The 144,179-nt window shown below is 40.8% G+C and overlaps 1 protein-coding gene, 2 long non-coding RNA genes and 1 pseudogene across 6 annotated transcripts; 1 reads left to right on the top strand and 3 right to left on the bottom strand.

The window, feature by feature from the left end:
- Nucleotides 1-29,021: 29,021 nt before the first annotated feature.
- On the top strand, nt 29,022-32,577 carry LOC147577576 (uncharacterized). The gene is made up of 2 exons (XR_015255865.1): nt 29,022-29,663; nt 32,351-32,577. It is a non-coding gene; the product is annotated as an uncharacterized LOC147577576 (long non-coding RNA).
- On the bottom strand, nt 31,630-36,669 carry LOC147577575 (uncharacterized). The gene is made up of 3 exons (XR_015255866.1): nt 36,382-36,669; nt 35,746-35,819; nt 31,630-32,538 (listed from the first exon to the last, which is right to left on the bottom strand). It is a non-coding gene; the product is annotated as an uncharacterized LOC147577575 (long non-coding RNA).
- Nucleotides 36,670-46,025: 9,356 nt separating this feature from the next.
- On the bottom strand, nt 46,026-46,645 carry LOC112849715 (small ribosomal subunit protein eS26 pseudogene; annotated as a pseudogene).
- A 16,707-nt stretch (nt 46,646-63,352) lies between these two features.
- MAP3K7CL (MAP3K7 C-terminal like) lies at nt 63,353-143,831 on the bottom strand. Of its 4 annotated transcripts, XM_086675812.1 has the most exons (6): nt 102,104-102,466; nt 101,545-101,598; nt 99,947-100,055; nt 86,427-86,488; nt 76,254-76,369; nt 63,353-64,510 (listed from the first exon to the last, which is right to left on the bottom strand). In XM_086675812.1, the coding sequence occupies exons 2-6, from the start codon at nt 101,578-101,580 to the stop codon at nt 64,330-64,332; spliced, it is 504 nt and encodes a 167-aa protein (XP_086531938.1). In that variant the 5' UTR covers nt 101,581-101,598; nt 102,104-102,466; the 3' UTR covers nt 63,353-64,329. The 4 variants fall into 4 exon arrangements, with proteins under 4 accessions (XP_086531938.1, XP_086531941.1, XP_025769133.2 ...); XM_086675815.1 differs by lacking the exons at nt 99,947-100,055; nt 101,545-101,598; nt 102,104-102,466 and adding exons at nt 119,823-119,830; nt 143,764-143,831; XM_025913348.2 differs by lacking the exon at nt 101,545-101,598 and having other exon boundaries at nt 102,104-102,456.
- Between the last annotated feature and the right edge of the window lie 348 nt (nt 143,832-144,179).

The following is a 144,179-nucleotide window of genomic DNA, read 5'->3' as shown; positions in this document are numbered from 1 at the left end:
GCCTCACTTATCAGGTTTGGCCATATTGGCCATATGACTTGTCTGAGCAAATGAAATGCAGGCAGAGGTGACAGTGGCCCTGTTCCAAGGAAGCACTTAGACGGATCACATTTTTTAGCCAATTCTCTGTTATCCCTCTGCCGCAAAAAACAACATGTCTCAGCTAAGCGCTGCTCTTTTGCGGACCCCTGAAAAGAGGAGACACTTGGAGTAGAATTGCAGCAACTGATTCACAGTTACCACCATATAATGCAAGTGGGAAGTGAAAACTTGTTGGCATGAGCCCTTGAGATTTGGAGATTGTGTGTTACTGCAGCTAAGCTGACCAATACACCTGATACCACAAAGCAGTAACACAACTGCATTGGGATACGCATTCCATCTCTAAGGGCATCTCATCGCTTAAGGGGTTTGGATTGTAATCTACACATAAACCAGAGATTAGCTAGGATTGTTTCAAGGTCTATGTTTTCTGTAATCAGAGGTACCCAGGATAAAAGAACAATCGTTGTACCATCTTAGAAGAGCTGGGTTGCTACAAGGTAAACCATCATTAACCTAGAGAGTCATAATTAAAAATTCCACAATCCTGGGAGTGCCCATTATATAGATCAGCCTTGAAGCAGTCAGGGAAGCATAGGTTTATATCTGCCCCACTGCAACCCATTTCTTGGAATTCATAGCAAGTTAATTTGTTCTCCACTCTTGGAGTCTGTGGAACTGACACACACAGTCAGGGCTAAGAGGGAGAAACTGCTTCTTGAAGCTTCCAGTTCTGCCACTGCCTTCATGGCCCCACCTCTTCCTTTTAAGTTGTTTATTTATGGGCCATTCAACAACTCCACTGCTAAGCCAGTGGCCATGGGGTCCACTTACAAATACTTTAAAACTCAAAGTTAGCATGTTTTTCAAATCAATTAAAAGCATTTAAAAATATCTAGGGAAGAAGTCAAGAGCAACCAAAGTCCTGACCACCTGGACAGGCCCATGGGGACTTGCAAGGCCTGACCTGACAAATTCAGTCTTGCCAGCACTGGCAGGGAAGAAAGAACCATGATTCAGAAAATGAGTTGGATAGCAGGAAAGCAGACTGAGCAGAGGGCATTTGTTCCTAGAATGCTGCTGCCTAATCCAGGAAAGACAGACAGGGCTGGGAAGCAGACCTCAAGCATAGCTGTGGGAGCTACGCCCCAATCCTTGGCAAGCTTGGCTTGGTGGTGGGGCCCAGGCCTCATGAAGACAGCCAGCAGCAAGCTGACTGGTGCACTCAGGGATGAGGTCCGTTGTCCCTGGAATGAGTTATTCTTCAGAAGAGTAGCAGCAAAGGAGATTCACTCTTTGGCTAGACCAACTTGAGGGGATGAGTCACCCTCTAAGACTTTTGAGTCTGAGAAAAAGAATGAGCAGAAAGAATTCATGAAAGGCAAAGCTCAACGGCACCAAAACAATGATTGTCCAAGGATGTCTTACCACAGAGCAGCCATAGCTGGAAAGGATGTTAGAGCCAGTTTCCCCCATCAGGCCAGGGTCCTTCTTTTATAGATGAGGAAACTAAGTCCAGAGAGGTTAAATGACCCACCTGAGGCCACACAATCAGTGAGAACATGGCAGAGGCAGGGCAGGGCTAGGGACTAAATTTTCCTTCTGGTGGTGAGAGCTCTTCCTTCCACACTGGCCTGTTCCAAAAATTATATAATGGCCTTGCAAGAATTCCCAGTGTCCACCCCAAGTCAACAGACAGAAGGTGTGACTACAACAGCAAGGACTTCTGACTCTTGTTGTAGTTGACAAGTGATCAGCCCAGGGCATTGACCTTTCCACTCAAGGTTTCCATACAGAATAGAGGTATAAGATACTGCTGGGTAGATGATATCTGCATGTGTGCATTGAGAGGGGGCGGGGAATCAAACCAGGTGATGTCCCCAAACCACTGAAACCATCTTTGAGAATTCCACAAGTCAACCATATTGTCAAAGGTAAGGATCCTCCCTAATGAGAAGTGTGTAAAGCATGAGTAAAATGCATCATTCCCCATTTGAGACTGGGGACAGGAAAGGCAGGTGGGCAGAGTGGAAGGGACCCAGAAGAGGTAGGAAGATGAGGAAATGCTCAACAAAAACACTTACTGACAAATAATGAAAACAAAGAACTTGGCCAGGTGGGTGAAGCTAAATTAGGTCTTCACATGAGAAACAGAGGAAAGAACTCATGTAAATGCTTGTAGGTAGACTGGAAGTTGTTTCAAAACACTAGACTGACATAAAGACTTTAGAAATATACAGAAAAGGCAAATTTCTGTAGATTTCCTTCCCCCTTGCCAGTTGTCATGCTTTCATTTCCTCCCACAACCAACCCTAAATACCCACTCAGCAAAACAACGCATGGCATCGTCGACAGACATCTTCAACTGTCAGGAGAGCAACCTAACTCCATTCTGTAAATATTGTCAGGCTCCAGTGGGAGATGCTCTTTCCTTTATCACTCAGTTGCACTTGGGCTTCACAAAATGATGAACTTCTCAGGAGGAAATGCTTCTCCAGTACTTGGTGGATTTCTGTTCTCATTTCTGACAGTACCCGTTTTTGCTACTTAGAGCAGATGATGGCCAGAGTTCCTCCTTGCATAAACCATACAGTAACCATGACCTCAGAATAGCTTTCCGGGCTGACTGAGCTGTGACACAATTGAAACAGTGGGGGTTCAAGGTTTCAAAGAATCATGGAGACATCTGAACCCTACTGAAAATGGGTTTTCTATCACCTGGTTATCTAATAGGGATTAACACCTGCTTGAAAATCAAGAGAGAAAGAAATTAGATGGCAATGGGATTCCATGCAACTTGGGCTCTTCCTCTGCAAAGTAAGCCAAAGCAGACACAAGAGGGCACTTGAGCCCATATTCATGTTAGACGCAAACTCCTTGTGACTCCCTCCACCCTCCTACTCCCCCCACCTTGCGTCCCCACTCATGACCATGAACCTGATCCTTAAAGGAACTAAACTCTACCTACAAAAGGGAAAATATTAAGTGGATTGATTTTAAGCTTCACACAATCATGCATTATGCATCAGAGCAATAGTGGTGTTAGGAGTGATATTAGAATGGAAATTTGGTCTTTGCCCAGAGCAGTAATTTTACAGCCACCTCCTGATCACAAAGCATGGGAGGGGTCACAGAGAGAGGATGACTCACACAATCCAAAAGCCTTTCTAGTCTGTAGTTTCAAAATTACCCTCCCCCAAGAAGGGTGAGCAAAGTTGGTGTCAGAGAAACCAAATAGGCCAGCTTGAGTTTCATTTCCCTCCACTTTGAGAGGTAATGATGAAATCTCACAAAAGTAACTGCTTTAAAAACCACCTAGGTTCCCCAGGTTATTTTAGATTACCTCATGGGAAAGAGCAGAGAAGACAAATTTAAAACTCTACTCATCTTTTTTCATCAGTTAAGACCTCAGGTAGGTACATGCTGTGGGCTGAATTGTGACCCTACCCATCCCCAAAATTTATACGTCGAGGCCCTTATCCCCAGTACCTCAGAATGTGACTGGGGAGATAAGGCTTTTAAAGAGGTGATTAAGGCAAAATGAGATCTTTACCATAGGTCTTAATCCAGTATGACTGGTGTCCTTATAAGAAGAGGAGATTAAGACACAGATACACTCAGAAGGAAACGACATGAGGACACAGAGAGAAGATGACCATCTACAAGCCAAAGAGAGAGGCCTGAAGAGAAACCAAGCCTGCCGGCACCTTGATCTTGACTTCTGGTCCCCAGGACTGTGAGGACATAAATTTCTGTGGTTTAAACCACACAGTCTTTTGTATTTTTGTTATAGCAACCCTTGCAAACTAATTCAGTATATTAATTTTTCCACAGTTTAAGTACATACTCCAGTGAATAAATTACTATATTAAAAATTTACCGCTAAAAAGTCACTTAAAATATAATCTGCCTCTCGTATCTAATGTTTTGTTGATATCCATGTTTCATCAGAGACATGTCTGAATAACCAAAATAATGGCCTGGTCAGCCTCGAAGTTTGGGCTCTCAAGTCCATAATACTTTTTCCAACTACATGGACATCAACATTCACAGTTTGTTACTACCATTTCCATTTGGCAGATGTGAAAAATGAGGCCTCAACAGGCTAAACAATTAGTTTAAGTTGTGCCACTGGAAGAAGAAAGGGCTTGGGTTTGAACCTAGGTAGCCTGAATCAGAAACTGTGCTCTTCACGATCATGAGACATCACCTCTATAAGCAAGGAGCAGAGGGTGTGAGCTTTCGTGGCTGAAAGATTTGATCACTGGCAGAAACAGAGACGATGCCAAAGTTTCGTTTTGAGGGAAAAACAAACGCTGCTAAAGTTGGATCTCAGATCTGTCACTCCAGTGGAGAGCCCTCACCAGGAGCTGGAGAGCCAGGGCATGGCACGTGGCGAGAATAATGGGGCTTCACCATGGAAGGCATGGAAATAGGTAAGACCCCAAAGCAGAAAATCCTAAACAGACAAGAGAGTGTCAAGGACTTTGTTTGAGTAGAACAACAATTGAGAAGAGAATGAGGGAGACGCAGCTGGGAAGAAGCCAGAGGGCAGAACAGAACCAGAAAACACAGTGTTCCAAGGATCCAGGGTAAAATAATGTTAAGAATGTGGTGGTAAATCCACTAAATAGTACACTGCTGACTTGTGTTGTTAGCAAATAGAAAATAGTGTTACATTGAACTGTTTTGAGAGAAGGAAAATAGTTTGGCTCAACTTTTCATTATTGACGTATGCGGGTCACGATAGAATAAATATCAGTAATTAAAAATTTTTACTGTTCTTCATTTATTTAACTGTGGGGGAAAATGTAAAATGCATGAAACTACAAACATATCACTGGCTTTGAAAATTATTACAATGATCTAACTATGAAAAATGCTATAAAATTAACACTTGAATTCAGAAAAATATGTTAAGGACTTAAAAAACCAACAGAGATAACTACATCTTGAAAAAATAATAGATATTAGTAATTCAAATGTCTAGTGAAACCTAACCTGGAACAAATTGAAACAATAAAACTATAGTAAAAAAAGAAGTAGAAACCTTATTTCTCAAAAAAAGTTTGAAAAAGAAACGCTATTTCTTGGCTGAATCATCATAAAGGAAAAGGTCTTTTAATGAAGTATTGTCATTGATGGAAAATAGCATGTCACTCACATTTATTATCATGTTTCAAAAATTAAACTAAACCTTACCACTTACCACCTAAAATCTTTGCGTTGGCTGGGGCGCCTGGGTGGCGCAGTCGGTTAGGCGTCTGACTTCAGCCAGGTCACGATCTCGCGGTCCGGGAGTTCGAGCCCCGCATCAGGCTCTGGGCTGATGGCTCAGAGCCTGGAGCCTGTTTCCGATTCTGTGTCTCCCTCTCTCTCTGCCCCTCCCCCGTTCATGCTCTGTCTCTCTCTGTCCCAAAAATAAATAAACGTTGAAAAAAAAAATTTAAAAAAAAAATTAATAAAAAAATAAAAATAAAATCTTTGCGTTGGAAAGGCCAAGCCAAATCACCACACCATATTCACAGGCAAGAATTCCCTTTGCAATATTCCTAACCGATGATCATTCAATAGTCCACACCACTCTTTCCACTAATTGTGGAAAGTTCTTCTTAATATTGAGTTTACAGCTATCTCCCCTTAGGCTCAAGCAAATTCTTCCCTTGGGACAGGATAAAATGAGTCTGGATCAAAATAACTAGCCTGTCTCTCGTTGATCTCTTCTGCACATTCCTAATTTTCCCGTTGGATCTCCTAGAATGTAGTTTTCAGACCCTCTCTGTTGAACCATTATTATTTATGTGCATTCCATTTTAGCAACACACCCTTAGAATGTGACAATCAAGTTTCATTACAATACTCCAGCTACAGCTTGACTATGATAGCTGTTACTAAACTAACTGTAACTGAGAATCTACTGAGTGCAAGACACTGGGGATATAAAGAGACATAAAACATGGTGTTTAGAACTTAGATTTCATGGTCAATATCTGCAGCATAAGACTGAGTTAAGCTTTCGGCAGAGCCGTATAGTGTTTTGGTCCCACTGGAAAGTCAGAGTTAATGTGTTCACGTTTTATTTTTGTTATCACAAAAAGCTGCCGTCAAAAAGGTTTGTGATGTTAGATCTTATCATTATAAAATTGACCTTTTGAAGTTGACAATAGAAACGAACGCATTTCACACCATTTTGTAGCCAGGTGTCCAGCCTGGTGAGATCTTTTCATCTTTTACCCTCAGCTTTATAAACTGTAAATTCGTGGGGCACCTGGGTGGCCTGGTCGGTTGAGCGTCCGACTCCGGCTCAGGTCATGATCTCACAGCTCGTGGGTTCGAGTCCCAGGTCAGGCTCCACGCTGACGGCTCAGAGCCTGGAGCCTGCTTCGGATTCTGTGTCTCCCTCTCTCTCTGTCCCTCCCTTGCTTGTGCTCTTTCTCTCTCTGTCTCTCAAAAACGAATAAATGTAAAATGTAAAAATTTTAACTGTAAATTTGTAAGTGTGATAAACATGGCTTTTATGTTTATGTCCAAGTCACTGATAAAAATTCACACAGGAAAAGTCCAAGAATAAAGAACTGTGGTGTACCTGGAGACATTTCCTTCCTGGTTGACCTCCCTCGATTTACATCCTTTCATGTGATTGTCCAACTACCTGAAAAGTCATGTTTGTAGTACCAGCCATACCACATGCCTCTCTCGTGTTCACAAGATCATTTAGATCGGCTTTATCCAAGGGAAGACCAGAATAAAGATTGCTGGGGTGGGGGTGGGTAGTTGTGCACTTTTTAGTCACTTCTGTACACAAAAAGAAAAAAGAAGAACTGAACCAATGGCTAAGTGGTTTTAAAAAAGCCAAAGGAGGAACCAATCGCAAAAACAACAGCAGAAACTGTGAAGAAGCCACACAGCTCAGATGAGGGGGCACAGTATCAAATCATGTGCCAATGGTCATGAAAATGAGGAAATCCTTATCCCCTTAGGAAATCCTAAGGGGATATTTCTAGGAAATACGCCTCTTCACCCACCCCCTAGGAATATTGTGGAATAATTGAGGGTGTGTGAAGACGACACGCTGTACATTATAGGACGCAGTAGGCAGCAATGATAACAGACATGGAGGACACCTACCTGAGTCATGGAAGATGACGTCGTGGACTTTGACTTGAGACTCGGCAAGTCTTCTTCCAGGTAATGTTAAGACTGTCCCTTATTGGTTATAAAAGTTAGTTTTAATTTGAAGTTGTTTCTTACTTTATCTTCTTCCATGTGGACTTTGGTCCGATGATGACAACTGCGGGTCCCAGAACCCATAAGATACGTGCTTTGTCTACTATTCTATGGTGACCATACAATCTAGGAAGTCTATGACTTAAAAAAACGAGAGTCACTTTTGACCTTTTCTTAGTAAATGTACGTCAGTCAGTTCCTATTGATTATCATCTTCTGGTCCAAGTGTTCCTCAACCATCTATCTAATAAAAGATTCCAGAATTTCTTAAATCCACTTTTAAAACCTTTGCACGTTGTAACGCTTCTTTCACTTCTCCAATTCCCTAATGTCTCAGACAACAAATCCAGAAGACCTTTACACTCTGAGAAGTAATTTATCTAATCCTGAAGGCATGGCAACATTTAAGATCTCTTGAGGCTCTCCTACTCTCTTTTTCCAAACCCCAGGCTTGGTGATAGAGTGGAAAGAATAACTTTGGATTCAGAAATCCATTTATCAAACTCCTGGCTCTACTACTTATTCACTGTGTAACTTTGGGCAAATTGCCAACACTCTCAGCCCTCATTATATTTCTCTATAAATTGGGGTACCTCAGGGAGCCTGGATGGCTTAGTCGATTAAGCATCCAATTCCTGATTTCAGCTCAGGTCATGATCTCACTGCCATGAGATCAAACCCAGCATCAAGCTCTGCGCTAGGCCTGGAGCCTGTTTAAGATTCTCTCTCTCTGAGGGTTGCTGGAGGGGTGTTGGGTGGGAGCATGGCCTAAATGGGTGAAGGGCATTAAGGAGGGCACTTGTTGGGATGAGCACTGAATGATGTAAGTGATGAATCACTAAATTCTACTTGTGAAAACGTTTTTATATTATATGCTAACTTGGATTCAAATAAAAAAATAAAATTAAATAAAATTAAATAAAAATATTTTCTCTGTCTCCCCCCTTTTCCTCTGTCCCTCCCCTGCTTGTGTGCACTCTCTCTCAAAAAAAGATGATAACAATAATAAAATAAATTGGGAATACCTCTTAATTCACAGGATTACTATTCGAATTAAATGAAAATATGCAAGTAAACCAAACAGATAACAAAATATTAACAAATAAAATCCAACAATATATAAAATAATTATACAATATGACCAAGTGGGATTTATCCTAGAAATGCAAATCTGGGCCAATCAGTGCAATCCATCATATTGAGTGCCTACCGAAGAAAAACTGTATTGTCATATCAACTAATGCAGAAAGACATTTGACAAAATTCAATATCCATTCTAAATTTAAAGCAAAAACAAAACTCTCTGGAAACCAAGAATAGAAGCAAACTTCCTAAACTTGATAAAGAGAATCAGCAAAAAAAAAAAAAAAAAAAAAAAAAAAAAAAAACCTTCTGATAATTTCATACTTAATGGCAAAAGATTGAGTGCTTTCCCCCTAAGATAGGAACAAGCCAAGGATATCCACTCTCACCATTCCTATTCAACATTATACCAGAAGTTTTAGCCAATAAAAGAAGGCAAGAAACAGAAATAAAAGGCATACAGATTGAAACAAGTGAATAAAACTGTCCCTATCTGCAGTATAAATACCTACATAGAAAGTCCCAAGGTTTCTACAAAAAAAGAAACAAAAACAAAAACAAAAAACCTCCTAGTATCATGTTCACATGAAACAAGGTCACCACACAAAAATTGATTGTGTGTCTACCTGCTGGCAATAAACAATTAAAAACCAAATTTACAATCATACTACTGCTTACAATCACTCTAAAAATAGAAAACACTTAGGTATATATCTAACAAAACATGCACAGGTCTGTATGCTGAAAACTACAAAATATTGATGAAAATAATCAAAGGCCTAAATAAATAGAAAGACACACCATGTGTATGGACTGGAAGACTTAACACTGAAGATGTAAATTCTCTGTAATTGATCAGCAGGTCCAATAACATCTCAAAATCCAGTAACATTTTTGTCAATACACACCAACTTATTTTAAAATTTATGTGAGGGGCGCCTGGGTGGCGCAGTCGGTTAAGCGTCCGACTTCAGCCAGGTCACGATCTCGGGGTCTGTGAGTTCGAGCCCCGCGTCGGGCTCTGGGCTGATAGCTCGGAGCCTGGAGCCTGCTTCCGATTCTGTGTCTCCCTCTCTCTCTGCCCCTCGCCCGTTCATGCTCTGTCTCTCTCTGTCCCAAAAAATAAACAAATGTTGAAAAAAAAATTAAAATAAAATAAAATAAAATTTATGTGAAATACCAAAAGAACTGAAATCGCCAAAACAATTTTGAAAAAGAAGAATAAAGTTGAAGGAGTCACACTATCTTTTTCAAGGATTTACTATAAAGCTACAGAAACATGACAATGTGGTATTAGTGAAAGTTTGGACATGATAATGGGCAGATTTGAAGAGAAGGTCCAAAATTAGACTACACAAATATGGCCAATTAGTTTTGACAAAGTTCCAAAGAAAATTAAATGTAGAGAGGTAATCTTTTCAATAGACGGTATTGGAATAATTGGACATTTATATGCAAAAACATGAACGTCAACCTAAACTTCACACCTTCACAAAAAAATAACTCAAAATGGATCATAGATTTAAATGTAAAACATACAGTGATAAAACTTTTGTATGAAAACATAGGAGGAAATCTTCAGTATCAAGAGTAGACAAAGTGTTCTTGGACATGGTAACAAAAGCACATCCATAAAAGAAAAACAATAATAACTGCACTGCATCAAAATTAAAACCTTCTACTGTCTGGAAGATACCATTAAGATAATGAAAAGATAAGCTATTGACTGAGAGAAAATATTTGAAAATCATATACTGGACATAGTACTTGGATCCAGAATGTATAAAAATCTCTCAAAATCTAACAGTAGAAAATCAAATAACCCAATTCAAAAATAGGCAAAAGAGTCTTTTGTGGTTTGTTTCCCTTTTTACTCTTTCCCCCTTCCCACATGTTCATCTGTTTTGTTTCTTGAATTCCACATATGAGTTAAATCATATGACATTTGTCTTTCTCTGATTGACTTATTTTGCTTTAGCATAATACATTCTGGCTCCATCCATGTCATTGTAAATGGCAAGATTTTGTTCTTTTTGATGGCTGAGTAATATTCCATTATATATATACACCACATCTTCTTTATCCATTCATCAGTCGATGGACATTTGGGTTCTCTCCATAGTTTTGCTATTGCTGATAATGTTGCTATAAACATTGGGGTTCATGTACCCCTTCAAATCTGTATTTTTGTATCCTTTGGGTAAACACCAATAGTGCAATTGCTGGATTGTAGGGTAATTCTATTTTCAGCTTTTCGAAGAACCTCCATACTGTTCTCCAGAGTGGTTGCACCCGTTTTCATTCCCACCAACAGTACAAGAGGGTTCCCCTTTCTCTGCATCCTTGCCAAAACCTGTTGTTTCTTACGTTGTTAATCTTAGCCATTCTGACAGGTTTTGATTTATATTTCCCTGATGATGAGTGATGTTGAGCATCTTTTCATGTGTCTGTTAGCCAGATGGTTGTCTTCTCCGGAAAAGTATCTGTTCATGTCTTCTGCCCATTTCTTAACTGGGTTGTTTGGGTTTTTTTGGGTGTTGAGTTTCATAAGTTCTTTACAGATTTTGGATACTAACCCTTTATCAGATATGGCATTTGCAGATATCTTCTCCCATTCCATAGGCTGTCTTTTACTTTTGTTGATTGTTTCCTTCACTGTGCAGAAATGATAGAGAACAAACTGAGGGCTGATGGAGCAAGGTGGGTGGGAAACGGGCTAGATATGTATAAGGAGGGCACTTGTGATGAGCACTGTATGTTGTATGTAAGTGCTGAATCACTGAATTCTACTTGTGAAACCAATATTGCACTGTATATTAACTAATTAAAATTTAAATTAAGAAAAAGACAAGAAATAACAAGTGCTGGCAAGAATGTGAGGAAAAGGGAACTCTAGTATATTGTGGGACTCTAAGTTGGTGCAGCCACTATGGAAAACAGTATGGAGGTTCCTCAAAAAATAAAATTAGAACCACCATAAGACCTAGCAATCTCACACCTTGGTATATAACCAAAGGAAACAAAATCGGTATCTCTAGGAGAAATCTGCACTCCCAAGTTCACTGCAGCATTATTCAAAACAGCCAAGATATGGAAACAATCTAAATGCTTTTCAATGGATGAATGGATAAACAAAATATCAATATATATATAAACAACACTATATTATTGGGCCACACAAAAGAAGGTAATCCTGCCATTTGTGACAACGTGGATGAGCCTGGAGGGCATTATGGTAAGTGAAATAAGCCAGACAGAGAAAGACAAATACTGGATGATCTCACTTATACATGAAACCTTTAAATAAAAAAAAAGTCAACTTCATAGAAACAGAGAATTTAGGGGCACCTGGGTGGCTCAGTTGGTCAGCATCCAACTTCAGCTCATGTCATGATCTCATGGTCCATGGGTTCGAGCCCCACATTGGGCTCTGTGCTGACAGCTCAGAGCCTGGAGCCTGCTTCGGATTCTGTGTCTCCCTCTCTCTCTGCCCCTCCCCTGCTCATGCTGTCTCTGTCTCTCAAAAATAAATAAATGCAAAAAAAATTTTTTTTAAGAAAAAAATAAATAAACAGAGAATTTAATGGAGGTTATATAATGGAGGTTGCCAGAGACTGAAGAGAGGGGGAAAATGTGAGAATATATGTCAAAGGCACAAACTATTAGTTAGAAGATAATTTCTGAGGATTAAATGTACAGCATGGTTACTATGGCTAATAATATGGTTTTGTATACTTGAAATCTGCTAAGCATGCTCTATTATGGCTCAAGACTCCTGTATTTATCACTGTCCTTGGTGCCTCCAATTCCTTTTATCTCTGAGTTTTCCCAGTGTTGTTTTTTTTTTTTTTACCAGATATTAGATTCCATAAAGAATGGTTTTCAACTTGAGTCCATTAATATTATTCAAAAAAGCAAAAAAAAAAAAAAAAAAAAAAAAAAAAGAAGGCAAAGGACTCACACACCTTATCAGAGGATAAGAGGATGTCAAGTAAAGACATGAAAAGATGTTCAAAATTATTTGCCATTAGAGAAATACACACTAACACCAGGATGAGAGAATTCTGCACACCTATTAGAATGGCTAAAATAAAAAATACTGACAATACCAAGTTCTGGCTAGGAGTCAGAGCAACTGAAACATTCACATATTGCTGGCAGAATGAAAAATAGAGATACTCTGGAAAACAGTTGGGCAGTCTCTTCTAAAGTGAAATACAGACTTACCATACAACCCAGTAATCCCACTCCTAGGTATTTGGACACTTTGGTTCAGTCAAAAATCCTTACATGGATGTTTACAGCTGCTGTATTCATACCTATCCCAAACTGAAAAGAACAACAGGTGTTCTGAACGATGAAACAATCCCTGCAACAACCTGGATGAATGTCAAAGGCAGGTCAAAGAAGCTGGTTCCAAAACCAAGATAGCACTGAGAAATGTCAGTGGGTTAGAGAACTATTCTGTATTTTTACTGTTGTAGTGAAACAGTACCTGTATTTAAATTCATAGAACTGTATACCAAAAGACCGAAGTCAACTTTACCTTATACTAATTTAAAATGACTCGGTGCTAAAATAAAAAGACAATACTCAAAGATGTTTCATTCCTGTTTCCTCATCTATAAAACAGGAGCTTTAAAAGTACTTTACGGGACACGATAAAACAACTGACGGTAATAAGGTTCTGCAAGTAGTCAAGCATCCTCAGGCATTAAGTATAAAACAAAGATAAGTGCATGTATTTAATTTTACAAATTTAATTAAAGATGCAGGCCCCCATGAGAACTGGCTTACAATGAACCTCATTTTGTTTAATGTTCACTTATTTATTTTGAGAGAGAGAGAGAGAGAGAGAGGCGGGGGGGGGGGGGGGGAGAAAAAGAATCCCAAGCAGGCTCCATGCTGCCAGCACAGATCCCAATGCAGGATCGACCCCATGAACCATGAGGTCATGACCTGAGCCAAAACCAAGAGTTGGAGGCTTAAGTAACTGAGCTACTTACTACTCAGGTGCCCCTAAAAATAATTTTAAAAAGGAGAAAACGCACATCACAGAGAAGAATATGGCACAGTTCCTAATTTCACTCCTACCCTCCCCCCGAAGCCACATTGGTCCATAAACAAAATCCCAAGAATTCTCACTAACATACCCTCACACACACATTTGAAAAGAAGGATGGCATGTTGCTTATCTTCAGATGTATAAACAACACAGCTGATTCTCTGTGAAGAAGATAAAGTGCCTAAGATGTTTGTAAATTGAGAACCAATGTGAATTTAATGTCTACCCGTGGAATATATCCTGACCAGAGAGCGAGAATTCAGGTGCCCAATATTAAAGAGAGCCTCAAAAGTGAAAGCAGAGCCTAAACACACACACACACACACACACACACACACACACACACACACACCATACACTTAGGCTACACTATACTTCTGGCAAGCTAGCTTGTGGTAGTGATGGAGTAACACTAAAGCTAGGCTAGACACAAAGTCTAGTCCAGATCCGGGTACTGGTAAGAATGACTATTCAGACTCTGTGTAAGTCACTTTCACTTATTTCACTATCAAATCAGCAAAAAGTGCAAAAGGTCAAGGTTTCAAGTGGATGGGAATATATCCTAATGCCTCCCTTTGCTCCTCAGAGTCACCTAATAGCCAATGGTATCAGTATCTTAAAGAAAGAAAGGAATCTTCTCACTAGAGGAGGAAAGAAACATGGCCAACAATAAGAGTGAATGAGATTTTTTTTTTTTCTTAAAATTTTTTTTTTCAACTTTTATTTATTTTTGGGACAGAGAGAGACAGAGCATGAACGGGGGAGGGGCAGAGAGAGAGGGAGACACAGAATCGGAAACAGGCTCCAGGCTCCGAGCCATCAGCCCAGAGCCCGACGCGGGGCTCGAACTCGCAGACCGCGAGATCGTGACCTGAGCTGAAGCCGGACGCTTAACCGACTGCGCCACCCAGGCGCCCCGAGATTTTTAAAAATAGTAACTGGAATGACAATAGTGAAAAGAAACTGTGGACAAATAGGACAAGAACAAAGAAAATACAATGTATAATTAATAAAGAAACTAATGTAGAAGAAAAACAAAGCAAACAAGAAACCGAAGGAAATTTTTCAGAAGAGCTTTGAATAGTCAACAACAACCACTTGACTTTGACAAAATAAGCGCACAACAATTAGAATATAAAGAACACTATAAGAAAAGGGAAAATATTTCTCATAAAATAAAAAGAGAGCAAAACAATGCCACTAAAATTAATCAAGTTAAGAACAGTAAGAAACAAATAAATAAGATTGAAAGAACAAAAAACAAAATCCACTTACTTACATTTAGAAAAAATTATGAACATTCTAGTAATGTAAATAAACATGGGTACTTAAAGAATCATAAACTATCAAAATAGGCCTCCAACAAATGCATAATTGGTATCTAGAAGAAAAATAACAAATGAAATAAGCAAAGTATTACAAAAATATGTTATAAGAAAATATACCTGACATTAAAAATTAAATCTGCACAGTGAATAAACATGAAAATTAGGTGTGGAACTCTTTACATTAATATATGTCTGTGTTAAGTTAGTGAATTTCAAGAAATAATGAAGAAATAATTTTTCAGGCATCAGAAAAAGTTAATTACCTCCAAGAAGAAAAAAAATCAGACAGATCTCAGACTTCTGCATAGCAACATTCATGCTCAATTATAAATAAGAATTGTGTGCAGTGTGATGTCCAAATGACAGTCACTAGCAACATAAGGCTGTTTAACACCTAAAATGCAGCTAATTCAAAGTGAGTTGTGTTCTAAGCGTCAAATACATGCTGGGTTTTGACAACTTACTATAAAAAGTTTTTTTAAATCTCATTAATAAGGTTTTATGTTGACTACATGTTAACATGATATTTTGACACAGTGGGTTAAATAAAATATACTATTGAAATTAGTTTTGTCTATTCTACATGATATTTTTTATTTATTTGTTTGTTTACTTATTTATTTTACAGAGAAAGAGCATGAGCGGGAGAGAGGGGCAGAAGGAGAGAGAGAGAAAGAGAATCTCAAGCAGGCTCCGTGCTCAGTGTGGAGTCCCACATGGGGCTCAATCCATGACCCCTGGGATCATGACCTGAGCTGAAATCAAGAGTTGGATACTCAAATGACTGAGCCACCCAGGAGCCTCTGTTATACACAATATTTTTAATGTGGCTACTAGAATTATATACTTCTATCAGATAGCATGGATCTACATAGTATTTTAGGAAAGAATGTAATAGCTCCAAAAGAATATAATTATAATTATAAATTATATTTATTATAAATTTATTTATTTATTATAAATTATATTTATTATATTTATAAATTATAAATTATATTTATAATTATAATATCATATAATATAACATAACATATATCCAAAAAAATATAATACCTATTCAAGTTATTTTAAAGTAATTTGTAACAGGTATACATTTTTAATGTAAAAAAAAAAAGGAAACTTAGCTCTTATAAACTTTTACTGAAGAAACTGCTTGATGAAATCCAGAAAAGAATCAAAATAAAAAACTCAAAATTGGAGAAGTCATGGTAAAGAGGACTAGTGATGAGCACTGTATCCATTTAAATATGCCAAAAACTGTGGAACTAGGATTGCAAAGGAGATTGTATTATACATCTTGATAATATAAAAGTAACAATATAATAGAGGTTAGCAAACCTTTCCTAAAAAGATCAATATAGTAAATAATTTAGGCTGTGGGCCATATGGTCTCTGTCAAAACTATTTAGTTTTACTGCTACAGTTCAAAAGCAGGAATAGACCATACATAAACAATGTATATGTATAACAATGTGGCTTTGTTAATACTAAGACTTTGTTTACCAAAACAGGACCATATTGTTCCCATCAGGGCTACAATTTACACTGCTGTAACTCAAAAGTTAGAATAGACAATACATAAACAAAGGGGCATGGGCAACTGAGCAAGTTACAATAAAACTCTATTTACAAAAACAGGTAGCAGGCCCTATTTGGTTGTAGTTTCCTAACCCTATAACAGAGAGGAGGGAAAAGAAATGTACGATGATAAAAACCCCCATCTTCTTAGTGGGTATTTTAAAACTACTATCTAAAATTGACGTATACAGTTTTAAAAAAAAACATAAAATCCCTTTTCAAAATTTGCTTAATGTATTTCCCTTTAAAGAGGAGTTTTTACAGAAAATAATATCTTGGGGGTGCCTGGGTGGCTCAGTCAGTTAAACAACGGACTTCCGCTCAGGTCATGGATCTCACGATTTGTGGGTTCGAGCCGCACGTCAAGCTCTGTGCTGACCGCTCAATGCTGGAGCCTGTTTCAGATTCTGTGTCCCTCTCTCTCTGCCCCTCCCCTGCTTGTGCTGTGTCTCTCTCCCCCCCCCCACAAAAATAAGCATTAAAAAATTGTTTTAAAAAGATAAGATGAAATAATGAAATGAAATGAAATGAAATGAAATGAAATGAAATGAAATGAAAAAATGAAATGAAATGAAATGAATATCTTTGGGGATTAAGAAATCAGTCTAGGAATATTACTCAGTCATCAAAAAGAATTAAATCTTGCCATTTGCAACGATGTTGATGGAGCTAGAGAGTATAATCCTAAGTGAAATAAGTCAAAGAAAAACAGATACCATATGATTTCACTAATATGTGGAATTTAAGAAACAAAACAAACAGGCAAAAGGAAAAAAAAAAAAAGAGTAGCAAAGAAACAGAACTCCTAACTATAGAGAACAAACTGATGGTTACCAGAGGGAGGGGGTGGGCCGATGGGGGGAATGGGTTTGGGGGATAAAGGAGTGCCCTGTTGTGACGGGCACTGGGCGTTGTATGAAAGTGTTGAATCACTAGATGGTACGCCTGAAGCAAATGTTACACTGTATGTTAACTACACGGGAATTAAAATAAAAACTTAATATAGAAAAAGGGAAAGAAATGAATCTAAAATTCATTTATTTCTGTTTCACTTGTTTCTCTATCAGTTCAATTCGAATAACATTGAAAAGATATTTTTACTTATAAAACTACTCGTCGATTATTTTCTATGCTGCTGGATCAATATACGTCTTCACCGTCGCTTTTTAACCCTTTTATAACCACAGACCCAAAAAACCGAGTATGATCACATTGCTTTAAAGCGGCCGCTCGAAAATATTCTTACCCATCTTCGTCACTTGGAGCTGAAAAACTTCAGAGTACAAAATAAGCGACTGTGTTACCATCACGATCTGTCACATCAGCTTCCATGTCCTCCAGGTTCGACTCGTCAGACCACCCCCCTCCCCGGCTTTTTCCCTGAGTTACCCACTATTTTCCTGTATCTTGTCAGCTACCCTTTAAAATAAGCCGCTGTTTTTGTTTTTTCAGCTTACGCTCTTTGGTCAACTCAGGTCAACTATCCTGATACTGTACGATCCCCTCTCATATCATATGAGCCTAAAAATACATCCTTGCAAAATTAAAGAATGTGTTTTTCTTTCCGAGTCATCTTGACAGGTATCTAGTTCCCAAACTAAAGAACTGTAACTGATTTCAGGCATGAAGGTCACTGGTGCAAGAAAATCCTTGCATGGAGGCCCCTGTGTCTAATCACCGTGTATGCTTCTGATTGTGTTCTTTAGTGAGAAAAGAGAGATCATCCAGTCTTTAGAGATGGAGTGCCACCCATTGGACAGAACTAAAATCAAAAGGGACTTCCCAGAGGCCCCTGGGTGGCTCAGTCAGTTAAGTGTCTGACTTCGACTCAGGTCATGATCTCGCGCTCCATAGGTTCGAGCCTGGCATCGGGCTCTGTGCTGACAGCTCAGAGCCTGGAGCCTGTTTCAGATTCTGTGTCTCCCTCTCTCTCTGACCCTCCCCCATTCATGCTCTGTCTCTCTCTGTCTCAAAAATAAATAAACGTTTAAAAAAAAAGGGGACTTCCCAGTTCTCAGAGAAAAGCGACAACTGGAGCTTTGTACGAAAGTGCCAGTAACTCATAAACAACTCAGATATCTCTTACAGGGAGATCATTTCTAAAACAATAAATCTTTTGCGGATGCTTGTTCAAACATGAACTCAAACTGAGTCCTTTATCAGATATTGTCTTTCAGTATGATTTCTCTCTTAATATTTGAAAAATCTTACTCCGGTGCCATGCATGACTAGAACACCTTAAACAAGGTTCCCAGTCATTAATTAAATGGCAGCCATTTAAATTTTAATACTTGTAATAACTTGTGTTTGAACATTAAATCTAAATATAATAGATTAGGCCTAAAAAGAAGGAAAGAAAAGCTTTTCACCTAAATAATCCAAATCATTCCTCATAAGTAATCTCATCTCAATAACCATCCATTTTCTGAAATCACTATCGCTGTAATAGAGCCAGTTTCATGAAGAAAAAGAAAAATGAATTCCTTGTACTGGACTGACTATATCTATTTTCATCGTGGCTCTGAGACTGTGTCATCTTGGTGGCAATGTAAATTGTTGGATAATTTTTATGATAAATATATTTTACTCAAAGGCCATTCAAATATGTAAAAATAAATTTCTCTTGAAGAGAAAAATCTATTCTGGACTTCAGATAGGATAATTCTCCTGCACTCCTTAAATAGTAAGGTGCGTCATCAAAACCGAAGCACCAAACACGCAGGGTCCCTACCGAAATAGTCATTTTGTTTTTTCAGCTGCGCGTAACCTCATATATCTCAGCCCCATGCGTGCTTGGTATATTTAGTAACCGCTCAAGTTGCTTCTCTTTCTTTAGCCTATTCTTTAATAACCCTAAGAAACTTCTGCTACTCTAAAAATTTATTCCCATTTTGCTTATAGTCAGTGAGAAAGTCATCATTTATCCACACATTTCCATTAAAGGAGTTTAGATGAGAGATGAGATAATATTAGCAATGTAGGAATCACCAGTGTCTGCATCCACAAGGGTAAGCATGGTAGTAACCACACGAAACAAATGAGAATCAGAATGGCTGGGCCAGCGGAACGCGTTGCTCTCCTACAACATGTCTTGATTCTTACATCTTGCTCGGTGATAAGGAGAAGAGTAAGAGCCATGGTGAATTTGTATCAGTATATCCAAAATGTTTAGGTGCTTTCTGCATTCCAAAAACAAAGGGATGTACTACCACTAAGTAATCTTTAATCAAACCTCAACTTTCATTCCAGAAACACAAGGAGAAGGTTGCTGTATTTGTTCTTTTTTTTTCTCTCACTCTCTCTCACCTATGAATAAGGAAGCAGGTGTTTAAACAACAATATCTGAGATCTAAATTCAATGCTGGAAGGATTTTAAGACTGAGAAGTTAAATAGAAAAATAACTTAGTGGGTGAGGTTGTCAACTTCCCACATGCCAGGGTTTTAACATCCTGAGCCATCATTAGAAAACAACTATTTACTTTGGACTTACAAATAATGGCTTTTAAAAAAATCTTGGATCCAGAAATTTCAATATGTCTCCTTCATTGGTATTAACGGTCTTTCTAATATTCTAGTTACAAGCAGGGCCTCTGGAGCCAGACTACCTGAGTGCAAATCCTAGATCTGCTACTTATGAGCTTGGTCATATTATTTATGAGCTTGGTCAAGTTAACCTTTTGGTGACTTAGTTTCCTTGTCTGTAAAAGTATCTGCCTCAAAAAAGTTGTTATAAAAATTAAACGTGTTAATTTAATGCGCCTGGCACACGGTGAGCAGTACCTATGATTTCTGCCATGATTTTTTTTGCATATCTGATATTTCACTTCTAATCAGGACAAAATACTTTGTTTGAATTTGATTATCTTAACATGGCATGAAAGAGGCAGGTTGAATTTTGTTATTCCTTACCCATTCACTTTATGTATTCATTCATTTATTCATCCATTCACCTGGCATGTGTTGAATACATAGTATGGACTCTGTATAGAACAAGACCCTGAGGACACAAAGATAAATAAAATATAATCTTCAGGGAAGAAGAGAGAGTCACATATGCTGCTAAGCACATTAATGTCCCAGGTCTACAGTAGGAGAATAAAGTGCACAGTGGAGGTCTGAGTGAGGGAAAGACAAATTTCACCCCAAAGAAGGGTTAGGAAAATCTCCACTGAGAAAGGGGTGCTTGACCTAAGTACTGAGAGATAAGCAAGTCTCTCCTGGGGTCTGAGTTAGTGTGAGGGCAGGACATTATATGTAAAAAAGATGTGAAGACAACCTCAGTGGGTAAATCAGAGGCCCTCCAGCAACCTAGTAGGCAAAACTAACACAGATTCTTCCACATACTGGATAAAATAGCATAAGAAAAAGTAGCCAAGCTTGAAAGAAGGGAAAGGAAAACAACCCATAATTTCAAAAAATGAAGGAGACAATCAAATGCTGAGTAGTAAATCTAACTGATGTAGCAGCCTCCCAGGGGTTGTCAGCCCTCCTTAGAGTGAAGGCTGAGTGTTAATATCCAGGCAGGAAAAAGAAAAGGAAGCAGCCTGTGTGAAGTAGAGAGCTGGAACTGAGACCTCCGCACTTAGCTGGGCCCATCTAGGAAAAAGGAACTAGAAATATTCCCCCTACCAACCTAAAGAGGTAGCAAGGAAACTTGCCATCTGCCTGGAACTCAGAGTGGGGAAAAAATTGAAAACCCCACACCTAAGGCACATTTGCATATGAGGGTCCAATTTATATTTTCCCCATCAAAATCCCAAGCTAAGATGTTAGTATTATACTGGTATGAGAGCCATGAAACTAGAAAGCTAGCAAAGCTGGTATGGCCACTACCCAGGGCACTACTCCCACAGTGGGGAAAACCAACTTCTAATGAAGATGATCTCACAGTGAAAAAAATTAAAAATCACACACACACACACACACACACACACACACACACACACTCTTAGAAACAATCCATCATCACGAGAGAGATTCTGTTCCATTCCAAATAGAAAATTCACATTAGAAAAACCAGATATAATTGGGGCACCTGGGTGGTCAGGTCATGATCTCACAGTTCATGAGCTCGAGTCCCACATCAGGCTCACTGCTGTCAGCACAGAGCCCATTTCAGATCCTCTGTCCCCCTCTCTCTCTGCCCCTTCCCCCCACTGGCACGCTCTCTCTCAAAAATAAATAAAACATTAGGGGCACCTGGGTGGCTCAGTAGGTTAAGCGTGCAACTTCAGCTCAGGTAATGATCTCACAGTTCATGAGTTCAAGCCCCACATTGGGCTCTGTGCTGACAGCTCAGAGCCTGCAGCCTGCTTCAGATTCTGTGTCTCCCTCTCTCTCTGTCCCTCCCCCGCTTGCTCATGTGCTCGCTCTCTCTCTCTCTCTCTCTCTCTCACACACACACACACACACACACACACATAAATAAACATTAAAAAATCTAATTTAAATAAATGAATAAAACATTTAAAAAACTAGATATAATAGATCTGACTGAATAAGACTATAAAATAAGTGACGTTTAAATAATCAAGGAGACAAAATCAGGAATCGAGATAACAATGAAAGAACAGTGTGATGATGAGAAAAGATAAGGGTTAATGCAAAGGTTAATGTAGCATTGCCCACTTAGATAATTATTTGGAGCTCAGCATCTCTACAGTGGCAGGAGGGGCTTGGGGGGGGGGGTTGGAAAATGAGGAGAGAATGGAAAAGATGCATCAAGAGATAAGACCTGAGAGGTAGACAGGATCAAGTTATGTAGGGTCTTGTGCCATCTTGAAAAGTTTAAGTCCCTCAGCAAAGAGAAGACTTTAAAGAACTTTAATCAATAAAGTGATGAATAGATTTATTTCAAGATGTTCTCTTTGGCAGTATTTGGAAAATGAGTGAAAGGAGACAAGAATGGAAAATGGAGACCACTAAGAATATTTCACAGTAGACCAGATGTCTTTAGTTCCAAGTTGTGTTTACAGGCTAAGGAATATTCAAATGCTCTTATCAGAGTTCCAAATTGTGATCATCCCACAAATATCAGCACAACTCAAGAAGCTGCAGGACTGCATGGAACATTTATGCTGTCAGATGGTGCAAATATTGGGGATACAGAGATGAATAAAACACAGGCTGTTTTTCTCCCTCCAAGTGCTCGTAAACTAGCAGGAGAACCAGACACATAAATAACCAATCATTACACGATCTGATGTATATAAGAGAAGAATGAACAGAACTGGGGAGGCTAGGGCATAAGTGTTGACAAAGGCATGACAGGGAAAGGGACATTTGAGTTGAACCCTGAGGGAAGAGTGAGAACATTCAATGTAGGAGGAATTTTGTAACTGCAAGACTCATGAATGTAGTATCAATATGGTAAATATTCAGGAAACACTTTCCATAAACTTCAAACCTTGATGATGTTCTGACATATGAATCATCCTGTGGTATAAGTGATGAATAAAGCTTGATCCTCAGTGAGCTTAATACAATAATAATTCTTTGGTATATGAGAATAATTTTACAAGCCTGGAACACATTCTCTTACCCCTAAAGTAACTCTGCAAAGTTGGTCTTATTCTACCCATTTTGGGATGAGGAAATTTGTTAATAGAAAAGTAATTAAACACAAGACTGACTCACAGTCTACATTTGTTCCATCTCACAGGGAAATTTCCAATTGTTCTTATCCATGTAGGCCAGGCCAATGTGTTTTTCTCTCACACTTCCTGCTTTGACAAGGTGAGTGTATGGTGGCAGAATATGCCACCCCTAAATATGTCACTTTGGCATAAGGATTTTGAGTTAAGGTAAATCAGAAGAAGCAGATATAAGAAAAGCTCTCTGCTCTCTCCTATTTGCCTATAAGCAGAACATAAACTTACAAAGATGACCCCCCTCTCCACCAGAAAGAACAAGAGTTAATCACTACCGACAACTTTGGACCTTATTAGCCTGGAGATGGCACCAGAGGAAATTATGAAACAAACCTTACTAGAGCTACCCTTTATCGACCCTTAGTTTCTCATATATCTGCATTCCCACAATTTGCTGCCATGAAAACTCAAAGTTCTTTTCCTTTGTCTTGTCACTTTTCTGAAAGTGTATTGTTCCTTTGCTAAGATGGTATATAAGCCCAGGTTCTAACCAACCCTTTGAGTTACTCATCTCTGAGTGCTCCTTTATGTAAGCATGTGGCACATGTTAATAAACTTTTGATTGTTTTTCTTTTTTTTTAATGTCAGACGTGCTCTAATCAAACAGGTAAAAGAAAGTCTTCTCATTCAAATTAAACAAACTGTTAAGACACTAAATCATTTTTACTGGCTTAAATTTTACATATTTTGATCTTGTTCATTAAAAAAATAAGGGCTTAAAGTTTTTAAATGCACCAGTAATATGAGGCTGTACTACTATATGCAAATATTTTAATATACAACCATAACATTTTCTTGAAATGTTCTATATGCATACTTAATAGCAATCCAGCCACCACAACCATTCTTTAAGATGTGCATGGCCACCTTGACCTGCTCTCATGGAGCCTTTCCTGGCAAATTGCAGATCTTTTTTTTTTCCCCAAAATGAAACTCCCTTTAATGAAAATGCTGAAGCTCATAGTCAATCTGAGACCAATGTAAAGATCATATGTTCCATATCCCTGGATCATTTCATTTGTCAGTAAAGAAGTTCTTGTGAACGACGAAACAGAGAAACCACTGGTGTTGGAAACTAGAATATGCAGTCTTCAAATATGTAAGTCGAATATGGTTTCTCTTCTGAAAAAGAAAGGCTGGAAGAGGTTAGAAAGACTTATTCACTGTCATTTCCTTGTAAATAATACTCTATATTCTCATTTAAAGTTTTAAACACTGGCAGAGTAGCTCCAGCCCCAGTTGGAGGCCACCAAGTGGCTTCCCCTCCACTATCTGACCCTGGTCACCTCCACTCACAAGCCCACACAGGCCACATGGGCTGCCCCCTCTTGAGCTACTGTGACCAGCACCTTCATCATGTGTGGTACGAGGTGAGAGCATTTGGGGCTGCAGCTGTGCACACTGTCTCCTCCATGGGGGAGCACCAGAGGAACCTGCCCCAGATGACCTGTGACACCCCCCGCCCCCCGCCACCACCAGGACCAAGAGCCACCCCATAGCTGTTTTTCTCTTATTCATGTGTCTTTTGTCTATCCAATGTATAGGCCCTCAGCCAGAGAACCTAGGACAGTAGAAGGAAAAATATTTCCTCTTCCCTGCAAGTATTCCACATTTGTCACAAATAAGGGCTCAGTACATTCAGATCGTGGCTTGTCCATGGGCAGTAGGTTCCTGAGAGCAAATGGATCTCTAGCACAGTGTGGTATTGACTCACGCCACATCCTGGTCCTTCCTTCCCCTCCCTCACTCCACTCAGTGAGTCTAGCCCTCCACACCTTCCTCTCATAGCCCAGATGTCCTTCCACGGCCCTTCTCACAGTCTCAGCCCTAAACTTATCATGTGTTGACAAGTAAGCATCTCAAAATGCTTGCGTTCGTGTTTGATTAAAGTCTGGGGATTCCCCAGAGTTCATGTGAAGGTAAGACACAGAAGGAAAGGGAAATACACAGAAATCAGATTAATATTCAAGCTAACTCTGCTGTATGAACTGTAGCCTAAAGAGGCAATGGAGTTCAGAGAAGGAACAGCTAATTTAAACAGAAAATGTGCCAAGGCCAGAGCTGAGCTGGGATGGAAAAGAGGCAATTTAGAGAGGACAAAGAAGTTTATAAATTTGAGGACTGAATGGGATCCTAGAGATCTTGGAGTCTGTCGTCTTGTCCCCCCCAGCTTAGTCTTGGCAAACATCCATAAAAGTCAAGATCCAGCTTGGACCACGTGGACCCCTGTGAGAGACAGTCCTACCAGAGGACATCACCAATGTCAAGAAACGGTGGGAGAACAGGAGGACACAGAGAAACATAATCTGTGAATAATGAGCTTCCTTTGACAAGTAGAGCCAGTATTACAATTTTATTAAGTACATAATTCCTGCCAGTTAAAGAGTCTATTCTCTTGATCACCTGGGAGACACTAGGGGAACAGATTGTTCTTTTAAAAAATGTACTATTTGCTTGAACAGCCAATATTAATTGTTTCTTCCCACTCACAAGTACATTAGACTTAGTGGGACTTAAATTGCTTTCTCTTAGGAGGAAGCAACGTCTTGGTTGTAAATTATACATCTTTGCTTGGACATTAAATCTTTATGCCACTAGCAAACTATTGAGAAGATTACTATTCCACCATAATATGCTATCATTCAAATATATAAAAATAGTTTGAGTTCTGGGGAAGAACAGCCACATACAAGTAAACTCGTATGTGTTGAATTAAGTCAGGTCAGTAAACCAGTCTTAGTTTAGTGCAGGAGCTGGCAGACTAGATCCCTGAGGCCAAATCTGTGTGCCACCTGTTTTTATAAATAGAGTGGCATTGGAGCACAGCCACATCCAATCATTTATATATTATCTATAACTACTTCCTTGCTACATGGCAGACTTGAGAAATTGTGAAAGAGACCGGATGGCTTGCAAAGCATAAAATATTTACTATCTGGCCTTCTACCAAAAGAGTTTGCCAACTCCTGGTTGGTCTCAATTCTGTTACTTGTAAAATGTGATTAAGAATACACCCCAATCCGGGCCACCTGGGTGGCTTACTTGGTTAAGCATCTGACTCTTGATTTTGGCTCAGGTCATGATCTCACAGTCATGAGATAGTGAGATCGAGCCCCGCATCAGACTCTTCACTGAGCATGGAGCCTGCTTGAGATTCTATCTCTCCTTCCCCCTCTGCCCCTCCCCTGCTTGCATGCTCTCGCTCTCTCTCTCTCTCTCTTTTTCTCTCTCTCTCATAAAAAAAAAAAAGAATACATCCCAATCCTACCTAATTTCCTCTAGCTAATAAAAATTTACTGAGCACCTATTATGTGGTAGGCATGAAGTAGACACTAGGAGGGGGTGGGGTCAGGCGAAGTACAAAGATGAGTAAGACAAGGTTCCTGCCAAAAACATTCTAAGGGCTGAGAAAGAGGTAACATAAGTAATTTCAAGGTGTGTTAAATACTGAGATAAAATTGTGCTTGACATTATGAAGCCAAAATAGAACTTACCAGAAACTAGAGAAGGCATTCTGGTAAAGTGACAAAGGCATTCTGCAGCCAAGTCACAAAGAACAAGTAGGAGCTAGCCAATGGAAAGGACTAAAAGGAAACCAGAAAGACTGAAGAGCCTGTGCTGGCAGTCAAAAGTCAGAACGTGGTTTGCTCTCTCTTTGCATTTCTGCAGTAACAATCTTTGGGGCGATAATGCACCCAGCAGGCGGGGAGACAGGGTTGTTACATACGTTACTAAATTCCCTCAGTTTACTTCACAAGGACTTGCTGCTCAAAGACTAATGAAGGAAACAATGAAAGGCTTTAATATTAAACCTGTGTCAAGTGAAGTTTTTGTCTCCCTGAAATTCTACTCTTATTTTTCAAAGCCGCTTAGAACTTACTGATAAATAATTCTACTTGTGGGGTGCCTGGCCGGCTCAGTCGGTACAGCGAGAGACTTTTCGATCTTGAGGTCATGAGTTGGAACCCCCAGATTGGATGCGGCCATTACTTAAAAATAAATTAAAAAAAATAAAATTTAAAAAAATAATAAAAACTAAAATAAAATCTTAAAAAAATAATAATTCTACTTGCAAAAAATATAAGCATCGTATTTTTTTTAACATGCAAAAATCTGGAGAATAGCCGCTATTGCAACGGGTGATAAAATAAAACTTTTTCTGTCTCATCTTTGGCTGCGCCTCCAAAACCAATTCAATGAGTGAGAACTCCCTAGAAAAAATTCTCTGTAAATGTATCCAGATGGTGTGAATTGAAGCGAACAAAAAAAGGTCCTAAGCTCCAGCGATATCTCTTCCACCAGCTCCCATAGTGCCTTGCATTGCAGCCATTGAGACACTCTTGTGGGCTGGCACTGTAAATTTGCAAAGGCCATGTAAGGTTCAAACGCGTGCATTTGGTACCTGAAAGGTACCACATATTAATGTCTTTCCTTTCACCAAGAACACTAGTGTGAATTATTTTTTCTGACTTATTACTGAAAAGTCAAAAACCTAAGGGTCTAGGGCAAAAGACCACAAATCCTGTCAGGGTTTGGGAGGCAGGAAAGATCTCAAGCATGAGACAGTTCACTGGAAGATTTAAATGGATTATACATTATAGAAAGAGGGCCAGAGAACAAATAGGAAGTGTAAAGATTGAGGGCTTGTTTTTCCACATGCAGGATCTATGAATGTGTGTCTATGAGTTCGTGCATTTGTGTCTCTGTGTTTGGAAGGGGCGGGGGTTTCAGAGGGAAGAAAGGCAAGATAGCACCCAAAGGAGGAAAGAACAGGTGGGCAGAGTTTATCAGAGATAATGAACTTTCCACCTTCTAATTTTTGCTTAGCCATTTTTATTTAAATCATCTTAAGTCTATAAAGTGTAAATATAGACTAAGCCTGGTGAAGGCATTATTTCCACATATCAGTATACAATGTGGACTGTTTGAAGGGGATTTGTAGTCAACAAGAGGTGAATATTGGTATTTTTCTACTTTGACCATCATTCCCTGAGGGTGAGAAAAGGTATTTTTTTAATGTATTTATATTCCTTGCTCTTTATAACTCTTGTGCCTCCTAATTTTGAGATTGCTTCCACCAGATGCCAATGAATTCTCTCAGTTCCATGAGGTTATCACAGTACACTTTATCTCAAGTCCTAAAGGGAGGCATTAGAACATCTGTGCATGATTCTCTAAGGGGTGGCTCAAAACTTATCTACACCACCTCCCCGCAGCTCCTATCCAGTTTGAGTAGGAAGATTATCTAGGATGTCTTTGTATGTTAGGCCTGCCTCCCCACGGGAAAGTGGGAGGGGGGCTTCTCTCCCTTTCTCAAGCTGTCTTAGCTCAGTCTGCTATAACGAAAATCTCGAGTGGTTTAAACAACAGACACTGATTTCTCACAGTTCTGGAGGCTGTGAAGTCCAAGATCAAGTTGCCAGCCAATTCAGTTCCTGATGAGAGCCCTCTTCTTGGATTTGTTATCATGGACAAATTCACTCCTGTCTCTTCTTCTAGAAGGCACTTAATCCCATTCCTGATGGCTCTGTCCTCATGATGTTATCACCTCCCAAAGGCCCTACCTCCTAATACCATCACACTGGGGATTGGGGGTTTCAACATATGAATTTGGGGGAAGACACATTTAGTACATAGCACATGCCAAATAGTTCTTCAAGAGAACCACTGTAGGGTCTGGGGTGTCTGGCAGGCAGGAGTATCACATCTCCCTACCTCTGTTCCCTCCCCGCCATCCATCATCCATAGACATCTGGATGCCGAACTCCTGGGCCCCACAGTGACATGGTCCCTGACTGAAGGTTCTTGGGAAAGTCAGGCTGGGGTTTCCTGGATTTGTCAGGAGCGACATAGGCCAGATGCCTGACCCTAACCCAGTGACGTCTGATGAGAAGCTGGCTAGAATTCCCTCCTAAGCAAAAGGAAGAAAGACCTACATCTTCAGACTGTCTGGAATTAGGTGCTGAATGTTCTTTGGGTTCAATGGGCACTATGGAAGGTAGCTATCTTTAGAAGTCTTGAAAAGACACTGTGGAAGGGGTCTGCTTGACAGGGCAAAGCCACACTTAGAGAAGAATCTGTGGAGATGCCCCATCAGCGGAGGTTGCTAAGCAGGGCTCATAAGCAGTCATCTGGGCACATGTCTTACTTCATAATTAGAAGGGTTTTGATACTCAGAGTCAGAGAATGAGGCCGCTTGAGGACCTTTTGGACATTCTCACAAGCACTCCTTGAAAGAAAGCGTCGAACGTTCCTTTGGGCATCTTTCCCCAGAGGGCCCAAAATACCAAATTGCAACAGCGGCAGCCAGCTAAGACCCCTCCACTCCTTGGACACTCCCCACCCTCCTGCATCCTGCCCTGGAGGCACAAGAAGCAGCAGGTAGCTGGTGGAAGAGAAAGTGCAGAGAAGAGTAGAGAAGCTGACTGGACAGCCCTTCCCCACTGCAGACTCCCAGACCCACATACCTGAGCTATGGTGGATGGGAGAAGGTTTACATTGGATGCACGATTGGAAGTTTGGTAGTACTCTGGGCTTTCTAGTACCTGCAAAGGAGATCTGTGAGACAGATATTATCCAGAGGCAGGAAAGGCGATCTGACAGAGGGCTGGAAAGAAGACTGTTTCCCACTTTGCTCCCTAAGAAGTCCAGCCCATTCAAAAGCTGATTCTACATCTAAAGCATAATTAGTAAGTAATGAAACTGGTTTTTCCTATGTGGTCTGTAATTCAATTCTGAAGGAAAGAACTAACAAAAAGATGATGTTTTAAGAAACATCATTAACATTACATTTAAAATAAGGAAAGAACGGGGCACCTGGGTGACTCAATCGGTTGAGCCTTAGATTCAGGTCATGATCTCACAGTTCATGGGTTCAAGCTCTGGGTCAGGCTCTGTGCTGACAGCTCAGAGCCTGGAGCCTGTTTCAGACTCTGTGTCTCCCTCTCTCTGCCCCTCCCCCGCTCATGCTGTCTCTCTCTCTCTGTCTCTCTCTCTCTCTCTCTCTCTCTCTCTTTCTCAAAAATAAATAAACATTAAAAAAATTTAAGGGGCGCCTGGGTGGCTCAGCCAGTTAAGCGTCCAACTTCAGCTCAGGTCATGATCTCACAGTCCGTGCCAACAGCTCAGAGCCTGGAACCTTCTTCAGATTCTGTGTCTCCCTCTCTCTATGCCCCTCGCCCACTTGCACTCTGTCTTTCTCTCACAAAAATAAAATAAAAACATTTAAAAAGTTTTTTCTTTAATTAAAAAAAGAAAAAGATAAAATAAATCAAATGATTTGGTAAATTCACTCAAAAGTAATATAAATAAAAATAGTAAATGGCAGACCTACAGGACCAGCAGTGACTTGTCATCATCATGCTCAGGTTTTCCTTGGTGCTTTTTCTCTACACCAGTCAAGCCTCCCCATAGACTACAGATGTGAGGAGATCTCAGACTTCAGGTTAAGCATGTCTATCACTTATACAACATTGTCTGGTGGACCACTTCATGTCATTATTTTCAAAAAAAAAAAAATATATCTCTTAGAAAGAGAGAACATGAGTTGGGGAGAAGTAGAGAGAGGGGGGATCCCAAGCAGGCTCTTCACTGCCAGTGCAGAGCCTGATGGGGGGCTCGAACCCACAAACTGTGAGATAGTCACCTGAACCGAAGTCAAGAGTCAGATGCTTAACTGACTGAGCCACTCAGGTGCCCCCAAATCATTTTTTTCTAAATCCATAAACTAGAAAACAACATTAAGAAATAAAAATATTGCTGTAAATTTTAAATTCATACTGGAAAGAAAATATTCCTAGTGCTGAATTGTCTAACACAGTAGTCACTGGCCATTGTTGCTATTTAAATTTAAGTTAAAATAAAAATAAAGGGGCACCTGGGTGGCTCAGTCGGTTAAGCGTCTGACTTTGGCTCAGGTTATGATCTCGAGGTTCGTGAGTTTGAGCCCCGCATCTGGCTCTGTGCTGATGGCTCAGAGCCTGGAGCCTGCTTCAGATTCTGTGTCTCCCTCTCTCTCTGCACCTCCCCTGCTCATACTCTGTCTCTCTCTTAAAAGTAAATAAATATTAAAAAATGAAATAAAAATAAAAATAAATAAATATTCAGTTTCTCCATCACATTAACCATATTTCCTTTTTTTTTCCTTTCATTTTTGGAGAGAGAGAGAGAGAGAGGATGCAGGTGAGTGAAAGGCAGAGAGAGAGTGGGTAAGAGAGATAAAGAGAAAAGTGGGGCTCACCCAAAGCAAGGATCATGTTCACCTGAAGCAGGGCTCAAGCTCACCCAAAGTGGGGATCAGGCTCACAAACCGTGAGATCATGACCTGTGCCGAAGTCAGATGCTTAACCAACTGAGCCACCCAGGCACCCACATCAGCCCCATGTGGCTAATTGCTACCATATTGAACTGTGTAAATATGGAACACTGTCCATATTGTTGTGGACAGTTGATGACAGTGTTGTAATATTGGACAACACTATTCTAAAGTTTCAGAGCCGGTCATTTTTGACAAAGAAAACAACTCCTGTTTTCTCTGCATGACTAGATTCTTAATACTTTAATCCTCAAATCTGAGTTTTTGTAAAGTATGAAGGTATATGATATCAGAGGCTTGTAAGGACAGAGTATTATTCCTCATTTTAGAGACAGACCAAGTTCCGTTGATAACTTTATTTTTAAACAGCCTTATTAGGGTCAAAAGACAGGCAAAAATCCAGAATTGCAACACTTTTTCCTAGAAACTTAATGCCTTTCAGATTGCTTGTAAGCCATAAAAATTCAGCACTGGGGAATTTAAAATGTTGAGTTAGTGACCTCATACATTTAGCTTTTTCTCAGGAGTTTTCATGGTTTCCTTGCTAAATACAGAATGCACTTCTTTGTATCACATTCTTTTCCCATATTTGTAACTTTCACTTCCTTTTTACATGATACATATTTTAATATATTAAGGCTACCTTATTTACTGACATGAATAGATATGAGTGCAAGTGTTGAAGAAGAGAGAACTTTCAGGAATACTCTTGGAATTCTGTGATCTTATAGGCTAATAAACCTAAAGAACTGGTATTTGCTTGGAACAAGAATGATTACGAGTTCTGAATGTTTTAGATACCACTAGACAGTTCTTCTTCCCCACCAAAGAAGAAACTTAATAAATCTTTGTCAGAATTTAAAATTTCCTCTCACTGCTTCTTCTGGAAATACTTGGAGGACTGGGTCACCAAAACCCACATTCATTGTCTATTGAAGACATGGTCAAATCTCAGACATTTTAGTTAATGCCCAGCCTGAACATGTTATTTAATCTGCCTGCGGTGAAAAAAATTGATATGTAACCTATAGATTCTCACTGTGATTTTGTTTTAACTTTCAGTGGATGACAGGGTGACTGAAAACACATCGTTCCTTTACAAGCAACATGGCCACCAATGCAGGACGACCCCTCAACAGCATCCTGGATCAGCGAAGCCCGTAGTGAAGGAATCTTCCTAGAGAATTCTATATATGCGCCTGTATCATGCTTATTGTGGCTTCCACTGCATGGTTCTGACAGTCAGACATCTGAAAATAAATTATCATGGCAAGGATTGTTATTTTAAATAGATGCAGAGTTTATATTCTTAACTCTTAGGAACTCTTCTAAATGGAAAGAGATAATTAATACACTCCCCACCCTTTCCTACAATTAAAGAAAGAGACACTGACTTTAGAAAACTAATTAATATTGTTCAACAGTTTAGGGAATGCTATTAATTTTCAAAAGCTTACTACAATCCTCACAGAATTTTCCCAGGCCCCGCCACAATACTGGTATAAAACAAACCACATAGGATATTAGAATTCAGAGAAGGGAAAGAGAAATGAAAGTTTGCATTAAAATGATGGCAAAGGAGCACCTGCGTGGCTCAGTCAGTTGAGCATCTGACTCTTGATATTGGCTCAGGTCATGATCTCACTGTGAGTTCAAGCCCCAAATCAGGCTCCGTGCACAGAGCCTGCTTGGGATTCTCTCTCTCTTTCTCTCCCTCCCCCACACACATGCGCTCTCCCTCCCTCTCTCTCTCTCTCTCAAAATAAATAAACTTAAAAAAAAATTTAAATGATGGCAAAGATTTTGCATTTCCAGGAAGGGAAGTATCCCAAGGAATTCCAGATAGAGTAGGCAGTAAGAAAAGGAAATAACAGGAAAAATGCTGCCATCAGTGCTTCTGAGACTTTAAAGTACATGGAAATCACAGCTTACTCAAATGAAGCATTTGATAAATAAATCTAGATTAGGGCCTGAGATTCTTTTTTTTTTTAACGTTTATTTATTTTTGAGACAGAGAGAGACAGAGCATGAACAGGGGAGGGGCAGAGAGAGAGGGAGACACAGAATCTGAAACAGGCTCCAGGCTCTGAGCCATCAGCACAGAGCCTGACGTAGGGCTCGAACTCACGGACCTTGAGATCATGACCTGAGCCGAAGTCGGACGCTTAACCGACCGAGCCACCCAGGCGCCCCAGGACCTGAGATTCTAAAAGAGCCTTTTTTGAGTAACAAAAGTACTCAAAAAGAGCCAGGTTTTGAGTAACAAAGCTATGGTAGACTCAGTTACCATAATCAGCATATAACTCACATTTGCATTGATGTTTTGTTATCTAAGATTGGTGCTGAAATATCTTACCTCATTTGACTATAAATGAATGAAATCGGATTCTGTGAAATATCTTGTCTTGTACATCAACTCAAATCTTCTACACCTGCCTTTCCCAAGCTGGATATAATTAGATATGCCTGTTGTACAAATGTTCCATGCTCAAAGAAGTTTGGAAAATATTGCGTTAAACACAGATAAGTTTCTTTACGGTAAGACTCTCAGAGCCTTTAGCACAATGTCCATTATGAATCTTCAAGAGAGAGAATTGACCACACACAATGTTTTCTTCCTAGCACACCTGTTTATACCTCCTGGAGAAACTTCTCTACACTGTGAATAGTGACATATTGACAAGTTCTGAAGTCTCAGTGGTTAAGTTCATAGATACTACTTTGGTCAGTGTAATTGCTGACCTATACTTAAGGGTAAGTCACTGATTGGGGTGCCTGGGTGGCTCAGTCCATTGAGCATCAGACTCTTGATTTCGACTCAGGTCATGATCTCATGGTTTGTGGGTTTGAGCCCCACAGCAGTCTCCTCACTGACAATGCAGAGCCTGCTTAGGATCTTCTCTGCCTCTCTCTCTGCCCCTACCCCCACTCACTTTCCCTCTCTCTCTCTCTCTCTCTCTCCCTCTCTCTCCCTCTCTCTCAAAATAGTAAACTTTAAAAAAGAAAAAAGAAAAAGGCTAAGTCACTAATAAAAGAGTTTTCAAAGATGGTCAAGGCACCAGGTTAGAAATAATGATCACCTTTGTCCCAGTCAATCAGATGGAGCTGAGCAGAGAATGCTAGTATAGAAAACACTGGAAAGCACACAATGCTGAGGATGTGCAGAAGGCATGTTATAGAATTAGGATGTTGAAAACCACCAATTCTTTTTTTTAATGTTTATTTTATTTATTTTATTTTATTGTTTTTTTGAGAGAGAGACAGAGTGTGAGTGAGGGAGGGAAAGAGAGAACGAGACAGAATCAGAAGCAGGGTCCCAGCTCTGAGCTGTCAGCACAGAGCCTGATGCGGGGCTCAAACTCATGAACTGTGAGATCATGACCTGAGCCGAAGTTAAATGCTTAACCAACTGAGCCACCCAGGTGCCCCCAAAACCACCATTTCATATGGCACAGGAGAGCTGTAACCTGTAAGGAAATGATAGTGGCAAATAGGACAAACCAGTCCTCTGTGAACCAAACAGAAACAGAATGGCTCATCAGATGTAAGAACGGAAGTGCCCCACCCAGGGAAACGGTTTAAAGAAAGTTTTCCAGTCGTGCCACACAGAGCCTTGTGATCATTGCCTTTGCAAGCGAAGAGAAAGAGGAAATGTTTTCCAGAATAAATTTGGGAAGACTGGTCTCATCTCTACCCACCAAGACAACTGGGAGAGAAGCTTCTAACTATAAAATACGTGAAACCCAAAGCTTCAAGAAATACTTCTCTGACCTCTCTTTAAACTGGTTGTGTTGAGGGGCACCTGGGTGGCTCAGTCAGTTGAGCACTGGACTTCAACTCAGGTCATGATCTCACAGTTTATGAGTTCAAGCCCCCCCATTGGGCTCTCTGCTGTTAGCAAAGAGCCTGCTTCAGATCCTCTGTCTCCCTCTCTCTCTGCTCTTCCCAGCTCACGCTGTCTCTTCCTCTCTCTCAAAAATAAATCAGCATTTAAAAAATAAATAAACTAGGTTTGTTGAAATAAATAGTAGATTGAAGTTTTGCTTAGAGCAAAGAAGCTTCAACCAAACTGACTTTCTCTTTTACACATAGAATTGTATGCTTCCAACTTCAGGAGGAAGTAGAAAATATACTGTTATGATAACTGAGTCCCCTGATAACAAAGACTTATCTCCTAGGAAACTGGGATGTAATGGTTCTCAAAATGTAACTATCAGAATCACCTGGAGAGCTTGTAAAAACACAGATTCTTGGAACCCACCCTAGAGCTTCTGATTCAGTTGGCCTGGGATGGAGTCTGAGAATTTGCATTTCTATCAAGTTTTCAGGTGATGCTGTCACTGCTGGTCCAAGACCCACACTTTGAAGAAGACTGCTGAAATGGAAGGAGCCTTAGTGATCGCCTGAAGCACCCCCTTTCCCCACAGGTGAAGAGTCTGGGGCATGAAAGAACTTACCCCCTAGGGTGGGGCCATGAACAGCCCCCTTGACCACATTCCGGTGTGGTATCTCTGTGCTCTCCTGTCCACTCCTGTATCAGGAAAAGTTGTGAAACACTTGGATAGGGACCAAAACATGTTACCTTGGGTCTTGCCCATCTACCCTTCTACTGTGTCTTTGCTTTTCACTGTCTTTCAGCTATTTTATAACTCTGAAAGTTGTAGAAAAACGATCAAAATGCAAATGATTATATTCCGAGGAAATGCCAGTGAATTGATATCTGTGAAGTATAATTGTTGGGCTGTCAGTATTAACCAAATATACATCAAGTGTGAAACTATACAGCAGTCTCTTTTTTTTAATATAATTTATTGTCAAATTGGTTTCCATACAACACCCAGTGCTCATCCCAACACGTGCCCTCTTCCATGGCCATCACCCACTTTCCCCTCTCCCCCAGCCCCCATCAACCCTCAGTTTATTCTCAGTATTTAAGAGTCTCAGTCTCAGTATTTATGGTTTGCCTCCCTCCCTCTCTGTAACTTTTTTTCCCCCTTCCCCTCCCCCATGGTCTTCTGTTAAGTTTCTCAAGATCCACATATGAATGAAAACATATGGTATCTGTCTTTCTCTGCCTGACTTATTTCACTTACCATAATACCCTCCAGTTCCATCCACATTGCTGTAAATGGCCAGATTTCATTCTTTCTTATTGCCAAGTAGTATTCCATTGTACATATAAACCACATCTTCTTTATCCACTCGTCAGTTGATGGACATTTAGGCTCTTTCCATAATTTGGCTATTGTTGAAAGTGCTGCTGTAAACATTGGGGTACAAGTGCCCCTATGCATCAGCACTCCTGTATCCCTTGGGTAAATTCCTAGCAGTGCTATTGCTGCGTCATAGGGTAGTTCTATTTTTAATTTTTTGAGGAAACTCCACACTGTTTTCCAGAGCGGCTGCACCAGTTTGCATTCCCACCAGCAGTGCAAGAGGGTTCCCGTTTCTCCACATCCTCTTCAACATCTATAGTCTCCAGATTTGTTCATTTTAAACACTCTGACCAGTGTGAAGTGGTATCTGAGTGTTTTTTTTTTTAATGTTTATTTTTGAGAGAGAGAGACTGGGGGGAGGGGCAGGGAGAGAGAGGGAGACATAGAATCCTAAGCAGGCTCCAGGCTCTGAGCTGTCAGCACAGAGCCCGACACAGTCCTCAAACCCACAAACCGCGAGATCATGACCTGAGCTGAAGTAGACAGCTCAACCGACTGAGCCCCCCAGGCACCCCTGTGTGGTTTTGATTTGTATTTCCCTGATGAGGAGTGATGTTGAGCATCTTTTCATGTGCCTGTTGGCCATCTGGATGTCTTCTTTAGAGAAGTGTCTATTTATGTTTTCTGCCCATTTCTTCACTGGAATATTTGTTTCTCGGGTGTGGAGTTTGGTGAAGTCTTTATAGATTTTGGATCCTAGCCTTTTGTCCGATATGTCATTTGCAAATATCTTTTCCCATTCCATTGGTTGCCTTTTGGTTTTGTTGATTGTTTCCTTCGCAGTGCAGAAGCTTTTTATTTTCATGAGGTCCCAATAGTTCATTTTTGCTTTTAATTTCCTTGTAAAGGCACATCTTTTAATCAAAATAACTTCTGATTGCTTTGTTTCCTGTGACACTGTATTTGTCAGCGTTCTCCAGAGAAACAAAACCAGTACAAGGAACTAGCTCATGCAATTATGAAGGCAGGAAAGTTCCCAAATCTTCAGGGTGAGTCAGTAAGCTGGAGACTCAGGAAAGCTGACAGTAGATTTCCAGTCCAAGGGTGAAAGCCTGAGAATCAGGAGAGCCAGTGGTGGGTTCCTGTCTGAAGACAGGAGCATTGAGGACCATAGGAGGAACTGATAACCCAACTGAATGGCTCTCAGGCAGGAAGATTTCTCTTTACTTGGTGGAGGGTCAGCCTCTTTGTTCTATTCAGTCCTTCGGTAGAATGTAAGGCCCACCCACACTGGGGAGGGCAATCTGCTTTATTCAGTCTATCAGCTTCAAAGTTCATTTCATCCCAAAACACCCCTCCAGAAGCACCCAAGCTGCTTTTTGACAAAATATCTGGGCATCCTGGGCATTCGTAAAGTTAACCAACACAGATACCCTGTTGTCACAAACTCTGTATAAGCCCTTAAAACTTCTGACTTCACACTTAGCACAGAAAGCTAGTTACTGTTCATCATATTTGTTCAGTTCTACCACCTGGCCATAAGTGAAGATTTACTTCGGACAAAAGGTAAATTCCTGGGGTGCTTGGGTGGCTCAGCTGGTTGAGCATCCGACTTTGGCTCAGGTCATGATCCCACAGTTCGTGGGTTTGACCCCTGTGTGGGGCTCTGTGCTGATAGCTCAGATCCTGGAGCCTGTTTTGGATTCTGTGTCTCCCTCTCTCTTTGCCCCTCCCCCACCTGGACTCCCTCTCTCTCTCTCTCTCTCTCTCTCTCTCTCTCTCAAAAATAAATAAACTAAAAAAAAAAAAAAGAACAAAAGGTAAATTCTTCCATCATCAGTTTGCTAGGTGTGAGGCACAAGCCAGGGATGAAAAAAATGACCAAAAATAGCTGACTAATATGAAGAATATTGGTGAAGAGGCAGCTTGATTTAAATGGGTTTTACCTAAGAACTTCCTTCTTTCCCTTTTTACCCCTCTCACCAGGGATGTGATTTTATTTTCTCTCGTGATTGCCCTTTTAGGACTGGAATCCTGCGAGTGTTCCTAGCGCTACCTTATGGAATAGGTTGGGTTTGGTAGGAGACACAGAATGAGGGTAAATAACTCAAAGTGGATTAGAAGGTAGCTGTGGGTACAGGCATCCATCGCCATGGGGCAGCAAGAGCTGGAGGGAGTAAACAGAAGGAAAGATAGGAAAGAACGTTGAATGGAGCAGAGGGGGTGAGACTGGATGGGAGAAAGTGAGGTGAGCAGAGCAGGCCAGTCACGGTCAGCTCTACATCCGTGAAGACGATGTCAGATTACACCAAGAAGAGAGAAACCAACCTGGAGTTCAGAGAAGGCTCAAGTGGTGAGAGAGAAAAAAGAGCTGTTATCACTGAATTCCTTGAGAAAAAACTGTTAAGAAGCCTGACGCCTTAAAGGACAGTGGCATCCACGGGTCAAACAAGCTTGAAATAAAGGGCAGATTTGATTAAATCATTAAGCATGAATGCCAGGTTCTTTCTTACCTTCGGGTTTTATGCATGCTCTTCCCTCTGCCTAAATGCCTTCTCTCTCTCTGCCATCACCTGTTCACTCTTGTTAATTATTAGGTCTCCACCTACCTGCTCTTTCTTCCAGAAGACTCCTCTAACCCCCGGAGACTGGGTTTGGTGCCCTCCCCCGTGTTGTTGCCTCACCCTATTCTGGAACTTATTGCGCCCATTGAGATTGCTTTCTGCCATGCCTGTTTTCCTGAGTGAGCTGGGAGCTCCTTTACGACAACGGCCGTGGCTTGTTTGAAGTTGTATCTCCAGAACATCCTTCAGTGCCCAGCACTGTACAGGAGTTCAACAGATATTTGCTACTAAACTGGGCTAATGAAAGGATGCCTGAGGACACTACTTCTGCTTTCTCAATGGCATTTAAGGCCCTGTGCTGGGCGTTTGGTGGTGGAGCATCAGGAAGAGTGAGGTAGATAAAGCAAAACGTCTGGACACTCTGCTGAGCCCCGAAGGAGCCTGGTAACAGCTGTGACTCATGGTGTGGTACAAGACAAGTGAAACAATACACTACGGTAGCCCAGGACAGGAGCGTAGGAGTGCCAGATCTAGTAAAGAAAAATACAGGGTGCCTGGGCACCCGGGTGGCTCAGTTGGTTAAGTGTCCAACTTCGGCTCACGTCATGATCTCATGGTTTGTGGGTTTGAGCCCCGTGTCGGGCTCTGTGCTGACAGCCCAGAGCCTGGAGCCTGCTTCAGATTCTGTGTCTCCCTCTCTCTGTTCCTCCCCCTTCATGCTCTGTGTGTCTCTCTCTCTGAAGTAAATGAACATTAAAAAAAATTTTTTTAAAAACAGAGTGCCCAGTTCAATTTGAATCTCAGATAAACAACTAATAATACATATAAATCTCATGGGATATTGGAGGCATACTAATGCTGATAGTTATACATTGCTTGTTAAAATAAAGGTTTGACTTGGCCTGTGATTTATTAATCCTAAAAGAGAGGAACATGGCCTATAAGAGATACTATAACTTCTGTCTTATAGGGGGCATAATGAGGATAGAAGAGAAATATGGATGATTCCGGAAAAATTTTCTTTTTATTTCTTTTTTTACAAATATTTTTAATGTTTATTTATTTTTGAGAGGGAGAGAGTGAGCAAGCGGAAGAGGGGCAGAGAGAAAGGGAGACACAGAATCTGAAGCAGGTTCCAGGCCTGCTGTCAGCACAGAGCCCGATGTGGGGCTCGAACTCACAAACTTGAGCCAAAGTCGGACGCTTAGCTGGCTGAGCCACCCAGGCGCCCCCAGAAAGATTTTCTAGGCAAAATGGGAACTGAGTTGAGTTGCAAAGGACACAAGCCACAACATGAGGAAATGTAGTTCAAGCAGAAGACCTTTCTGGTGAAAAGTCAGTGGCAGGTCCAGAGACTGGCTGAAGTCTGGTTTGGCTAGTGTGAGAAGGTAGGAAATGAATGGTGAGCAGCCCAGCTAGATGGTTGGGCAGGGTCTGGTCACACCACTAGTGTCAGAGCCCCAGCACCCCCAGCACCCCTGCCCCACTCGCCTAGGCCAGACTTCATGAGCAGGCAAGATGGGATCTTTCTGCCTGGGCAAATGTTTCATCTTTACCCAGTTGAGTAGCATTGGACATTAGTCTCTCCCCGTCAATAATGAAGAAGGAACACCAGGGATATTTCGCAAGGGTGATAAATTGCTCAATTGTTTGCATTTTTTTTCAAATATGGGTGTCAAAATAGCACCTCTAACCAAGTTGAGGAGAAAGTGAATATTAACAATGACTTATCAAAACAAGATGGGAAATACTAACAACTTCTAAGACATTTATAATTTAGTCTTTTACACTTCTCTCTTACAACATTTATTTAGCATTATATGGTAAACATATAATGAAATTGATAAAATAGTTTACTTACCATCTAGGTAAGAGGTGGAAATGTTTAAACTTTTTTGAGTACCTGCTATGCTCCAGGTGGCAACATATACAATTTTTTAATCTTTTTTTTTAAATATTTTACTCTTTTTAAGCAATCTCTACACCCAACACGGGGCTTGAAATCAGAACCTCGAGATCAAGAGTCATCGCTCCACTGACCAAGCCAGCCAGGCACCCCAATAATTTCCCTTAGTCTTAATCACAACATTACTAAATGTTATTGTACATATAAACATATGCAATAATAATATAACACTATTGTGTATATAAGCATATACAATAATGCTATAATGATTGTTATGTGCCTCTTACTGAGTGAGGTTCATGTTAATTTGCTCATCTATGATCACTCAACGAGCAATTTGGTGATTTTAGGATTCAAATCTGATTTGACTCCAACGTCTATATTGTTTCTATTATATCACACCTATAGATATAGATCCATGGATAAATAACAATTGTTGAGCCTTATGGCATACACATTGTGGGAACAGAAAGGAAAGAACATCTAATTCTGCTTTATGGGCATCAGGAATGGCTTCACAAGGGAAGTGATGCTTGAATAGTGATTGACAAAGTTATCTCATCTTCTGATCAGATTAATAATAGGCAATATATGAAGCATACTCACAATAAAAGATTATTACTAGTTTTTTTTAATTATTACTAGTTTTAAAAACAGATATTGTATTAATTCAAAAAAGCTCTCATTAGGTCTTTGTAATCTTTTATTAAATGTTCCACATGGTGACACACACTTACATTGTCATACTTGCTTCCTTTTTTATTAAACACCCACTAATGTAATTAGTCATATTCATTAAATGGTCATTATTTATAATCTTCAGTACTTATATGATTATAGTTTGATACCTCTTTTGTTAGAAGCACTACGCATTCACATAAAAATATATTTTAAATATCTTTATAATTCTATGACCTACATGAATGGTTACATAGTTGGGTTGACTAAATTCCTCCCACATAATTATTTCAATTATATAAAATATTACTTACATAAGTAGAATGGTATTATAGTTGTAAAATATTCAATTCTGCAATTATGTAAGATTAAATTAAGTAAGAAGGACTGAAATTTTAGCAGCATACTACTTAGAGAACATCTGAATGGTTCTATTCCTATATTTTATTTTATTTATTTGTTTTTTTAAAGTCCATTTATTTATTTATTTTAAAGGTTACACTCATTACTTTTTTTAAGTTCATTTATTTATTTTGAGAGAGGCAGAGAGTGAATGGGAGTAGGGGAGGGGCAGAGAGAACAGGAGAGAGAGAAAGAATCCCAAGCAGGCTCAGCACTGCCAGGACTAAGTCCGAGTCTAGAACTCATGAACTGCGAGATCATGACCTGAGCCGAAATCAAGATTCAGAGGCTTAATGGACTGAGCCACCTAGTTGCCTCTAAAGTTTTTTTTTTTTTTTTAACGTTTATTTATTTTTGAGACAGAGAGAGACAGAGCATGAACGGGGGAGGGTCGGAGAGAGAGGGAGACACAGAACCGGAAGCAAGCTCCAGGCTCTGGGCCATCAGCCCAGAGCCCGACGCGGGGCTCAAACTCACGGACCGCGAGATCATGACCTGAGCTGAAGTCGGACGCTTAACCGACTGTGCCACCCAGGCGCCCCTAAAGTTTATTTATTTAAGTAATCTCTATACCCAACATGGGACTTGAACCCATGACCCTGAGAGCAAGAGTCACATGCCCCTCCGACTGAGCCAGCTAGGTGCCCCTCTATTTCTATACTTTAAACAATGCACCTATAGTGATAAAATATGAAAGCAAAATGTTTTTCAATGTTTTGCTTTCTTAAAAGACATTAACCAAATTTTAGTTTAAAACCTCAAAGAGTGTTAGTTATGAATATATTCTTGTGGGTTGAATCCTCTCTGAACCCAAACCTGGCTTCCAAATTCTCTTTCAAGGAAGCCCTCTAGAGGGATTTCACTTACTCTGGTTAATACCTATTTTTCCTGGCAACTCATTGTCCATTGCCTTAGAAACTTTTGCAGATTTTTCTCCCATAGAAAAAGCTATTAAAAAATTCCCAGGACTCTATTCTTCGCTTAGTAAGCTTAGCCGTCTTTGACTGACTTTCTGACAATGACCGTCCAGAAGCTGCAGGAAGAAGTGCGTAATTCTGACCTTGACAAGAACACTGGTGAGGAAGGTTATGTGCTTGAATTTCAGATGTGTTCCTCAGGGAGTCATATAAATTTGATGCTTATACTCATTAAAGAAGAAATCTTTTTTTATTAAAGGATAAATTTAAATGAAGAGAAAATTACGACTTTCACACAATATAAAATAACCATGTATAGAAGATTTTATTTACCTCAGGAATTAATGAGGGGCCAACAGATGTTGTAGCCAGTTTAATTTTTTTTTTTTCAACGTTTATTTATTTTTGGGACAGAGAGAGACAGAGCATGAACGGGGGAGGGGCAGAGAGAGAGGGAGACACAGAATCGGAAACAGGCTCCAGGCTCTGAGCCATCAGCCCTGAGCCTGACGCGGGGCTCAAACTCCCGGACCGCGAGATTGTGACCTGGCTGAAGTCGGACGCTTAACAGACTGCGCCACCCAGGCGCCCCTGTTGTAGCCAGTTTAAAAGAGAACCACAAGTTTGTAGTCAGATAAAGAATGTGAAATGAATTTGCAAACAGATGCAAAACTGGCAAAACTGTTCAATATCCACTGGAATACAATTTGCATTTTTGCGGACAGGAAGTGTTTGCATTACAATAAATTTTCCACAAGTTAACTTCTGTATCTAAAAGGTTGTGAAGGGAGGGATGCCTGGGTGGCTCAGTCTGTGAAGCAGCTGACTTTGGTTCAGGTCATGATCTTGCAGTTCTTGAGTTCAAACCCTGCATCGGGCTCTTTGCTGTCAGCATAGAACTGGCTTTGGATCCTCTGTCCCCTTCTCTCTCTCTCTCTCAAAAATAAACAAAAACATTTTTTAAAATATTAAAAAATAAATAACAGGTTATGAAATAGGCTCGTTGAAGGTAGATAAAGATATAGATAACCCAGATGGATGAGGTAGAAGGCAATTAGTAAATTTCAAAGTCTGTCCCATTTTTTCTCATGTATTCTTTATTTAAACGGTGCTTTTGGGGGTGTCTGGGTGGCTCAGTCGGTTGAGTGTCTGACTTCAACTCGGGTCATGATCTCATGGTTTGTGAGTTCCAGTCCTGCATGGGGTGGGCTCACTGTTGTCAATGCAGAGCCCGCTTCAGATCTTCTGTCCCCCTCTCTCTTTGTCCCTCCCTCTCTCTCACTCTCTTTCTTTCAAAAACAAATAGAAAAAAATTTTTTTAATAAATAAAGGGTGCTTTTAATGCATATGACATCGTATTAATGATAAATAGCTCAAGATTTAGAAATTAACCGGTAAATAAATTAGTTGTTGCAGTCAAAGTCTCACATGCAGGAGTCTGGTACTGAAATTCATTTTGGACAATAACATAAAACATAAGCATTCTTTTGAGAATCTGGCACTGACTAATTCTACGTTGACACCAAAGCTGAAATGTTATTCTATTTTCTGTCCATGTCCGTGAAATACAATATAAACATTCTGAATGATTTGGATCAGTTATCTAACTATGAGTAATTTCCATGCCACTCACAGATCTACCTCTATCATAATAACAATAATACCAGCAGTAATAATAAAAACTATGGCAGCCAAGTCTTACCAATCCCTTAACATGTGCCAGACCATGTTAGGTCTTTCACCGATAAATGTTTAATTTTCATAATACCACACACAGTGGGGTATAATTATACCTATTTATGGAATAGCAGTTCATGCCTTCCTTACTCTAAGCCCTTCTTTTTAAATAAAGAACAGGAAATTTTAAGCAAACAAGTTTCATTGAATGATCTGAATTATAGTATTTCAAAAGCAGCACGGTTGGGTGAACTAAATAGCAATCCTTTTTTGGCTCTGGTTTCCTCAATGACTTGGCTTCTTTCCCCTCAGTTTTAAGTTATGAATAGCGTTATATAATTGCTGATGTTTAATCTCTGGGCAATGCTTCGAAACATCTCTTAACGTCTAAAACCCTCAATTATTCCTCTTTTTATGAGTGGAGAGAATTGGAAAGGACTTGAGTGCCTTGCTTTCAGCAGACAGATTTAGAGTCTGGAATTGTTGACTTCTAGCCATTCAGAGAGAAAACTTCTAAAAGAATAATGCAATAAAATTACAAAACAAACATCTTTTGGGGAACTGAGATACTCTCTGGACTGCCCACGTTGGAAAACTGTGTTCACACTTACCATCTTCTTTGCACTCCTTCCTCCTTTTTTTTTCTCCATCTCTGTTCTCTTTATTGGCTTTGTATGATTAAAGAGTCATTTAGTACCTCTGACCACACAAAAGAATAAAGAAATAGGCGAAGTTTGACTTTCTCTATGGCATATACAAAGGAATTCATTTTAATATATGTTGCATTTATTTTACAGATAACTTTTTCTTGTTTTCCTAGAGTTACAGTTCTAAACTCTCTCCAACTTGCTCTGCGTTTTTAATTCCTCACTTTGCATTGTGGCAAAAGGAGAAAAAAAGCAATCACTATGCCAAGGACACCCTCTAAATAAAGATGGTTTATCCCAGGCCTGACTGTGAGCTTTCTCCTCCCCACCGATAGAAAGTGTTAGAAAAAGGAAGTAGCATGAGTCATTACTATTGCCACACATTCAGGAAAACCCCTGCTCGGTCTTCCTCTCTACCCTGTGTATGACAGGAGGTAAATTTTCAGAACATATATTCAGGAGTTTTCTGTAAGAATGCAGCATCAATTTGATTAAAAACAATAAAAAGAAGGACAGACATAAAAAATCTTTGAAGAAGAGAAGAATGAGTCTGATCTAAATTTGTTGAGAGGCTAGTTGTTTGGAAGTGGGAATGCTGTGTCCATTTCTTACACATCCTCTAAAATAACTAGGACCACTCCTAGATCAGGTCACCCAAGCATATCCCACCCCTAAGTGACTGACATATACACAGATTGTTTCTGTGGGGAAGACACATTCAGCTTTCCAGTTTGATTACCAAGGACATGTTCAACAAAATGAAAAGACAACCTACAGAATGGGAGAAAATATTTGCAGACCATATAGTTAATTTTATACATGGTGTGAGGTAAGGGGTTCAACTTTATTCTTTTGCATCCAGTTGTTCCAACACTATTTGTTGAAAAGATAAAAGATTTGTTGTGTGTGTGTGTGTGTGTGTGTGTGTGTGTTTAAAGTATAATCTCTATTTTATTTTATTTTTTGCACAAAGCAGTTTTTCTTCAGTCCTTAAAGACTTATCTCCTTACATGGGCTTTGATGGAGGTCATGAGGCAGCACCTGTGGGTCTAAATCAGAGTGGGGTCCTCCTGTGCTTCACAAGGGTGATTCCTAACTACTTTGCTGTGAATGGCACAACTCACACAGCAATGTAGTTTTGTATACAGCTTGAGAAGCATCTAGGCGTCCAAGACACTTGCTTCAGAAATGTCCTTGATGGTGGCAGCCTCCACTATGTTCAGAATAATGAACTTCCTAATGGCCTTTTCCTTGGGCACGCAGTGGGAGAAGTTGGTGGAGGAAACAGGCTGCAATTGGCCATGGCCCTTTCTGGCATGACCATTATTCCTTCTTTTCCTGGTCATCTTCGAAGCAAGGACTCGAGAGAGTGAAAAGATTATGGTTTATCCATTGAATTATGCCAGTACCACATTGTCTTTACCACTTTATTACTGTAGCTTTGTAATAAGTTTTGAAACTAGGAAGTCTACATCCTACAAGTTTCTTAATCTTTTAAAAGATTGCTTTGAATGTTCTGTTTCCATGAGTTTCCGTATAAATATTAACCTGTCAGTTTCTGCAAAAAAAAAAAAAAAAATAGCAGCTGGGACTTTGAGAGGGATTGAGTTGAACGCATAGATCAATTTGTGGAATATTGCCATCTTAACAATAGTGCCTTCTGATCCTTTGTGTATTTTCTGTATATAAGTCTTGTGCTTTAAATAAATTCATTTCTGGGGCGCCTGGGTAGCTCGGTCGGTTAAGCGTCCGACTTCGGCTCAGGTCATGATCTCACCGTCCGTGAGTTCAAGCCCCGCGTCGGGCTCTGTGCTGACAGCTCAGAGCCTGAGACCTGTTTCAGATTCTGTGTCTCCCTCTCTCTCTGACCCTCCCGCGTTCATGCTCTGTCTCTCTCTGTCTCAAAAATAAATAAACGTTAAAAAAAATTTTTTAAATAAATTCATTTCTAAATTTTTTTTTGCTCTTGTAAATGGAATTTACAAGATTGATTATAGGTGATTATAGTTGATTATAGTTTTGGATTATTCTCACACTTTCCTTTAATTCTTTAAACATGGTTTCCTTTAGTTCATTAGGTGATTTAAAGTCTTCGTTTAAAAAGTCCAAAGTCTGGACATTGTTAGAATTGTGTGGTTGTTTTCTTTTGCATGGGCTACACATTCTTGTTTCTTTGTGTGTCTCATATTTTTCTGTTGAAAAAATATTTTTCTGTTTTAAACAATATATTGTGGCAACTCTGGAAATCAGATGCTCTCTCCAGGCTTTTTTGTTGCTGTTTTTTTGTTTTTGTTATTATTGTTGCTGTTTATTTATTTATCGGTTTAGTGACTTTTCTGCAGTCTTTGTGTAAAGTCTGTGTTCTTTGTCATATGTGGCTGTTGAAGTCTCTGCCTGGTTAGCTTAGTGGTCAGCTAATGATTACCTAGAGATTTCCATAAATGCTTTGAACTAATAACTCTCCCAGCCTTTGTGTGTTGGGATCTTACAGCTCTGTCTTAACTTGTGCAGAGCGTCAAGGCAAGCTAGAGAGGAAAGATTAGGACCTTCTGGGGCCTTTTCTGTGTATGCACATGGTCTTCTAGATTTCCAAGAATGTGTGTGAGCTTTTCAAAATCTCTTATGGACCTCTCATTTCCCTGTTGTTCTTTTTTAAGTGTTTTGATTAGGCCCACTCAGTAACCTCATCTCAGATAGCTGCAATATTAAACAATTGCCATTGATTTTTTTTTTCCCAAAGTCCCTAGAATCAGGGATGTTGGTACAGAGCATGCTCTGAGTCAGGTCAAATAAAGTCAGGTCATGGGAAGGGGGATTTTCAATAAGAGGCTTTACTGGTCAAATGTTGACAATTGGTCAAATGTTGACAGGCTTTGGGGAAGTTCCAAACCCATTCTACCCTCTCCAGTTAGACTGCTGGTTCACACAGCTATCACGTTGTGCAACTTTTGGTCCTCAAGGGGAGAGGAGGATGGTTCTTACCAAGAGTCAGCCATTTTTCTTGATAAACACGACTTGGAATTGTGTAATTCTTTAGTTAATTTTCAGAATACAGAAAAATTTGATTTCGACTTTTGCCACAGCTTTTATTGCCTTTATGGAGAAGCAGATTTTTGGAGATCCTTATCTGCCATTCAGGAAGCACTTTTTTTTTATTAAGTTAAAAGATAATTTTTTATTTATTTATTTTTTTTTTAAATTTTTTTTTTTTCAACGTTTATTTATTTTTGGGACAGAGAGAGACAGAGCATGAACGGGGGAGGGGCAGAGAGAGAGGGAGACACAGAATCGGAAACAGGCTCCAGGCTCTGAGCCATCAGCCCAGAGCCTGACGCGGGGCTCGAACTCACGTACCGCGAGATCGTGACCTGGCTGAAGTCAGACGCTTAACCGACTGCGCCACCCAGGCGCCCCAAAAGATAATTTTTTAAAGGTAAAAACATGATACATAAATCAATACAAATATTAAATAAACACATGGCAAAGGTTTTATTTAATTCATTACTTAATGTGGGACACAGTAAGATGTTATATATTCAAGAAAGTATTGAAAGAACACACACACACACACACACACACATACGCATACACAGACAATTGAGAAAGCTGTATACTAGGACTTACAACACTATGTTAAATAACAATGGTGAGAGTGAACTATTGGGACCTCATCAAGATAAAAAGCTTCTGCACTGCAAAGGAAACAATTGACAAAACTAAAAGGCAACTGATGGAATGGAAAAAGATATTTGCAAATGACATATCAGATAAAGGGCTAGTATCTAAAATCTATAAATAACTCACCAAACTCCACACCCAAAAAAAAAAAATAATCCAGTGAAGAAATGGGCAGAAGACAGGAACAGACACTTTTTCAAAGAAGACATCCAGATGGCCAATAGACACATGAAAAGATGCTCAACGTCACTCCTCATCAGGGAAATACAAATCAAAACCACACTGAGATACCACCTCATGCCTGTCAGAGTGGCTAAAATGAACAAATCAGGAGACTGTGGATGTTGGTGAGGATGTGGAGAAATGGGAATCCTTTTGCACTGTTGGTGGGAAAGCAAACTGGTGCACCCACTCTGGAAAACAGTGTGGAGTTTCCTCAAAAAATTAAAAATAGAACTACCCTATGACCCAGCAATAGCACTGCTAGGAATTTACCCAAAGGATACAGGAGTGCTGATGCATAGGGGCACTTGTACCCCAATGTTTATAGCAGCACTTTCAACAATAGCCAAATTATGGAAAGACCCTAAATGTCCATCAACTGATGAATGGATAAAGAAATTGTGGTTTACATACACAATGGAATACTACTTGGCAATGAGAACGAATGAGATGTGGCCTCTTGTAGCAACGTGGATGGAACTGGAGAGTGTTAATGCTAAGTGAAATAAGTCATACAGAGAAAGACAGATACCATATGTTTTCATTCTTATGTGGATCCTGAGAAACTTAACAGAAGACCATGGGGGAGGGGAAGGAAAAAAAAGTTAGAGAGGGAGGGAGCCAAACCACAAGAGACTCTTAAAAACTGAGAAAAACTGAGGGTTGATGGGGGTAGGAGGGAGGGGAGGGTGAGTGATGGGCATTGAGGAGGGCACCTGTTGGGATGAGCACTGGGTGTTGTATGGAAACTAATTTGACAATAAATTTCATATTTAAAAAAAAAAGAAAAAAAGTTGTGCCTTTAATTTGCCTTATAAATCTTTTCAGGATCCAGGTATATCCCATCTCCCTGGGTAATTAGTTCACTTTTCACTACATGTGGATGACGTGATTCTTATAGGTCACTTTTCCATATTAAATGTCAAGGGCCTTTGAAGACTATTCCTAGTTTATTTGATAGGAATCAATTCCCTACATACAGCCCCACGAATGTTCTCCACGTGTGTATACATGACAAGGAAGCAACCTAGGGTACTGCATCGATTTAGAGGAAGTCAGAAAACAGGGAAATGTCTGTGAGCCCTGATAGGAAGGAAAGGGGGGGAAAATCTAAAATCAATTAATGTTTTCTCTTTAGATTCTCTCATTTCCTATAATGTTATACAAAGTAAAGATTTCGGAAGAAAGAGAAGATTCGAGGACATGGAGGGAGAGGATAAAGTGGGAGTTTTGTGGGGACTTCAAGGGCATCAAAGTGATGATCATACAGAGCTAAGCACAGCTGGCTTCATAGATGTGCCACATGTGCAGTTGCACAGGACCTGCACTCAGAAGGGCCCTGCCCTGGCTTTAAATGCTTTACTGTCAGTGTCAGAGATTCTTAGTTTTTGAACCAAGGGGTCCAAATTTTCATGTCACGCTTGGTCCACAAATTATGCAATAAACCCTGATGCTACATCAAGCTTTTTTTAAGTTTGAACCAATTACAAATTAAAAGTAAGCATTTATTCAAATTTCCACCTATTTATTACTTTGATGGCCTTATACTAGGATCCAAGAATAATAGCAAACCAAACTGAGATCTCACAGTCCCATGCTCTTCCCACAGATGGAAAGAATAGGAGTCAAGAAACAACTCTGAGCAACAACCACCAGGAGTCATGTACAATTGATCTTTGCGCAGAGCGTAGGAAGAGACGCGTGTTCCTATTAGCAGTTCTTACACGAGCTTAGATAACTGCTCCTAAAATCGAATGCTAGACCTCTAGTAATGGGTGACATCTGCCCCTAGCTAGTGAAGTGGCTTCAAAATCCCCATCTAGGAACTGAGTAATTCGTCACCATTGTCAAAACCATCCTTTGTCATCCTTCACCCTTAACAGACGTTACCCGGTGTGAGAAAAAGAAAATGCCTACAAGCTGAGAGTGTATTACTCACTATAGAAAAGTAATTACCCTTACTTCCATTCCAGGCATTGAAACAGACCAAATGTCCTATTTCCACGTTCTATACACACATATTCATATAAATACAGACGTGCATCTCTGCACGAAGTGACGGGGCTTTCTATTTGTAGACATATTTGTATTTAACATACTCTGGATAGAGGGGCACATGGGGTGGGGGGTGGGCTCAGCCAGTTAAGCGCCCAACTCTTGATTTCAGCTCAGGTCATGATCTCAGGATTCATGCGCGAGAGCCCCGCCTACGGCTCTGCACTGACAGCGTAGAGCCTGCTTGGGATTTCTTTCTGCCTCTCTCTCTCAAAAAAAAATAGGAGGTAACAAATTTCTTTAACATACTCTGAAAAGATATTTAAAATGAAGGAATTTGGATATGATCAATATCTTCCAAGAACTTTCATCTGGTAAGACAGAGGACACTGCTGCCCAAATTGATAAATGGAGAGCCTGACCTGCTGGTATGGCAATGCTCCTCATCAGCTCCCAAAATAAAAGAACGTAGCCCCGTCACTGCTGATTCACCACTACCCTCAAGGGTTTGAGCTCCCTTCTTGTGGCAGAATCTTCTGCATCCGCCCCCACACACTTCACCCCATATACTGGTTCTTTTTCTTCCATACTAAGTTTCAAGCAATAGGATTGTATTGGCCAGAGTTCCCCAGAGAAACAGAACCAATAGGAGATAGAGAGAGGGGGGGATTTATTAAAGGGAATTAGCGCATGTGATTATGGAGGCTGACAAGTCCCAAGATTTGTCATCTGTTAGCTAGAGACCTAGGAAGCCAATGGTGCAGTTCTCATGTGAAGGTGGACAGGCTTGAGACCCAGAAAGAGCCAATGTCTCTTATCTGGTCTAAAGGCAGGAAAGCGCCAACATCCCAACTCAAGGGAGGCAGGCAGGAGGAGATCTCTCTTACTCATAACCTTTTTGTTCTATTCAGTACTTCAACTGATCAGACAAGCTCCACCCACATTAGGGAGGCCTATCTGCTTTACTCATTTTACTAATTAAAAAGTAAATCCCAGGAAGCCTGGGTGGCTCAGTCGGTTAAGCCTCAGACTCTTGATTTTGACTCAGGTCATGATCTCATGATTCATGAGTTTGAGCTTTTTTGCTGACAGTACAGAGCCTACCTGGGATTCTGTCTCACTCCCTCTCTCTGCCCCTCCCTTGCTCATTCTCTCTCTCTCCTTCTTTCTTTCAAAATAAAAACAAACAAACAAAAAAGTAAATCTCATGCAAAAACACCCTCACAGAGACACCCAGAATAATGTTTGACCAAACATCTGGGGACCCCATGGCCCAGAAGCATCTCATGGCAGCTTCCAGGATAGCCAGCCCACCAAGTTGGCCTCTCTTCTTCTGTGTCCCTACTCCCTGTAGCCGTCTTGAACCCTAACAATGAGCAGCTGGCATCTCAGATTATAATAACGAGGGACATCCCTAGGGGCACCTGAGTGGCTCTATAGGTTAAGCATCCGACTTCGGCTCAGGTCATGATCTCATGGTTTGTGAGTTCAAGCCCCGCATCAGGCTCTGGTCTGCCCCTCCACTGCTTGCACTCTGTCTCCCGCATTGTCTCAAAAATAAATAAACGTTAAAAAAATTTTTAATATAATAATGAGGGACATCCCTTAATAAGAGCAGATAAATTTGAGGCTCTGAAGATTTTATGGAGCAGAACCTCCAAACCAACCCAGGACTCTATGTTCACACCTACTCTATGATGTGAAAAAAAAAATGCTTTTTCACATTATAGAAGAATCTTTCCACTGTTACTAGGGGGTGGTGATTGGGGCTGGGGCACAAGCATGGAATCTGCCCCTTTGCCACTGATTCTAATCCCAATACACCTCCCTTATTCTCCCATTGCACATTACAGAACAGGATCACACACTGGACAACAAATTAGCTAAAATACTTACGACTAGAAAGAAAGAAAACTATAAGACCTGTGTAGCTCAGCAACTCTACAGTGAGGGTGATAATAAGACTTCCATAGCACAGTGATCTTTCGTGCACCTTTCACAACAATTCATTTCTTTCCAAAAATAACCTTGTGAAGCAGAGAAAGCTGATATTTTCACCCTCATGTTTCTCTCTGAAAAATCTAGGATTGCCCTGCTTGGATGATAATTTGGTTTTAATTGATTCCTCATATGAAGCTAAGCAAAACCATGCAGAATCAAGTGGGCAATCTAATATCTTATTAACTAGAACACTATCACTTTGCAAACGTTTATGGGGAGCTTTAAAACGGCCTTTATAAATGCAAATTAAGCCTTAAAGCAAATATGCTGAGATAATAGTAAAATTCTGTTTTAACATGATGGACATCAAAATGACTGCTAAATTTAATTGCCTTTCAATGGAAACCTCTGGTCACTGTAGAACAGAAGGACCTTGGGCTTGTCATTTGTTCGTTGTCTTGGGTTTTCAATTAAACAAGAAAATGCTATTATTGGTGTCAAATGCATGTTAGCATTAAAGGCCAGGGGAGGGGCGCCTGGCTGGCTTAGTTTAGTGAAGTGTGCAGCTTTTGATCTTGAGGTTGTGGGTTCAAGCCCCACGTTGGATGTAGAGATTACTTAAAAATAAAATCTTAAATTTTTTAAAAACCTTTATTTATTTTTGAAAGCCAGAGAGAGACAGAGTGTGAGCAGAAGAGAGGCAGAGAGCGAGGGAGACACAGAATCCGAAGCAGACTCCAGGCTCCGAGCTGTCAGCACAGGGTCCAACGCAGGGCTGGAACTCAAAAACTGTGAGATCATGACCTGAGCCAAAGTCAGATGTATAACCAACTGAGCCACCCAGGTGCCCCTAAAAATAAAATCTTTAAATAAATAAATACATAAAGGCCAGGAGAAATCCTAAAGCTGAGAGCTCTTTAACTTTTTTTAGCCCAGTGTTACTCTAATTTATTTGATCATGAAACAGTGTTTTCTTCTTCTTTTTATTACATACTTAACATTTCAAACACTGATGTTGTAAAAGCATGGTTTCAGAAATCCGATACCACATTCAACTTCCAGAGCACTTTCTTCTAAACAAACAGCAGTTAAGGATGAGGTTGGGAGGGGGCAGGGTCTGCACGCCCAGCTTTCTCTCCACCATCCTCCCAAATTAGGATTGCCAGACTCAGCCAATAAAAATACAGAGCTCCCAGCGCACCTGGGGGGTTCAGTCAGTTGAGCCTCTTACTCTAGATTTCAGCTCAGGTCATGATCCCCCCGGTTCAGGGGATCGAACCCTGTGTCGGGCTCTGTGCTGACAGCGCTCAGCCTGCTTTAGATTTTCTGTCTCTCTCTCTGCTCCTCTCCCCCACCTCTCAAAACTAAATAAACCATTTAAAACAAAATACAGAGGCATCTGGGTGGCTCAGTGGGTTCAGCGACCAACACTTGATCTTGGCTCAGGTCCTGATCTCATGGTTTGTGAGTTCAGTCCCCACGTGGGGCTCTGCACTGACAGTGTGGAGCCTCCTTGAGATTCTCTCTCCCTCTCTCTGTGCCCCTCCCCACCATCAAAATAAATAAATAAGCTTTAAAAAGATAAACAAAATTTTAAAATACAGAGTTCCCAGTTAAAATTAAACTTCAGATAAATAGCTTTTTTTTTTTTTTTACACAATGATTGGGACATACTTATGCCATATATATATATATATATGTATATATATATATATATATATATACACATCTCATATTTTGTCTGACAACCCTGCCCCTGACCCATCCTCAGGAAGGGAGGGGCTGATGGTCCTCCTGGCTCATATTTCCAGACATTTAATGGACAAACTAGGAAGGACACAGGGTTAAAATCACAAACTTGGCCATCCTGGCCATCTTGGGGTTTTGTTTGTTTGTTTGTGTTTAATTAGCTACTGAGGTATTTCTACCTTTTTACCTTGTTGGTCATCTGTGCAAAAGACTCTCAGGGACGCCTGGGTGGCTCAGTTGGTGGAGTGTCTGACTTCGGCTCAGGTCATGATCTCACGGTTCATGAGTTCGAGCCCCGCATTAGGCTCTGTGCTGAGAGCTTAGAGCCTGGAACCTGCTTCGGATTCTGGGTCTCCCTCTCTCTCTGTTCCTCCCCTGTTCGCACTCTGTGTCTCTCTCTCTCAAAAATATAAAAAGCTAAAAAAAAACAAAAAAAAGACTCTCCATGCAGCTCTGTAGATGCACCACTCTCCCCACTTTTCCACCCCGGTATGTGCCCCAGGAGCCTGGCTAGAGGGACCACAGCAACAAAGTTCCCTTGCCCTCTGACTTGTGATTGGGCTTTCCCAGTGGAAGCCACCAGCAGAAGAGAGAAGGACAGGAGGAGGGAAAGACCGACGGATGTATCCTCTACGCTACTCCCAGCTAAGCCCTGGGTAAGCTGCGGCCTCACCTCCTCACCAAAGCACAAATTCTTGGGAATGCGATGGGGCGGAGCCTCCTCTCCAGAACAGTCCCTGCCAGGTCCTAGTACTGCTGCTTCTCTCCTTCATCTTCCAAGGCGTAGGAGAGACTTCCCTGAGGCTGCCAGTCCCAACAGCTTCACCAATCCTCCCAGCTTCCCTTAACTCTGTCCCCAACTTGGTAAATATTCCCTTCATTAGGTCTCCTTTCATTGGCCCCTTTTGAATGCACTCTTGTTCCCTACGAGGACATTGATTACAGAGAGGAAGACTGAGATTTGGGGGATATACAGACTCCTCACCTGCACCTTAATCTTCAATCTCAAACTCAAACTAGGTTTGCAGAAAGTCTTGCTTTGGGGGTTTTAGCACCAATAATAAAGAGATTCCTTGCTTCCCATCTCTGGGTCAGCCAGCTAAAGGTCAGTGAATGCCACTCAGTAGGCTTTTATAGTTACTGCTACTTGAACCACTATTATTATAATTAGCACCCTGCATATCTGTATTTATAATATTGCAATGGGTTTGTAACAGTTTGGGGGTGGGGGTCAGTGTATTCAAATGCCATCAACATTCATCTGTCTCTGTGAAAAGAAGAACGTACAACCAGATGGAGATTTGCACATAGAGCACAGTGACTCCCGAGTCTTGAGTCTTCTCACCTGGGATCTGAGATCTGACCCCTGTGTTCACTATGCTAGTTCCCAGAAGGCAGAAATCCCTAAAATTTGGTCGGGAAACCAGATATTCTCAGAATATATATTGTGACAGAATAGGGCTTGACACAACAACAAGTTAAATGAAAAACAAAAACAGGGGCGCCTGGGTGGTTCAGTCAGTTAAGCGTCTGGCTGTTGCTTTCGGCTCATGTCATGGTCTCACGTTTCATGGGATCAAGCCCCCCATCAGGCTCTGCACGGACAGTGCGGAGCTTGCTTGGGATTCTTTCTCTCTGCCCCTCACACACTCTCTCTTTCTCTCAAAATAAATAAACATTTTAAATTAAGTTTAAAAAATAGAAAGAAACAAAGAAGGAAGAAAGAAAGAAAGAAAGAAAGAAAGAAAGAAAGAAAGAAAGAGAAAGGAGGAAAGAAAGAAAGAAGGAAGAAAGAAAGAAAGAAAGAAAGAAAGAAAGAAAGAAAGAAAAGGAAAGGGAAAGAAAAGAAAAACCATCCCAACTTACGCATGATTTCTTGCTTTTTCCCAGCTATTTTTAAATCAAATCACCATAGAATCTATGGCATTCTGGAGATTGCAGGATTTGTGAGTCATATCCTTATTTACAGGAATGATGGGGAAAGTCAGCATGTTCAGTATTTACTTCATTTTTGAGAAGTGAGCAGGCAATTAAGAAGCAGGGGGGTGGAGGGGGCAGTCTGTCTCACACATAACTTTACCTCATCCTACTATCTCTTTATCTTTCCCTTTCCAAGGCTCAGATCTGAGAGAACAGCTACTGCCCAGACATGTTCAGTGACAGACAAAATAGGTTGAGATCAGCCAGTTGCAAATGCAATTTCTCCCTCATTGGCTGTTGAAAAACTTGGTTCCTCCTCTATTCACACTGGCTCAGTCCTTCTGCTCAGAATTGTCATCCTAAACTCCTTAGTGCAAAAGCAGCCACTAAAAAGTTTTTAAAAGACAAAATCTTCAGGGACCCACTCTGTTTTCTGGCTTGTATGACTCAGGCCATCACCTCACCATCATTATCACATTATCTGCACTCTTAAAAGCCACCCACACACAAGGACTGCATAGGAAGGAACATTTTCAAGGTTTCAGGGAGCAGAATGAAATAGATATGATTTTAACAGTATAACTTAAAACTCTTTTGAGTAGAAGACATTTTTCTTTCAGGGAACTTTTGTTGGTAACCCTGAGAAATCATATATTCCCAGTTATTTAAAACACAGACTGTTAGAATTGGAAGGGTATTCAAAGAATCTAAAGGTTCATGCTATCAGCTTCATGGGTTATTTAATCTTGACCTATGTGCATTTCAAGTTTCTATGTTCATGTGTAGATGATTTCACTCTCTCCTCTGATTATCATTCTTTAAAAATAACAAGATGGCTGAAAAATATTGTCTTAGAAGTTCTAATTGCTTAAGAATATTCTCTTGCCAGTTCTAGGTTTGGCAATTTTGAAACATGAAATAAACATTTAAAAACAGGTTGCTAGGGGTGCCTGCGTGGCTCAGCCGGTTAAGCGTCCGACTTTGGCTCAGGTCATGATCTCGTGGTCTGAGAGTTCGAGCCCAGCCTCAGGATCTGTGCTGACAGCTCAGAGCCTGAGGCCTGCTTTGGAATTTGTGACTCCCTCTCTCTCTCTGCCCCTCCCCCACTCACACTCTGTCTCTCCCTGTCTCTCAAAAAATAAATAAACATTAAAATTTTTTTAAATTTTTTAAATAAAAAAAAATTTTAAATAAAAACAGGTGGATAGTAGAAATATTCATTAAAAAGAAGGATTATTATAAGGTAGATTCAGTCTGACCAAGCGTTTATTATTCTCTAAGGAGAAAAATATTCATTAAGTGACTTATCAAATCAAATGTATGTAATAACCCTGTCTAACTAACTTATCATCTATCTAGCCCACTAGCTAAATATGTACAATATAAATAGTCCTATATAGCACTCTCAGCAATGTAAAAAAAATTTTTTTAACGTTTATTTATTTTTGAGACAGAGAGAGACAGAGCATGAACGGGGGAGGGTCATAGAGAGAGGGAGACACAGAATCTGAAACAGGCTCCGGGCTCTGAGCTGTCAGCACAGAGCCCGACGCAGGGCTCGAACTCACGGACCGCGAGATCATAACCTGAGCCGAAGTCGGACACTTAACCGACTGAGCCACCCAGACGCCCCAACACTCTCAGTAATTTAAAGTGAAGTAACTTTAAAAAGAAAATTCTTGGGGCGCCTGGGTGGCGCAGTCGGTTAAGCGTCCGACTTCAGCCAGGTCACGATCTCGCGGTCTGAGTTCGAGCCCCGCGTCGGGCTCTGGGCTGATGGCTCAGAGCCTGGAGCCTGTTTCCGATTCTGTATCTCCCTCTCTCTCTGCCCCTCCCCCGTTCATGCTCTGTCTCTCTCTGTCCCAAAAATAAATAAACATTGAAAAAAAAATTTTTTTTTAAATAAATAAAAAAAATAAATAAAAAGAAAATTCTTAAAACATGTCACTATAGAAGATAATGTGTTCACATGGTACGCCCTATGTTTAAATTCAGTGGCTTCCTATTGCTTTTAGGATTAAGGCCAAAATTCTTAATGTGATCTTCAAGTTTCTGCCTTATTCTACAACTTCATCTTGTATCACACTCTCCCTACATCTTCATGCTCAGCCACACTGGTCTTCCTTCAAGTCTTTGAACATGTCCCAGGGCCTTTGTACATGTTTTCATTCTGTCTAGATGCCTTCCTCCACCCACCTTCTTTGCCTCTTGAGCTCTTACTCATCTACTAGATCTTACCTCAGGAGTTACCACCTTACGGAAACCATCCCAGCCTCCTTATCTCAGACTCGCTTTCATAAACTAGGTTTCTTTTCTGCTTGGCACTTACCTCATTTACATGATGTATTTGTTATCTACTGCTAAATATCACCTCGAAATTTATTAGCTTAAACCAGTAAACATTTATCATCTCTTGGTTCCTGCTAATCAAGAACCAGGAGCAGACTGGTGGTGTGGCTGTGGCTCAGAGTCTCGTGACATTGCATCAAGATGTCAGCCAGGCTGCAGCCTTTTGAAGTCTTGCCTGGTGCTAGAAGGTCTGCTTCCAAGTTCATTTGTAGGGCCTCAGTTCCTTACCATGTGGCCTCTCCAAGGCCTGCTTAAGTCTCTTCAGAACATGGCAGGTGGCTCTCCCCAGAGCAAGTGATCCCAGAGAACAGATGAGAAGGGAGCTACTATGTCTTTTATGACCTCGCCTTAGAAGTCACATAGTGCCACTTCTCTACTCTGTTAAAAATAGGTCTTTTAGTCCAATCCACACTACACGGCAGGGAATTTACGCTCTACCTTTGGAGGGGATTTTTGGATATATTTTAAGATGACCCCAGGGCGCCTGGGTGGCTCAGTCGGTTGACAGTCTAGCTCTTGATTTCGGCTCAAGTTGTGATCCCGGGGTCGTGGGATGGAGCCCTGCGTCAGGCTCTGTCCTGAACGTGGAGCCTACTTAGGATTCTCTTTCTCTACCTCTGCCCCTCTCCTTCACTCATTCTTTTTCTGTCTCTCTGTCTCTCTCTTAAAAGAAAAAACAACAACAAAAAAGACTACCCTAAGTGGGTATTTGGGTAAATGTCTACCTCCCTTACTAGACTAAGGGTACCTTAAGAATGGCACCCATTTTTTTATTGTTCACTGTTGTGTCCCTGGCACCTTCCAGGATGCCTAGCAAAGTACAAGCATTCAGGAAATAGTTTTAAAAATGAATGAATTTGGGGCGCCTGGGTGGCTTGGTCAGTTGAGCGTCCGACTTTGACTCAGGTCATGATCTCACCATTCGTGGGTTCAAGCCCTGCATCGTGCTCTGTGCTGACAGCTCAGAGCCTGGAGCCTGCTTCGGATTCGGTGTCTCCCTCTCTCTCTGCCCCTCCCTGATCGCGCTTACACTCTTTCTCAAAAATAAATAAACTTAAAAAAATTAATAAGTGAATGAAACTTAGTATTTCAATCCCAGTGCTAGGGAACTTTTACAAATTACTTAGTTACTAATTCGGGAGAATGGGGATAATTATAGCTACCTCTCAGGTCGTTATAAGAATTTAACAATACAGTCTACATAAAGCACTGGCATAGTCTGGCACAGAAAGGGCTCAGGAAATGTCACCTCTCATCTTCTTTGCTTCCGTTGCATATGGAACCCATCGCAAGCCACATGGATTCTACTTATCACGTCTCCCCATCCCTTCTAGTCTGTTACTCCATTTCAATTGCGGCCTCTCTCCTTGCACACTCCTATTACCCTTCTGACAGTTCCTCTGCCTCTGGTCTCTGTCTCCTGTGATCCATCCCACGCACTACAACCATATTGCTTATCTTCAAGTCCTGTCCTCATCATTCACTCCTGATTTCAAAACATTTCTGTCCAGGGACGCCTGGGTGGTTCAGTCGGTTAAGCATCCAACTTTGGCTCACGTCATGATCTCACGGTTCATGCGCTCGGGGCCCCCATTGGGTTCTGTGCTGACAGCTCAGAGCCTGGAACTGACTTCAGATTCTGTGTCTCCCTCTCTCTCTGCCCCTCCCCCCACCCACATCCTGTCTCTCTCTCTCTCTCTCTCTCTCAAAAATAAACATTAGGGGCGCCTGGGTGGCTCAGTAGGTTAAGTGTCCAACTTCGGCTCAGGTCATGATCAAACGGTTTGTGAGTTCGAGCCCCGTGTTGGGCTCTGGGCTGACAGCCCAGAGCCCGCAGCCTGCTTCGGATTCTGTGTCTTCCTCTGTCTCTGACCCTCCCCCGTTCATGCTCTGTCTCTCTCTGTCTCAAAAATAAATAAACGTTAAAAAAATAATAAAGAAACATTAAAAAACAAAGTTTTTAAAACATTTCTGTCCAAACTCCCCCTGCAACCAGGGCCCAGTGGAACTTCCCAACCTAATTATTCACTATCCGCCTGCATATACTCGACAGTAAAGACTCGTCACCGCCCCCATATCTGGGCTTCCCAACCACTGTTCTTCTGCTCATGCCATCCTTTCCTTCTCTGAACTCCGACTGAAAACTTCATCTATCTTATTGCACTGACGTTTATTCATGTCTTCAGGAACTAGAACAAATATGCTACTTCTGTTACTAAATTGGAAGCATCTCGAAGGCTAGGATGGTGTAATTCATTCTTCATCCTCTGTTGTCGCTCCTCTGCCCTGCACTAGGAAAGTGTACCATAAACTTTTGTTGAATTGGATTTGAGTTCCAGACGGCTTTTATTTCCTTATTTATACTGACTTCGCGATACAGCCAAGTCCAGATGCCAGAATGAGATAGAGCACATGCTCTGCCCTTTCCAGTGATTAGACATTTGACCTCTACCCACAGATGACCACATTCTTGTCGTGTCTACATCAACTAAGTGGCCCACAAAGAGCAATTCCCCAATAGAGCAATTGCAGAATACAATATGGGTTGCATTTTCCTTTAATTCTGGCCGAAAAGCAAATATCTTCACCTTAATATTCATCGGACCTCTGTGCTCATTTTTAATGCTCTATATCATTTTCATTATTGCTAATAGCAAGAATACTGTAAATATATTTGAAGATAGGAAATTCTTAAATGGTTCTGTGTTATATAGATAATATGCAGAGGTAAGACTGGGGGGAATTTGTTACATGCATGGAAAGCTAAGACTGGCAATGCGAGAAATTTTGCTTTTAGATTTCTCTGGCACGACTTCAAAAGTAGATGATGTTTTCATGTTTTCAATGAATAAAAGTCTGCCTCAGACACACACACGTAGGGAAATTCTTGCTGTTGAGTCATGAATAGATACCTTTAGGAAACATGTAGTAAAATTTCAGGCTGAGACAGGCACAGATATTACAAGTATTTACTCAGTGTCTCCTCAATATATTACCAATGGTGTTCCAATATTTTGACCCGGTTAAATTATTTTCATTCTGGTCGAGCAAAGATATTTTGGAACTATATTTCCCTGCTCCCAATTATCTACAAGGGGCCGTGACTGCTTGAATTCTGTAAATCTATGTAAACCTCTTCAGATGGGCAGTGACCAAAAACTAATTCCTGTGTTTAGACATTGGCAATGTACTCTTCATTCTCCCAGTCCATTAACCCTGGATTTATATAAATTTAGTGGCCAATTCCTTCTTTATATTAGTATGTATAAGCCTTGGGGTTACTAAAGAAGAAGGTTCTACCAGGATAATAGGGACTTTCGTCTTTGGTCAAATGTTAAAGCAGCTTCAGGATGAATAGGTGCATATAACATTAAAATGTTGAGATCTAGGGGCGCCTGGGTGGCGCAGTCGGTTAAGCGTCCGACTTCAGCCAGGTCACGATCTTGCAGTCCGTGAGTTTGAGCCCCGCGTCAGGCTCTGGGCTGATGGCTCAGAGCCTGGAGCCTGTTTCCGACTCTCTGTCTCCCTCTCTCTCTGACCCTCCCCCATTCATGTTCTGTCTCTCCCTGTCCCAAAAATAAAAAAAATAAAACGTTGAAAAAAAAATTAAAAAAAAAAAATGTTGAGATCTAGCAAAAAGCTTTGTTTTACAAATGAGGAAACGGACGTTCAGGGTGTATAGAGACCTCATGGACTCTGCACCACCTGGCAAGAAACTTGTGACCCTGCAACATGCTTCCCCTTGGCATCTGCCCACCTGCCCAGTGACTAGTCTAGCCTTGGGTGTATCAGACTGGTCACCATTGGCATGTTGGGCCAGGCAATTCCTTGTAGCTGAGGGTGTCATCCTGTGCATGGCAGGATGTCTAGCAGCATCCCTGGCCACTATTCTCTAGACGCCTCTAGCACCTGTTCATCCTAGTCATGACAATAACAACAAAATGGCTCTAGACCTTGCCATCTGTCCACCCAGGGGTGAGTCACCCCCCGTCCATAAAAACCGGTCTATCCTTGGCCATCCTGGTGTTTTAATCAACCATCCTCTTTTACGTGTTCTGGGAAAATACCTTAAGACACTAATGCATCATATTGAGTATTAGAATTCTGCATGACCTACGTGAGAATCTGCAGTCTTTGCAAGAGAAGGGGCTTCACTGCTGATTCTGCGCATACAGATATGACTAGGAACACATTCCGACTCAGGGTAGCCAGTCCCAACTAACGGTAGCATAGGGGAAGTTAAGAAAGGGACAAAACACAGACTGACAGTTTGATTCATGTTTAATGAAAAAGAAGTTACATGAACAGAAATGGACATAAAACAAAGATCCGTTTGGGGAACTATGGTGATAGTTGGAACAAGAGACGAATCATTTTATTCTTGAAATTACTCATATATTCTTATTAGTTATCACTGATCCAAAACCTCTCCTTAAATCCAAAACAAAGTCATAGTCATAGTTTTACTCATGTTTTCATGGGAACTCACCAAAGCAACATCCAAACAATACTTTTCCATTTCCCGCATGCCCCCAGAACACACACAAGCAAAGGCAGAGATGTTTACCGTCAGGTAACATGGCGTGAAAAAAAAATGCAGCCTTATCAGCTTTTTATTACAACAGCAAGTTAGCACTGGCAGTGTGCTTTTGGCACAAACATGCTTTCTGCTAATATTTTCATGAGAAATCTTTTATGATATGCAACCATTTATTCTCAGTACAATCAATCATTGAGGGATTAAACCTAACTCTGGTGAACAGAAAAATGTGTGCAGGAGTTTCTGACTTCAGGTTTGAGCATAGTTGAAATATTAGAGACATGAAATTTAAAAATACACAGGTATGAAACTACAGTGAGCATCGTACTAGTTTGTTTTCCTGGCTTAATTCTGTTCACAATTGTTAGCGGAGTCAGTTAATATCCTATTTTCATCTTTTTCTACCCTGATGTACACTCTGATCACATCTTCGTAAATAAGAAAAAAATGGATCTTTGGAAGTGAGTTATGATCTCAGAAAACATATACTGCCAATAGGCTTGCTTGAATTATCTTATTTAAAATATAATCTCCCTTCTCACAAACTTGATCTGGCAAGCATTAAATTCATTACAGATGTTTGCCACGTGGGTAATAGAAAGAAACAGTAGGTTTTACACACTATCCCTTTAAAATGAAAATCTTTTGGCCAGCACACAACAGTCACCAACCTTTTATGCTCACATTGAATAGTTTCAAGTTAGGATGAGCCCTGTCTCTTCTGATACTGTATTCTAAGTTTTTCCAGCTGCTCTACACATTGGGACTGAGCCAACTTCAATGTCCGGTTCTCCTCCATCAGTACCTCGAACTCCCGGGCCAGCTGAGCGGCGTCCACCTTCTCCTTTTCTGCCTGATCCAGCTTGGCAATGAGCTCCTTTCTGAAGACCCAGGGGGCAGGTGAGGGAAAAAGCACACAATTTAATGCAAACCAACTAAATTATGCAGCAACAGCAGAACGGAAGTCGAATTTTGATTCTGCTTTTCTAAATTCACCACCTCTAGTTACTTCCAGCGACTTCCTTTTAGCTTTTCCAGCTTTGCAAGTTGTAGCCACTTTATTTTATTCTAGCACCTCTACCAGACACATCCGAAATACTCAACATAGACCCAAAAAGCTCAATTAGTCCTTTGACAGTCAAAACAAGGTGATTTGTTTAAAGAGTACAAAGAGGGTAAAAGTTACAATTAATTTAAGGGGAAAAAAACCCAGAAAGTCGGTTTATGAGTTAAAATGTTATCTATTTGGGGCGCCTGGGTGGCGCAGTCGGTTAAGCGTCCGACTTCAGCCAGGTCACGATCTCGCGGTCCGTGAGTTCAAGCCCCGTGTCAGGCTCTGGGCTGATGGCTCAGAGCCTGGAGCCTGTTTCCGATTCTGTGTCTCCCTCTCTCTCTGCCCCTCCCCCGTTCATGCTCTGTCTCTCTTTGTCCCAAAAATAAATAAAAAACGTTGAAAAAAATATATATAAAATGTTATCTATTGTCTTACAGATAGAACTGTAGTTTGTCCTTTACCTTGTCTTTGTCCTCCAAAATCAGTTACTATCTAACTTTGTTTTCTACTTGAGAGCTTAACAAATCCTTAACAGTCTCCTTTAAACTAAAGAATCCAACTTCTGCCTGCAAATATTATTTTCCATGCCTTTCTGGACTGCTGATATAGATAGGTATAGATATCTGCAGCCCTATTTAACAAAACATTATATCTACATTTCCTTCTGGCCTGACTCTAGAATTCAGAGAGCAGGCTAAGGTTATTGGAGGGGTAAGGAGTGATAAAGTCTTAAACAAATTCAGTTCTCAGTAATTACCTATCAATAATTCATTGATATAAATACACATAATAAGGAGCTAAAGGTTCCCAGTCTATGTTTAGATTTACTAAACATGACAACCCAACACAGGTCCACCCCCCCTTATGTGGGTCAGTTAATCCTAAACTAGATCTAACAGATCTTTGCCTACAAGATGTGTGTCACATCTCTTTCTCTGTAGGCAAAAGTGCACAGAAACCTGGAAGACTCCTTTAACCAAGTGATCAACCTTGACATCACCAGTAAGGAGATAAATAGATAACACATGCACCGAGAAGGACACATCCTTTTTCTGGTATTCCTGCCAAAAATCCATACACTAGACAACCTCAAATTGAGGGAAATTCTACAAAATTGCTAGCATGTACTCTTCAAACTGCTAGCCTAAATGGTTCCACATTTAAAGAAACTAAAGAGATGACAACTAAGGGCAATGTGCAATTCTGGGCCGGAAAAAAAAAAATTGCTGTGAAGGACATCATTCGGAAATTGATGCAATTCAAACGTGGATTATGAAATATCCCTGTATCAATGCTAAAATTCTTAATTTGTAATTATTGTACTGTGGTTAAGTGAGAGAATATCCTTGTTCTTAGAACATACTGGGGCACCTGGGTGGCTCAGTCAATTGAGCATCTGACTTCAGCTCAGGTCATCATTTCATGGGTCAGGAGTTTGAGGCCTGAAGGGGGCTCGGTGCTATCAGTGCAGAATCTGCTTTAGATCTTCTGTCTCCCTCTCTCTGCCCTTCCCCTGCTCACTCTTCTCTCAAAATAAATAAATATTTTAATTTTTTTTAAAAAAAGAAAATACTGAAATATTTAGAATAATGGGGCATGATTAGATGGGGGGGGGATAGAGAGATGATAGATAGATAGATGATAGATAGATAGATAGATAGATAGATAGATAGATAGATAGAGGTAGAGAGACAATAGGTAGACAGATAGATACCTCATCTCACTGAGAGAGGGAGAGAGAGAGAACCCTAGTAGTGTGCAGTGTTGGGGGAGAGAGACTAAAGCACAACTGGGAAAGTTTTTAATCAGTGAATCCAGGGGTGCCTGGGTGGCTTAGTTGGTTGAGCATCTGACTTCAGGTTCAAGTTCAGGTCATGACCTCACGGTTTGTGAGTTTGAGCCCCACACTGGCTCACTGCTGTCAGACTGTCAATGCAGAGCCTGATTCGGATCCTCTATCCCCCTCTCTCTGCCCCTCCCCATCTTGTGCTCTCTCAAAGGTAAATAACAAATATTTAATGATAATACAATAATAATAATCAGTGAATCCAAGAAAAGACATATGGGAGGTCTTTGCACCATTTTTGCAACTTTTCTGTAAGTCTGAAACTGTCCAAATAAATAGTTACTCCAGGAAAAGGACAAAACACAAATCAGAATGGAAGTTCTAGTATTTTCTTTCTTCCCCCAATGGACTGCTTCGTGCACCCGCTTTGATGACCACTGAGCAAAACCAGGTATTGGAAAGGAAGGGCCTAGAAGGGACAAAAGGAAGGTAAGCTGGAACACTGATATGTATATACACAAAGGTCCTCTGAGTTCTTGTTGATCTTTGAGTCTCCCATGGTATTTAGAATATAAAGGCTCCCAATAAATACTTGCTGAATGAATAACTGAGGAGTAAGATGCCTCAGAGACAAATCACATGCATTTTAAAGATGAGGAAAAAGAAATGCAAAGGGCTTAACTCCATTGAAAAAATCCCACGACTAATAAGACTAAGCCAGAAATCAAACCTATCCTTATGATTAAATGCTTATGGCCCTTTGCCTCTAAGCATAGTTTAAGCAATACATGTCAATAATTAAATATTGGTAAAGCTCCTTAGGTAACTGTCCTAACGAAATTTATAGTAAAACTTAGAGAAGTAAAGAGGATGCATATCTCTCAAGCCCCCACCCATCAGATCGTCTATTCTCGTTCTTTTTTTCTTTTCAAATTAACTGTCTCACACAAGTAATTCAAATGGAAGTAGAGTTTTGCTCTCAAATCCTGGTCTGGGAACTGGCAGTACAAGGTATAACAATGGCTGCCGTCCTGGTTCCATATCTGACCTCATTTAAAACTCCTGAAGACCTCTGTTATTCATTCTGACTGATAGAAAAGATAAATTAGAAAATCACAGACTTTACAACTAAAAGGAATGATCATGATTGTCTAGTCCATTTTTCTTGCATTGGAGAAAGTCAATGATAATTTCTTCCTTACTGGAATCAGGAGGACTCAACTGATAGGTTTTTAAATTAGTTTGATGTATCTGATAAGCAACTATACATATATTCAATGAATACTATCAAAATGTCTGCTGTCTCCTGTCCAAGACCTATTTACTTAGACGTGTTTATGTTCATCCAATAGCAATTCATAATTAAACCTGGCACATTAAGCTATGGAGACAATCTTGTAAATAGATGATCTGAGGAACAAATCAATATCTATAATTGGCTAGAATGTGGTCTTGCCTTTGATTTTGAGTTGATCACTTCTATCATTCCCTCCAGTGTAATGTGATATGGGGGTAGAAGACCATCATTACAGGAATCCTATTGCTGAAGTCAAGAGTCTGTAATACTGTTTCCAACATAATGTACTTCAACAGTAAAAAGGCCATAACCTTGGGTCCATCATAGACTATCTGCCACTCCCATCATAAGCCATATGCCTGGAAAAGGTTTTATTTGCTACAACAAATAGGGTAAGAGAGAGTCCAAGTGAAGAGAACTTTGAAACTTCATAGAAACTAACTCCAAAATTAAGTGGATTCTTTATGTTGCAGGAGTTTAGAACATGAATTCATCATTAGGACAAACATTTCTCTAATTTGGGAAAGACCACTACCATGGTTTTTTAGATGTTCAGCATTAACTAAGACTTTCATTTGGAAAAGACAAAATCCTAGACAGTTCAGACATAAAGAGTTAAAGAGTTTTGGGTAATAATGTTATAAAATACTGGGGAGAATTTATTTTAAATAGTGATTTCGACCGCACTGTTGGTGGTTCTTAAAAGATGTGTGTTCTAGTACAAGCAATGACACACAGCAGAGAAGAAGTAGATGCCTCAAGATGGTAAAAAGTATGTGAAAGTCTACCTTCATTTTATGCAGGTGGGGTAATAATAAATGGTATTGAAATGGAATTGCAAAGTGCAGTCTAGACTGTGGCACTGAAGCCCTACAAATGAATAATGCATAAGGAATAAATGCATTATATCATTTGGGAGCCAAAGGACAACACTACCTTGCAGGAAGAATTGAGATTTGCTCTAGAATTTCTCTTGGCACAATTGATCTTTTCGGCTAGACAACTCTTTGCTATTGGTGGCTGCCCTATATCCACTGACATTGTAGAAGGGTCAGCAGCATCCTTGGCCTCTATTCACTAAATGCCAGTAGCATTTTCCCCCAACCCGTCATTATAATCAAAAATGTCTCTAGGTATTGTCAATATCTTGGGGGTTGGGGGCTGAGGAGTTGGCCCAGTTAAGAACCACTTATTCCAAAGGAAATGGAGATTTCCACTATCAATCATCCCACCAAGAGTTAATCGTGGAATAGGAATAGATGAAAGGCAAAATGTTTCCTCACTCTGCTCCCCCAAAGATTGGACCCTCTTTCCTTAGCCAGGGAGACCTACTTAAAGGCACTCTCACTGAGGAGTGGTAAATATTCTGTCCCTTTCAACATGGTTCCAGGCAGAGATTAGATGGAGAGATGTTGAGGAATGAGATTCCAGTTAGAAGACTGAACAGCATGTAATTAGGTGGCATAAAAGACCCAAATCATTATGACTGGGGCATTAACAGAAAGTGTAATCTCAAAGCCTGATGAAATTTGGAACATGGAGATTTCACACAAAGCTAAATCCTAAAATGAAAAACTCCCTCAGCTATACCTCTGGAGAAAAGTCAAGAGCCAAGACAGTTCTTTGGTTCCTCCACTCATCTGTTCAAGTATTTATTGAAATCCTATTGCAAACCAGGCGCTAACCTCGATTCTTGCCAGCCAAGTTGGTCTTAAGAAGCATATCTCCACTATTAGAAATTGAGCGCAAGTCCTATACTTTATACAGAGGCATCATACCCACATCAGGATGTCTTAGTGAGGACGATAGGACTCCCCCATTACTACCAACATTGCTGACATATGGAGAAATATCTCCATTTACTATTTCTTTATGACAGCAGAAACCTCATTTCTGGGAGCTGTGTAAATGTCTTTTTTTTTATGTTTTTTAATGTTTATTTATTTTTGAGAGAGAGAGAGAGAGAGAGAGAACGAGTGTAAACTGGGGAAGGGGCAGAGAGAGGGAGACACAGAATCCAGAGCAGGCTTCAGGCTCTGAGCTGTCAGCACAGAGCCTGACATGGGGCTCAAACTCATGAGCTGTAAGATCGTGCCCTGAGTGAAGTCGGATGCTCAACCGACTGAGCCACCCAGGTCCCCTGTGTAAATGTCTTTTAATAATTTTTTTAACTGCTTGGAATATAGGGGCGACTGGGTGGCTCAGTCAGCTAAGCGTTTGACTCTTGATTCTGGCTTAGGTCATGATTTCACGGTCATGCGATCAAGTCCCACATTGGGATCTGCACTGCTTGCTTGGATTCTCTCTCTCTCTCTCTCTCTCTCTCTCTCTCTCTCTCTCTCTCTCTCTCTGTTTTTCTCTCTGCCCTTTCCCTGGTTGTGCTCGCTCTCCCTGTCTCTATTTCTCTCTCCATCAAAGTAAATAAACATTTTTTAAATAAAAATAAGTGCTAAAAATAGGGGCACCTGGATGGCTCAGTCGGTTGAGCTTCCAACTTCCGCTCAGATCATGATCTCACCGTCTGTGAGTTCGAGCCCCGCGTCGGACTCTGTGCTCAGAGCGCGGAGCCTGCTTCAGATTCTGTGTCTCCCTCTCTCTCTGCCCCTCCCCAATTCATGCTCTGTCTCTCTCTGTCTCAAAAATAAACATTAAAAAAAATTTTTTTAAATAAGTGCTAAAAATAAAATATATATAAATATATATAATACATATAAAACAAATATAAAAGTGAGGTTTTCAATGTTTTCTAGCATGATGCCCTTTTGCAAGGAAAATCTTAGTCTGAAGTGAAGAAAATAAAACAGAGCTCATGGGACCGTCTCTCGTTGGCCTTTGGACAGTCCCCTGCCTGATACTGGCTCCATCCCCAATCTTTGAAAGGGTCCCCAGAATACAACTTAAAAATCTCTACCATCAGGAATGTCCTAAAGAAATAAATGTTTCTGGTTAAACATAAAAATCTATTGTTATTGGAAAATTCGGGACAAATTAAATGCCACAACTGAAAACAAATCAGAACAGGGCTATTTTTAGACTATGCTATTACAAATTATATATGCTCCCTTTCCCCCAATTCCAATATTATCCCCTCAATGAGATGTTGCTTCTTCAATCATCATTTCATGTCTTTTCAAAATATATGAAAATATAGGTCTGCTATTTTTGTGTTACCCCCATATGAAAATCCTTTTCTAATGTTTTACCTGAACTCATGAACTTATATAACATTTTTTCAATTCCATAATAAAAAGAGAAATAATCCAACTAAAACATGGGCTAGGATCTGAATGTACATTTCTCCGAGAAGACATAAAAATTGCAAAAAGCACATGAAAAGATGCTCAACATCTCTAGCTGTCTGGGGACTATAAATCAAAACAACAACGAGACCACATTTTGCACTCACTAGCATGAAGTGTTGGCAAAGATAAGGAGAAATCGGAAACTTTGGACATTTCTGGTGGGACTATGAAGGGCTGCAGCCACTTTAGAAAAAGCCTGGCAATTCCTCCAAAGGTTACACGTTGATTTACCACATGACCCGACAGTTCCACTCCAAGGCACATACCCAAGTGAACCGAAAGCATACATCCACCCAAAACTTGTACACAAATGTTCATAATAACCAAAAGGGCAAACAACCCAAATGTCCATCAACTGGTGAACGGATAAAGTATGGACTCTCCGTGCAATGGAATATTATTCAACAAGAGAAAGGAATACATGCTACAATGTGGATTAACCTTGAAAATATCCTGTCAGGTGAAAGAAGCCAGCCACAAAAGACCACAGACCGTATTGTTCCTTTTATATGGTGTATCCAGAATTGGCAAATGCATAGAGAGAAAGTAGATGAGTGGTGGCCAGTGGCTGTTGGGGGTGGGGGGTGGGAGGGAAGCAGGAGCTACGAGGTTTCCTGGGTGATGAAAATGTCCTAAAACTGTAATGATGGCTGCACAACTCTGTGAGTGTACTGAAAACCATGGAGTTATTTTTTCTTAATTATGTGACATTTTTCATCCTGACTTTTCTAAGAATCTATCTCTCTTTCTGACATTCTAAGTCAATCTTTTAAACACCACAGCACCTGGCACAATGTTTCATATACACAGAAGACAAATGGTTTCTCCTTTGAACAAGATAAAATACCCTATCTGGAGCAAAGCAACCTTTACTAATTGTAAATCTCAATTTTAGATCTAATTGTAGCTTAATCATGTACCTTAACTTGCTGTCAAAATATGGATGATAAATTTCAGAAGGCATCCAATGTCCACCTCTCACTTCTTTCCATTACGTCCACAAAAAACTGCATGTGTTATATTTTAAGAGTTTATACTATTTGTTGAGAAAATCATGTATATGTTTCATTTTACTATATATGCAATTCTATAAGATTATTCACATTCAAAAGGCCTAGAAAGAGGCAAGAAATAATAGTAGGAGTCCTGGAAAGATGTCAGAATTCTCTGTAAGTTTTTAAGGCTTTCAATAAAATTGTCATTTTTTTTTTCAATTGAGAAAAAAATCCAATAAAAGTAAGAACAAGCTTTTCATACATCACATAAGCCAGAAGTGATTCTTTAAATTAAATTCACTGCGTGCTGAGTTTATAGTCCTAGAAAATGTTGGACTCTCTTTATCTAATAGACATGATTTAAAATAATAATTATAATCAACTCTTCGCTCCCCTCTGCGGTCTCCCAAGCTTGATCCAGGGTGACCCCCTCTGGAGATGAGAGAGAAGTTCAGCTTAACCTGTGCCTGCCTGACTCTACTAAAGAAAAACTTTCATTTAAAATACCTGAGTTAACAGGGGCGCCTGGGTGGCGCAGTCGGTTAAGCGTCCGACTTCAGCCAGGTCACGATCTCGCGGTCCGTGAGTTCGAGCCCCGCGTCAGGCTCTGGGCTGATGGCTCAGAGCCTGGAGCCTGTTTCCGATTCTGTGTCTCCCTCTCTCTCTGCCCCTCCCCAGTTCATGCTCTGTCTCTCTCTGTCCCAAAAATAAATAATAAAATAAAATAAAATAAAATACCTGAGTTAACATCTCTCTCTGTGTCTAGCTTACGCTAGCCAATCACCAGAGACCAACATAATCGCCCACACTGTATAAAATGATGAGAAATTCTTATCCAAATCACCAAAAAACAGATAGTTAATTACGTGGGTCAGATCCATTTGGCTTAATTTATCTTGCTTAAACACTGTTCTGGAAATTAGTTGTTGTGTAATGAATTTCCACTTCAGTAAAGTGTTAATGGAAACAATGATCACCAATAACACTTGGAGGACCAGGATCATTTATTTATAAATATAAGATATAACCATACTTCCTATTTTAATTTACCTTAGCAATTCCTTAATGCTGACATTGACTCTGTATTTTAAATATGGACCATATAAATTACAAATGACACATTTGTTACACTGTATACACAGAGGGTATTACTATATCCTACAATCAATCACTCAAAATCACCCTCACTCATGTTTGACCCTATGCGCAAGTCCCTGTTCGGTGATGGGGACACAAAGAGATATTCAAAGGTATTCACATTTGTAGGTAACTATGCACAGTCAGAAAGTCGGGACGTGAAGTTAAAAGGATAACTATTGATAACCCCAGCCTACAAACGTGCAAAAAGAGTCATTCCAGTGTATTTTCTTTCACCCAGGAAGAGAGATGAATCCCATGGAGTGTTTGGGCAGGGATATTAGCTAAGCTCTCCTCGAGGGTAGCATCTGAGGAAGGAGTAAGTGCTCCAGACCCAGAGGCTGCTGTGAACAAGGTCACAGAGGCAGGAAGAAGCGAAGAGATCAATGGAGCTGAAGACAATGATGAGAAAGAACATTCTGCTGGGGTGTAAAGCCATAGGGGGCTAGAGCTTGCAAACCAGGCCAAGAACTCCGTGTCCTTTTCCAACAACAGGAAATCATAGGCAGGGAAACCAGGTATAACATTACATTGACCAAGATGTGAAGCAGCAAGTCCTGACCCCAAACAGCACAAGAAGGAATGGAGAAAAAGGAATTTGAGAGACTTTATTTAAAAAGAAAGGAAAAAAGATAACAAAAGAATTTGGCCTTTACCATGCATCTAGCCAATTATTTAGGAAGAAAGTAGGGGCTGGGGAAGGAGGGAGATAATATCCTAGTTTCAAGACAAGTCCAAAGTTCAAATAGGCTTAGGGAAAAAGTAAGATGAGTTAATGCAGAAACAGCAGGGATATGTTTCAACAAAAGACCAGATGAGTCACTCTTACATCATTATCCTATCATATTTTTTAACAAAACATACAAAAAATATAAACTCACAGAACATATAATTTAGTGGGTAAGTTTTGCATTGCCAAAAAAAAAACCACACATGGGTTAATTAAAATAAGCCAAGTCCTCCATTACCTTCAATCTGAAGAGTTTACAAATAAATACAGAATTACCTGGCTTTTGTCTGCCTCAACAGCATAGTTCATGTACACACACACACACACACACACACACACACACACACACAGACGCACACACAGACACACACAGACACATTTATATGTTATTGATTATACAAATTCTCCTTTAATTTCACTATAGGCCACATTATTAGTAAACTTCAGCTTCTTTAAGAAACTTTTTTTAGGACTCAGACTGTATGCAAATGTGCAATCTGAGCCTTCCAACCACCTTGGTCTGAAAACTCTCAGACCAAAAAGAAAGTCTCAGATATATGAGGAGAAGTTGTGTTTTTCTGATCTCCTCTTAAACATATTTTAACCCCCAGGGCGCCTGGGTGGCTCAGTCGTTAAGCATCTGACTTCGGCTCAGGTCATGATCTCACAATTCGTGGGTACAAGCCCCACGTCGGGCTCTATGCTGACAGCTCAGAGCCTGGAGCCTGTTTCCGATTCTGTGTCTCCCTCTTTCTCTGCCCCTCCCCTGTTCACGCTCTGTCTCTGTCTCAAGAATAAATAGACATTAGGGGTGCCTGGGTGGCTCAGTCGGTTAAGCATCCGACTTCAGCTCAGGTCATGATCTCACAGTTCGTGAGTTTGAGCCCCGCATCAGGCTCTGTGCTGACAGCTTAGAGCCTGGAGCCTGCCTTGAATTCTGTGTCTCCCTCTCTCTCTGTTCCTCCCCCACTCATGCTGTCTCTCTCTCTCTCCTTCAAAAATAAATAAAAACATTAAAAAAATTAAAAAAAAGAATAAATAGACATTAAAAAAATTTTTTTAAACATATTTTAACCCCCTTTGGCCATAAGTCCAGGTATGATTTTACATTTGAAGCACAACACAGCAAGGCAGTAAGGAAAGGTTTGTTATCCGAGGTCTTACAGTAAGTGCAAAGTCTGACCCCATAACCCATACTCCTCTCCACCATATTGTACTGTCCAACCATGATCTAGGGGGTGGAGGGGGGTCTTCAAAGAGTCCCAAGAATTTTATAAATTTCTCAAAACATAACATATTTCACTCACTTTGATTTAAAAACTAAGTAATAAATATATATCATGTATCAGTAAGAGGAAGAGGGGGAAAAGTAGGAAGTTAAAGAATCAAAATAGGTTCTGATTATGTGTCACTCACTCAACAAAAATGGATTCAGCATTTACATCCCATGTACTGTGTCCAGCTTTAGAAATATGGTGGTGAGTAACACCTGACTTGCCCTGCTTTCAGGGGTTCAAAGCACTTAGTAGTTTACCACTTAGTAGGAGACACAACTATTAACCAAAAGATCCCACTAATAAATGTGTAAGTGCAAACTACCCAGTGCTAGGATGGAAAAGTGTCTGGTGCTTTGAAAGTATGAAGGAATGGGGGTCACTGGGGTAGACACGGGCAGAATGGAGTGCAATTAAAAAGGATGATAATTCTGAAAGAAAAAGCTTAGTGTGACTAAAATTAGAATGCTTTAATTAATTTAATTAATAGATACCCAAAGTTCCCTACAGTAGAACGGGAATGGTAATGGAGCTATCAAAATAAAAAAACTTCCTCGGGCTATTGGACTATAAAATGTTAATACATTTACATTATTCCAAAGATCTGTCACAGTGGCTTCTTTACTTGACGTGGGAATGCCACCATGTAACCATTCATTAAAACTCACTTGAAGCCAAAGTGCTCTGGGGGCTTTGGGCACATCCACAGGGCACATAGTGTGCGTCTGGGTGCTGTTTGGGCATTTTTACCTTCCTGATCTAAAAATGATGATCAAAAAATTGGGTTTGGGTAGGAAGTACTCCTGTTATTCGTCTCAGTACTCCGTAGAGTAGAGCTTTTAATCCTCAGCAGTTCCATTTGCATTCTTTCTATAGTCAAACATGATAAAAACATGGAAGTTGCCCAGTAACCTCTGAACCACAGAATGTCACTTGCCTACACCCCTCCCTCTCACCCTCAAGTTCAGCCCATTCCGTGCCCACCTCCCCCAGTCCATGACCAGGAGACATCACTCAGAGGTGAGAGGGTTCAGGGAAACAGTACTTACTTCCTTTCCTCAAGCAGAGCGATTTCCTTTTTGACCTCATTGTATTCTTCTGCTATTTGACAGTGCTGTTTGAACACCTGCATGGATTCCACGGAGTCATGACAAGGCGGCAGAGGCTTCACAAACAACAACAAGAAGAAATCAGTCCATTTCTTTGTATCGGAATACATTATAAATGATTTTGCTCTACTGATGTTCTTTAGAGAGAGATTTTTGCAGGACAATAGTATTGGCAGTCAACATTGGACAGGGTCTGGCTGATTCTGCTTGACTGAAAATAGGGAGGTGGGCTGATATTCTCCACATTCATCTTCCAGTGTCATTGTTGGGCATTCTCAGGCCTGAGCCAGAACCGGAAGGCTCATGACATATCTATTATTTGCCATGCATTGGAGTAAAATTAGATCTTCTAATAATTCTGTACTTCTCCCCGGAAATCTCAAACTCTGCTTTTGAGAAGGGCAGTGGTGGGGAAATAGTTCAGTTGTCTGCTTTAATTACCCCTTACTTTCTGTTCCTGCGGCCCAGAGGCATAATCTCATCCTGTAGTGTGGAGTAACCCTACAAGAAAGGCTCTCTTTTGAGAGATGCATCCAAACTGAAGAAATGATGCTGGACTGGAAATAAAGCTTACAAGGATTAACAAATCCCATGAAAGACCAAACTCCAAGTAAAACAATGCTTATAACATGTGAGGTCAAAGACAGCATGGATTTATGTCTTTGTTTTTCTCCCATCTACAAGGAAAACAAAGACGAACAGGGTAAGCCTGTAGACCCATCACGCGTTGAAAATCCTAGTTCTTTCTAGAAATTATTTTTTAAAGAACTGACTTTCCCTGGGTTTATAATTCTAATTTCTAGTTAGCAATACATTATTAAAAACATTACTTTAAGGAACAGTAGCTAATAGACTTTTAAAGAGTTTTTTAATCACCCTTTTCAATTATTTATAGAAAATTGCATATAAAATCTGAGAAATACAACTTTACTGTTAAATGGGCTCTTCAGTCTAATCCCTTTCTCACAACAGTCTATATATGTAAGTATGTGCCTGACTAGGTCATATTTTCACTAATTTTACACTAGGAAATTGGGAAGTAATGCATTGCTTCCTTCTTGCTCCTCTCGTTATACTAAAGACAAAGATTTCTTTGGGTGTTCTATTTAGCAACCCCATCCAGGATGTAACAAAAATTCTATACAGTTCTATAAAATCCTATAAAGTTTGCAGATAAATAAGATGATCCCTATTTATTCTGAGGCCTCTGAGTAGAGATTTTCTAAAGGAAATAAAATTCAAAATAGATTTGCATGAAATTTACCTTCACGTGGATCATCTCCTATGTCCAAATTCATGGAAAATGTAATAATAACTACATTATATAGCATTTTTCCCTACTGCCCCATAAACACATTCGTAGCATAAACTCAGTCTGTTGGAACCATTACCTCTTTATTTATGATAATAAATTGAAAAGTAATGCCCTGTAGTATTACCGTATAATGCACCCCATGAGGCAAAGCTCTTGCCGAAGGAATTCAGAACTCCTGGCTCCTCTGGGCCTATGTCCTAGACATCACCACCCTCTCATCAATTTTCACCTGTTACCCTGGCAAATTACCAAGTATAACAGTAAGGAGAATGAAAACAATTTACTCCGGACACCTTAGCCAAGTTGCTATTAAATCATCTGTGCCCTGTGTCCTTCCTGAAAGGCCCTAAGACTACACATCCCATTTCCTGTCCTTATAAACATCACATAAGCTATATGCAGTCCATGCCAAAACTTGCCACCACTTCGAGGTCCCTGAGCCACAAATTCAGCGTAGTTAACCTATGTGCCAGCCGAAAGATTCTAGGGCTCTGTGCAAAGGCTTTATGTCTTAAGAGGAAATAAATGAGAGTAGCCATGTAGAGGGAGAAATATCCCCTGATGTTGTCATCAAAAAGCGAAACTGAAAGTTACATTCACAATTTTCTTAAGAACAGAGGGGTCTCTTTCCCCCTTAGCTTGCTCCCCTGCAATGCTTTTCTTTAAGTGGGAAGTTTCTTCCTCTGCTATTTTTCTTACTGGCACTTCTTAATTGTGGGAAATTTGAAAATATTATGTAGAAGTAGCAAGATTATGCTGCTAAGGGTGTATGAGGATAGGGAGTATTTCCGGACATATTCAGTACCCTCACATGCTCTCAGCCTACTTACACATAACGCTATTTCCAAGGTTTCTCACAATTAAAAAAGGACAAGCCAAAAATGCTTAGTGTTCAGCATCTCAGGGTGTAAAAGGATGCCAGGTGCTACTCCAGCCTCCAGCTCCTGCGAGCTCTGTCTTCATCCAACCTGGCATATAACTGGGCTCCACTTCAAGCCCTCACAATCTGCATGAACGCATTAAGGAGCAATATAGTTTTGTTTTTTTAAAGCAAGGAGGGAAGTTATATTGCATAACCCACTACAACATCGTAAAATCATTCTATTAGTCGCCAGGGGCTGGGGGGAGGGGGAAATGAGGCATTGTTTAATGGGTATAGAGTTTCAATTTTGCAAGAGGAAAAAGTTCTGGAGATCAGTTGCACAACAATGCGAATATACTTAATGTTATTGAACTGTACACTTCAAGATGGAAAAATTTATGTTGTGTGTTTTTACCAAAATTTTTTAAAAACTTAATGCAAAAAAAAAATTGTCATTAGATCTTTCCACTGTTCCTCCCTCATCTTCTAAGAACTCCTATGAAGACTCACTATCTGAAGTTCACTTCATTTGCACCCAAACACTCTTTCTTTCCCAAATTTCTCTCCAGGGAGCTTAAAATTTCTCACCCCTTTACATACAGAACCATTCACCACAAACCCTAAACATCACTAGACAAATCAACGCCTCCCCCCACCCCAAAAAAAAACCAGACAGCAGGACCTATTGTCTTTAAAAGGCATTTGACAGTTATCCCAGGCAAAGAAACTAAGCAAAGAATTTTTGAAATACGTATGGTTCTCATTCCAGCAGGAATTCTGGTGAATGAAGAATTTTAAGATATTTAGGTTTATACCCCCCCCAAAAAAAGTAAAACTATAGGTAATGAGATGTTGTTCTGTACAACACAGAACACTGTCATTGCCTTATGATATAACGTCTCTCTCTCTCTCTCTCTCTCTCTCTCTCTCTCTCTCTCTCTCTGTGTGTGTGTGTGTGTGTGTGTGTGTAGCATGATAAGGTCTTCACTGAGAGTGACTCTCTCTTACCTTCTTATAACCCCTCAAAATAAGAGATTCTCTGACCAACAGTATCCATTGAAGAAAATGAAAGTGTTTGAGGAAACATTTCTAAAATTCAAACACAATAATCTGGTTTCCAGTGTAAAAATGGAGCTATCCTAAGGCTTTTATGATGTGACATTTAAAACATTGACATTCATGAATTAATCAGCCATACCTGGGTTTAAGATAGGGTTTAACACATGTTCACATTGAAAACCAAACAATATTGTAAAAGAATACTGGTGGTAACCAGGTGAGAAAAATCTATTTGCTTCTTGGAATAAAAATTAACACATAATTTCATTGCTTAATTTTGACTGTTCTCCTCCAAGAGGTTTTTGTAGTCCTCGCTCCGTGCTGGGAACAGGTGAGCAATAAATAAACGCTTCGTGTTGACAGTGAATTTCTTTTCACATCCAGAGAAAAAATTTTCCTTATTTTCTCCATAATTATGCTACATTCTGGATACATTTGTCCTACCCTCTTGCCTGAAGAATGAAATATCGCATTCCAAAGACAAGGAATCCAAAGATACTTGATTTGAAAGTGAAAAGGTCAAGGTATTCTTCCTGGACCAGAGAACGAATTCTGTGGGATCACAGAAACAACTCTTCAGACTCACTCAATGCCGTGGTACTAGTTTTCTCACAATGCAGCCAGTTCTAAGAAGGTTAAATTAAGATAGTCTCCCAACAGCGACTCAAGCCAACTTTGAAACACATTTTTCCAAGACCCAGATGGGGGTTTGGATGAGGTCAGAGCCCGGGAGCGGGACTTCCTTCTCACCTCCTTTCCTCCAGCTCAGCCCCATCTGCTGCCTGAGGATGAAGCTTGTAAGGGCTTTAAATTACATGGCAGTGTGACTGAGCCACTACTCTCCCTGGTCTCCACCCCAATCATCAGGACACATTTAACAAGATGAAGTAAGAGAGAAACCACAGGCTCCTGTTCCAAGAATGCCGGCTTGAGCCACACCATCCCATCTCTGCTCTCTGCCCGGGTTTAGATCTCCTCCTGAAATGGACTCCGTCTTCTGGAAAGCACCCCGTGGGACAGGACCCAGCCAAGCATCTCTCCGCAAGGGGGCAAAGCCAACTTAAGTGCTTCCGTTTTCTACTTGGCTTCTTCAAATACTACTGGCCCCATCCACTTCAAGAGATGTAAGAATTTAATTTTCCTCTCCCAGCTTCCCACACAGAGGATATATTTAGGAAGCTAAATATTCTACAGTTGCTGAGCAGATTTTTTATTTATTCCTTGAATCTCAGTGTTATCTTTATTGGGGGAGGGGCAGGGGAAGGTATCTGGTTCAAATTTACGTTGCATTTTAATGTCCCAAAATTAACATATAATTTGTTAAAAAACAAATGGAAAAACATAGGACTAATTGCAATATTGGAAAACTCTGTTATATTAGAATTTAAAATATTTTTAAAGTTTTTTTCTTAATTTATTTTTGAGGGACAGAGCGAGTGTGTTCAAGGAGGAAAGGAGCAGAGAGAGAGGGAGACACAGAATCCCAAGCAGGCTCCAGGCTCTGAGCCGTCAGCACAGAGCCTGATATGGGCTAGAACTCACAGACTGAGCCAAAGTCGGACACTTAACCGACTGAGCCACCCAAGCACCCCTAAAATATTTTAAGGATTGACATTTCTATAATATCTACATTATAGTCAGAGTCAACGCTAGTAATTTTACTGCCTATCTTATATAACATTGAAATGAAGGCTATTTAAGTCATGTTTATTAATGTAAGCAATATTCAAGAGAGAGGTAACTCAAGAGTGTCTCAGACTTTTCCAACAAGGCATCTTGTTAGACGACTACTGGGCTTCACAAAAAAGAAAAAAAAAGTACACCTACCATTGTAAAGCTCCAAGGTATGTGTGTATATTTTCTGTGTGGTCACAGCAGCCAACAGACAACCATACCATACTTTCCAACATGTGTATGAGAAAATGCAGACATTTTCAGTGTTTTCTATGGGATTATTTCTTAATTGCATTTCCAGATGGATGTTCAAGACCAGTGTAGCAGAATCCTGGAATGCTAAGACTTCTCCGTTTTCTCTCACTGTCTTTCCGAAGATATCAAGCAATACACTGATGCAAGACCCAAAGGAAATTTCTGAAGAGACTACTCGGATAACAAGATCTTACGGCACACAACTGAAGCTAGGAAATTGTTTATTTGTGGAGGTGACATCAGTTTCTGGACTCACCAGACTCTGTCTGAGAAAAAGCAAGTTCAGTGTGTACCACAGAGACACCTGTCACTGTCTTCTCAGATTAGATGGGAGGACTTTAGGAGGATTGAAGCTATTGCTCAATTTGACTTAAAAAAAAAAAGTCATATTGTTTTCCAAGTACCTTAGCTTAATGGAAAAGAGAGAGCATCAGAACCTCTAAACCTAACTCAAAAATCCAAAGAGATGTTTCTCTTAACATGTTATACATATAAAGATAAATTGCTAATTCTTAAATATATCATCCAAAAAACAATTTCACCAGAGAAGAAGATTAACATTAAGTGAGCAATAATTTTGCCAAGCACTGTGTTATATCTACTCATTCTCACATTTATTTTTTTTTTTCAACGTTTATTTATTTTTGGGACAGAGAGAGACAGAGCATGAACGGGGGAGGGGCAGAGAGAGAGGGAGACACAGAATCGGAAACAGGCTCCAGGCTCTGAGCCATCAGCCCAGAGCCTGACACGGGGCTCGAACACACGGACCGCGAGATCGTGACCTGGCTGAAGTCAGACGCTTAACCGACTGCGCCACCCAGGCGCCCCTCATTGTCACATTTAATTCCCACAATAACAATGTAAGATCGATACCACTGTCTCCACCTTGCAGTTTTCTTCACCTCAGAAAAGTGAGGTTTAGAGAGAGTAAATAATATCAATCACGAAACTGGTAGGTGTAGAGCTGAGATCCAAATTCAGGCCAACCCAATGCCAATACCCATGCTCCAGCCATTGTGAGTCCCATTAGGAAGTTGTTACAACGTACTGGTTAACATGTTCCCTGCCCGATTATAAAAGCATATTTTCATTCCAGTGCACTTAAGACCACATTGCAGCTTAGCTTTGGATCATCTATAGGTCAAACGACGATCTCCGAAGCATAAGAACGTGGTTGAATTTTAAGACAAATATGGTGCTGACTCACACCATCCTTCAGGATAAAGAAGGAGGTCAGGCATTATCTCCTTTCCAAATAGAAGGAAACTGAGGCCTAAAGAAAAGTAGTGATTTTTCATTCATTCTTAGAAGTGGACTTTCTTTGGACTGGCTGTGCTACATCAGCTATGCCCAAATACTGCCTCTACTAGGCATAGAGAATTTAGAAACCAAGTTCCAGGAAAGGAATCTGCATAAAATAGAATCAACCTACCCATTGCCCCTGGGCTGAGGCTGAAGGCCCACAAATGAACATTATAAAGAGATGTTCATTTTAACACCTACCTTACCCCAAAGTCTCTTGCCCAACATTTTGCATTAATAGAGACATCAAGAGAAATGTTTGTCACTGCTATTCTTGCACAGGGCTTTTTTTGGCTTCTGTGAAAATAGAAGCCACACGAATTACATGCTCAAACATGTCCACATTCTTGGCAAAGCAACAGAAAAATCTAGGGGGTCAAACTGGTGATAGAGTATCTACCAAATAGAGACTTTATAGCTCCATTTTATAAACAACACAAGAATGTGTAATGGATATCAGAAAGTCAGAACAGGTTTTGCAAGGTTCTATAACCACACTATGGCAACCTTGCAAACCAGAACAAAAAACCTCTACCTATCAAAGTAATTTAAACAGTCCGTAGGTTTCACAAAAGGTGCAAGGGAAAGAAGGCTACCTAGACTCAGAATCCGAGATCTAGTCAGAAATAGAAAATTCATTTAGACCAAAATTTGACCTCAGGTTTCTCATCTCTAAAGTGGAGACATAATAGCTCACACAATCCTGGCAAGGCTCAGATGAGATTATTTGCGGGGAAGCATCACTGGCCTAGCGATGCTCGACATGCATGGCGGGATTTAAATCTGAGGCTCTGCAGAGAGCAGGGCCGGCAATAATCACCTGGCATCATTTAGTTTTCATTTGGCAAGTTTTGAAGGCTCCTGGAGAGATAATCAAGAGTCAGTTTATCCTCAAGCAAATAGTGACAACCACAAGGCACTTCATATGCCTTTGTAACCTAACTTTATTCTACCGTAGAGGACTATGATGGTCGGTAAAATTCCAAGAGCCATTACCATGTGATGAAAGCACATGACACTGACTGTGAAGTCGGCCTGCTCTGCAGAATGGATTGTGCCTTTTGTACATAAAGCATTTTCATTGCTTTCAACACAGAGACTTCCTGCTGCGGAATGGCTTAAATTTATATGTCTAGGCTAAGCATGGAGAGAAGAATCTGCTTTAAGAGTGATTTCCTGTGTGAACTTTCCCCTCTCCAGTCTCACTGTCTTGTATTTTCGTCACTCATGCACTGGAGACAGAATAAAGGTAGCAGGCAACAGCCCCAGACAGAGGTGACCCTAACCAAATGGCTTGAAAACCGGCAAATGTTTACAACAAACTCAGTCATACCCTTTACCCAACAAACAAGCACTTACTTAAATGATTTTAGGTATAAAGCTAAGAATATTCCCTCCATTCATGAAGGCTTAAATAATACCATATTTTAAGGGTTGGGATGGGGCGGGGGGGGGGGTGGGGAATCAAAACCCAGGAGCCAGAAAGCAGCCTCTCACCTGCTTAACTTCATCAATGAACATGAAATAGTCTCATTGGACTAAGATAATTAAATAGACTGAATTTCTAATATATGTCAAATGGAATTAAAACCATAAAATCCAAATGGATGTTGCAAGGCTTTAACAGAAAAACTGTCCGGAGAATTGCCAAGGGTGCTATGAATCCTGTGAAGAATGATCCGTGAGCCAGGGAAGATCATTAATGTTCCCAAAGGGGGAAAAAAAATTTTTGTCAATACAAAAAAGGAGAATTAATGATTCGTAGTTTGATGGAGGAACCAGAACCTGAATATGCTTTTACCGTTTTATTTCCAAAACATGTTTATTCATTTTTATGTAACTCCCATGATAATAAAATAGCTTTGAGGTGACAGTAAAATGAAGTAGAAAAAAAAAAAACCAACTAGGACTTGGGGGGAAGAAATCTAGTTATTATCTTACAATCCCAACCATCCCACCAGCAGCACAAACACAGCCCTCCTGTGAGGACAGAATGGAAGCAAGGGATGTGTGTGGTGGAAAATGCCAGACAGAAACAGAGAGCTGAGTTGTTTGCCCTGGTGAAAAGAAGTGATATTGGGGGATATGGTTAGATATCAGGAACCAGGAGAGCTGGGTTAAAGACCCTGCATGGGGGGCGGGGGGGTGCAGAAGGAGGAGACAAGATGGCTGATACCTGCGAGGAAATTTTAGAGACAGTAGAGACAATCTTCAGGAATCTCTGTATACCTGATACTGTTCTGTGGAGTGGGCTCTCTGCCGGAGCACCGTGACAATGCCCAGGACTGTGGCAGAGGTAAGAATGAGGACTCCTCACACCTAGTCACACCTGAGTCGTGCTGGCTTGTTTTTTCAGAGATCACTCCGGTACTGGAGGACCAGCTCTTCCTTTCTGACGTGGCTACTTCCGGGTTTTTAACTCAGGGCCCTGGGACTGAGATAAGAACCGGAGCCAACGGAAAAGACTTTCGGTTGGGTTTGCATGACGGCTCTTCCCACCTCTGTCGAGGGCTGTGCAGGACCAGGGCTCCCAAACGCAAATGACTTCAGGATGCCAGTCACACCCGCGAATGGGAAAAGCTGCTGGGTGTTAAGAGAAGGGGGAACATCACACCTGGGGGGAAATGGGGGTGGCAGACCCCTCCTAAAGGCGTTCAAAATCAATACGTAGAGAAAAACAAGTAAGAGATGAAGCAAATGTCTACGTGCAGGATTCAAGACCCCTATTAGGTTTGTCTAGATGTAACTGCAAAGTGAGGCACTCAAGAGAACATTTGACCCAAGGCCAGTATCCAAACATTTCAGGCAGACAGCCATCTTTGCCTGGCATCACCATATGTCATCTAAAGAAAATTGAAGTATTACAAATTAATTCCCTTCAAATAATTCTGGTGTATTAAAATGGGATCCCTTTGATAGATCATCCATAAACTATGCACACGAAATATTTTTTCCATGATCAAACCAGACAGTTTTCAGAATGTTTAACTTAAAACAATTATATTTTATTAAAAGTTGTCAGGGGCACCTGGGTGGCTCAGTCCGTTAAGCGTCTGACTTCGGCTCAGGTCATGATCTCACAGTTCCTGAGCCCTGCATCAGACTCTGTGCTGACAGCTCAGAACCTGGAGCCTGCTTCAGGTTCTGTGTCTCCCTCTCTCTCTGTCCCTTGCCTGCTTGCACTCTGTCTCTCTCTGTGTCACAAGAATGAATAAATGTTAAAGAAAAAATTTTTTAAAAAGGTTGTCAGAAGAGTGGAGAAGGGTTGGGGTGGAGGAGACAAAGGAAGGTTATTCTGAAGTCTTCCCCACTCCCCTGCCCCATAACAAGTAACATCTGCACAGTTTACCACTAAATCACCAATTCGAAATGGGTCATCACTGCAATGGCACAGGGACATCCTCAGCAAAGGAGAGTAGGTACAAGCCCTGTTCCCAGGCTCCAGAACTCCTTAAGCTCTTTAGAAGCTTGCTTTCACTGATATTTCACTTAGACTTTGGAGCTCTAGAAATGCAAGGCTTCATGACTTGAAAGCTCCCCGCTCTGTCTCTAAGTCAGTCTTTTCTCAATTACGCCATTTGTCCATTCACTATAATTTGTGAAAGTAAGGAGGAAAAAAGAAAGACTCTGGAAATATCCTTACCTGTAGCTGCTGGTCTAATTCTGGAAAGACCAGAGGAATGGAGTCTTCAGGAGGTGTATCATCTAAAACATAAAAATAAAATGATTCTTCACTATAGAGCTCTTTCTCTCACGGGTGATGTTCTGCTCTTACCGTCTTTAGACTCGTGTGATGTATATTTTCATCACTTGCGGTGGGGACAGATAGAGGACAGAAGACAATTTTGCTCACCTTTGGTACAAACAGAAGTACGGAGAGCATAGTTGGCCTGACCAACATTTTGCAAACAAATACCAGAATCCTCAAATGTTCAGTCTGGTAGCTCTACAATTAAGAAGTGTTGTTTGTCCTTCAGTATTCTCATGTTGGCCAAAGCCAGATTACATGGTATGCCGGAAAGTGCTTTAACAAGGTGCTAATGAGGCGACCAAGACAACCTCAATGGGACAGAAGAACGTGTTAGTGAAAAACAGAAGTTCTTCTGTGAGGTGGCAAGCTTTGATGTCTTTACCACAAGCCACCACCACCAGGCAGTTAAGCAGAGACTCGTTCTGGGTTACAGTTGATAACAGGCGGCAACCCCGTCAGAGCGTTTCTTCTCAACACACCAGGTGGTGGTCCCCATCTGAGGCCCAGATCACTGCCTGGATGTGGGAGAGCGTGAGCGAAGAGAGCCATGGCCGCTCTGTCCTCAGCTGCCTTAAACTGACTGTCTGACAATAGGTAGATGTTGCCGGATCAAAAGATGGTCTCAGAAGCATCAGAGGAAACCTGAGAGGAGTTTGGCCTCAAATAATCAAATCAGCCCCAAATCTCCTCAAGGACACACTGCTGACCCTGCCGTGCCACCTGAGGACAGTCCCTTGTCAGCAGGACCTCATGTCTCCAGGCAGACTCTGGCTCTGTGGGGCCATTCATTTCCCATCCCCTCCATGTTGACAACACCTATCCCAGGGCAGCTGACTATGAGAATAAAATGAAACATAGACTAAGAATAGTTTAAAAATCAGGGCACCTGGGTGGCTCAGTCAGTTAAGTGTCCGACTTCAGCTCAGATCATGATTTCACAGTTTGTGAGTTGGAGCCCCGCATCGGGCTCTGTGCTGACAGCTCAGAGCCTGGAGCCTGCTTCGGATTCTGTGTCTCTCTCTCTCTCTCTCTCTCTCTCTCTCTCTCTGCCCCTCCCCCTCTCGTGCTCTGCCTCTCTCTCTCTCAAAAATAAACATTAAAAAGAATAGTTTAAAAGCCAAATCTGTTTTAAATTATAACAAAGAAAGGAAATATCATGGCTTTTATAATCTCACTACCATAACCAAATTTGTTTATAAAAATGTGATGTTCTATTTGTTATTTTGGTTTTCTTTTTTCAATGTTTCTTTTGGGGGGGGGAAGAGCAGAGAGAGAGGGAGAGAGAGAATCCCAAGAAGGCTCCAAGCTATCAGCACAGAGCCCAACGTGGGGCTTGAACTCATGAACTGTGAGATCATGACCTGAGGTGATATCAAGAGTCAGACGCTTAACCGACTGAGCCACCCAGGTGTCCCAAAATGTGATGTTCTGTTTGGACAAAAGCAAGTGATATGGGCCATACCCAATGCAGAAACAAGTCTTCTCTCCCTACTCTCTGATAACATAGTCCAGAGCAAAATGAAGCTCCTGGCTTCCAGGCATTACAGTTCTTTGAAGGCATCAAAGAGAATTACCAGAAAGATAATTCAAACAAGGACAGTATTTGCCTCTGCCAAACACCTCAAGGGTCACAGCAGTTAACAGCCTCTGGTATATTTTAGTCAAGTGTAGTATAATAATACTCCCATTTAACACTATTCAGCTTCCCAGAGGAAGTAGAAATGGAGAAATGCTCCCAAGACACTTGCTGCAGCCTAGAGGATTGAATCAAGAAGACACCCAATCCTCAGGCCATTTTGAGTACTCCCTTCCTACTCAGAATGACTTCTGACAAATACTGTGGCTTTTTAAATACACCCCTTCACCTGAAAAGCATTGGACAAAAGACAGAAATATTCACTTGTTGCTATGGATCCTTTACAGGTAGCCTTCATTGTAAAACCTATAGTTTCTAAAATTGATTTTGGTCTAAGGTTCACTTAAATTTACTTCAATAAAATATCAATAACCCAGACCCAGACATCTTGATTATGTCAGTGCATTGAGTTCAAGGCCAGGGCAATTTGGCACAGGTCAATGGGAACATATTATACTTTGGCATCTAATAATCATAGATGAACAGGCACTCGTTAGAAGGAGAAACCACTTCTATAAAGTACCAGAATAGACAGTGCCTTCTAGAATTCCAAAAGACAGCCAGGAATGGAGCTCAAGGCTTCTTGGGATTTAATCCACCTTCCTCCATGTGAAGTCACACTCCTTCCTGCTCAATCATAAAAAAGAAGAAAGCTATTCAATTGCTTTATTATGGTCAAGTAAATAGCAAATACTGGTCTGACCCAGAATTAATAAAATGTATTATAGAAATCTATGTCATTATCTATAGTTAAACCATGGCGCTTCTATGTAACCATGCTGATAATTTTGCAGATAACGTTTCAGACTGGATTTCTTGAGTTTGAAAACAAAGTCTAATTAATTGGCATAGAAACATGTAATGGACGTCGTAATGATGAGCAGAATAAAAATAAGACTTTTGTTAAACAACGGGTTCAAGTTGGATTAATTCAAGCAGGAAATGGCAACGGAAATAAGAAAACCAAAGACAGATGTAAGGAGACAACCAAGTCTGAAAGTCGGTCCTGTATTCCACTGCCTGATGCCATCTGGTTTAGCTAGCACCCTTGCAGCCAGAAATTTCAGGGCTTGTGAAGCTGCTTGCATAGCTGCCCTGAGTTGATGCGTGGTGTGTTTACTTTCAAACAGTGGCTGCCTTCTTTGACTGGTTTTAAAAATAGGCAAATATTCTAAAAGCAGAATGATGAATCACAGGATTGGGCCAAAAGGAAAGAAGGAAAATGACTCAGGCAGACTAGTAGCACAGCTGTTCCACAAACATTTGGCCAAATCGTTGTAAAACATTTTGACAGTGATATTGGATCGGAGTTCCTGAGAGCAGTTAAGTTTGTTTTGACGATTCCAGAAGAACAAAGTAGACGGTGCAGTAGGTATGCAAGAGACCCTCTCTCTGGCAAGTTTGGCTTGTGTTTTTGTTTTTTGTTTTTTTTTTAAAGGAAAGCAGTTTACTAGTCATGCTTATAATGTGACAAAATCAAAATGCAAGTATACTTTTATTAAAATATATTTGTTTACCAAATAGTGATTGAATGCTTGTTATGGGCGGGGCAGCAACTAAGGCTGTATGCTAAATTGGCAAATCATTTTATCATAATCTTTAACGTGTTATTATTTAAAAAAATAACTCATTTTCAAAATGCCACAGTGGGCTTAATGGACGAAGTAAAATGTATCCTAAGGAATTTTGAAAGAATAAAATATAAGGGAAGGAATCTAAAGGGATTTTTTTTTGATAAGCAGATGTTCACTGCCTGTTTTGCAAACACAATGAGACTAAGTCAATGGAACTTAAGATAGAACTTTCTTACTGGTATTCCAACCATTATGACATGCCATAGTACATTTTATTATGGGCTCGCCTCAGCATCTATCGAACAGCTGTTGAGTTGCCTTTGAGGTTATTCTGTTTCAGATTTCCTTAAGTTGTCCGCTCTGTGTTTCTCCATGAATAAGATACATGGGACCAAGTGGGACTGTAAGTCCAAATCCTCACTGTTATTTAGCAATGAGAGGCCATGGGGTCAGAGTTTTTGGAGAATGGGGCTAAGCTATCATGTGCTCCAGGACTCGGTGTAGAGCAAAGGATAAGGGCCCCAACAAAAGAAAGGAGTCTCCTAAGATTAAGGGGTGACTCACAGCCTGGGGCTCTTCTCTATACTACTCTGCTTTTCTTTGCTTTCTGGTCCATGGGCTCCCAGACTTTTGTACTTCATGCAACAGTGAAATGTTCCTCAAAACATTTGGAATTGCGCCTTAGAGTGTCCACCTTTTTATTCGGCGAGTGAAGATGAGTCAAAATAACTACCTATCATTAGCTTCTCTTTATGACAGAGAGAACATGTTAGTCCCCAAATCTGAAGACAAAAATGATCGTAGAAGAGTGTCCATTATATTGGATAAATTTACCTTTAGAGACAAAAGCAAACACACACCAAAACACTTCATGCCATGTCCTTATTTCTTTTGTTTTACATCAGAGAAGTGAAAACTTCGTCAAACCAGACCAGGTTTACAAAGCAGCATTTGAGAACCACTGTTCCAGGCAAAATCTTGACTGGACTTTGGAATCAGTTACCTCCCCCCCCCCCCCCCCACTGTGCTCTCCATCCTGGGCATAATTGGAGGCAGATCCTTGGTAGGAAGAGTCTAGATTTCCACACAGAGGAGACCTCGGGACAGAGATAAGCCACCCTCAGAGGACACTTCCAAGCCCCACTCTGCTCCCCAACCAGAAACCCAAGAGTCAGCCTTGTCCAGAATCCATTCCATCTGACTGCATTCTCTGCAGTCAGAGCCGGCTCCATGGGCATGTGTCTGTGCAGACACACAGAGCCCTTCCCTCTGGTGGACCCTGCTCCTGGTTTAATGTTCTATCCATAATACTTGAAATTCTTAATCATTTTTGAACAAGTAGCCCTGCACTTTTTGCACTATGTCTCTGCAAATTGTGTAGCTATCCTGCCCGTGAGTGTCCTGGAGATTATCCTTCAGGAACAAACGCACACTTAAGAGGCAAATGAGTTTGGGCAATGGGTACATGTGCCAAGGCTCATGCAAAAATTTTCCTGGAACCATTTGCCTGGGAAGGCTCCTAACCACTAAAGGCAAAGAGGGTCAATACAAGCCTCTGTAAGGCTCAAGTCAGCCACCTTTTGATATGAACAACCCACATAATCTCTTTGAGACGTAGTTTCTTCTCTGTAAAATGGGCATGATATTCCCTGACTCAAAAACTTATTAGTAAAGGAATGCACATGTCAATTCATTTAGCCTGAAGCCTGACACCTAGGAAATAATCAGTAATGATAATAAATGCTTAATAAAACTGGGTTCACTTTCTCCGTTCCTTTCACCATAAACCCAATCAAAGGGGTAATGGGGGACAAGGCACCTGTATGTGAATATGTGCATATGTGTATGATGGTGGGCATTGAAGGTATTGTTCCTCATCTGAATGATACAGACAGTAGGCAGAGTGAGAATCATTGCTTCTGATTACTTAGTTATCCCCATGCCAGTTAAGAGAGATTTCCCTAGTGCAGCCACAACCTCATGTCTCATGGGTTTTCCTTCTTCATTTAACTCAGAATTTAAGAAATGTTTCTCTTTTACTTCCCCATCAAAGCAAACACTTTCTATATGAAATATCAGTAAAAAAAATTAGGCATGAAAGTTCTTTAAGTACTTTCATTTTAAATCTAAATCGAGATTCGTATTTTATTTTTAGAAATAAGTGATATAAGGCTGCCAACTCGCATTACTAATGTATCAAAAAACTTTTTTTAAAAAAGCCTGTATACCTTGGTTCTTGTTAGAGAACCACATTATTTTGAGACATCTCAAAAGCTTTTTGAAACTTTGCTTCCTGCTTGTTAAACATGAGAGATGTGAGGGGCGCCTGGGTGGCTCAGTCAGTTGGGCATCCGACTTTGGCTCAGGTCATGATCTCGTGGTCCGTGAGTTCGAGCCCCGCGTTGGGCTCTGTGCTGACAGCTCAGAGCCTGGAGCCTGTTTCAGATTCTGTGTCTCCCTCTCTCTTTGAAACTTCCCCTATTCATGCTCTGTCTCTCTCTGTCTCAAAAATGAATACACATTAAAAAAAAACATTAGATATGTGAAAATTTAATACACATTAGATTTTTCAGGACCCATAAAATTAAAAGTACAGATATGGATATGGATGCAGGCAGTGATTTGGTATGATATCTAGCAGATTGCCAATGCTTTATAATTAATAGTAATTGTCATATCGTCTCAACCAGTACCTGTAATAATGAGGCAAACAAGATCACACATCAAATAGCCTGAATGATATTTCCCCACACAGAGAGATCTGATTCAGCTTAAAGACAGGTTTTATGTTTCTTAGAAACATTCATCTAGCCACTATTATTGTAGCTCTTATCAATTTATTCTTTTATAAGAATATTTTTACTTATTTAGCTTATAAGAAACATTTGCTTCAAAAAGAATATGTTGGAAGTATATTCAGCACACCACCAAATGAAATTAACTCAACTTTTCTTCTTTCCCACTCTATAAAAGCAAATCAGAACTAACCTTTCTCCATCATTTCCTATGACTACTGAGGAAGTTCTTTGCTTTCAGAAACAATCATGCTTGTCTCTCATTACATGGACCCTGCCTCCAAATGGGTAATAAAGGAAAAACAGCCCCAAGGGCCTGTCTTTGAATCCCTTCCTACTGTTTATTAACTGCTTGATTTGAGGCAAGTTACTCAGCCTCCCTTTGCCAATCAATGGTCCACATCTGTAAAATGGGTCGAATAGCATCTCCCCACAGAGTTGTTGCCAGTCTAAATTGATGAGATGATACAAGTAGAAGCATCTACGTACTCAATAAACACTGACTTCCCTTCTGGCCTTTGTGGCCTCAAGGGACAGATACCGACCAGTAAATCCAACTGTATCTCAAAGAACCTTCATCGGATATCAGAATAACAAACTCAAAATGATTACAGATACTGTATTGTTGACTTTATAGTATTTGATGATTAAGTTTCTACCGTAGTTCTCAGCTCTGTGCTTTGTAAAAGATGTAAATACAGGAGACCCCCACTGCCACCAACCTATGAGGGATTTTCAACTGCTCTTTGTCGCGGCGTGTGGAGGCAGCTTTGGAGGTCGGGTCAGAGTCGGGAACGGTGACTTGAAAGAGCTCAAAAAGTCTCTCCCAGCCACTATTTCCCCAAAGGCCATCCTCACCTCATTGGCTGGCAAAACTCCAGGGGGATTCCATGCCCTTATTTCTTTTGTTTCACATCAAGACAAGTGAAAACTTCATCAAAGCCAGACCAGGTCTGCAAAGCGGCATTTGAGAACCACTGTTCCAGGCAACATCTTGACTGGACTTTGGAATCAATTACCTCCCCCTCCCACTGTGCTGTCCATGCTGGGCATAACTGGAGGCAAATCCTTGACTTCCTACCAACTCCCCTGTGGAGATGACAAAACAACGACAACAACAACAACAAGAACAGCAGCAACACCATGAGAGAGATTGTTTTTAAAAAGTTAACCTCAATATTCATTTAATGTTTAGTGTGAATGAGGTTTTCCCAAGTCTTTCCATTGAACAAGGACTGAGAGCAGGGAGCAAAGAGAATACGGGAAACATTAGGGCCTGGAGGAGGGAGAGGGAAATACTACCCAAAGGTATCACATATAGAAAAAGTTGAAGGAGGGGCGCCTGGGTGGCGCAGTCGGTTAAGCGTCCGACTTCAGCCAGGTCACGATCTCACGGTCTGTGAGTTCGAGCCCCGCATCAGGCTCTGGGCTGATGGCTCAGAGCCTGGAGCCTGTTTCCGATTCTGTGTCTCCCTCTCTCTCTGCCCCTCCCCCGTTCATGCTCTGTCTCTCTCTGTCCCAAAAATAAATAAAAACGTTGAAAAAGTTGAAGGAAATCAACAATGACAACAGACACTTCCCTGCCTCACAATTTTGCTGAGAACCAATTGTGCACGTGCACACTAGACAGTCACACGGTTAAATTAGATGCATTGGAGCTATTTCAGCAGCTCCATACAAACACCCTGATATGCGAGAATAGTGTTACTTAAAAGAGACACCAACAGGATGGGCCTTGTGCTTTTTCAACTAAATGTCATCTGATTAATTTATATCCAGATAGAAAAACTTCTGATACCTTGAAAGAATTATTTAGTTTTTATTTTTTTTAATTTTTTTTTTTTGAGAGAGGGAGAGAGACAAAGAGACAGACTGTGAGCAGGGGAAGGAGAGAGAGAGAGGGAGACACAGAATCTGAAGCAGGTTCCAGGCTCTGTTGTTGTCAGCACAGAGCCTGACGTGCGGCTCAAACTCACAGACCGCTGGAACCCATGACCTCAGCCAAAGTCGGATGCTTTAACCAACTGAGCCACCCAGGTGCCTCACTTGAAAGAATTTTTTAAAAACAAAATGTTGAAAGCTACCATCTTGGGCTGATACTAGTCTCCTTGACGCTTTCTAAATAAAAAATAACGACAACAACAAAAAGAACCCCAAAGTCAAGGTCTAAATCCATGCTTGAGTGTACCAGATTTCATAGCTTGACTGAAATAAAGAAAACTCTCAAGTAATGAGCATGAAATCCTCATGTCAGTCCAACTCTAAATTCTCTCCAATTGGAGAAGGGCCAGTGACTCTCTAATAACCCAAGAGATGGGATTCATGTTTCTCTTCTGCATATTTTCTATTGGGAAAACTAACTCCATGAATGTCCCAATTTAGAAAGTTAACTCTTTGGAATTCCCAGTTGGGAAGTAATGTCAATCAGATCATTAGTTTATTAAAGACACTCACTGATGCCTCCAAGATTATGGTTAGCTAAGTGTTAATCAACAAAGGGTTCTGATGATAAGCTAGAAGAGGTGATTGTATTTTAAAGGGTTTTGTTCCCCTAAAAACTTGCTTCCTTTATTTAAGCTCCTGGAGGTCCAGGGTTTATTTGGATTGTTGTGCCTCATTCTGCTATCAATAAACAATGATAAACTCCCCATCTACCAGGGCCAGTCTGTCACCAAATCCTTTTTTTTTTTTAAAGCAATTGTAGAATTTCTTGGAATTAAGCTTTACCAGTATCCCGTCCTTTAGCAATTTCTTGCTACATAGCATAAGACTGGTTTAAGCAAGATCATGCACACTTTGTTAGAGATAGAAAAATTTACATTTATAACCCTTTCTTCCTTTCCAATCAAGTACTGGATGCAACTTATCCAAAAGGAGATGGATTAATAAATTGCTTCTAGCCCACCAAGGGCAATGGAGTATTGTTTAAAGGATATCAGTGTCAAAGAGACCTTGGTTTGAGTCCCGGCTCCACCATTTTCTTTTTTTTTTTTTTTTTTTAAATTTTCTAATTTTATTTAAATCCAGGTTAATTAACATACAGTGTAATAATGATTTCAGGAGTAGAATTTAGTGATTCATCACTTACATATAACACCCAGTGCTCATCCCAACAAGTGCCTTCTTTAATGCCCATCACCCATTTAGCCCATTCCCCACCCAACACTCCTCCAGCAGCCCTCAGGTTGTTCTCTGTATCTAAGAGTCTTTTATGGTTTGCCTCCCTCTCTCACCAAGTCCTTTCAACACTTCCTTCATAGTGTTCTCTGAATTCAGTCATCTCATTCTGGTATCTGATCCAGGTACCCAGTCTCTGTACCATTATAAAAAGCTTCATCCATTTTTTCATCTCTACATATTCCAGACTATGCCACCAATGGAACATTTACCATTTTTATCCTATCACTCCCTTGCTCAAGAACTTTTGACACTTGATTGTTTCTGATCAAATGCAAACTGTGTTGTTGAACTTTCAGGATTATATTGTCAACTTTAATCTATGGCTATGTAAACAGATATTCAATGTAAGGCTCAAAGCAGGGTTCATTTAAATGGTATGCTACTCTCCCTCCATTCAGACTTCTGCTCCAGTTGACAAGAATTTTACTATTCCTTGAATATATCATGCTCTTCCTGACTCTTAGGTTTTGCTCAGCTTTTCTGTTTGGCAGGAAAAAGAAGAATTGCTAAAAGTTGTGTCGCCCCCATTTTTTTATACCTGGTACCCAGAAATGCTACACTGCTTTTCAATACCCTACCCATCTTCAAGACCTGGCAGACTATCACATCTCCCAAGAAGCTGTTCTCATCTGCTCTTGGTGACACAGATTTTTCCCCAAATCTCTTTGCCTTATGAAACCCATAGGAAGGATCATGCAACACTCCTCTTTTGCACATCTCACCCACCTTTGGAAGGTTGCTGGAAGCACAGAAACTAAGTTCAGCTCATTGATAAAAGGAGAGGCAGGGATGCCCACAATCCACCAATTGGATAACTAGTCCCTAAATAATCTCAGGTCATTTATGCTATAAACCCTACCTTGACATTAAGTAGATGTGGGAGATATAGGTGGGACATAAAATTGCTTAAATGGTTTATATTTTCCTTAATACTCCAGAATCAATTATCATAGATACAAGGACCAGTTGAGTACATAATTTGTATCAAGCACTATGCTAAATGTTTTACCTATATAGTGTTATTTAATTCTTACAATAAATGTGTGAATTATCACTATATACCCCTTGTGGGAAACTGAAGTTCAGCAAAATTGAGTGACTTCACCAAGATCAAAGAAATAGTGATGGAGACGGGTCTAGAAACCACATCTTCCTGACTCCAAAGCCTTAGCCTGGAGTCCAAAGACTCCAGAGGTTAAGGACAAACCTCTACACCAACACATCTCAGAAAAATGCAAAATATACAAAAACATGCAAGAAGTTTAATGTAACTTAATATAACTGTATTAGGCACCCAAGAATGAATAAATTAATATTAACAGGCAAAGATGTCTCTTTTCTCATGGACTCTGCATACCCCTCAGCAATAAATCCATGAATATGGAGATGCTTCCCAAAATTCCACCTTAGCTCCCCCATTTACAATGGAAGTCTAGGATGTTTTCCTTTATTTCCCCCTAAATGTGTGGTCTAGAATGCACTGGAATTCAAAAGGCATGCACAGTGTGTGTGATGGCAAGTGTTACTCACTGTGACACTCCACATGCTCCTTCTTCAAGAATTCAGAGGGAGTGTCTCCAAATATCTGCAAAGCATCTTTCTGTACACTCACAAGTTCATGTGCATGCAAAAATACAGATTCCTGGGCCTCCATCTGTACCTACTGCATAAATGCGAATATACAGGACTAGGGCCTGGGAACATGTATTTTTGATGAGGGCTCTCAGATGATTATTCTGAGAAAAGCTGAGAAACACAGAAACCCATTCCTGCCCTGGATTCTCTAGTTGGATGCCTTTTTAGAGATACGAGGACACATAGATCATAAGGGGAAAAAAATTTTAATTTTAGCAATTTCTTTATAAATCTTCCTAGGCATCTTTTTGTGGCACTACTGGAAATAAATGACAACCCCTTTTTGAAGCTACCATCTCAAAAAAAACCCATGAATTTCAAAAGTGGGCATTCCTGGGACATTTGAAAGACTGGAACAGATCAATCTAAATTGACTGATACAAAACATGCAAGAGCTCCCAGTCAGGGGCCAATAAAGGATGGTGGCAAATTAATTACAAGCTGTATGTCTTGTACTTCAAGGAAGAGTCTATTCACGCAGCCCAAATATCAAGATCCACCTCTCCATGGCTCTTTTCTGTACATAAATTAAATTCTGTTAAAATAAAGATGAGGAAATGGTACATTTATTTGTCTCGTCCAAAATTATGATACAATAATATTGCTTGGACAAAACAAGTTCATACACTAAAACTTTCTTTGTAAGGCTGTTGGCTATAATAAGACTTGTTCTGGGACACAGTCACAGGGAAGAAAATTATACTTCTTTCTCCCTGGATTTGGAGGTCTTGAGAGCTAGCCACTCAAGCATGAACTATTCCTCAAAATCTTGCACTTATGAAATGCATAAAAGCAGGAGGGACTTTTCTTTTCCTTTTCAGAGAAGTGATATAACATAGAGTTCAGATTCATAAATCTAGAGACCTGAGTTTAAATCAGAACTCTGTTACCTACTAACAGTGTGGTCTCTGGACCTCAAGTTCTCTTTCTGTAAATTGGCAATTCTAATGCCTACATTGCATGGTTATTTTTTTTTAAGATTTATTTATTTATTTGAGGAATAAATAAATAAATAAATCTCTATACCAAAAGTGGGGCTCGAACTCATAACCCCCAGATCAAGAGTCTTGTGCTCTACTGATTCAGCCAGCCAGCCACCCCTATGTTGCATGGTTATTTTATATTTTTTTAATGTTTTTATTTATTTTTGAAGGAGAGAGAGAGAGACAGAGCATCAGCAGGGGAGGAGCAGAGAGAGGGAGACACAGAATTCAAAGCAGGCCCCAGGCTCTAAGCTGTCAGCACAGAGCCCGATGCAGGGCTCAAACTCACAAACTGTGAGATCATGACCTGAGCCGAAGTCGGACACTCAACCGACTGAGCCACCCAAGTGCCCCTGTTGCATGGTTATTTTAAAGATTCGAAATAATACATGTGAATGCCTAATACAAAAGAGGAATGCAATTAATGTTAACTATCATTTCTTTGTTGGGATAGAGTGGTTTGCCTATTGGGAGAATTTCCCTTTACCCCTGCGCTTGAAGGCAACCCCTGAGTGGAGATATAGGACAACAGCAGACCATGGGAAGAGGGTCAAAAGAACAGATGATGAAGAGTCAAGGCTTCACTTCTCCTTACTCTGGAACATATCCTCCACGGGGGGCTGCACAGTCCAGGAAAATGGAGCCACATATGTCCTACCACCATAATTACTTGATAGAGTAACTGGCTGTGTAATGTCAGACTTCAGAGAGCCCAGATCCTTACTTTCCATTCTTTTAGGGATAAACTTGGTCGTTTCCAATTATTACATTTTAAAATACTACTCCTACAGTGGCACTGTAGGAAGAAGAATAGATGATTGACTGATTGATTGATTGATTGATTGATTGATTAACAGAATCAGCCCTCAAAAGACCCAAAGTATAAATGCTAATGTTGTCTGAGCACATGATTACGTGATTTTAACAGATAACAGACTAAGAGAGAAGGCTTACGCCAGTGAAAGAGATCCAAGCATTCCCTTCCTCGCATCTGTGACCTCACACCACCTGAGGTCTCCATGATAGGTGGTGTAATTCAGTATGTGTGTTAAGAGGCCACTGAGGGGAGCCATGACAAAGGGCTCTAAGTATGGCAGCCTCACCTCAGACCTTACTGTTTCGAGAGGGTCTGTCTCACCTGTCCCATTCATCCCTCTGGCTGAAATCTGTTGATTCAGCCGGAAGTGGGGGAGCACCAGTGGGAAACCAGCATTTGGAACTTGGGCTCCAGGAAATGCTGCTGGAACCAGGACAGTGATATTTTTATATTACCTAACCAACTGCCAGCACTTCTATAAATGTTTCCTCACACAGTTTCAACAATGACATACGTTGGAATCGTTAGAAGTGGTTATAGCTCCATGTATTTGATAATAAAAGAAAGTGGGGAAAGTAAAAAGGAAGAAGGAATGTGCTAAAACAACCAGAGGACTGGAAATGGGGGAAGCATCACCAGAGGCATTTCTGGAGGCCACACTCGAACAAGACATGATGAAAAATCACACGCCCCATCATTAGGTCATGCCAGGCATGCATGTTTAAACACGCTTTGTGGAACAGGAAAAGATGATGGTTAAGAGGTGACCCTTTCCCTGGGGGCAGAGCGTACCTGAGGCATTATCGAGGCTGAAGGCGATGCGTACTGGCTTATCTGCAGGTACCCTGGCTGTGCTGATCATGTGGGCACCTGAGCCTTGGCCTTCCCCTGGGTCTTCCAGCTGTAAGGACAAAAGAGAGCCGTTGTCATTTACCCAAGTCGTCCTTCAAATATTCAGAGGAACTTGGAAAGTTAGTAAGCATTACTGTCTTATTTTGAAGATACTCCTAGTCCCTAGCTTTCCTCCCCTGCATGGAAAGTATTTACCTGTCCCATGTAAAATTCTTTTTCTGGCTTATAGAAGAATTGTTTTGGAAATACACACCTAGAATAAAATATACAAGATAGAGCAAAATCTCCACCCACCTCGCTTTTTTAGTATCCCTTCACACTGACCGGTCCAACCCTAGCCCTTCAAGGTCTGATATAATGTTTTATTTTGATTGAGGGGGATGAAGAAGTCCTAAGAGGGCATCAGACAGCTTCATATTAGATTAGCTTTTCACACTCAAATGCCTAAATCGGACCTGAATTATTGAGTGGTAAAGAATGAGTATCACAGAACCATTTCAAGAACACCAAGACTATTTTTAAATATCTTACAGTTATATTATGAACATTATGGGCTTTGAATATCTAATTAACTACATGTAAATATATGAAACACTTCTCAGATTGTACATCTTAGCAACGTATGATACAAGTAAAAGACAGAACTTAAAAACATTCTATTGATGTACGTGTTAAATTATCATTTAATTAATAAAGATAGAATGAATGGGAAAACATCCTACAGATGAGTTAGGATGGGCAAAAATACATGAATATTTCCTTGGTATAATAATAGAACTTAGCACAAATACATTTTAACCAAGATATTTGATAATTTTTGTTCAATGGGACTAAGGAAAAGATATTGTTATACATATATCTTCATTATTTGAATACATATGTGCAACTTTTCTATTTTTAATCATGCTTCCCTAAACTCTCTGCTTTCCTTGTCATGTAAGCAGTACATGAGTACCGAGTGATATTTTAAGGAAAAAACTGAGTGATATTTTAAGGAAAAAACTGAGTGATATTTTAAGGAAAACGTCTCTAAAAATGGCAAAATATAAATCATCTCTTCTGCCATCCTGAGCGAGCTTCTGGGAAATGTTTACCAGGACATTTTCTCATAGCAAGGTTTCTGACTCTTTCCCATAACTTTTCTATATCTAAAAATAGTGTCTAGGACAGTGAATTTTGTTTTTACGCTTATTTATAGAGCAGACACGAATGCATATGTATATTTATATACGCACACACGTATATTTAGACATACATACATATGGAATCATCCTACCCCGTACATGGAAAGAGAACAAGCTTATATTAAACACCTAGTACAGCTTTGGAGAAAAACCCACAGCTGTTTATCACCCAGTTAGAATGATATTCGGCCCATTCATTTAAAACTACAAATAGCAGTGAACCATAAAGCACTCCGAGTCGTGTCGTTTTAAGTTAGAAAAGAGTAATCACGTGAAACATTCAATGTAAGAAAAGGGTAATATGAAATTGCTGTTACTTGACTCAGGATTTGTTTTATCTTAGCTCTGACATACATTTCTGTGTAGTCTCCTCTGCTTAGAATCAACCATCTTGTTAGCCACCTGTTCCTAGGGAATAGAACAGACTGTCTCAAATTTGACAAAACAAACAATAAAAAGCCCCTTCAAGTTGCAGCTAAAAGAAAAAGCCTTATTGTTATGCACTATACCGTCACCAACCCATTTTATCCTAGCATCTAGGGATGAAAAGCACACCTCTTTTGGCTACATTTCCCAACGCTTTCCTGCACCAAGAAACAGAGCACAAAAGGTGAAAATTTGCCTCTAGGTTTCTCGTGCCGGGAAATGAAATTGATAAACACCGCTCATTAGAGCCCCTCCCCTCCACACAACCAAGAACATCTGTCTGCCTCAGGAAGGATGACAACAGCCAAGTGGGGTAGATTTTGAGTTCCCCACGGTGTCGGCCAGGAGAGCCCCTAAAGCAACTTGCCTTTTCATCACACCGCCTGGGGAGATGGACCACTGATTCCTCCTCTCGGCTGTAACAGAGCTTTGGTTCAGTGGCCGGTGCCCCGAGCATTTAGTTCGGTTTTCACACCTGTTGCCTTACCTCACTTAGTTGAGTGTCTGCACTTGTGTAATCCAGGGCCAGCCGCTGCCTTGGCCGGTCGTTGCCTTTGTGGAGTGAAGACCTAGTAAGAGGGCAGGCTGCACCTGCTGCATAGCAACCACTGACAATCTGAGGAGCAGTGACAGCTGTCAGGGCAGCTCACTGCTACCTGCTCTCCCCCAGACCCCCGCGTCCCACGGGCCTCCTGTTCCGCTTCCCTCCACAACCCCTCTCTCCTTTCCTTGCCTCTCCAACAGCCAGGATGTTGTCATGCTTCTAGAAAAAGCAAGTGCAAAAGAAAACCCTCCTCCTGTCAGAGGCATTGATAAACAGCAAGTTGTGGAGAGTCCAAATGTTTTAATTCATTAGTCCTGGCAAACCTAAAATACAAACAGACTTGCTTCACAAGACAGGAATGTCTTCAGCGTGACCCAATCGGTGTCTGTGTCTATTCCAGCAAACTGGCAAAGATAGCATGACTCCAGTCAGCAAAAATGTCGGCAGCTCCAATCAGCTCAGCAAGACCCAGCCAACTTGGACAGACCGCAAGCTAACTCTCAGATGATAGCAGCAACGATCCCGGTTAAGAACGTGAGGTTTGAGATGGAGCCACTGATGGGCTTGATGACTTGATCCCATCTACAAGTGCACTTGACCGCCAAACCAGTCAATGGGGAGAAGGAATGGAGCATTAGAACTGTGCAACCTTTTTAATAGCTAATAAACCTGAAGGTCAGTAGTACTTTGAGAGAGTTGGGTGGTGATGTTGAGGTTAAACAATTAAAGAAAAATAAGTATTAAGAGGATGCAAAGACAAGCCATAGATGGGAAGAACAGCCTTTGCAAAATAAGTACCAGAAAAAGAACTAGTATCCAAAATATAAGAAGACCTCTTTAAACAATAGGAAAATAAATCCAATGTAAAAAATGGGCAAAAGATCTGAGCAGACACCTCACCAAAGATGGCAAATAAGCAAATGAGAAGCTGCTGAGCACCATATATTATTAGAGAATTACAAATTAAAACAACTGTGAGTTACCACTGCACACATATTAGAATGGTCAAAACCAAAACACTGACAACACCCAGTACTGACAAGGATGCAAAATGGCTCAGCCACTTTGGAAGACAATTTGGCACTTTCTTACAAAACTAAATGAACTCTTACCATATGATCCAGTAATCACACTCCTTGGTATTTACCTAAAGTCGCTGAAAACTTCCATCCACACAAAAACTTAACACCCGCGTATCTACGGCAGCTTTATTCATAATTGCCAGAGCTTGGAGGAAACAACATGTCCTTTGGAAAGTACAAACTGCGGTACATCCAGACAGTAGAATGTTATTCAGTGATAAAAAGAAATGATCACTTAAAACAAAAAGACATGGGAAAAAAACCTTACGTGTACATTACATTTTTTAATGTTTATTTATTTATTTTTTTAAATGTTTATTTATTTTTGAGACAGACAGAGACAGAGCATGAATGGGGGAGGGGCAGAGAGAGGGGGAAACACAGAATCCGAAGCAGACTTCAGGCTCTGAGCCGTCAGCACAGAGCCCGATGCGGGGCTCGAACTCACGGACCGTGAGATCATGACCTGAGCCGAAGTCGGACGCTTAACCGACTGAGCCACCCAGGCGCCCCTATTTATTTATTTTTGAGAGAAAGAGAAAGCATGAGCAGGAAAGGGCAGAGAGAGAGAGAGACAGAGAATCCCAAGCAGGCTCTGTGCTGTTAGCACAGAGCCAGACCCGGGGCTGGAACTCACGAACTGTGAGATTGTGACCTGAGCTGAAATCAAGAGACAGATGTTCAAACTACTGAGCCACTCAGGTGCCTCTTAAGCATATATTATTAAGTGAAAGAAGCCAATTTGAAAAAGCTACAGACTGCCTGATTCCAACAATGAGACATTCTGGAAAAGGCAAAATTAGGAAGACAGTAAAAAAGGTCTGTAGATGCCAGAGATTCAGGAGAGAGGCAGAGAGGGTCAAACAGGTGGGATGTTTAAGGCAGCGAAACTGTTCTGAATGATACTATCATGGTGAATACAGGTCAGTATACATTTGTCAGAATCCACAAAATGTACAACACCCAGAGTGAACCCTAACCTAAACTATGGACTTTAGTTAATAATATATATATTGGCTCAATGATTGTGACAAATGTACCACACTAAGGCAAGATGCTGATACTCGGAGAAATAAACAGGGAAGAAGCATTGGGAGGGCATATGGGAATTCTGCTTTGAAATTTTTCTTTCCTGTAAACCTGAAGCTGCTCAAAGAAGGTTAAATAACTAAGACTTAGCAGTTTCCCTTGATCTCATGAATAAAAGGCTAATTTGTTAGGATATTCACAGCAATAAATGGCACAGATTCAGATGATTAGAGCATTCACCTGTAAACCTATTTGCATTTCGCAACTGCAGACCTTTTCAGGAATTATTACTGTTTTGCTGTTATTTTATGGTAAATATCACTTTCCATAATGCATTCTAATTTATCAAGAGATCTTATCCACTACCTTATCTTTATCTTCCCTGTAATCCTGTAACACAATCGTGGTCAATATTGTCATCCCTATAGGTGAGCAAACTGAGACTCAGACAATCTAAGTAGCAGGCTTAAGGGGTAAATGATACGTATGGAATAAAGAACCCAGATCGTATCTGGGTTTTCTAATTGGAGGTTCATGCTATTTCCACTACACCAGATGCACTCCGTATGAAATATCCAAACTGAATTAGTTCATTAACAATGTCTGACTCTCAACTTCTGCCTCGGAGAAGACAGAAGTGAAACTTTCTTCAATGGTCTGGCATCCAGATTCATCTGACACCAGCCATATTTATCACCACACCCCAAGGAAATCCAAGTTGTTCATTCTATCTGTGATGATAGGGAAGGGGGTACCACATCATCACTGGATCCCAAATCAACCGCTAAGTGCCCCTAGAGAAAACCTGGTGGTGACATCAACCTTTCCAAGGGAATCAGCAACAGGAATCATCTGGGTTCCAGTGAAATTGATCCTTCAGAATGGGAAGACCCCCAAATGAGGTGGCACCTGCCTCCTCTGCCTCGGCCATCAAAACTCTGGAACCACCCAGAGACAGAAAGGGACAGTTACACATTAAATACAATGAAACCATCATCTTTTTTTTTAGTCCTGGAACTATCATCTTTGATGATATTTTCAGAAGCACCTGACGGATGCAGCATAGGCCTTTGTGCAGAGAATTCTCCAGCATCAGTTAAAGCAATCCTGGGGACTTCCCAGTGTGTGGGCTTCAGTGTCGATGGCTCCATCCTCACAACATCAAAGATGGTATCAGCAGTGGTCTGGTGGATGCCCAGTTGGCAAAGAGCTGTAAAGAAAAGGATTTTATTAAAGGATAATTTCACAGCAACAAGAAAGCAACAAAAAGAATAAATCCAAATACTCTAAATGTGCTCTGTCCAAGTTTCATCATATAAATTCAAGGTTTTAAACAGCAATTAATATTCACTAGCTCTTCTGTTCCCATAGGAGCAACAGTGTATTTCTTGGCTCTTTATGTAAACACTTCCAGGAGAGAACAAATCTGAAACCCAAGTGAAATCCCTTCCCACAACTGTAACCCAAAATAACTACATGGTATTTTAAGAGTTCAATAGAATTGTACTAATTCAATCAAAAAAGGATTGTGAGTACACATCAAAATATTAGCAGATTAACAGTATGTCTCTGGGTAGAAGCACTATGTATAATCTTTATTTTCTTCTTCTCAGCAATAAATGTATTTTGTTGTTATGTGAAAATTTATTTCTTTAAGTGTATTTCTTTTGAGACAGTGCACACGCAACAGCAGAGGAAGGGGCAGAGAAAGCCAAGCAGGCTCCGCGCTGTCAGCATAAGCCTGACGGGGGGCTTAATTTCACTAACTGAACCCTGAGATCGTGACCTGAACAAAAATCAAGAGTCCCATGATTAACTGACTGAGCCACCCAGGTGCCCCATGAGAAGTTATTTTTAACAGCATTCAAGGAGCTTTTCAAATAATGAAACCTAGACTTATTTCTGAATTATGGTGTATAATATGCACAGAGGCTCATGGTGTAGACCTTGTCACAATTACTGTGGTCTGAATTTCTTGATAAAATTCAATAAGTATTTGAGGAAGATTGATTGATTGATTGATTGATTGATTGATTGATTGATTGTAATCGTTACACCCAATGTGGGGCTCAAACTCATGACCGCAAAATTGAATTCCATGGTCTTCCAATTGAGCCAGCCAGGCATCCCTCATTTGAGGAAGATTTAATATGTTCTAGGCTAGCATTTCCCAAATTTTCCTCATTACGGGGTTCATGCCTTTTAAAAATATCTACTCCCAGGCTCTGTCATGGCAGTGACTCAGTAGGGCTGAGATGGGCCCAGGGTTTTGTAGATTTAAATAAGAAATACTAATGCCTATGCGCAGTGTTTAGAGAATTGTTGTAAGGGAAGACTGATTATTTCACTGTCATGAGATAGTTGACTCTTGAACAATGTGGGGGTTAAGGGCACCAACACCCTCACTGACAGTCAACCATACACATGTAACTTGATTTCCAAAAATTCTTAACTACTAATAGCCTACTCTTGAGTGAAGCCTTACTGTTAACATAAACAGTTGAGTAACACACACTTCATATGCTGTATGTATTATATACTCTATCCTTTCAATAAAGTAAGCTAGTGAAAAGAAAATCTCAAAATCATTAGGAAGAAGAAATACATTTACAGTACCGTATTGGAAAAAATCTGCACATAATTGGATTTGCACAGTTCAAACTTGTGTTGTTCAAGGTCAACTGTATTGTGGGTGGGAGGAGAATTCAGGCTTAAGATAGCAGAATGATCAACTTTATATCACTAAGCTCAAGAGAGGGATGAGTAGATTAGAATCACAAAACCATTCAATGGGTCCTTCCTGGGCCTTTTGGTTCCCCCACTGGGAGAGACAGAATAGTGTACAGAATTTAAGAGCCAGGCTTCCTGGGTCCCTAGCCTGGCTCTGTCCCATTCTGATATGGGACTCCAGTAAAGTTACTTAACTAATCCGTGCCTCAGTTTCCCCAAATATGGTACATATGTCATAGAATATTTTGATTATTTAAAGACTTAATATAAGTACTTACAACAATGCTAGGAAGATAATAACCACGGTGTAAGCAGAAATTATTATTTCGAGGGGGCAAAAACATAGGGGAAACCATACCCAAAGAGTATCTAGAGTTAGAAGACCTAGATTTGAATTGTGATTCCATGCAAGTTTACACTAGACACTTCACATCCCCAGCCTCAGTTTTGTCATCAGAGCAGGGGTTGACAAACTTTTTCTGTAAAGAGCCAGAGAGTAAAGATTTTAGGCATGGCAGGACATTCATGTCTGTAACAATGACTCACCTCTGCCATCTCTGTTGTCGAAAGTGACAATAGACAATATGCAAACTGATGGATGGACTCCAATAAAACTTTATTTACAAAACTGTAAATAAATAAGCACAGCTGTATCCCAGTAAAACTGTATTTATAGGTGCTGACATTAGTGTATCATACAATTTGGTGACAATATGTATCACCAAATAATATTCTCCTTTTGGTATTTCTTAAGGTTCTTTGAGATACAATTGACCCCTAACACCATATTAGTTTCAGGTGTGCATCAAAATGATTTGCTATTTGTACATATTATGAAGTGATCACTATAATAAATCTGGTTAATATCTTCACCATACATAGTTACCGATTCTTTCTCTTGTGATGAAAACTTTTAAAATCTACTCTCTTAGCAACTTTCAAATATACAATACAGTATTATTAACTATAGTCACTGTACTGTAAATTACATTCGAGGACTTATTTATTTTAAAACTGGAAGTTTGTCCCCTTTTGATATTTGTCAGCTATTTAAAAATATAAAATCCATTCTTAGCTTATAAGCTACACCAAAACAGATAAGGGGCCAGTTTTTCCTGATGTTTATAGTTTTAAGACCCTTCCTGTACGGAATTAACCAACGTCAAGCATGGGATAACTCAGAGTTTCCCAAACTGGAAAAATGTGCGTGTGTGTGTGTGTGTGTGTGTGTGTGTGTATCCTTTATAACTTCACTTATATAGAATTTTAATGGTTTTGTACTATATGTTTATAGTTGACTAGATTTGACATATGTGTCCCCATTTCTGTAATAACTTAGACATCAGTCTCTGGAAGAAGAATGAACTTTTCTTTAATATTCTTGACTATGGGAAATTTATCTTCTATTTCAATATTTCCATCTTTCCCAAGAATAATCTAGAACTAATAAAACCAAGTTTTAAAACTTGTTACTACAGTACAGTTAGATGTATTTCAACATTTTAATAGTAGTCTAAGGAAAACATGAACTTCTTGTCAGCTATAAACATCCCACTATCTACCCCAAAGGACAAGAATACTCCCTTCTCTAACACATAGAATAGTGCTATCATACCAAACAACAGCCCCCACAATTGCCTGACATCATTAAACATCCAGATAGCACTCAAATCCCCAATTTCCTCACAAGTGTCTTATTTTTTCAGTCCATTTTTTAATATATATTTTTTTTAATTTTTTGAGAGAGAGAGAAAGCGTGAGCAGTAGCGAGAGGCAGAGGAAGAGAGAGAGAGAACCCCGATGCAGGGCTTGACCCCACAATCCTGGGATCATAACCTTAGCCAATTTTAAGAGTCAGAGGCTCAACCAACTAAACCACCCAGGCACCCCTCATTTTTTTTATTTTTAATCAAGACCTAAACAATGTCCAAATATATGAGTGGTTGCTATTTTTTTTACATTTTTTAAATCTATAGATATCACCTCCGATTCATTTTTTGGTAATTTATTTATTTTAGAAAACCATTGAGCTCCCACAATTCTTAAACATGATTCCCTTTGCTACAGATTCCCTGTAAATTGACAGTTGGATCCAGAAACTTGATCAGATTCAGGTTTGATTGATTTATTGATTGATTATTATTACTTTTTTTTTTTGGTGGGGGAGAGGGGAGGAAGGACTTCATAGGTAGTCAATACTATTCTTTTTTTATTAATTTTTTTAGTATTTATTTATTTATTTATTTATTTTTAGAGAGACAGAGAGAGTGCAAACAGAGGAGGTGCAGGGAGAGAGAGACAGAGAGAGAGAGAGACAGAGAGAGAGAGAGAGAAAGAGAGAGAGAGAATCCCAAGCAGGCTCTGCAGGGTCAGCACAGAACTCAATGTGAATACCATCCTTTTAAAAGAAAAAAATATTCTCCGATAGTGACTTAGATCATTTTGATAAAATGTTACTTAAGTACAAGCATAAAACTATGGGTAAGCTTCTTATGAAACTCTTATTAAAACCAAATTGATGAAGCACTTATAAAAACAAGTTTACAAATTAAATACAAATAAAGCAAAGTTAGAATAGAGTTTAACCACATCAATTTAGTGTGACAGAATGCTTTCCTGGAAATAAGAGAGTACACACAGCTTGAATATAGTACTCATTCTGTGGGGTATGATTCATCAGGGTTCCTCCCATCCACAATGCTCCAAATGACTGGTTGCTTATGGACTCTTCCTGTGTGACCTGCCTGATTGTTGCCCATGACATTGGTCCTCTGTGACCACTCATGCCTGATTGTTGCCCATGACATCCTTGCCCTTCACGCAATAAGTACACATGATGAAGAATGTGCTGAGCATCTGGTGTCTGCAAACATTGGTCTCCTTTTGTTTGTAACCACAACTTGCTGTTTCTTTTGTACCATATTAGCCCGTGAACACAGCCTGTTAAAATTAGAAGGGCTAAACTGATATATCCTGAATGCCTTTCTGACATTTCTCAAACGAGCTTGTTTTAAGGTCTTTACTGAATTTATTAACAATTACTAATTAAACAGACTCATTGAACTATTACTAAAAATCCCTGACACTGAGCTGTATGGTTCATTAATGTTTGTGGTTGTCTGTCTTCTTGGTGTATGTCTTTACTTTGAAAGCCTCCAACTGGGAGAGTGGACCAAATGCCAGTCCAACCTCTTGTGTTATTAAGGGGAAAGAAAAAAGCAGTTTTAACTTTAAATTAGGCAGGATTCTTTCGGATGTAAGAGTCAAAATCCAATTTAATATTGGCTCAAATAACAAAAGGCATTTATTGGCTCATATAACTAGGAAAACCAGGGACCTTCTCATTTAAGAAGTGGATTTATCCAAAGGCACAGAGACATCAAGAATCTGTCTCTCTTCACCTCCTGGGCCATCTTTCTCTTGTGTTAATTCCATTTTCAGATGGAGTCTGCCCCTGAGGGGGCATCAGCTTTCTAAACTCACATCCTATCAGCTTTAAAAACTCAGTCAAGGGGCGCCTGGGTGGCGCAGTCGGTTAAGCGTCCGACTTCAGCCAGGTCACGATCTCGCGGTCCGTGAGTTCGAGCCCCGCATCGGGCTCTGGGCTGATGGCTCAGAGCCTGGAGCCTGTTTCCGATTCTGTGTCTCCCTCTCTCTCTGCTCCTCCCCCGTTCATGCTCTGTCTCTCTCTGTCCCAAAAATAAATAAACGTTGAAAAAAAAAAATTTAAAAACTCAGTCAAAAGAGAGTATCTTTTCCTCAGAATACTTGGGCACAATAGTCATTGGCCAAGTCATTGGCTATATCCATCACTGTAGACCGACAAGGAGTAGAGTATTTGGACAGTTGAGGCCAGCATCACAGGCCCACCCAGAAAGTTGGGTAGAGAAGAAATTATTACCCAAACTGATAAATTGATGTTGGATATACCGCAAAATAAAGGAAGGAAAGAAAGAAAGAGGGAGGAAGGGAAAAAAGGAAAGGAAAGCAAAGGCTGCTTAAAAATCCTATGCTAATACTTTTGGAAGTAGGATATGTTAGTGTCCCAAAAGGCACTCGGATTTCAAGATGTTGGTGAAAATGACCTTGATGGGGCAATAACTATATTCCAGACACTCAGCTAGGTTCTTTTCATACACATGACATCATTTAATGCTCAAAACACTTGTTTAAGATACCTACTGTCATTTCTGTTCTACAGAGGAACAAATTGGGACTCAAAAAGTTTTAGTAATTTGCTCAAAGTTCTGGAGCTAATAAAGTACTAGACTAATTTTTTTTTTTTTTTTTTTTGCCAAAATAAATCACTTCGTCTACAAACCAAAATTCTGTTCAAGGTATATGGCTAAAGTTGCCTTTGTAGGAGATGCCTTTTCCCATTACCAGACTGGAAGTCTCAAAAAGCCAATCCTTTATGAAGGAGAAATGCAAAGTCTTGGAATATACAAAGTATTAGCTCATTAACAATACCAATAGATACAAATCTGTTCAGCTCATCCAATGAATTAAATGAGTTATTTCTTCTGCAAGGAATCAATAAGAAACCTCCATCATTAGCATTCAGAGAAACACAGAATATTAGACTAGACTAGGATCTTTATCTCCTTCCCGGGGAAACTGAGGCCCACGAAAAGAAGGGTATGCTTTTGAACGGAAGAACAAAAAGTAAGGAGATAAGCACTAAAAGTTCACACCTGTTCCAGGAGCATCATCCTCTTTATGAGCTCTAATTCATATGGGAGTACAGATATACCAACCAAATAGTACTTTTGAAAGCAGACTAGGACTCTTATAAGGTAGGGATTTAGAACATTTAAATTTTGAAAGAAAGAGGTGAGGCAGGAGAAATTTCTAATCTCACTGATCCTTCTCACACAGGACTTCCTTTCCCTCACTTCTGCATGCAGAACTGATCACCAAATTGGGTGATTTCTTCCCAGATATGTTTCACAACATCCAGGTGGTGACTCAGTCACTGAAACTCCTACCTTGACTCTCCTCTAGCTCATCTGCACACAGTCACCTTTGTTCACCTTCCTTTAAAAAGAGGAGGGGGGCCTGAGGCTCCTGGGTGGCTCAGTTGGTTGAGCAGCCAACTTAGGCTCAGGTCATGATCTCGCAGTCTGTGAGTTCCAGACCTGAGTCGGGCTCTGTGCTGACAGCTCAGAGCCTGGAGCCTGCTGTGGATTCTGTGTCTCCCTCTCTCTCTGCCCCTCCCCCGCTCATGCTCTGTCCCTCTGTCTGTCAACAATAAAGAAACATTAAAAAAAATTTTTTTTTAAGAGGAGGGAAGCGGGCTCCTGGGTGGCTCAGTCCATTAAGCGTCTGGCTTCATCTCAGGTCATAATCTCGTAGTTCATGAGTTCGAGTACCGTGTCAGGCTCTGTGCTGTCAGCTTTAGCTGGAGCCTGCTTCAGATTCTGTGTCTCCCTCTCTCTCTGCCCCTCCCCCGCTCACACTCTGCCTCTCTCTCTGAAAAGTAAATAAACATTAAAAAAGTAATTAAAAAAAAAGAAAAAGAAAAGTGTGAATCACTATCATACTCTGGTGAAAAACATCCGTTGAACAGAGGCAGCTTTTGGGAACCCTGACTCCCATAAACTCCTTCCAAGAACCTGGAAGGGGCCCTTACAATGGGTTCACATAGTCATATGTCTTTGTAGAATCTGCAAAAGTGAGATCATTTAACTGCGCTGGTTGAGATTTCCACGTCTTACTAATCCAACTTCCCCTCTGTCACACTTCCTCTAGGGTTGAGTGGAAATGAGCTACGGTGGGAATGTGGCTAAAGGGAAGTTGAGTTAGAGATACATTTATTATCCATATATGTATGTGATTCCCTGTCTCAGTACAGAGGATGTTTCTGGCTGAGCCAGTGTAGGAATGTCTTCCATTATTACCCCACCACCAACTCACAGTGTGACAGCATCATCGTACAGAGCTACTGGTCATCTCATGGTGTTAGTGTGCCCCAGAGGGCATGCATGATTTTCTAGACTATCTCTCCAACAACACCCATGAACTTCAAGCCCTACTAACCAAGATCCACACCCCTACCTCGAAAGGGACTTTAGGTAAAGATGACAGCTTAAACATTTTCTATTTCTAAAGCCCTACGAAAATGATATAAAGTTTTGTTGTTGTCATTGGTTTTTCTTTTTATTGGTTTTGTTTTTGCTTTTAGGTATAAATCCACAAGGATGGGGAAAATAGGAAAAGACACAAGAGGAACAAAATTTTGCAAGGCTGGAAAGTAGGTGGAAGAGGCCTGAATCAAACTTTAGCAGGGAAAGTTGAGAATCAAAATAGATTATAATCCTTGTAAGCGGAGGAAAAAAAAAAAGAATCAGTGGTCAGAAGTGTTTTTGGAGCTCTCAGTAACAACACTGAAAACCACAAGGAAATGGAGCTAGTCTTAAATATTCTAAAGAAAGAATTCTTTCTAACCTAGAATTTCATATCTGACCAAAATATCAATCAAGACTGAGGCTCAAGATCATAAAAAAATAATTTATATCCCGTGCGCTTTTCCCAGAAAGCTACTGGGGTAAACCAGAAAAGAGGAAGCCTTGGATACAGGAGACACAAGAGAGAGTAAAATACTTTCAGGATGACAGTAAAGATTTAAATTATCTTCTACGTGCAAGAAGAAGAGGGCTGTCTCCAGTCCCCACAGTGGCAGGTCCAAAGCCCACAGGAATGGCTCCTTAGGAATAGGAAATGGTTAGACTTTGTTGGGACTATATGAGAAGAGATTTATACCGTTGGCAGAAGGTCAAAGACATTTAGGGTTGAATTAGTGACAATACATGAAAAGAAAAAGCAAACTAACAAGAAAGTGAACTCAAGAGGCAGTCTGTAGCAAAGTAAAAGTAACTGTAGTTGACTATTTGCCTCTTCTGTGACTAGCATTTACATGACCTTAATAATGTAAATAATGAATATTTAACTAAAATCCTGCTGTTGGAAAGAGGCGGTATAGGAAGGGTGCTTGTGTGCATGATGGCATCAGGGTGCAGAGAGAAAAGAGCCAAATCCTCATCCTCCATGGTGGGAAGCCAGCAGATTATGGCAGAGACCAAAAAATGCAAGAAACTGTAATGCAAACACAATAGGAATGGGGAGGTAAAGACCAACATCATTCTAGACAGTGGGTACCTCTGAATGGAGAGGAAGGGAAGGAGGGCTGCTGGAGGGGTTTGCAACAAGCCTTGGAGAACTACTTGACTTTTCAGTGTACAAGCATGTCAAACTTTGATAAAAATGTCTAAGTTTCCATTTGTGGACTGAGCCTTGCCTAGAAGATAACATTCAGCATTCAAAGACCTTCCCAATTTGGCCTCTTTGCCTGTGTTCATCTCATGTACCTCTCCCCACCACCACAAGGGGGCCACACTGAGACATTAGTGTCCTGAAACAGCCACAGGGGCGCCTGGGTGGCTCAGTCCCTTGGGCGGTTGACTTCGCTCAGGTCATGATCTCACAGCTCATGAGTTCCAGCCCTGCGTCAGGCTCTGCACTGACAGTTCGGAGCCTGGAGCCTGCTTTGGATTCTGTGTCTTCCTCTTTCTCTGCCCCTCCCCCCGCTCACGCTCGTGCGCGCGCTCTCTCTCTCTTTCTCTCTCTCTCTCTCTCTCTGTTAAAAATAAATAAACATTAAGAGAACAAGGGAAAAAAAGCATAGCCTTGGTACCAACGTTGTGCCTTTGCAGATCAAGGCCATTTCTGCTGTCACCTCCTCTGTGCAGCCATTCAAGCTCACTATTCCCAGAGCCGTTTGTCCCTTTGCTAAAGCTAAAGGGACTAAGCTAAAGCACTCAGCAGCACCTTGTGGTTTTGTTCTCTTTACACCTTTGTTCCCTTCCCGCATTAAACCACTAGTGCAAAGGCACATGCACGGTGCCTGGTTCATAGCAGGAGCTCAATAAATATTTCTGGGACTAAATCGAATCTGGGCTACAAGTGTCTAGTGGGGATGGCACCCAGAGAAGCCAGGGGTATTAGGAGAAAAATTAAGAGATATCAGTTGACTCTGCCAGCATCTCCAGTTTTGTCTACTGCCAGACCTGAATCCAAGATAACCTCTTAACTTTAGATCTGTTGCTGTGAAGAATCAGTAACCAAAAACCCACAGCTAGGACCAAATGAATTGAGGCACCCCTGCCCTTAAAGTCGTGCATAAAGAACATACCAGATCATTGTTCACCAGGGGCCTTTGTTTTGCTGAGCGGCATAGAGTAGTTCCCCAACTTATCACCACTTTTGCTTTCTTTGGTTTCTGTTAACCCCCCAGGCAACCATGGTCCAGAAGCAGATGATCTTCCTTTTGACATATATCATCAGCGAGTCAATAGTAGCCTAACGCTACGTCCCAATGCCTGTGTCATTCACTTCACCTCGTCTCATCACATGGGCATTTTGTCATCATCACAAGATGGGTAAGTGCAGTACGATGAGATATCGTGAGAGAGAGAGACAACATTCACATAACTTTTATTACAGCATGCTATTATAATTGTTCTATTTTATTACTAGTTATTGTCGTTCATCTCTTACTGTGCCAAATTATAAATTTAGCTTTATCATAGGTATAGGAAAAAAGCATAGCATACATAGGATTCGGTACTGTCCGTGGCTTCAGGTCTCCACCGAGGGTCTTGGAACACACCCTCCAAGGATTCGGTGGATTACCATTCACTCTTTAGGCCAGAGCTGAGGGGCTCCAGAAAACAAAGCGAATTGAAAAAGCTGTGTGAGAAAGAGGAAGTGAAGAAAGGGACCAAAAACAGGATGCCAAGAAGAGAAACATGAGATTCCCAAGGGACAGTGTATGTTTTGGGGGGCAGTATGTGATGAAATCATTCTCTCTATTTCCCTAGGAAACATTCAGGAAAATCCAGTTCTTGATTAATTAAATACCACCACTACTGTCAACCAGTATTTCTGGACATGTGTATTTTGAGGATGTCAAAAAGTAGTGAGGGGGCACTTGGTCGACTCAGTCAGTTAGGCGTCCGACTTTGGCTCAGGTCATGATCTCACAGTTTCATGAGTTCCCACTTCGGGCTCTCTGCTGTCAGCACGGAGCCTGCTTCGGATTCTCTCTCTCTCTCTCTCTCTCTCTCTCTCTCTCTCAAAAATAAATAAACATTTAAAGAATAAATAAATTAATTAATTAATTAATTAAAAAAGTAGTGAGTCTGAACTGAAAGGTGCTTGTGAGGAGACAACAGAGATTACCCAATGGGTACGGTCGGTTTGGAGTATGACACTATTCCTGAGTGGTATCACAAAGGCCAATGACACGGAAAGCTGTAGGATTCATCTAAAGGGGAAGCTGCTGGTATGGAAAAATGTTGTTAATGGTGGTGGTGGTATTTAATTAATCAAATCGCCAACTCAAACTTTTCCATTTGATTATCGGCTCATGTAGATTCATGTTGTCAGAGGTGGGAGGAAAGTAAAATGACTTGGAAGTAAGGTAAGGATGAGAGTGGGATACGGCTCAGCAATTTGCCTTTTTGTGGAAAAAGTCACCAAGGCAAGAATAAAGGAAAGAGGAGTCAACAGAGTGTTTCAGTAACCTTTTCATCTTGGTTCCGCCTCCCACTCACTTAGCCACATCGAGATGGTTACTGCACATCCCTGGGATACAGTTTTCCTCATCCGGAAAGGAGAGATTTAAATTTTAGGCTCTCTAAAGTTCTTATAACTCCAAACCGTTCATTTTAGGAGAGAGAGCAGCCCCCAAAAATGAAACAAATAATTATCCTCAGGATTCCTTCCCCAGTTTTGACTAGTAAAGGGTCAACTGGTTTGTAATAAACCAAAAATACATTTTACAGCAACTGTCAAGAAAAGAACAGAATGAAGATAATCCCTCTTCTTTTTCCTGTTGAAGCCAGTTACCAACACCACCCCGAATTTTACTGCCAAGCCCATTTAGTCATCAGATATTTCATACCCCAGCAAAATCCATTCAGTCCCTGATTATACTGTGAAACCGGAGGAAAGTGACAAGGAAGAGATCATGTTTTGTTCATCAAAACATTTTTCAAATTAAGCCATCACATCCCAAAATAGTGTATTAGAATCACCCAGCAGGACTTCTTCCTGAAAACATGCAAATGCACAATCCTTGTTTAGAAGTGGAGCGTCAACTACTTGTGCAGATACAAAAATGACTAATAGCTACAGCCTAATGAGACACCTGTCAATTTCCCTTTTTTTAGCTTAGCTGCTTTCAATTCATAGAAGTCGCCCAACACAAACAGCACTTTGCTGACACTTCTGTGTGTGCTTAAGCAGTGATAGCATTCAAACGAAAATGGAGTTTCAGATATCTCCATCCACTTCTTAAAAATACGTCTTAAGAATTACAGTATTAGCCACAAACGAATGGCGGCCTAGCCTCTCCAATGACATGCAGAAATAGCATTGTTAAGTCCATCAGAGAAGCGACAGCTTCTCATCATTGTTCCAGCTACATGAGAATGAAGAAAATTTCCTAGAAGAGTCTACAAATAGAAACCGACATGTTCCTGGAACTGAAAAATCCTAATGAAAAACAGGAGATGATCTCCTTTGAGATTTGATTATATATTAAATATAAGAAACCTACCAGTAGTTACGACAGAGTTCACAAATGCATTTGTGTTTGTGATAAGAGTTTGCATCATGAACAAAAAGCCTTACTCAAAGTGAGCATGACCAAGACAAGAACCAAAGTGATATTTCACAGGTTGCCAAATTAGTCCAAATAATTCAAATTAGACAAGTCGGTAGTACAGAGCCTTTTATGGCCTGAGTTCCATGAAAATGGAAGTTATTTATCAGGAAAACATTCCTGAACATTAAAAAAGCTTATTGCTCTTTTGTTAATTTTTTTAATGTTTATTTATTTATTTTGAGAGAGAGACAGAGACAGAGAGAGCATGCAAGCAGGGGAGGGGCAGAGAAAGAGAAAGAATCCCAAGCAGGCTCCCTGCTGCCAGTGCAGAGCCCGGCATGGGGCTTGAACTCATGAATAATGATAACATGACCTGAGCCAAAATCAAGAGTCGGATGCTTAACCTTCTGAGCCACACAGACACCTCCCAAAAAAGTTTATTGCTTTAAAAAGTCCTCTGAACTAACTGTAGCTACTTCATACTTTGCATGCTAAAATTACATATGTATATATATATATATATTCAAACTTTTTAATTTATTATTGATGTCTAGTTGACATACAATATCAATTATTAGTTTCAAGCGTACAATGTAGTGATTCAACAATTCTATACATTACTCAGTGCTCCCTAGATGGGTGTAGTCAATTTTTAAAGAACTCTTTGCAAAGCCTTATTAACATGCTTTTAGGATTCCATTTCCAAATTTAGATTCTGAAACTCACATGAATCTGAATTATATTCCCTTTACCAAGAAAAGGAGTAAATGAAGATTCATGAGAATATAGAATGAACAGTATTTTGTATTCTACTTAGGGTCTTTAGACAAGATTTTAAGAAAATTTTATCTGCCATTGATCTGAGATGTTTTTAATAATTTTCTTTAAGGACACATTAAGAGCAAAACAGAGTAATTTTAACTAGGTCTTTGCAGTTGTGTCTACATGAGCATTAACAAATCTGGAGCACATGTGATTACATCACTAACGCTGGAACTAGATTTCTTTTAAATCATCTAAATCATCCTCTGGTTGAACCCACGAAGAGACTGACCCACCATTTATATTTACATTTATATTTTTAAAATAATTTACACTTCTAAGTTCTGTTTATATTTTGAGGACAAGATCCCAATGTTGTTTACTTGACTCTTCTAAATTGATAAAGCTTAATAAGGTAAGAATCCCAAGGCCCAACCAATGACAGTTAGTATAACTGAGGTCTAGCCTAGAGTGCTATGCACTGTAAGTAAAAAACAAAACTCACGAATGACGTACTGCTACAATCTCCCACTGTGCATGGAACATTAAAGGATTCTAAAATGCTGATTGAATGAATGACTTTCGCTGAAAAAAAGCATCGAGCATATTATGTAAATAAACTATGAAGGAGGCAATTGGGCAGACAGAGCCTGAGCCTCGATTTACCACCAACCTACTGTTTCCATGAAGTAGTGACAACCTCTTCAGTTCCCAGATCACTCAGCTGTCATTTTTCACATCTAATATTTACATAGATGGTATATATGCCAAACGCTACTTTAAGAGTTTCAAGAACAATGATTCATTTTATCTTCACAACAATCTTAGGATCAGGGCCAGCTTCCTGCAGTGACACAGGGTTCCGTGCTCAGAAGGACCCCATGCTTGGTTTAATGCTCTGCCGTCGCTATCTTGAAATTGGAACTAGAGGCCCAGCATTTTCATTTCACTGAAATTTGAACAAGGGACTCTGCGAATTATGTAACCGGTCATGTCGATGAGGTTACCACTCCCATTTTACAGATGCGGGAACTGAGGCAAAGAGGTGTTAAGTAACTTGCCCAAGGTGAAACAGCTAGTCCTCACTGGAGCTGGGATTCACATGCTGAACTCACCGGGGGAGACACTGGAAGCCATTGCGCTCAGTTCCTAGCTAGTTCTATAATTCTAACTTAGGTCCTTTACTAAGAGGAATGTTGATTTCACTCTTCCCTCCCTCAATCAAGGCTTTTTATAGATGCAGAATTGCAATGGAAAAAGAAAAAGAGATGTTGCATTCACAAACAAGCTGAATTTGAAAAAAGAACTGCTTAGCTAAATGAAAGGCGAGAGGGTTTGAAATGGTCATGGCAGGGGCTTAGCTATTTAAATGACAAGCTAAACAGGATACCTTTGGGGCTATTTCGGGCTCTGATCCCCAAATTAGAGCTTTTAGGAGTGGGATCCAGAGCCCTACATGGGAAAGACCAAGTTAGCCAGCAATGGCGATGCCACAACAGAGGCGGAACACATCAAAGGAAGCACTCTGTGCTGCCTTTTATAGACGTGAAGACAGACCAACTGCCCCGTTGTCCAATGGGCAAACATAAATAAAAGGTTTGCATCAGCTGAGGATCAAATACTCAAGAAAAGGGTCATGATTTCCTGAGGACTCTGAGTCAAAGGTCGAGTGTCCTGTGGGGAGAAGCATCTGGCCTCCTTTGGCTGAGTTTCCTGCCAACCCCCTCCTATCCCCGTCTTCTATCTAAGGTAACTGTGGGTGTTTCACTTTGACTAAAATCTATGAGCTCAAGGGTATGGACTGCAGACATTCCCCATTAATCTGGGGCCTGGTCCATACCACCTAAACTCTGAGAGTTCTTATTGTTTTTATTATGATGATTATTTGCTGTTATTTAGTTTTCTGTCTGCATTCTATGTTTGATTTTTTTTAATCAGAATAAAACTCTTGTTTTATTATTTGCAAAAGTAACTTTGAAATATAGGTCAACAAAAAAGGCCACCCAGATTTGAACAGAAATGGTGAATCCAAAGAGACCCCTGGAAACTGCTGTTTGAAACCCTGCACACTTCTTATTGCTAAATGCCCTTGCCCAGTGCCGACCAGAACCATGAAATGAATGGTCTTAAAGCATGTTCGAGTTCTCTGATAAAACTGCATGTTTGATGATTGGATTATGTAAGGGCAACAGGGTCCCATAGTTCTTTGACTATTGTGATTTTCTGATTGGTCAACAGGGTCTCTACACCTTGTAATATTTAGTCAACTGGCCTACAACAGTCTTCTTAGGAGGTCGCCCAACCTCTGTCTCCCTTCTCAGAACTACCAAGGGCCAGGTCAAGATTCCCAAAGAGGCTTCCCTGTCCCCAAATACAATCTGCATTTGGCTGTTATCAGATAACCTGTCTCTCCTGGAATTCCTTTCAGTGACATCATTGTTCCATGTGCAACCAAAAGTCAGAAGCACTGACCCTAAAAGAGCAAAGTTGAGGATGCACCTGTGAAGGCCATAGTTGGCAGCAGGGGAGCTTGGAAAGATGGTGCCTGACCCAGACCCCTGAACACAAAAACCATCCGCATCCACACAGGTCATTGTCTACATCAATGTCACATTACTGTTCCAGGAAACTTGAAAGATGAAGTGTAAAGAAGTTGAGTGTCTCAGGAAGTTCCCTAAAATTCATTTATCCAAACACCTAGACGACTCATTGGGCCTCATTAGAGTAAATAACTACCTCTCGGAACAGTACAGCCCTCATCCAGACTCATCAAATGATTCTTTATGCTTTATTACAGCTTTCATTTTCAGTTTGTCCACCAGTTCTGAACTATTCTATAACAAACTTTGCCCAATCCCATCAATCCCCGCCATGTTGAAAGACTCACTTTAAACCAGAATCTATAAATATTCCACCTCTACCCTCTCACTGCCAAGAGGCTACAGACTCTACTTTGTTTATCAACATTTTTATATTTGAAGGCTCTTTTCAGGGAGTCTGTAACCAATACTCCCTTCTCCTCCACAACCAACTCCAACCCATTTGTCTCCCGTCATGGCACAAATGCCACATAATGAACAACTGGATATAAGAAAGTCTTTGGGCTCTGTGCAAGTTGCAGAGGAGAGAAACTGGTACAGGCTTTCTCTCCCATGGGTTGGGAGAGGACCTGGGAATCAGCACTGCAGGGATCTATGGAGCCACAAGGAATGGTCTCCTTATCCCTCGAAACAGTGAGGTAAGCCCTCCCCAACCTGGAAGGTGGGAACGCCTAAGAGAAAAGGAAGAGAGACTTTCCCTCCAGGTGTCTCAGCAATGAGTTAGCAACCTGCCTGTGTCTATTCTACCTTCCCAGGACATTTGGCTGTCACCATTTGGAGGCCCCAGTGGGCAGAACTACCCCACAGTGAGTGGGCAAAGAAATACAGACACACATATAAAGAGGTTCAGAGGGAGAGAGCAATCAGATTGTTCCAATTTAGCACATGCCAAGAGAAATAGAGGTGGAGGAGAATACCAAGAGAAAAAAATGAAATCCCAATTCAGGTCCAAAAACAGGTTGGTGGGGTGCCTGGATGCCTCAATCAGTTGAGGGTCCAACTTTTGATTTCAGCTCAAGTCATGATCTCAGGGTCGTGGGATTGAGCCCAGCATCAGGCTCTGTGCTGAGCAGGGAGCCTGCTTAAGATTCTCTCTCTCTCTCTGTCTCTCTCTGCCTCTGCCCCTCTGTCCCGCTTGAGCTCTCTCTCCCTCTCTAAAAGAAAAGAAAAAACAAAAACAGGTTGAAGCTAAAAATTATAATTTTCCAACTAACATTTCATGAGATGAGCTGGAGGAAAGGAAGGCCATGTTGATATTCAAAAGAGTGGTGTAAAATATCTAAGGAAATAAATATCTTAAGGCACAAGGCAAAACTATAAATAGAATCATGAAAGGAAAATACAGAATTTTGAAAGAAAATGGTTAGAATCCAAGAATCCTATGTCCAAACCCCTGTGAGTACAAATTATAATGAGGTTTCAAGGCACAGAGGGAAAAGAGAGGAGGGAATAAGAAATAAACCTTGAATATATACACGCATTCAAACAGATAGATACACTCAAACATAACAAATGTATATAGATACATTCATGTATGTCTTGATGATATACATGTAAATTAATAATGATATAATATTTAAGAATGTGCATGAATGTATTAAGAAGTTAACGTTTATTAAAGTATGAAAGAGGCAGTGTTTCAAGCACTTGTCATGCAGTAACTAGCATAACCCTCAGAGAATCCTCATAAGGATGGTAATGGTATTAACCCCATTTCACCAAGGAGGCACAAAGTGATTAAGTAACTGACCCTATAGACATAAAACAAGGAAGGGGCAAAACCAGGATTAAACCCAGACAGTCTGGGGGCACCTGGGTGGCTCAGGCGGTTAAGTGTCCAACTTCAGCTCAGGTCATGATCTCCCTGTTTGTGAGTTTGAGCCCCGCATCGGGCTCTGGGATGACAGCTCAGAGTCTGGAGCCTGTTTCAGATTGTGTGTCTTCCTCTCTCTCTCTTTCTCTCTGCCCCACCCCCTGCTCACTCTCTATGTCTCTCTCAAAAATAAATAAACATTAAAAAAAAAAACAAAAAAAAAACAGCAGTCTGGCTCCCAGATTCTAAGTTTTTAAACATAATAACCCTGAATTGTTCTCAGATAGGGACTTTTGAAGAAGAAACATACTGCAAGGAGAAATTCTAACAAAACCATAGAATCAAAAGTTAAATGTTTCATTAAAGAAATATTAGCATTCAGAGTTATATCGGGGGGGGGGGTAGGAAAATGTTAAAGTTCCAAAGGTCTCCTTTGTCAGAAGAAAAGGCAGAAGGAAGAGTAAAAAATATTCTAGGGGCGCCTGGGTAGCTCAGTCCGTTGAGCGTCTGATTTCAGCTCAGGTCATGATCTCGCAGCTCATGAGTTCGAGCCCCGCGTCAGGCTCTGTGCTGACAGCTCAGAGCCTGGAACCTGCTTTGGATTCTGTGTCTCCCTCTCTCTCTGCCCCTCCCCCACTCGTTCTCTCTCTCTCTCTCTCTCTCTCTCTCTCTCTCTCTCTGTCAAAAATAAATAAACGTTAAAAAAATTTTTTTAATATTCTGAAGTCAGCTAATCAAGATGGGAGGGACATACAGTGAAGTATAAGAGAGTCTTGATAAGGGAAAAGAAGGAAATAAGCATCTAACAAATGTAACAAATATAAAATCAGTTGTAAGGAATAAAATCTAATACCTATCAATCCTTAACCTACAAAGCAAGAGAATGTCCAGCTGGGTTAACAAAGAAATCCTAACTGTATGGAAATAATTACAAGGAAGACACGTAAAACAAGTGATAAAGAAAGGTTTGCCTTCATAAGGACAGCGGACTGCATTTAATTTCCATCTTTCCGAAACTACAGCAAAAGATTTTGTGATGAAAAAGTGCGGAGCCTTAAGGAGACAGAGAAGGAGAGGAGGCAACCCGAAGTTCGGGTCTGGAAATATCCAGACGTCAGAGTGACAGATTCTGTGTCTCCCTCTCTCTGCTGTTTCCCCGCCCCTTAAAAATAAATAAACACTGAAAATATTTAAAATAAATAAATGAATAAAATAAGGTGGATGGGTTGAAATCTGTTGGAGGCAGCCAGACCCTGACATTTCCTGTTCTACCCCATGCTGCCAGTAGAGGACTGTTGCTTTATTCTCCGGAGAAGGGAGAGGAGAGGATGAGCAGGGTCACCAGCAAAGGGGGCAGGGCAGGGTTTGGGGGGTGTGGGTTAAGTGAAAGTATGGGTCTTCCTGTCCTCCCCTCCACAGTGCAGGCAGGCAGGAGACTGGAAGAGTCTTCTCAGGAAGATGTGACAGGCCCAAGAAGACATGTCTAAAAGATACTAATACCAGGAGGAGGAAGAGTTCCCAACAAACACAAGAGCCAGATCACCCTAGGGTACACAGGTCCCCCTGTGCCTTCACAGCTTCCAGCCAGCGTTTAGCTCCTTATTTTTATTTCGTTTCGTTTTGTTTTCTCTTTCATGTTTTGCTTGTTTACATTTTTTTGCAATGTTTATTTATTTTTGGGAAAGAGAGACAGACAGAGCACGAGCAGGGGAGGGGCAGGGAGAGAGGGAGACACAGAATCCAATGCAGGCTCCAGGTAGGAGAGTAGTAAGACTATCTCATTAGAAAGATTATTGTAAGGGGCGCCTGGGTGGCTGAGTCAGTTAAGCATCCGACTTCAGGTCACGATCTCACGGTTCATGAGTTTGAGACCCGCATCAGGCTCCATGCTGACAGCTGGAGCCTGGATCCTGCTTCAGATACTGTGTCTCTCTGCCCCTACCTCTGCTCATGCTCTGTCTCTTTCTCTCTCAAAAATAAATAAATGTTAAAAAAAATTTTTTAAAGAAAAAAAAATTTTTAAAGAAGCATTAAGAGAAAGAAAAGAAGTTCTCTGAAAGTAAGAACATGAGAGGTGCTTGGCTGGCTCAGTGCACAGAGCATGTGACTCTTGGTCTGGGGTTGTGAGTTCAAGCCCCATGGGGGATCTATAGTTCACCTACCAAAAAATTAAGCACATGAAAGTCGAAATGAAAAACTCGATAGAAAGAGTGGAAAAAAAAATTAAGGGCCCACCGGCAAGTAGAACAAAAAGGCACAGAGAAAGAAAATGGAACACGGGAGTGGGGGAGATAAGGAAATTAGAGGACTAGACCCACTTTCAGAAAGGGAAAAAGTAGAAAACGTACTTCAAAGTTAATGGCTTTAGTTAAGATCTGGAACTAATTAATCATGGGTGATTAAAGTACATAATGGCAGAGAAATAGGAATGTATGTTCATATAATGGATGTGAGGTTTTTTATGAAGGAAAAAGATAGATTAATTTTGCATTTAAAGTAAAATGTCTGGGGGCGCCTGGGTGGCGCAGTCGGTTAAGCGTCCGACTTCAGCCAGGTCACGATCTCGCGGTCTAGGACTTCGAGCCCCGCGTCAGGCTCTGGGCTGATGGCTCAGAGCCTGGAGCCTGTTTCCGATTCTGTGTCTCCCTCTCTCTCTGCCCCTCCCCCGTTCATGCTCTGTCTCTCTCTGTCCCAAAAATAAATAAACGTTGAAAAAAAAAATTAAAAAAAAAAATAAATAAATAAAGTAAAATGTCTGGGCCCAGGATATAATTTAAGATAGTAAAGGAAAAAAAGCTGAATGAGTACAAGTTGTAGAAGTTTTGAAGAAAAGTAAAAGTGCGCTCAAATTTATTGAACCAAGGAAATGTAAATCAAATACACAACATCGTGTCACTTTATATGTCATTGTCCTGAAAACCTCTTAAAAACAGGTAGCATGGCTTATTGGCAGGAGTGCAAGAAAAACACACAGCTGTGCATTGCTGGATTAATGTCTTCTTGGAGAGCAACCTGATAACATCAACTGAAATTAAAAATCCTGTATGCCCTTTCACCCGGAAGTCCCACCCCTGGAAGTCTACCCTACAAAAAATGAAAGCAACAGTACAGAGACTATACGTACAATATTATTTGTTGGAGGGGCTCCTGGGTGGCTCTGTTGGTTAAGCGGCCGACTTCAGCTCAGGTCATGATCTCAGTTTGTGTGTTCGAGCCCTGTGTCGGGCTCTGTGCTGACAGCTCAGAGCCTGGAGCCTGTTTCCTTCAGATTCTGTGTCTCCCTCTCTCTCTGCCCCTCCCCCACTCAAGCTCTGTCTCTCTGTCTCAGAAATAAACATTAAAAAAAAAAAGATTATTTGTTGGAGCATGGTACATAATAGCAAAAATGGAAACAAAGTGAGGGCCCATGAGCAAGAGAAAGCTAATTCAATCACAGTACTGTCATACAAGGGATTGTTATACAACCATTCAAAAGAATGAGCTAGAGCAATGCCTACGTGGCTTAGTCGGTTAAGAGGCCTACTGTTGATATTGGCTCAGGTCATGATCTGGAGGTTGTGATGTCAAGCCCCGAGTAGGGCTCTGCACTGACAGCAGGGAGCCTATTTGGGGTTCTCTGTCCACCCCTCCCCTGCTCCCATACTCTCTCTCTCAGAAATAAATTTTTTTTTTTTTTTTTTTTAAAAAGGATGAATTAGAGCCATTGAAGCTGGCTTGGAGGAATTATTCCAGAGGTTGTTGAGTTAGAAAAACAAGATGTAGAAAAGCATGTATAATACAATTTCTTTGTGTAAAACATATACATACTCCTAAGCAGGCTTATACATAGCTATGTTTGAATATGATTATGTGGGCATGGAGAAAAATTTGAAAGAACACTTTTATTAACATGAGTTGGTAGCAGGAGCAGTGGGGAATGTGAGGAATCTAAGGATGGGGAGAGAAAAAGCCAAGCCAAAAAAGAAAAGAAATTTACTTAAATATGGAGGCAAGTTTTGATCATATTTATTCATTTATACATAGGTATATGAAGGTTTTTTTAAGTTATATGGAAAAATATTGTTTTATTTTCAACAAAGGAAGAGCATTATTTGATACAATTAATTGTCACTTTGTGAAGCACAGTCTGAAGAGGTAGACGTGTTTCCAAAGACATACGATGGCCAGCAGGTGTGTGAAAGAGAAGGCATGAACACCTCCAGGAAGACCGAGAACCATCAGCGGGAAAGGCCTTCTTGAAGCACAGAATTCCCCAGGACAAGCTCTACTTCCCGTGTTGGAGTCCTAGAGACAGAAAGCAAAAGATCTGGACTGGCCCAGAAGCTAATCCGTAACTTGGTCCCACCACGAGGCCAGGACCAGATACCTGTGTAAAAATCAAACGGCCCTGGGACAATAAGAGGAAGCCAATGAGAGCTCCTTCCCTTCTCTTCAAGAATCACGCATTTCTCAGTGTGAGAAGTCCAATCTCCAGACCCCTGTGGGTGGTCCTTCATGGGACCCAGAGTTTGGCTGGGGAGAGCTGGTTATTCACAAATAACTATTAAGTGTATTGAGTCAGAGGCAGAGACAGGCCGGTGTGCCACCACGGGATTGATCAATGAGTCGCCAAGGCATGAGAAGACTGTAGGAAGCACCGGTTGAGAAGCCGCATGCAGAAAGAGAATCTCCACCTCGGTTAATGAGGATTAGCTGGAGGACATGGTGTGGTTCATAGCAGTCGTACTTTCGGGGTGATGCTTCCTGGAGTGCTGTAATTAGAGATGGCCACACACACATTCTGTCATTTAGGCAGGTCAACAAATACGCAGCCCTTTCCTGTGTGTGATTCCAAATACTCCCGGCTCAGGACAGTGTCAAGTTTCTACGCAGGACTTTTCTAATCCAGACAAGCTTTCCCTTTGAGCAAAGAAGGTTCTCAAATTCACGGTATGTGGGTAAGGCAGGTCAGCACAGAGTGGAAAACAGCAAAGCTCGCCTCCACGTGGAGGAGTTGATTATTGTTCAGACCGCTGTGCAGTTGGAAATAAAATGACCGCCGTGGGAGTCCCAATGCAGACCACACACAATGGGAAGGGAAGAAGGGAACACATTTAACTGTGGAAAGGGGTATGTTCTGCTGGGACAATGAGAGTTTAAACATAAACCATAGCTCTTTGCTGAGAGGAGACCTGGAGAATGTTTCTGGAAGGAGAACAGAAAGAACCTCAAGGGAAAATAGTGTGCTGTTTTTAAAGGATCATCTGGCACAGTGCTGATGCTGCTGGTTCAAGGACCACCCTTTGAGTAGCAGGTCCTTGGGGGACACAAGCCCTTGCACAAGATTGATTTGCAAAAAAAAAAAAACATGTGTCAGAAAGAAAAACATGTAAATACACAGCATCATGGCTGGAGTTTGTGCTGAAGGGAGCTCAGCACAGTAGGCCCGTTGGGCTGCAAAGCCATGAAGGATGAGGATAGAATGGCCCTTTTGAAGTAACTTGCCCCACAGTAATAAGTTCCTAATACAAAGGAATTTGGCAAAAGTTCTTAAGAGGAACATACAGAAATAGCCTCATTACCTTGATTCTGTCCTCTGACCCACAGAACTCAGAGTCAGTTACCAAGAAAGCAAGCAAGAGATGCCCTAGCCCTATGCAAAAGAAGAAATCAAGGAGCTGCTTCGTGTCAAAAACGAACCCAGAAATGAGAAGAGGAAGTACATAATACAAAGCCCACCCCCACTTGGTCAATGCCAGGCTAACGGTGGGAGTGAGTCCCCGCAGCACAGTTTTGATCCCACCAGACCAGGCCCACTCTGCGCTCCCTGGACCACTCACTGGTCAGAGTGGGGGCAGGCGACGAGGCCATCATGAAAGCAATGGATGTGCCGCAGGCAATCAGTGCGTTCGTTGGGCCCATTCTTCTTTGGGTCAGATCTTTAACTTATTGTGAGTGGCCTTCAAGGCACCAGGCATGCAGGGCAGTCCAATGTGTTCTGGCTCCCTTCCCTGAGACTGGTGCAGATTTGGAGGGGAGCAGGAAATGATGGAAAGTGGGAAGTGATTTGAGGTGGGAGCAGTTGGAGTTTTGTTACAAGGAGCCAATCTCCCCTGACACATTCCCCAGTTGCCTTCACAAATTAATATGCTTTTGAGAGGGTTTAGGCAACTTTCGCTTGCAGAGCCACTTTGTACAAATATGCGGTCACATAATTAAGATGATTTTAGCTGCAAGTAACCAATATCCCAACTCAGAGAAGTAAAACAGTAAGAAATTCTGTTGGGTACAAGACAGAGTTGAGGTAGGCTAGTTCCAGTATGCGTTAATTCAGTGGCTTGATGACTTCATCACAGACCCAGTGTACTAATCAGGATGCTCCAGAGGAAAAGAACCACTAAGATTCACAGAGATATATAGAAAGGAATTATTATAAGAGATTGGTTCATGTAATTATGGAGGCTAAGAAGTCTCACAATCTGCCATCCACACGCTGGATGCCCATGGGAGCTGGTGATGTAGTTCTACTCTAAACCCAAAGGTTTGGGATCCAGGACAGCCAGAGATATAAGTTCCGAATTCAGACTCAAGGCCCAAGAACCAACAGCACCAGTGGCCAAGAGCAGGAGAAGATCCATATCCCAGCTCAAGCAAGACAGCAAATTTGCCCTTCCTCTAACTTTTTGTTCTATTCAGGATCACAGAAGATTGGATTATGCCCACCCTCATTGGTGAGGGTGATCTTTACTTAATCTACAGATTCAAGTGCTAATCTCTTCTGGAAACACCTTCCCAGACACATTCAGAAATAATGTTTACCAGCTATCTAGCCACCTACCCCAGTCAAGTGGACACATAGAATTAACATCACACCCAGGGTTTTGCTTCTTTAAGCTCTGCTATTATTGTGTTGGCTTTATCCTTCAACTGACTCCTGTCATGATCACAAGATGGCAGTAACTGTTCCAGAGATTATATGCCAAAATCAATACAAAGAAGAAAATGTCTATTTTGTCTATCTCTTAGGAATCTCTTCTATATTCCTCTGTATTACATATCTACACTTATGTTTAAAAAAAAAACTAAAAACAAAAAAATTACTCCAAAAATTAATACTTATGGCAGAGATTGGCAAATTTTCTTTCTGTAAAGAACTAAATAATAAATATCTTTGGCTTTGTGGGTCACGTAACCTCTATCACAATTATTCAACCCTGCCATTGTAGAGGGCAAGCAGCCATAGACAATATGTAAATCAATACACATGCTGTGTTCCAATAAAACTTTATTTACAAAAACAGATAGCAGGATGGATTTGGCCTTCAATTTATAGTTTGCCAATTCCTGGCTTAAAACAACAAATATCTGTTGCTTCACACTGTTTCTGTAGGTGAAGAATCTAGTTGCAGCTTCGCTGGGTGTTTCTGGCTCAGAGTCTCTCATGAGGTTGCAGTCAACCATTGGCTGGGACAGTGGTCATCTGAAGACCTAACCAAAGCTAAAGGATCTGCTTCCAAGATGGCTACTTCATATGGTTTTAGCAAGAGGCCTCATTAAATGTACCTCTCCATAGTGCTGCTTAAGTGTCCTCACAACATGGCGGCTGGCTTCCTCCAGAATGTGAGATCCAAGAGAGAGTAAGGAAAAAGCCATGATGTCTTTTTATGACCTTGTCATACATATTTTGCCATATCCTAGTCTTTGAAATTGAGTCATTTGCCCAGCCCGCACCCAACAGGCGGAGGATTAGTGTCTCCCTTTTGAGGGGTCAAAAGATAAAAACAAGATGATGGCACCGATTCAGTCTTGATGTCTCAGGCCAAGTCTGCTCCATTTCTAATAATTGAGGATTAGTCTTATTCTTGAGGCTTGTTTCTATGATGTACTTGATTTCTCTGTTCCCTGGGCCTCAGTTCATTTACATGTGCTCCTGGGAAACAAGCCACAGGTCTGCCATGCATGGTTGTACAGTTTGAACACTGTGTAAGGGGCCCAGATGAGATAAAAAATTGGGGCTGAAATGCAGCCTGCACTCAGCTCATTAAGCTTGTTCCCTGAAGGAAACAACTTTTGTCATTCTTTTGCTTGGAGGGGCCACCTCTGCAAGGATCTACATAAGGTGACTTACGTGCCTGGGATATTGATTTTGTACATGATTTGTCCCCAATCTTGGTATATTTGTCTGTTACTCCAGCCTGTTGAGATTTATTAGGATCCTGGCTCTGACATTCACCACCTTCCCTATCTCTCCATCACTTTCTTTTTTTTATTTTTTTAATGTTTAATTATTATTTTTGAGAGAGAGACAGACAGAGAATGAGCAGGGGAGGGGCAGAGAGAGACAGAGACACAGAATCCTGAGCAGGCTCCAGGCTCCGAGCTGTCAGCACAGAGCCTGACACAGAGCTCAAACACATGGACCACGAGATCATGACCTGAGACAAAGTCAGACACTCAACCAACTGAGCCACCCAGGTGCCCCTGTCCATCACTTTCTATGTCAGTGGGTTATATATACCCAGAGAATACACAAGACAATCCTTTCAGGTTCAGGTTTAGACAAAAACAAACTTCTATTTCTAGGAGTTGTTTTGTTTTGTTTTGTTTTTATGTAGAGAAAGAAAAAAATTAAACCTTACTACTAGTTGATTAATGTTGGCAGATGTTTATAAATTAATATTGGTAGATGTTTAAAATTTATAAACATGTGTATATTGAGGTAGATGCTGTGAAGTTTTTATAGATGCATGATCAAGAATTGCTTTGTATATCATCTAAGTCACTGATAAAATTTTAAATGAGGTCAGGCTGAGAACAGAACCTAGAGATGAACATTGATCCTATAGGCTGTCTGGGTACCATTACAATTTGACCAGCATCTAACCCAAATCAACCATTATGTAACCATTATGTATGTACTCCATGCTGGGCAGCCTCTAAGATGATCCCCAGTGATCCAACCTCCTGCTTTTCACACCCACATAAATGACATTCTGCACAACATATCATGCAGCTTTGTAAAGACCCTGAGCCAGACGTGTCCAGCTAAGCCACCCCCAGATTCCTGCCCCAGAGAAACTGTGAGATCAAAAATGTTTGCTGTTTTAAGTTGCTAAGTCCAGGGGTTATTTGTAACATGCAATAGATAACTAATACACTTTCCTAAAGGTTTGTAATACGTATCTCTAAACTTGCGACATCCAGCAGCCCCACAATCCAGATATTATCATCCTGGTTTCACAGATGAGGAAGCAGAGGCTCAGAGTATTTAAGTGACTTTCCCAAGTCTAAAACAGCTAGCAAATGACAGGATTCAAATGTTAAATCCAGTTTGGCTCTAAAATCCACACTCTCTCCACTAACAAGAAATGATTCCCTTATCTAGCTCTATGACCTTGGGCAAGTTACATCAATCTCTTATTTTCCTCATCAGCAAAATTAGGAACTGAAACAAATTCTTCATTTCTAATATTATACAATTTCATCCCCCTCCTCTGCTTCATGCACAGCCCAAGAAGCAAGCTAAAATAATTTCTATACTAAGGAACGCCTGGGTGGTTCAGTCGGTTAGGCGTCTGACTGGCTCAGGTCATGATCTCACGATTCATGAGTTTGAGCCCCACATCAGGCTCTCTGCTATCAGCACAGAGCCTGCTTCGGATCCTCTCTCTCTCTCTCTCTCTCTCTCTCTGCCCTTACCCCACTCATTCTCTCTCTCCCTCTCTCTCTCTCTCTCTCTCCCTCTCTCTCTCAAAAATAAATAAATAAATAAATAAATAAATAAATAAATAAATAAATAAAAACATTTAAATGATTTTTATAGTAGATAATGTTGGGGGTGAGAGGCAACAGTTCGAAGATCACTTGATTTAGCTGAAGAAATACATAGAAGTCAAAACCCACTGAGGCTTACACCTCCATTGTTTATGTAGCTGATGCCAGCGGCTTCTCTGATGTCCCAGGGCTGTCACTCAGAGGATAGAAGGGGGACGAGGTCTATTTCTTAGGAGGAAAGAAAGAGGCTTCTGCTCTAACAGAGATCCCCCAGCTGCAATAAATGTAATGAAAGTAATAAAACTTATACATTTGCTGTAACTCAGTGTACACATTCTTACTAAAACGATGTGACAGGATGTGTGAAACCAAGCAGGGAAAGAAGCAGTGTGGTCTCAGAGAGGGACGCCATGATGAACAGTGTGATAACGGTAGATGGATTTACATGGTCCAAGATGCTGCTTTACCTCATCATACTTTGCTATCATTTTTACCGGCTTTTTCTGTGTTCCATTTTGACACTTCCAATCTGTCCCAGTGTGCCTTCAAAAACCAATATTTTCAGCTAAGCCTCAAACCCCAAACTGTGGAAGCCACTGCCCTAAGCCCTAGGACAATGGCCCTACTTGGTCAGAATGGGGATCCTTCCAGGAAAAGCCACTTCAAAACTCCATTCACTGCTTTGGTATCTTTGGAAGTTAAAGGAATAGAAAACTTCTACTTTAACCCGATGAGACTATGGTCCTCATAGCTGAGGGTGCAAAGTCCAGATAAACAAACAGGTAGATAAAGGTAGATAAAGATACATATAGTTCCTCTCTTCCTCGATGGAAGGAAGCCCAATAACAAATCTCTCTCAGGGTTCAATAGTATTTGGCAAGACAGTCTAGTTGGAAGTCTATGGACTTTGCTGTCTGATCATTCATTAGCTTCTTCAACGGCTCTGCCACTTAGCTAGGTGAACACAGACAAGTTATTTGCCTTCTCTGAGCCTTAATTTCCGCTTTTGCAAAAATGAGGGCATTACGAGACTTCCCTCATGTATCACTGTGAAGGTTAAAGAAGACAGAGAAGTGCACAGTGGTGCAAATAGTGGGAATTCAGTAAATGTTAGATTTTCTTCTTTTGCATGCTTTTTTTCTCTCAGGGAATGTAAATTTTTAAAATCACCATGACTGCTCTAGGAAACTATATATACATGCAAAGAATGGAAACAAGGAGATGAGTCGGAAGGCTACTGCATTTGTACAAAAAGGGTTATAATAGTGGCTTGGACTCAGGGTGTCAGTGGAAAAGAGGAGAAGTGGGTAGATCTAGGATGTGTTTTAAGAGTTGATAGCACTTACTGTAGGGCACAAAGAAAGAGAAAAACCGCTGTTAAAATTTATATTTAGCTTACTTCATCCCAAAGAAAGGGAACTTGACCCAATTCTGTCTAGATTAGTGTTGTCCAATAGAACTTTCAGGGATGATGGAAATGTTCTTTGTAGGCGCTGTCCAATATGGTAGACATTAGCCCATAAGCTTATTGAGCACTTGTGGTGTGGTTAGCATGACTAAGGAACTGATTTTTTTTATTTAATATTTTTTATTACTTTTTTAATTTTAATTCCAGCATAGTTAACATAACAGTGCTATATTAGTTTCCAGTGTACAATACAGTGATTCAACAATTCTATACATCATTACTCAGTGCTCATCATGATAAGTATACCCTTAATCCCATTCACCTATTTCACCCATCCCCCCATCAGCTTCTGAACCCCCTTGAAATTAAGCATTTTTCTTAAAGGCACTATGGCCAAGTTTATGTATTTACCATATTGCACAGTGCAAGTCTAAGTAATATACTTCCCAGATGGTTTCCCCCATAATCCCTTCAAATTATACTGACACAATTTACAGAACCTACAATTTGCTCTCACATACACTCTTATGATCCTATCCAGTCTTAACTACTTGACCAGTTTCTACTGACTGAGGTAAAACCTAGAAAAAATTATCAAGATTCCACTACTTCTGGAGAGAGAGAGAGGGAAGATGGCGGCGTAGGAGGACACTGGGCTCACCGCGTGTCCTGCTGATCACTTAGATTCCACCTACACCTGCCTAAATAACCCAGAAAACCACCAGAGGATTAGCAGAACGGAGTCGCCGGAGCCAAGCACAGACGAGAGGCCCACGGAAGAGGGTAGGAAGGGCGGCGAGGCGGTGCGCGCTCCACGGACTGGCGGGAGGGAGCCGGGGCGGAGGGGCGGCTCGCCGGCCAAGCAGAGCCCCCGAGTCTGGCTTGCAAAAAGCGGAGGGGCCTGACGGACTGTGTTCCGACAGCAAGCGCGACTTAGCGTCTGGGAGGTCATAAGTTAACAGCTCTGCTCAGAAAGCGGGAAGGCTGGAGGACAAAGGGAAGGAGAGCTGCTGAGCCCCCGGACGACAGAGCTCAGTTTGGTGGGGAACAAAGGCGCTCGCCAGCGCCATCTCCCCCGCCCATCCCCCAGCCAAAATCCCAAAGAGAACCAGTTCCTGCCAGGGAATTTGCTCGCTCTGCGCAAACACCCAACTCTGCGCTTCTGCGGAGCCAAACCTCCGGCAGCGGATCTGACTCCCTCCTGCTGCCACAGGGCCCCTCCTGAAGTGGATCACCTAAGGAGAAGCAAGCTAAGCCTGCCCCTCCTGCCCCTGTGCACCTTGCCTACCCACCCCAGCTAAGACACCAGATCCCCAGCATCACAAGCCTGGCAGTGTGCAAGTAGCCCAGACAGGCCACCCCACCCCACAGTGAATCCCGCCCCTAGGAGAGGGGAAGAGAAGGCACGCACCAGTCTGACTGTGGACACAGCGGTGGGCTGGGGGCAGACATCAGGTCTGACTGCGGCTCCGCCCACCAACTCCAGTTATACACCACAGCACAGGGGAAGTGCCCTGCAGGTCCTCACCATGCCAGGGACTATCCAAAATGACCAAGCGGAAGAATTCCCCTCAGAAGAATCTCCAGGAAATAACAACAGCTAATGAGCTGATCAAAAAGGATTTAAATAATATAACAGAAAGTGAATTTAGAATAATAGTCATAAAATTAATCGCTGGGCTTGAAAACAGTATAGCTGACAGCAGAGAATCTCTTGCTACAGAGATCAAGGGACTAAGGAACAGTCACGAGGAGCTGAAAAACGCTTTAAACGAAATGCATAACAAAATGGAAACCACCACGGCTCGGATTGAAGAGGCAGAGGAGAGAATAGGTGAACTAGAAGATAAAGTTATGGAAAAAGAGGAAGCTGAGAAAAAGAGAGATAAAAAAATCCAGGAGTATGAGGGGAAAATTAGAGAACTAAGTGATACACTAAAAAGAAATAATATACGCATAATCGGTATCCCAGAGGAGGAAGAGAGAGGGAAAGGTGCTGAAGGTGTACTTGAAGAAATCATAGCTGAGAACTTCCCTGAAGTGGGGAAGGAAAAAGGCATTGAAATCCAAGAGGCACAGAGAACTCCCTTCAGACGGAACTTGAATCGATCTTCTGCACGACATATCATAGTGAAACTGGCAAAATACAAGGATAAAGAGAAAATTCTGAAAGCAGCAAGGGGTAAACGTGCCCTCACATATAAAGGGAGACCTATAAGACTCGTGACTGATCTCTCTTTTGAAACTTGGCAGGCCAGAAAGAATTGGCACGAGATTTTCAGTGTGCTAGACAGAAAAAATATGCAGCCGAGAATCCTTTATCCAGCAAGTCTGTCATTTAGAATAGAAGGAGAGATAAAGGTCTTCCCAAACAAACAAAAACTGAAGGAATTTGTCACCACTCAACCAGCCCTACAAAAGATCCTAAGGGGGACCCTGTGAGACAAAGTACCAGAGACATCACTACAAGCATAAAACATACAGACATCACAATGACTCTAAACCCATATCTTTCTATAATAACACTGAATGTAAATGGATTAAATGCGCCAACCAAAAGACATAGGGTATCAGAATGGATAAAAAAACAAGACCCATCTATTTGCTGTCCACAAGAGACTCATTTTAGACCTGAGGACACCTTTAGATTGAGAGTGAGGGGATGGAGATCTATTTATCATGCTACTGGAAGCCAAAAGAAAGCTGGAGTAGCCATCCTTATATCAGACAAACTAGACTTTAAATTAAAGGCTGTAACAAGAGATGAAGAAGGACATTATATAATAGTGACAGGGTCTATCCATCAGGAAGAGCTAACAATTATAAATGTCTACGCGCCGAATACCAGAGCGCCCAAATATATAAAACAATTACTCATAAACATAAGCAACCTTATTGATAAGAATGTGGTAATTGCAGGGGACTTTAACACCCCACTTACAGAAATGGATAGATCATCTAGACACACGGTCAATAAAGAAACAGGGCCCTGAATGAGACATTGGATCAGATGGACTTGACAGATATATTTAGAACTCTGCATCCCAAAGCAACAGAATATACTTTCTTCTCGAGTGCACATGGAACATTCTCCAAGATAGATCATATACTGGGTCACAAAACAGCCCTTCATAAGTTTACAAGAATTGAAATCATACCATGCATACTTTCAGACCACAATGCTATGAAGCTTGAAAGCAATTGGGGCGCCTGGGTGGCACAGTCGGTTAAGCGTCCGACTTCAGCCAGGTCACGATCTCGCGGTCCGTGAGTTCGAGCCCCGCGTCAGGCTCTGGGCTGATGGCTCGGAGCCTGGAGCCTGTTTCCGATTCTGTGTCTCCCTCTCTCTCTGCCCCTCCCCCGTTCATGCTCTGTCTCTCTCTGTCCCAAAAATAAATAAAAAAAAAAAAAAAAAAGAAATCAACCACAGAAAAAAGTCTGGAAAACCTCCAAAAGCATGGAGGTTAAAGAACACCCTACTAACGAATGAGTGGGTCAACCAGGCAATTAGAGAAGAAATTTAAAAATATATGGAAACAAACGAAAATGAAAATACAACAATCCAAACGCTTTGGGACGCAGCGAAGGCAGTCCTGAGAGGAAAATACATTGCAATCCAGGCCTATCTCAAGAAACAAGAAAAATCCCAAATACAAAATCTAACAGCACACCTAAAGGAAATAGAAGCAGAACAGCAAAGGCAGCCTAAACCCAGCAGAAGAAGAGAAATAATAAAGATCAGAGCAGAAATAAACAATATAGAATCTAAAAAAACTGTAGAGCAGATCAACGAAACCAAGAGTTGGTTTTTTGAAAAAATAAACAAAATTGACAAACCTCTAGCCAGGCTTCTCAAAAAGAAAAGGGAGATGACCCAAATAGATAAAATCATGAATGAAAATGGAATTATTACAACCAATCCCTCAGAGATACAAACAATTATCAGGGAATACTATGAAAAATTATATGCCAACAAATTGGACAACCTGGAAGGAATGGACAAATTCCTGAACACCCACACTCTTCCAAAACTCAATCAGGAGGAAATAGAAAGCTTGAACAGACCCATCACCAGCGAAGAAATTGAATCGGTTATCAAAAATCTCCCAACAAATAAGAGTCCAGGACCAGATGGCTTCCCAGGGGAGTTCTACCAGACGTTTAAAGCAGAGATAATACCTATCCTTCTCAAGCTATTCCAAGAAATAGAAAGGGAAGGAAAACTTCCAGACTCATTCTATGAAGCCAGTATTATTTTGATTCCTAAACCAGACAGAGACCCAGTAAAAAAAAGAGAACTACAGGCCAATATCCCTGATGAATATGGATGCAAAAATTCTCAATAAGATACTAGCAAATCGAATTCAACGGCATATAAAAAGAATTATTCACCATGATCAAGTGGGATTCATTCCTGGGATGCAGGGCTGGTTCAACATTCGCAAATCAATCAACGTGATACATCACATTAACAAAAAAAAAGAGAAAAACCATATGATCCTGTCAATCGATGCAGAAAAGGCCTTTGACAAAATCCAGCACCCTTTCTTAATAAAAACCCTTGAGAAAGTCGGGATAGAAGGAACATACTTAAAGATCATAAAAGCCATTTATGAAAAGCCCACAGCTAACATCATCCTCAACGGGGAAAAACTGAGAGCTTTTTCCCTGAGATCAGGAGCACGACAGGGATGCCCACTCTCACCGCTGTTGTTTAACATAGTGCTGGAAGTTCTAGCATCAGCAATCAGAAAACAAAAGGAAATCAAAGGCGTCAAAATTGGCAAAGATGAAGTCAAGCTTTCGCTCTTTGCAGATGACATGATATTATACATGGAAAATCTGATAGACTCCACCAAAAGTCTGCTAGAACTGATACATGAATTCAGCAAAGTTGCAGGATACAAAATCAATGTACAGAAATCAGTTGCATTCTTATACACTAACAATGAAGCAACAGAAAGACAAATAAAGAAACTGATCCCATTCACAATTGCACCAAGAAGCATAAAATACCTAGGAATAAATCTAACCAAAGATGTAAAGGATCTTTATGCTGAAAACTATAGAAAGCTTATGAAGGTAATTGAAGAAGATTTAAAGAAATGGAAAGACAGTCCCTGCTCATGGATTGGAAGAATAAATATTATCAAAATGTCAATACTACCCAAAGCTATCTACACATTCAATGCAATCCCAATCAAAATTGCACCAGCATTCTTCTCGAAACTAGAACAAGCAATCCTAAAATTCATATGGAACCACAAAAGGCCCCGAATAGCCAAAGTAATTTTGAAGAAGAAGACCAAAGCAGGAGGCATCACAATCCCAGACTTTAGCCTCTACTACAAAGCTGTCATCATCAAGACAGCATGGTATTGGCACAAAAACAGACACATAGACCAATGGAATAGAATAGAAACCCCAGAACTAGACCCACAAACGTATGGCCAACTCATCTTTGACAAAGCAGGAAAGAACATCCAATGGAAAAAAGACAGTCTCTTTAACAAATGGTGCTGGGAGAACTGGACAGCAACATGCAGAAGGTTGAAACTAGACCACTTTCTCACACCATTCACAAAAATAAACTCAAAATGGATAAAGGACCTGAATGTGAGACAGGAAACCATCAAAACCTTAGAGGAGAAAGCAGGAAAAGACCTCTCAGACCTCAGCCGTAGCAATCTCTTACTCGACACATCCCCAAAGGCAAGGGAATTAAAAGCAAAAGTGAATTACTGGGACCTTATGAAGATAAAAAGCTTCTGCACAGCAAAGGAAACAACCAACAAAACTAAAAGGCAACCAACAGAATGGGAAAAGATATTTGCAAATGACATATCGGACAAAGGGCTAGTATCCAAAATCTATAGAGAGCTCACCAAACTCCACACCCGAAAAGCAAATAACCCAGTGAAGAAATGGGCAGAAGACATGAATAGACACTTCTCTAAAGAAGACATCTGGATGGCCAACAGGCACATGAAAAGATGTTCAGCGTCGCTCCTTATCAGGGAAATACAAATCAAAACCACACTCAGATATCACCTCACGCCAGTCAGAGTGGCCAAAATGAACAAATCAGGAGACTATAGATGCTGGAGAGGATGTGGAGAAACGGGAACCCTCTTGCACTGTTGGTGGGAATGCAAATTGGTGCAGCCGCTCTGGAAAGCAGTGTGGAGGTTCCTCAGAAAATTGAAAATAGACCTACCCTATGACCCAGCAATAGCACTGCTAGGAATTTATCCAAGGGACACAGGAGTACTGATGCATAGGGGTACTTGTACCCCAATGTTCATAGCAGCACTCTCAACAATAGCCAAATTATGGAAAGAGCCTAAATGTCCATCAACTGATGAATGGATAAAGAAATTGTGGTTTATATACACAATGGAGTACTACGTGGCAATGAGAAAAAATGAAATATGGCCTTTTGTAGCAACATGGATGGAACTGGAGAGTGTGATGCTAAGTGAAATAAGCCATACAGAGAAAGACAGATACCATATGGTTTCACTCTTATGTGGATCCTGAGAAACTTAACAGGAACCCATGGGGGAGGGGAAGGATAAAAAAAAAAAAAAAAGAGGTTAGAGTGGGAGAGAGCCAAAGCATAAGAGACTGTTGAGAACTGAGAACAAACTGAGGGTTGATGGGGGGTGGGAGGGAGGAGAGGGTGGGTGATGGGTATTGAGGAGGGCACCTTTTGGGATGAGCACTGGGTGTTGTATGGAAACCAATTTGACAATAAATTTAATATATAAAAAAAAAAAAAGATTCCACTACTTCTGCTAATCTCAATATTATAACATTAATAGGTAACCCATTTTGATCAACTGTAAGCATCATCATAAAAATTCTATCTTTACATGTTTTAATTAAGCTGGAATATTACTCTTCTGCCTAAATTATGTGAAATCAAATACAGTGGAAACTATATATCATGTTGCTTGGCCGTGGTGCCTCTAGGAAAAATGATTAATTTCAGGGGATTCAGAAGGACGGCTGTGACCTAAACAAACTGGTAATAAATCTCACTGTCTTCTAGCCTAAGAACTGAAGTTGTCATCATATCACAGGTACTTACCAGGCATCTCAAGGTTGACTTACAGGGAATTGCAGTGGTGATTGTTAACATTGAGAAATGTTAATTTTGTTTACCTCATATTTTATTCATAGTAGTAATATTTCCAATTTCCTTTTCTCCTTTCTTCCTTTCTTTTCTTTTCTCATTTTCCTTAGGTGAGTTCCAAATATCTGTTGGCTACCATTTACTCCATATACATGCAAACAATGTGTTCAAAATCAAACTTATCATCTAAGCTGCATTAAAAGTCCAAGGTCTATGGGGCGCCTGGGTGGCACAGTCGGTTAAGCGTCCGACTTCAGCCAGGTCACGATCTCGCGGTCTGTGAGTTCGAGCCCCGCGTCAGGCTCTGGGCTGATGGCTCAGAGCCTGGAGCCTGTTTCCGATTCTGTGTCTCCCTCTCTCTCTGCCCCTCCCCCGTTCATGCTCTGTCTCTTTCTGTCCCAAAAATAAATAAAAAACGTCGAAAAATAAAAATAAAAAAATAAAAGTCCAAGGTCTTATCATGACAGGCACACTCCCTCCATGTTCCTACTAGATGCTTGTGAATATTTATTCTGGTTCTGCCTGCCCCATATCACTTTGCCCTTTTTTTCTGCTAATTGCATCTCCTTTCTCTCTCAGATGATATCCCTGTCCCCCACCTGTGATTTTGATGGTGCAGCCGATCACAGTACTCCTCCTATTCCCCAGCTATAATCAGTGGCCTAGAATGGTACATGATGTGATCAGAGTTCTTATCTGAGATTTTATACACATCCTAAAAAAAAGGGAGACCTCGCTTTTCTTCATAGTAGCTAAATGAGATGCTGTAAACCTTGAGCTAATCACGCCTCTACTCATTCCTTGTCATTCCCCAACCATCTGGAGGAAGATCCTCTGAAAGGGAAGAAGCTAAGGCCAGCACATAACGGGAGGTAGAGGACAATAAGAAAGCAAAGAGACAGGCCTGATGGTTTCATTCCCCTTGAGGCCAACTTCACTGATGGACTTCCCAACCCCATAAGCTGGAGGGAGGAAGATAGGAAGGGCTAGAAATGGGAAGGTGAGTCAAGAAAAGTGTCTTAGTCAAGACAATAAATAGAGACATCTGAACTAGGAAGGCAGCTGTACATATGAGCATGGGGGAATGGGGGCACCTGAGTCCTTGAATGCATCTCCCTCCAGGAAACTGTAATGTACTGTCTGTGCCCCATCTCTGAGGTAAGGAGGCCTGCCAGGCCCCACATAGATCACACAAAGGATTTAGACCTGGAGCCAGACTCCTCGACTAGCTAGTATGAACTTTGCACCATTCAACAAGTAAAGACACTGTTTTGCTCTATTGACTAAGCAAAGAAGCCTATCAAATCAACCAGTGCTTATTGATGGAATTGTTTCCAGAAATGGTTCTGAAAGTATGGTCCCTGGACCAGCAATATCAGCATCACCTGGGACATTCTTAGTAATTCAAATTCTTGGCCATCACCTTGGACCTTCTGAATCAGAAAATGTGGGGATGGGGCCCAGCCATTTGTGTTTGAATAAGCCTCCCAGGTGATTCTGATGCATGCTAAAGGTTGAGAGGCACTGCTCTAGAGGAGAGTTTCTCCAACTCAGCACTATTGACATTTTAGGATAAAGAATTCTTTGCTGTAGGGAGGTATGTGTTGTAAGATGTTTAGATGAGTCTCTGGCCTCTACCTGCTAGATTCTAGTACCAGCCCCCTAACGTGACACTCCAAAATATCTCCAGAATAAATCTCCATTGCTAAATATCCCCTAAGGGGACACAATTGCCCCCAGTTGAGAACCACTGCCCTATAGTAACAAGTATGGCCTAGACTGGTCCAAACCTAAATCATGATATATAAACAATCATGTCAATAACATATATGTATTTGAGCATTCACAGGTATGTGACAATGTGACATAAACTAAGGTTTGAAGACTTTATAGTTTACAAAGCGCTTTCATATGTATGGCATTTGTTCCTCACATTAATCCTACACAGAAGATAATTCTCGTTCTTGTATTACTGGTAAGAAAACTGAGATTCAAAAATGTCATTTGATGTGCCCAAATTCACTGCCTACTAAGTAGCAGAGCTGGAACTCAAACCCAGATCTTTCCTTTTCATAGACAAAGAGAAATATCTTATTAGAAGGGTTATAGAGGGAATATTTCTATCCTTGAAAAATATTGCTTTTGGAATAAATTCAATATTAGCTGAGACATAATAGGTGTAGAAATACTTAAGCAGAATGTTCAATATGAAAAATGTGCTGTGTATGAACGAGTAGGGTAAGCCCATCCATAAACAGCATATGGGCTGTTACTTAGAAATAAAATCCTTGTGACAGTTTGCATGAGCCTTAGAGATGCTAGGGAGATTTACACTCAAATCAGAGAAGTAAAAAATAGCACAGCTAAACAAAGTCAGGAATATTCTTCCTCCCCTAAACCACATCTTCTAGGAGAAAGTGAAACAGAATCAGAATCATTGGCTGAAGGAGAAAAGGAAAGAGAAAGCCCAGAACACCAAAGAGCCGTTGTCCCCCTGTGACCCAGGTCCTTGCAGAAGGAAGTGTTGTTCAACCAGCATTAGGTTCCTAGGGAGCAGTGTGCAAAAAGCCTGCAAAGCTCACAGCTTCCAGAGAGTGGATGTGAAACTCATCCCTCAGCGAGCTGGGGATTTCCATGGGCACAGTAATAGACTTTGGCTTCTCAGTGAGCATCCAATCACCAACAGCCAACTCGCTGACCTTTGGACGGTCCTCCAACAAGGCCAAACTTGTTACAGAGCATAAAACTGAAATTCTAAATAAAGATCAAGGCCAAATCAAAGTCACAATGAGACAAATGACCCCAAAGAAACCTTTTGATGTCAGTTCTTTTTTGCTCTGAGAATTTGAAACCTCTTGCCTCTTCTTTAGAGAGGATTATTAATGGTCCTATAAACTGGAGTTTAAATCTGGAAATATTTCTAATCAGAGGAAAGAGCACTGGGCCTGGAGTCAGAAGGCCTGGGTTCTGATCCTGGATGTTCAATGGAGAAGCCAATCAGCCTCCTTTAGCCTCAGGTTTGGGTTTTATTTTTT

This window comes from Puma concolor, chromosome C2, assembly GCF_028749965.1.
Source record: "Puma concolor isolate L17-30 chromosome C2, mPumCon1.1.hap2, whole genome shotgun sequence".
NCBI classification, from domain to species: domain Eukaryota; kingdom Metazoa; phylum Chordata; class Mammalia; order Carnivora; family Felidae; genus Puma; species Puma concolor.
This window is presented reverse-complemented; position numbering and strand designations above follow the sequence as displayed.

Excerpts from the sequence above, each read along its gene's own strand:
- MAP3K7CL (XM_086675812.1), bottom strand. The coding sequence starts at position 101,580 with ATGGTTGATTCTAAGCAGAGGAGACTACACAGAAAT. Across the intron at positions 100,056-101,544 it reads AGAGGAGACTACACAGAAAT|CTGGAAGACCCAGGGGAAGG; the intron begins GTATGTCAGAGC and ends TTGTCCTTACAG. Across the intron at positions 76,370-86,426 it reads AATTAGACCAGCAGCTACAG|CCTCTGCCGCCTTGTCATGA; the intron begins GTAAGGATATTT and ends TTGTTTGTGAAG.